At 60.0% G+C, this 137,923-nt stretch overlaps 5 protein-coding genes and 1 pseudogene across 15 annotated transcripts; 4 read left to right on the forward strand and 2 right to left on the reverse strand.

Moving 5' to 3' along the window:
* Nucleotides 1-1,643: 1,643 nt before the first annotated feature.
* On the forward strand, nucleotides 1,644-8,815 carry LOC308652233 (tryptase alpha/beta-1-like; the record flags this gene model as incomplete). 5 transcript variants are annotated; one of them, XM_081300014.1, is made up of 6 exons in its annotated part: nucleotides 1,644-1,721; nucleotides 1,901-1,961; nucleotides 2,125-2,296; nucleotides 2,419-2,684; nucleotides 2,826-2,989; nucleotides 5,246-5,446. In XM_081300014.1, the coding sequence occupies 5 exons, from the start codon at nucleotides 1,901-1,903 to the stop codon at nucleotides 5,270-5,272; spliced, it is 690 nt and encodes a 229-aa protein (XP_081156140.1). In that variant the 3' UTR covers nucleotides 5,273-5,446. The 5 variants fall into 5 exon arrangements, with proteins under 5 accessions (XP_081156140.1, XP_081156141.1, XP_081156142.1 ...); XM_081300015.1 differs by having other exon boundaries at nucleotides 5,155-5,276; XM_081300016.1 differs by lacking the exon at nucleotides 5,246-5,446 and adding an exon at nucleotides 8,579-8,815 and having other exon boundaries at nucleotides 1,651-1,721.
* A 953-nt stretch (nucleotides 8,816-9,768) lies between these two features.
* Nucleotides 9,769-63,537, reverse strand: CACNA1H (calcium voltage-gated channel subunit alpha1 H). Of its 5 annotated transcripts, XM_081300009.1 has the most exons (35): nucleotides 63,239-63,536; nucleotides 62,630-62,946; nucleotides 31,674-31,785; nucleotides 31,472-31,605; nucleotides 31,214-31,311; nucleotides 29,365-29,524; nucleotides 28,013-28,322; nucleotides 27,803-27,895; nucleotides 26,897-27,686; nucleotides 25,080-25,522; nucleotides 23,666-23,817; nucleotides 22,795-22,980; nucleotides 22,201-22,318; nucleotides 21,958-22,113; nucleotides 21,736-21,826; nucleotides 21,419-21,627; nucleotides 20,114-20,536; nucleotides 19,625-19,725; nucleotides 19,415-19,538; nucleotides 19,269-19,337; nucleotides 18,986-19,170; nucleotides 18,670-18,796; nucleotides 18,466-18,591; nucleotides 18,298-18,387; nucleotides 17,998-18,190; nucleotides 17,383-17,400; nucleotides 16,115-16,266; nucleotides 15,384-15,493; nucleotides 15,094-15,227; nucleotides 14,793-14,867; nucleotides 13,487-13,561; nucleotides 12,861-12,982; nucleotides 12,371-12,794; nucleotides 12,086-12,246; nucleotides 9,769-11,450 (listed from the first exon to the last, which is right to left on the reverse strand). In XM_081300009.1, exons 2-35 carry the CDS (start codon nucleotides 62,926-62,928, stop codon nucleotides 10,407-10,409), a joined length of 7,104 nt encoding a protein of 2,367 aa, XP_081156135.1. In that variant the 5' UTR covers nucleotides 62,929-62,946; nucleotides 63,239-63,536; the 3' UTR covers nucleotides 9,769-10,406. The 5 variants fall into 5 exon arrangements, with proteins under 5 accessions (XP_081156135.1, XP_081156133.1, XP_081156134.1 ...); XM_081300007.1 differs by having other exon boundaries at nucleotides 18,466-18,796; XM_081300010.1 differs by lacking the exon at nucleotides 17,383-17,400 and having other exon boundaries at nucleotides 9,780-11,450; nucleotides 63,239-63,535.
* A 34,154-nt stretch (nucleotides 63,538-97,691) lies between these two features.
* LOC308652308 (large ribosomal subunit protein eL6-like) lies at nucleotides 97,692-98,755 on the forward strand (annotated as a pseudogene). The gene is made up of 3 exons: nucleotides 97,692-97,741; nucleotides 97,904-98,450; nucleotides 98,607-98,755. The product of its transcript is annotated as a large ribosomal subunit protein eL6-like (transcript).
* A 3,027-nt stretch (nucleotides 98,756-101,782) lies between these two features.
* On the forward strand, nucleotides 101,783-106,877 carry TEKT4 (tektin 4; the record flags this gene model as incomplete). 2 transcript variants are annotated; one of them, XM_081298281.1, is made up of 6 exons in its annotated part: nucleotides 101,783-102,316; nucleotides 103,581-103,651; nucleotides 103,985-104,128; nucleotides 104,897-105,119; nucleotides 105,788-105,942; nucleotides 106,661-106,877. In XM_081298281.1, the coding sequence occupies 6 exons, from the start codon at nucleotides 101,783-101,785 to the stop codon at nucleotides 106,875-106,877; spliced, it is 1,344 nt and encodes a 447-aa protein (XP_081154407.1). The 2 variants fall into 2 exon arrangements, with proteins under 2 accessions (XP_081154407.1, XP_081154408.1); XM_081298282.1 differs by having other exon boundaries at nucleotides 101,783-102,301.
* A 5,444-nt stretch (nucleotides 106,878-112,321) lies between these two features.
* C1QTNF8 (C1q and TNF related 8) lies at nucleotides 112,322-113,507 on the forward strand (the record flags this gene model as incomplete). The annotated part of the gene is made up of 2 exons (XM_081299498.1): nucleotides 112,322-112,532; nucleotides 112,957-113,507. 2 exons carry the CDS (start codon nucleotides 112,322-112,324, stop codon nucleotides 113,505-113,507), a joined length of 762 nt encoding a protein of 253 aa, XP_081155624.1.
* Nucleotides 113,508-121,190: 7,683 nt separating this feature from the next.
* On the reverse strand, nucleotides 121,191-122,282 carry SSTR5 (somatostatin receptor 5; the record flags this gene model as incomplete). The annotated part of the gene is made up of 1 exon (XM_081297099.1): nucleotides 121,191-122,282. The coding sequence occupies one exon, from the start codon at nucleotides 122,280-122,282 to the stop codon at nucleotides 121,191-121,193; it is 1,092 nt and encodes a 363-aa protein (XP_081153225.1).
* Between the last annotated feature and the right edge of the window lie 15,641 nt (nucleotides 122,283-137,923).

Here is a 137,923-nt window from a genome sequence, read left to right on the forward strand (position 1 = left end):
CCTTTGCATCTGCACTACCAGTTAGTTCTGTCAACAATCCCACCTCCAGTAGAACAGCCTCCCGCAGAGGAGAGATGAGGAGGATACATCCCCTCCCAGGGAATGGAGGTGGGGCTCGCAAGTTCAAGGTGTGGGGGAGAGTGACTGAGTGCCTCTCTGGGAGGGTGTCACTTCCAGTGACCCTAAGACCAGTGGCTGTCCTCCAGCAGAGGTCGATGCTTAGGGCCAGGGCAGCAGTCACTACTCACCCAACCTGGGCTCCCAGCAAATAGCCCAGAGGCTCCATCACCTCTAGCCCCTGATTGGCTCAGTGACAGCCAATCACAGGGACCTCACCGTCACAGCAATTGACTGGTCTACCTCTCAGGCCTGAGCCAATCGGAGCATCCCTTGGAGGACAAGGGTCCAGAGCCCCTGACTCAGTAGTGCCTGCAGCCCCTGCCCTCTGTGTGTCCAGCCACCCTGTCCTGGAGCCCCCTGTGGGCTCCTGTGGTTCCATCTTGCCAGCCCTTAACAGGGCTCGGGATTTTGTTAGAGAATGAATGGAAGCCAGGTCGCTGAGCAGGACAACCCCTGCTGGTTGCATGCTGACCCTGGGGTGTGCAGAGGGCAGGGTGGGGGCAGGGCCTGCACTGCCCTCTGCTGGGGGCCCAGAAGTTGCAATGAGGCAGAATAAGGGCTGGGGTCCTGGAATCCTAGGTGAGGAGGTAGCCCACCTGGGACCCCATGAGCAGCAGTGTGTCAGGAGGAGGGGCATAGGGACAGACAGGACAGTTATCATCCCTGGACTTGGCAGGGGGTGCAGGAGAGGTTTGGGGGAGGACTGCTGGCTGCAGGCCTCTTCTGCTATCCTGCTCTGACCACAAGCCATCCGATGTGCAGATAAAGTGCAGATGGCAGAGATAATGAGGTACCCTCCGGACACCAGAGCTGCACAGATAAGGCCAGAGACCACCCTGCGGGATTCTTCTGTGGAGCCAGTTTGATGGGGAGCATCAGAGCCCCTTCCTGACCCAGACTCATGGTGCTGGTGATGTGACCCTCCCTCAAGTTGAGTCTCTGATCCCATGGGATCAGGGAACTTGGGTGGGGTGAGAGTGAGAACTTGGGTGGGGTGAGGGGGTGAGTGTGCCATCCTGTGCATGGCTCCTTTGAGGGTGGCCCACAGACATGGACTTATGCCCTGCATTCATCTTGGGGAAGCATGTTGGGTAGGACAGCAATGGTCCCTGAATGCCACTGTTCCTGAGGCCTCCTAGGGAGTCCTCTGTGCCTGGGCAGGAGGGGACAAGAGCCCAGTCCTGACAGCTGGGAGGTGTTGCCATTCTGGTACTAGAGATCCAGCGGCTGAGAGATGGACTCTCAATTCCCAGTGCCCAGCCCATGGCACGGAACATTTGGGAGCCCCCATACACAGGGGGACCTGGCAGACCCTGAGCAGACTGGAGACCTCTCATCCCTATACTCCCACTGGGGCAGAGCCTGAGAAGCCAGCATCCCACCCTGGGGGTGGTTTTGTGGTTGCCTGTGCATCCCAACATTAAGGCCTGTGGACATCAGATGGACATCTTGGTGTGGGGGCATGTGTCACATGGTGGCCCTGGGTCTGAGTCATCTACTTCCTCCACATCTGGATTGGAGGTGGAGGGCCCTCTGACCCTAGCCTGGAAGGATAAATGGAGGGGAGCTGGCTGTGTAGAGGAGAATAGGGACTGGCCAGGGTGAGTGTCCCCCACTCAGAGCCCCTGACATCTGTGTGCCCCATCCCTGGATCCCTGAGACCCCAGACCCCTAGTCTGGACCAGTGCTCTGATCCACAAGGGCCCTGGCTCCATTCTGCTCCACGCTCTGCCTACCGGATCCGTCTGGGTTCACATTGCCCCCTCTTCACTCCTTCCAGATGGTGAATCTGCTGGTGCTGGCACTTCCCCTCCTGTCCAGCATGGTCCATGGGGCCCCTGGTGAGTCCTGCCCTAGGCCTGCCCTTTCCCTGCCCCCTGCCCCCTACTCCTGGCTGCACAGCCTGGGGCAGGTGGACTCTGAGAAGCCCAGCATTGTCCCAGGCAGGCGAGGGCTGATCCAGGGTGGGCTGCACCCTGGTGCTGAGGGTGCTCCCTGTCCCAGCCCCAGGCCCAGCTCTGGAGCGAGTGGGCATTGTGGGAGGACGGGAGGCCCCTGAGAGCAAGTGGCCCTGGCAAGTGAGCCTGAGATTCCACTTCGAATACTGGATGCATGTGTGTGGAGGCTCTCTCATCCACCCACAGTGGGTGCTGACTGCTGCTCACTGCGTGGGACCGTGAGTCTCCATGGGCCTGCGGGGTGGGGTGAGGGCCTGGTTCACCCTGTGGCCCCAGATGCTCTGGAGCCTCTGATGTTGGGGCCACTTTGGTCCACCTGAGCAGGACTCTCCTTTCCTAGACATATCAGAGGCCCAGAGTTCTACCGGGTACAGCTTCGGGAGCAGCACCTTTACTACCGAGACCAGCTGCTGCCCATCAGCAGGATCATCCCTCACCCCAACTACTATACTGCCCAGGACGGGGCGGACATTGCCCTCCTGGAGCTCGAGGATCCTGTGAACATCTCCAGCCATGTTCACCCCATCTCCCTGCCCCCTGTCTCGGAGACCTTCCCCTCGGGGACACCATGCTGGGTGACAGGCTGGGGCAATGTGCATGATGGCGGTGGGTGGTTGGACAACTGAGGGCTTGGGCAGGGGGGCACGAGACCACACCATGGTCCCAGCCTTGGGGGTTCCCTTTGTGGAACAGGGAAGGGCACTGATCGACCCCCTCCTGAGGCTGCTCCCTCTTCTTTCACCGCAGCGTCCCTCCCACCACCGTTTCCCCTGAAGCAGGTGAAAGTCCCGATTGTGGAAAACCACCTTTGTGACGCACAGTACCACACAGGGCTCTACACAGGGGACAGCGTTCGCATTGTCCGTGATGACATGCTGTGTGCTGGGAACAAAGGGCACGACTCCTGCCAGGTGGGCCCTTGTCCCCCGCACCCCCCACATGGGCCTTGCCCCAGGCACTGACTCTTATTCTCCCCAGGGTGACTCTGGAGGGCCCCTGGTCTGCAAGGTGAAGGGTGCCTGGCTGCAGGCGGGCGTGGTCAGTTGGGGTGAGGGCTGTGCTCATGCCAACCGGCCAGGCATCTACACCCGTCTTACCTACTACTTGGATTGGATCCACCGCTACGTCCCCAAGGCCCCCTGAGCCAGGTTGGCAGGGTTGCCACCCTGATCAGGCATCATCAATCCTCTCCTGCCTCAGCACACTGTTTCCTTCCCAGGTGGCATCACCCCACCTTCCCAATCCCCCTACCCCTGCCCTGTGGACCCCTCTACCTGCCTCCCAGCCTGTAGGTGGCAGATGCTAATTTTCCTGGCTGCTGTGTCTCATTAAAGCGCAGATAAAGCATCATGGTGGTCACTGTTTTTTTTTTTTTTTTTTTTTTTTTTTTTGGCTAAGGGCATCTCTAGGGAAGAAAGGGGTCCAGGTAGTGACTGGGTGCAGCGGCTGTAGCTATGGGGTCCCTGGCCCCGAGACTTGGTCTGTGTTCATGAGTAGGGCCTCCTCGCCAATGCCTGTCCCTAGGCCAGCTTCTCTTCCACACAAACTTGTTTCTTTTTTATTCTTTTTTCTAGGGGATTAAACTCAGGGGCACACTGACCCACATCCCCAGCCCTATTTTGCATTTTCATTAGAGACAGGGTCTCACTGAGTTGCTTAGGACCTCACTTTTGCTGAGGCTGGCTTTGAACTTGCAATCCTCCTGCCTCAGACTCAATTACAGGTGTGCGACACAGTGCCCTGCTCACAGGTTTGTTTCTGTGTGGTGTGGGAGGTAGAACAACGTGGGCAGCTGAAGGGAGCAAGGTAGAGGACAGAGAGCACCGGTGGCCAGGTGGAGAGAGTATGAGCAGCTGCAGAGCCCAGCCCCACCCACCTCTCCCCATCCTAACCCCCTGTCAGGTGCCTCTGTGTAGCTCCAGTGTTCTCTGGTCTGCTTGGAGCACCTCCAGGGCTTGCCCCTCCCTGAGTGCTGCCCCTGTGACAACTGAGTGCAGCAGGGGTCATTCCTTCTCCCTGCCATGCAGGGCCCTGCGTGGCAGCTGTGTCCAGCTGCTGCAGATGGGTTTTTGGGTTTCCGACTCCAGGCCCTCAGGACTGGGAGGCTGAGCTGTCCAGACATGCAAGGTGCCCAGCATCTGGCAGGTTTGGCGAGGGCAGTGGCTGGGCTCAGGGTGACTTCTCCTTCTGTTGGGGCTTCAGACGTGTTCATGGGCATAGCAACCCACCTGTGCTTCCTCATCCTTCCTTCCACCTTCTGTACACGCAGTGGCAGAAACCCTCCTTTGAGGTTTATTGTGTTTTTATGATTATGAAGGAGGGCAGTGGTTTCTTGCAAGGGGCCCTGCTCCACACCTGGGTCATGGTGGGGCTGTGAGCTCCATTGTGCCCCTCTAGGGTTGGGCTGGAGCCATGAGGGCTGTGCCTTCACCCTGGCCTTGCGCCCTTCCCTGTGGGACTCCTGTTCTGTGCTGCTGTCAGGCTGGGCTGCATTTCATCCGGTCTCCTGGATTAGGCTCCATAAGCTCCGGGTGATTCTTCCTGGCTCCTGGCCGGGCTGCAGGGTTCCTCAGATGTCCAATCCTGCCTTCTCTCCAGGCACACAGTATGTCGTGTGCAGACCGTGAGCTGGCCCCTTCCTCCAATAAACAGTGCACATATGAGAGCTGGTGGACAGATGGGCCCAGGTTTGCCTCCTGGAACCCTCTGTTTGGCACTGACCCTTTCCTTTGCTGGGGAGAGGCTCTGGCTTCTGACCCACTGTCCACATCGAGGTTTCAGGATAGACATGTCAGTTGGGTCCTTGGCGAGTGCTGTGGTTGCTCTCAGGCCCTGTGTGCATCGTTTATTTAGACATGCTCATGCTTGTAAATAAGACAGTACCCTCCTTAGGATGATTCTGAGAACTTCTGGGCAAGAAGAAACTATTGGGATAGGTGGTGGTACTGGGGATTGAACCTGGGGTGCTCTACCTCTGAGGTACCTCTCCAGATCTTTTTATTTTTATTTAAATTTTGAGTTAGGATCTCACAAAGTTGCTGAGGCTGGCCTTGATCTTGCATTCCTCTTTCCTCAGCCTCCCAAGGATCTGGGATTGTAGGTGTGCACCACTACCCTTGGCAGAGAAGATATTTTCTAAAGAAACATTTGCTTTCCTTTCCTTGCAGTCATCAAATACAAAGATGTTGGTTTAATCTGCAGAATCTCTGGAAATGATCTTTTTGGGGAAATGAATGGCCTGCCAGTTCCTCATCTGGACCCTCCTGCTTCTGTCCCTGCTCTGGTAGCCCCTCAGTCTCTTTAGGTATCAGAATCGTGAGGAAGGAAGTACTAACCCTCTTTAGTGTTCCTTTTGGTTTTAATTTTCAATGACAAACTTGATGTCTGCCTATCATAAAAACAAAAGACAAACCTGGAGATATTTTCCTCTCCACCACCACCCCACAGCCCATTTCTCTTGGGGTCACCACAGGTCGGGGGGGGGGTGACCTCCTGTGTTTCATACATCTTTCTGCAAGGTTGTTGGTTGTGCACAGTCGGGGAAAGGGACCAAGGTTCCGCAGGAAAGATGACATATGGGTGTGGGGCAGACCGAGAGAAGAGAGGGCAGGGTGGACTTACTCTTATCTAGCCCTGGATCCGAGCTCAGCCCAGCTCAGTCCAGCCACAGTTGACAGATAAAAGTGGGCGTTGGCCCTATCAGGGCTGCCAATCACTGGGCCAGGCCGAGGGGTGGGGACCCAGCCCCTGTCTTTACTATCTAGGGCTCCTCCCCAGGGACAGTGTCCAGATGGTCAGCTCACTGCAGACAGATGCAGCCCAATGATCTCCCCCCATCCTTGGCCAGGCTGCCCCCTCCCTGAACTCCTCTGTCAGATGAGAGGAAGCAGCACCTGTCACAGGGGTGCCAAGGGGACCAACGGGATGATTTGGGGTATCTTTCACAATAGCAGGCCTGGGATCCGGGGAGGTCAAGGGCTCTGCAGGCAGCAGCGTGAAGGGGAACGGGGTCCCCAAAGATGGAGCTGGGACAGGTGAGGGCCCTGAAGTCCCCTCCTGGGGGTCATGTCTCAGCGGATCTGGCTCCCTGAAGACCCTACACCCTACTCTCTCTGGGCAATGTGTGGCTGATGGGTCCTGGGTATGGCAGCCTGGGCTGGGCACACCTGGACCCCACCCTGTTTCCCTGTGCTGTGCTGACCAGGCAGGTCCCACTCCTTGTCCCAGCAGCCACCTCCTAGGTGTGGTTCATCTGAGGGAGGCTGCCCCCCCCCCCCAGCACACTCCCTTCCTCACCATCCCAGCTCAGACCCTTCCCATGCACCCTGAGCCTCAGCCAGGACCAGGTGCTGGCATGAGGGGTGCTGGGCCTGGACCTCGCACAGCCACAGCCTGCTGCACCATCAGACGACTGCCACCCTGCCTCGGTTTCCCCACTCCTAAGAGGAGTCCTGCTCTAGGGATCTTGGTGGGGCCCTCCAACCCCAGCCTGTGCATGGGGCTGGGGAGGGGGTGGGAAAGTTCCAGGCTGGGCCCGGGGCCCCTAATCAGCTCAGTCATCAGGCCCCAGCCAGACAGGAAGCCCTACTTGGACTGGGCAGCTAGGAGCTTTGCCCATCTGATCTGTGGTGGCGGCATGGAACCTGAGGACAGATGTGAGGACATCCTGGAGGGCAGGTTATCACGGAGTCCTGAGCTGTCTTCCCCAGGCTTCTGGGCCTCAGGAGGAGAACCCCAAAGGCTGGGCTCCCAGAGGCTCTCTGGGGAAGTGTGAGCTGCAGGATCCAGGGAGGGCTTCCTGGAGAAGGTGGCAAGGACCCAATCCACCGCCCAGGTTTGCAGGGATGCCCGGGTCCCATCCTGTCCCTGTGTGGTCTCTCTGTGTCACTGAGCTTGTTCCCTGGGGTAGTGTCCACATGGAGATACAGGAGCAGGTGGGGCCTTTGGTGTAGTCCTGTTCTCCTCCTCCTCACTCCCTGTCCAGGACACAGGTGTGTGGCTGTCCCCCACCAGCCTACAGGTCCAGGGCTCAGGGTCGACTATCCTGTCCCTGCAGTGGGCAGACACCACAGTCCTCAGACTCGTGGCCTCCTGCTGTGCCTGGTGTATGTCCCAGCCTAGGTGTGAGGATGGTGGCATTGCTAGGGGATGTCTGCATCTTGGCTGGGGTTGGTGGACCCAGTACTCTCTGGTCACCTGGGGCTGCTGTACTTGCCACCAAACACCACGAGCTAAAGCGTGGTCAGCTGGGGCGAGGCTGCGTTCATCCTTACCAGCCTGGGGCCTACAGCCACATTCCTATGTGAACGGGGTCCTCATCCCAGAATTAGGGGTCTAGGGGCCGGGAAGCCCAGCACTGTCCTGTCCCCACATGCCTGGTCCTGGGTGCGTGGAGAGCCAGCAGCCCCAGCAGGAAGTGTGGTGCTTCAGGAGGCTGAGCCCTTCCTCTCAGGTCCTGGTGTGCTCCTTGGCCATCAGGCCTGGGCCAGCGGTTACTAGGCAAGTTCCCCCTTGAGGGGCACTTTGTGAGACACAGCAGGCTGGGGCTGGGCAGTGACTCAGAGCTGGCCAGAGAGGGCCCCACATGCTGACCTCAGGGACTTAGCCTTTACCAACATCTGAGGGGAAAATTACGCAAGAACACTCTAACCACGATATAGCGCACAATTTGGGGGCATTTGGCACAGTCGCCAGTTAATGTGATGCCACCTCTCTCAGCCCTGCTTGGCCAACCATCCTTCCCTCCCTCCCCCAGCTGCCTGGGTCTTCCTATTTCCTATCATTCTGAGCCTCCCTTGATTCCTGGGGGTGCCTGCCCTGGTGCAGCCCCCTGTCACTCCAGGAAGCCCTGCTACAATGTGTGGATCATGGTACTTAGAAACCAGCACATGGGCCTCTGGGGTGTCATTTCTCCAGGGAGGGCCAAGCAGATGGGGAGCTGAAGTTGTAAGAGGGAGACCCCCAGGAAGATGGGAGGGGCAGTGGCAAAGTGGAAGTTGGCAGGACGCTGGCCTCTGGAGAACCAGCAGCAACCCCTTCTCTCTGGCTCAGGGTGTGGACAGTCTCAGGTTTTAGATACAGGAGACCAAATCGTGAGGGGCCATGCTGCCCAGGCCGGCATGAGGCCATGGTAGACCAGCCTCTGCTGTGGTGGGTGCTCACTGCTGCCCACAGCTTCTCTGGGTGTGTCCAGGGTGGGTGGGGGCAGTGGGAATGTCCAGGCCTGTGGGCACACTGGCAGTGCAGAGGACTCCTCTTGACCTTTGACTCACTTCTGAGCCTGGAACCTGTCCTCTTCAGCAACAAGGAGGACTATGGGCAGTAGGCAGTCCCAGGGCTCTGAGGCCTTTCTGGCCACCAGACTGGTACTGACTTTGGACATTTCCAGACCTTAGCCAACAGGAAGAAGCATCTGCATGTCTGTATACCTGGAGGGGGGGAGTGGCTCCCTCTCTCCCCACTGCTGAAATCTGCAATCTGTCCCTCTGGATATGTTCCAGCTCAGGTAGCAGGAGCCCAAGATGCCCTCAATTCTCCATACCTGAAGCTTGAGGGGATGAGCTGATCATGGATTCTGATTCGGACTAGACACTGACTTCTTGCCTCTGCAGCTGGCCGCCCTCAGCAGGGGTGCCACCACACCCATCCACCCCACCCTTCCAGATCCTTGAATTCATGTGACTACCAGGTCCACCTGGGAGAGCTGAAGACCTTTGTCTCCTAATGTCTCCACCATGAGGTGAATTGTCCTGTACTCCAACTCCCCTGGACCACCGGCGTCTAGCAGGGACATTGACTTGGTGTAACTGGTCCCCCTTGTGACCCTCTGCAGCCAGATCCTGCCTGCCTCCCTAAGGCCTCAGGCGACTTCCACCCTAGGTTGGGTGGTGACAGGCTGGGACCACATGCTGGAGGGAGGTGAGGAGCCCCCTGACATCCTCTGGACCCTGGCAGGAAGAGGGGAATTTGCTCACCAACCTTGGTGCATGTACCAAGGAACCAGCTGCTTGTGTGGGGGCTGGTGCTCCAGTCTCCCCGGAACCTGCCCCATCCCCAGAGCCTCTGTGGCCCCCATACAGCCTGTAGGAGGCATGGTGGACACAGAGATCTGCAGCCAGTCCTATCCCAGCATGGATAGCAGCAACATCAGGCCAGACATGCTGTGTGCTGGGGGCTGGCATACCCTGCCAGGTGGGCCTAGGGCACAGTGGAGGGCTTGGGGCCTGGAGTCCAGCAAAACTCCCCACCAACCACTACTGGACCTCACCTTGCTCTGCCCTCCAGGATGACTGGAGGCCTGCTGGCCTGCCAGGTAAATGGCACCTGGTTGGAGGCTGTTGTTGTCAGCTGGGGCGAGGCTGCGTCCATCCTTACCGGCCTGGGCCTACAGCCACATTCCCATGTGAATTCCTCACCCCAGAATTGGGGGCCTTGGGGCTGGGAAACCCAGGACTCCCCTCTCCTGGCTGGGCTCTTTCTGCTGGTCTTCCTGGTGCTGCTGCTGGCCTCCTGCGTCCTGGTGGCCAAGTGCTGGCTGCACAGAACCTGGCTCACCCCTCCCTGGTAGCTCCAGGCCTTGACTCTGACACAACAGGAAGTCTCTTAAATAAGTTAGTGTTTATTCTGCTTTGTTCCCGGCCCTCCCTTTTCCCTTAAGAAGCTGAGTTTTCTGTATCAGATTATTGCAACATTTAACCTGGATTTATAAAACAAAGGGAACAAAACAAAGAACTGAATCCCCAGGCCAAAAATCCTGGATGGACAGGGCCCCATGGGGAAGGGGCAAGTGTCTTATTGCGCAGCTTCTGTCTCCCTGGTGATGTGGCCATTCTCAGAGTCCCGGGGATGTTTCTGGAACACTCAGGGGACAGGGCAGGGAGTGACATGGGGACAGAGTGCACTGGGGGTGACAAAGGATGAAAGGACTCAGACTCTGAGCAAAGGTGGGGTTGGCTGCAGTGGCCTCAGGGTGTGAGGCTTCTGCTAGGGTGAGAGGTCCAAGCGTGTGTTCCCTCACAGTCACGTGGACTGCGAGGCTAGAGCTGTGGGGCCTCCATCAAGGAGCTGCCGGTCTTTCCCCTGTCCCCAGCACCTCAGGCAGTGGTGGCAAAACTCAGGAAAACTCCAGACTGAATCTGCACGGTGGAGGCTTGTGGGACCCAGAGGCTGCTCCCCACGCGTGAATGGGTGTCCACCCTTCTCTCTGCTCTTCCCAGGCCCCACCATCCACAGCAGGGGCGAGCTGGGGTCTGCTCACAGCCTGCTTGGGTGCCCCTCTGTGGGGTGCTCCCAGTCCCAGGATCAAAGCCCTGTGTGCACCAGCCCAAGCTACACAGATCCATCTGCACTGTCACCCAGGGCAGGGGTGGCTGGGAGCAACCCTGCTTTCTTTAGCGGGTTTTGGGGAACCGTGAGGTATAGTCCCTGGTCCTTCTGTGGGGCATCTCCGGAGGGCGAGGGTGGCTCTGTTTCATGGGGTTCTAGAGATGTTGTGGCCCCTGAGAAGGAAGCTGTGGGTTCTGGGGTCCCACTGTGGTCACTGTCCAGCAAAGGGTCTCCACTGGGGCCCCCCACATCCAGTGGCTCAAAGGCAAAGCTGGGCACAGTTAGATGCTCTGCTCGGCAGGCCTGGCCCCAACGCTCCGCCTTGGCTGCAGGGTCCCCTCCTGCACCTGGGCCCTCGGTGGGCTCCAGGCAGTCCCTGTGCAGGGCAGCCTCGCAGGATGGGGTCCTGCGCCGCAGGGTGCTGCTGCCACCTTCTGCTGCAGGGGGCCGGGTAGAGCTCTCGTCCTCCACTGGGGGGTCCACAGAAATGCAGGGGGGGCTCATCTTCTTCTTCCTGCGTGACCCCAGGGCTGGCTCGAGCTCAGGGACCCAGGCCTTGACCTCCCTTGGATCCAGGTGGCTGTCCCCGCTGCCCAGCTCCATGGAGGGCCACCTCTGCATGTCCACCCGGCCTGGCTTGTCTAGGAAACCCTGGGCGTCCACACTGCAGAACCTGCGTAGGTCCTGCGCGCTGCCTGCCACCCCTCGGGCCACAGGGGAGGTCACCGGGGAGGCTGCAAGGCTGTGAGTTGAGGCCAAGGGCCAGGGCTGGGCAGAGCTGGTGATGTGGCTGACCTCCTCGTCAGCTGGGTCTGAGGCAGCCTCGTCTCCACTAGGGGCCGGCAGCCGGCTGGAGATGCAGCGCTGTCCGAACATGTGCTTGCGGGTGCGAATGCTGGCAGGCCGTGGGGAGCAGGGTGGGGACCGTGGGGGGCCCCCCAGGGAGTCCTGCCTGGCTGGGCTCTTCTCAAAAGACTCTGTGGATTCCTGGGCACTGTCCCCACGGCCATCAGCCTGCTCTTCCAGCGACTCTCTGCGCATGGCCTCCTGCAGAGACACCAGTTCAAGATGAGGAATGGGACTTTGGCCAGCCAGATGAGGGGGCAGGGAGCTGCTGGTGTGAGCAGGGACTTGTGAGACTCTGAGGGACCGGAGCAGTCCATTGCAGCCATCAGTGGAGGGGAAGCCCTGGAGGCCTGAGCTCCCGAGGGCAGAGCCTGCACAGAGTCCAGGATGTGCTGAGGGGCACAGGGTGGGGCCCAGGCCTCACAGCCCATCTAGGCGCCAGGAGGATGGGATACCCTGAGAGCTCCCAAGCAGCAAGGGGTTCTCCTGCTGGCCACAGGAGCTAGGGAGAACAGGTAGGGGCTGTGGGTCAGGCTTGGCAGGCCAGGCACAGCTAGGACCCAGGAGCCGGCACTCTGCCACTGTGAGGGCCCAAGGCTATTGACTGAGGACGATTCTTGGGCCCTGTGACCAGCTCTGCAGTTATAAGCTGGGGTCTACTATTGTGCTACCATAAACCACCACCTGGCTTGACGCCCTGAGGTCTGCCAAGGGGGCAGATGGAACAATCTGAGCCTAAGGACATAGCACCCGCTCACCCTAGGCCTCAGCACCACCTATCAAAGGGAGAAGGAACCCCATGAAGCCCCCCAGGCCTGCGGGACGAGGGTCCCTACCTGTCTGCAGAGCAGCCGACCGAGGCTGGGGGAGTGGGGTGCACCATGGGGGGACAGGGTACACTGAGGGTCGCTGCCCCTGGCAGGTGGGGATGTGGCTGATGGGACCTGCAGGGAGGCAGAAGGCTCCAGGGGCGGCGAGTGAGCGGAGGTGACCAAGCCTGGGGCAGGGACGCAGCTGAACCAGGTGTCCTGTGCCCCAACCCCGCCATCCCCCACCCGCGACTTGCCAACCCCATCCTCCCTTCTGCCAGCCCCGTCCTCTTGGCCCACCAGGGGTCACACCTGAGGGGGTGCTGCCCGCGTAGGTCTCCATCCTGGCCTCCTGCAGGGGGTGGGGGTGGGGGGCCGTGGCGGGTGCCACGGGCCGGAACATGCAGCTGTCGTTGGGCAGTGAGAGTGTCCTAGACACAGACACCTTGCGCACGGCCAAGAGGGTGGGGCCATCTGGGCCTGTGTCTGGGCTTTCTGGGGGTGAGGGATGGGCGGGGGGCCCCTGCGACATCTCCAGCTCCAGCTCGGCATCCATCTCGGCGTCCTCGCGGGCCTCCTTGTTGCTCTCCTCCAGGTGCTTCATGAGCACGGCCACCACCACATTGACCAGCACGAACTGGGCCACCAGCACGAAGGTGACAAAGTACAGGGGCGACAGTGCGGGCAGGTAGCCTAGGCAGTGCTTGTCCTCACGCGCACACTCCCGCAGTGTGTCCTGCGGAGGCAGCCAGTCACTGCGCTGTCCCTGGCCACCCGGGCCCGAGGGCAGCCCCTGCCTTACCTTCATGATCCCATTCCAGTTGTCCCCGGTGGACACACGGAACAGTGTGAGGAAGGCCATGCCGAAGTTGGCAAAGGTGGCGTGCCTGCTCAGGCCCTCGCAGGGGTTGTCCTCAGTGCACTCTGTCAGGGGGCACCCTGCCCATCAGCATGGAAGCCTCCACCACAGCCTCCCAGCACTGGCAGGACAGCTAGTGCAGGCTCAGCAGGGACGGGGCTGATCTGGAGGGTCCCCACTTGCCCTGGCTCGGATTGGACAGATCTCTGGACTGGGTCAGAGTCTTAAGTGACAATCCAGAGGACACACTGCTAGCACCTGCTTCCTGGCGGCCACAGGGGGTCAGCAGGTTGGTGTGTGCTAAGGCCCAAGTACAGCCCTGCCTGGGGCCACCTCTGGAGGACAGAGTGAGCCACCAGTGCACGTGCTCTAGTGCTGACCTCACGGGGTAAAGGCCCAAGGGGCCAGTGGGAGAGGGGGGAAGGACTCCAGGGGTCTGTGGCCTGCCTGGGTTGGGGCTAGGGTCCTGAGCCAGCTGCAAGCCTGTGTGGGTGGAGGAAGAGGGAGCCTTCCTGACCCCCTGGGACTGATGGTGCCCAGCAGGGAGTAGGTGGCGTGGCCACACTCACCTAGCCTCCCAAACAGCTCCACTCCCAGGGCAGCATAGATAAAAAACAGGAGCATGAAAAGAAGGCCAAGGTTCCCTACCTACACGAGAGAGAAGCAGAACAAGGTCAGCCCTCGGCCCAGCCCGTGGACCTGCTCCCGCACTTGGCCCAGGCAAGGTGGGGTGAGGGCTCAGACAGGGCCTGGACCTGTCCTGAGCTCTGTGACCCTCCTGGCCCTAGAGTCTCCTGGACCTCCCATTCTGGCCCCAGGTCCAGGGCCCCTCCTGAGCTGGCCTGACCTTTCCCTGTCCCCCAGTCTCTAACCCTCCATAGCTCATGCCCACCCTGCTTGCCCAACTGTCCACCCCTGAGCCGCTGCCCTGGGGCTGTCCACCCTCTTCCTAGCATGTGCTCTTCCTGAGGCCCAGAGGGTGTTGCTGAGGGCTCTTGTTTGCACTGTGCAGGGGCCACTTTTGCCTTGGGGTCCCCATGGCAGGGCCCTGGGCCAAGGCTCAGTGGACAGGAGTGCCACCAGAGGCCTTGTCCCTGCCTCCCTGGAGCATCTGTGCAGCCCCGCAGCTTCTGAACAGCTGGCACCTCAGCACCTGCTCCAGTACCCTACAAGGCTGGGTGTGGCCAGGCCTGGACCTCCCTCCTGTCCCCATGGGTGGCTGGGCAGAGGGTGGAGCACCAACCAGCACTTGGGAATGTCACTCAGATGGGGTGAAACATGCTGCTAATGGGGGTGGAGGGCTGGTGGGGCAGGTGGTTGGGCACAGGTGGGGAGGTGGCTGGAAAAAGCATGGGGAGACAGGGGAGTGGGTGGCTGCTGGCGTTGGGTGAGGAGGCAGGCAACTGGGCACTAGATCATCAGCTGTAGGGCAGGACACATGGGTGGTGAAGTGGATGGCCAATAGGCTGGGCCATGGCCAGGGGGAGCAGGGGGACTGGACTCTGTGTAGCCAGGGCCATGCAACTGGTACCTTTCAGCCTGAGGCCAGAAAGGACAGGTGGGACTATGGGTACAGTATTGTGGACATTGGGCCAGTCTTCTACCCACATCAGGCTCACCGTGGTTCCCACTGGCCTCAGCCCCTCCCTGGCTCTGTGGCCCCTGGCCTCTGAAAGTATACTGGTCAGGGAAGGCACTGGTCCCTGCTCTTGCCGTAAGACAGGTGAAAGCAGGTGACCTGCACCCCTCCTCCAGCTCAGCTGAGCTACACACATGGATGTGAGGGAGGAGGGGGATGGTGAGCCAGGCCCTCCCCGAGGTCTTATCCTTTGAGAGTTCACAATGCCCACCCTCAGGTAGTGCCCAGACCCTGACCTACCTGGGGCAGGGCTTGAACCACAGTGTCCAGCAGGGCCCGCATGCCTGTGGCCATCTTCAGCAGCTTCAGCACTAGGGTCAGGAGCTGAGTGTTAGCAGTCATGCTGACCCCCACCCGATGATCCAAAGACCCTGGACACCAACCCTGCGCTCCCTGTCTGGAAGACAGGACTACCCCGTTAGCTGCAGGCATCTCAGGCAACTCAGACCTGTCAGTGGCCCATCCTGCTGTGTCCAGGCCTCAGAGACCATCAGAAGGTCCTACTGACAGTCTAGGGGACCCCAGGTGGACACCTACCACGGGCGATACGGAGCACACGCATGATGCGGATGATGGTGGGGTTGATGGGTAATGCGGCATTCATTTCAATCTCCTCCAGGGCAATGCCCATGATGGACAGCAGGACGATGGCCAGGTCCAGCTGGTTCCACCTGGCCAGCAGAGGGCGCAGCTAAGCACGGCCACCACCCCAGAGCCCACTCAGGGCCAGGGCAGGAGTCTCCTGCCTGCCACCTGCACTTGTCCCAGGACAGCCAGGACTCCAAGAAAACCCAGGGTGCCTCAGGGCTGCTAGGGGCCCCACCAACCTGTCCTTGAAGAACCGCCGGAACCCAAAGGCCACCAGCTTCAGCACAGCCTCAATGACAAAGACAATGGTGAACACGTAGTTGCAATACTTGAGGGCCTCGTCCAGCGACTGGGGGACAGAGGGGCAAGCTGGTTGAAGAGGCCCTGAGTCGTCCCTGCCGACTCTACCTGCTCAAGTGGCCTCCTGCGGTCATGGGGCCCCAGCCCCAGGACACCCTGCAGCATGTGCTTGGGCGGTCAGGTCTCCCATCTCTAGCATGGCACACAGTTGGCGCTTGACACAGCAAGGGCCCTCTCAGCGTGCAGAGCCTGCAACTGCGCCTGGCCACTGTGGCCTCAGCTCTGCTGACCTGGGTGCCTAAGAAGTCTGAGAAGTGTCACCCAGGTAAGGCCACTAAGTCTGGGGGGGACACAGGCCCTCACCCCACCACGCCCTTGTGCCCAGCCTCACAGCAAGGCATGTTCCTCAGGCTAAGCTGCTTCTGTTGGAAGGCTCTGCCATTCTACACCCCAACTAGGGGCTGGAGCCCTTTAACACAGACCTGGAGACACAGGTGCAGGGAGCAAGAGGGGCACAGGCCATCCCTTGCCAAGGACATTTATAGCCAGCCTTAGGCTGGGAGCGCTTTCCTGGGCAGGTGCTGTGGGTTTGGGCCTGGTATTTAAAGAACACCCTTGGCTGGACAGCAGCAAAGCTGGGCTGGACTTGCGGCCGTGCCACTGGGCCCACCTTGGGCTGGTCATAGTGCTCCATGGACATAGTGATGACGTTGAGGCCAATGACAAAGGTGATGAAGAGGTCCAGGTAGTGGCTGGTGCACAGAGAGTGGATGGAGCGGCGTGCCTGGGAGTAGTCGGCGTAGTAGGGCCGGCGCTGGGCCTCTGCAGGGAGAGGGGTCGTGAGCAGCCAGCGCCAAGTGAGCGGGAAAGCTCAGGGAGGGCCCAGCTGTCCTGGTCGGCCCCTTGGGGGCTTGCAGGAGGCCAGAGGAGGGCGTTCTCTTGGAAAGGGACACATGCTGTAGAAAGGCAGTTCTGTGAGAGTCCATGGGCTGGGACTGCAGGGAGGCCTTGGGGTAGGTCGGCCTCCTGGACTGGGAGGTCTGGACAGCCCCCAGGAAGGGTGTAGAAGTTGAGGCGGCCTTCCTGCATCCTACCCGGGTCCCTGCACCAGAACTGCCCTCCTGAAACTTTAGGCTGGCCAGCAGGAGGTCTGGCCATGTTGGCCATGGACCAGCATTGGGATGAAAGGCTGGGCAGGGCAGCCCCTTGTCTATCTCCCAGTCCAGACCCCGTGGGCCCTGCCTAGGTAGGGATGTACCCTGGCCACAGGTAGAGTCCCTTCCTGTGCCATCTCCCAAGGGGCACCTGGTGATAGTGGTCTGGGGTCAGCCTTCTGAGGTCAGTAGGGCTCATGACAGGAAGGCAGGACCTCCCTGGGGATTGCCTCCTCTATGTGCCCCTGAAGGTCTGTCTGTGAAGTGCCCTGCCCACAGCAGCCCTGTAGTGCTGCCAATTCTTGCAGGAACGGTATGGGCTGCCCTGTGCCCCGGGGCCACCTTGGCATGCAACCACAAATTTGGGGCTGAAGGCCTAGGGCAAGGGAGAGCAGGTGCTGACCAGAGCGACCCCCCACCCTGGAGGCTCATGATCCTTGGTCTAGCATGCAGTAACTAGAGAGCTCAGCTCAGCTCAGCTAAGGCAGCCAAGGGGGATGGCAGCTTGCACAGAAGACGGAGCAGCCACAGCCGTCAAAGCCAGGGGACGCTTCATCCCCAAGAGACAGCAGAGATACACACATGCAAGCTGCAAAGAGGAACAGGCCAGAGCGGGGGCAGCGGCATGGACACTGGAAAGCAAGCCACAGCCTCCCCCTGCCCGCTGGCACCTGGCCCTAGCCTGTGCCCACCCTGGGGGACCCCAGCGAGCCTGTGTTCCTTCCCCATGCGGCGTGACGGCCGGCCAGCGTTAGCGGGCTGAGCATGCGGGCAGGGCAGGTACCTGGGCTGGGGAAAGTGCCTGGAAAGACAAGGAGACGTCTGAGGGCCGCAGTGGGGGGCGGCATTGGGGGCCTGCCAGGGGCGGGGCATGCTCGGGGCAGGGGTAACACCAGGGCCCTGCCAGGGGAAGGGGGGATACTGGGGGCCTATCAAGGGTGGGTGTAATGCCAAGGACCTGCCAGGGGCCTGCTGGGGGTGGGGGAAATGTCAGGGGCCTGCCGGGGGTGGGGGACACAGGGAACCTGCCAGGAGTGGGGAAAATGTCAGGTGCTTGCTGGGGGTGGGGGACACTCAGGGGCCTTCTTGCTCCCAAGCCACAGGCCAAACTCTCAGGGGGCATGATGGCTCTTGTAGAGGGGACCCATGGGATGAACCTGTCCCTAGAGAGCAGGTGCAGGCTGGGGCGCCCCGTTTCCTGGGTCCCTTGAGAGGGGACCCTGCCTCCTGCCGCAGTGGGCGCCCCAACTGCCCACGCCTGCTGGCCCCTCATGAGGCCGGGCCCCCATGCAAGGTGGGCCACGTGCAGAGCCATTCGGGTGGGGCTGCAGGCCCCGGGGCTGGTGCCACGGCCCTGTGTGCAGGTACCGACCCGCCACCTCCACCAGGGGCGCCTTACTCCTGCGTCGCCTCTCCAGCCGCCGTTGCCGCTTCTCCTCCCGCCGGCGTGCCTCCTCAGCCTCCTGGTGCTGCCGGCACTTGTGGAAGTTCTCTACCACCACACCCACGAACATGTTGAGCACAAAGAAGCTGACGATGAGCAGGAAGGAGATGAAGTACAGCAGCATCCAGGGGTTGTGGTTCTGCACGGGCTACAGCACAAGAGGCGGTGGGTTGCCCTCTGCCCGCCACGCCCACGGCGGGAGCCCCAGGACACAAGGGGTGACTCTAGGCCTCTGTGGCCTCCCAGCCCGCGCACCTGCTGGTCAATGCCCACGGCGTCTAGTCCGTCATACATGATGTTCACCCAGCCGTCCTTGGACGATAGCACGAACAGTGACATCAGCGCCTGCGAGTGCGATGGGTCACCAACAGGGCCGCGCAGGGGTCAGCCCTGCCCTAGAGGCTCCGCACGCACCGCGCCCACCTGGCCTAAGTTGTCGAAGTTGTACTTGCGCCGCACCCAGCGGTAGTGGGCAGCCCGGCACTCAGCCTTGGTGGAGATGTTCCTGGTGTCGGCACCCTCGCAGTAGTAGAACTTCCCCTTGAAGAGCTGACCGGGCACGGCTGTCACCCGGGGCACCCGCCCAGTGGCCCCCAGACCTGTCCACCTGGGCGGCAGCCCACCCACCTGCACCCCCAGGATGCCGAAGATGATGAAGAAGGCGCAGCAGATGAGTACGATGTTCCCGATGGGCCTGAGCGATGAGATCAGCGTCTCCACCACCAGCTTGAGGCCTGGAGCCCGGCTGATGACCCTGGCCCAGTGGAGGGCACGCGTGGTTGAGCCACACAGCGGCTACCAGGTGGGGTGGGCCACGCCTCGTCTGCTCTGGACACCTGTGGTGGCCCCACCCCATCCTCCCGACTCTGTCCTACCTCAAAGGCCACACCTCCACCCGTGGTGGCCCCCTGTCCTCCCATCCCTGTTCCTGTCCTTGCCCTACCTCAGAGGTCGCAGGGTCCGCAACAGGCGCAGCACGCGCAGAATGCCCAGGATCTTGGCGCCACCAGCAGAGGCCATGGCCACAACGATGTCCACCAGGGACACCAGGACCAGCAACCCGTCCAGCACGTTCCAACTGCTCTGCAGGTAGGCACGCTCGCCCCACAGCAGGCCCAGGGCTACCACCTGGGGACGGTACTTGGGCTAGGTGGGAGGCCCACAGGCAGGGCTATGGGCGGGGCTTGGCAGTGGGCGGGCTAGGGCGGGGCAGTGGAGAGACCTACCTTCACCATCATTTCCACCACGAAGATGGCTGTGAAGATGTAGTTGGAGACGCTGAGGAAGGCCCGTTCCTGCAGGGAAAGTCCGGTGGGAAAGCCGCACTCTGCCCTGCCCGGCCTTGCCCCAGTGGCCTCCGACGGCAACTCACGGTGCTCCCGGGGTCGATGTCTGGCCTCTCCAGGGCGATGGTGATGCAGTTGAGGAAGATGAAGACGAGGACCACGTGGTCAAACATCCGGTGTGCGATGACCTTCTGGCAGCAGGCACGCAGCCTGGGGAGGGGGCTGTGAGTGTGGCTGGCAGGCCCCACAGCAGCTGCGGCCCTGGGGTCACCCGCCAGCCTCCCCTGTCCTCTCACCTGTTCTGCGGGGAGAAGAGGTAGAGGGCCCAGGACTCGCGGCTGCGGCACCACTGGGGCGTGTAGGGCTCCAGCACCTTGTGCAGGCGGAAGCAGCAGCTCTGGGGAGGGGAGGTGGCCCTCAGACCCCAGGCGCTGCCTTGTCCCTCCTGGAGGCCAGTCCACCCAGATGCCTGTTGGGGCTGTCCCTCCCTCCTGTTGTCTGCCAGGAGCCTCACCTTCCCACACTCCCAGGCAATGGGCAGTGACCACAGCGAGTCTACTGGCCAGCTTGGTGGGGCCCCTGAGGCACCCTGCCTGGCAGTCCCTGCCTGCTTCACCAAGAGGGTCCAGGTAGTGGCTGACCACAAGGGAGGGCCGGCCTTGAGGGCAGGGGGCCAAATGGGATCACCAGAGCTGAACTCCACCCCTGGCTAGTCTGCTGCCCTGACCCACAATGGGCCCAAAACGGCACAGGGGCAGCTGTGGGTCTTGCTGGGGCCCACTCACGTCTTCCACATCGTCATCCAGCTCAACTGTGTCCTCCTTGTGACTGTCAATGCGCAGGAAGAATTCACTGGGCAGGGCCACTGTCTGCCCATTACAGTCGTGGAACTTGGCGGGCAGGAGGGCAGCAGGCCGCGGGGATTGCAGGTCCAGTGTGCTGCGGTGGTCCAGGGATTCGGCGCGCCGCAGTGGGCTGGCTTGGGGCCCGGGCGAGGACCCTGGCCTGGAGCTGGTCCCTGGCCTGCCATCCTCGGCCTCATCGTCCGTGCTGCCCTTTCCGTCGCCAGACAGCAGCGATTCGCGCTCCCCACGCTGGCCGCGGTGCTTGAGGCTGGGCGCACGGCCCAGGCTGCTCCAGCTTGAGCGCCGGCTGCTCCAGGCGCTGCTGGGGCCCCAGTGGGCGCAGGGTGAGCTGCGAAGGCTGGCCTGGGGGCGGAGCAGGAGCGGGAACACGCACTGGGCCCACACCCACTGGCAGGCAGGGCCCTTTCCTGGCTGCCAGTCAATGGCTGGCACTTGTAGCAAGCTGGGTCACACATGTGAGCCACCCTGCTGACTAGGGACACCATCCATACTGTGTTCTCATGTAGACCCTAAGCCAGCTGGAGGCTCAGAAATGCCAGCGCTTGCTCATGGGGGTGCCCCTGGCTGCTGTGCCCTGTGAGGGTCAGCGGGAGGGCCCTGGAGGGCTGGGGCCATGTGCAGCACCATTTCCCTGGGTCACTTCTGTACTTGCAGAGGGACTTGGCTGCTGTCTCGGGGCATAAAACTAGACCCACGCCTGGGGCCTCTCCTGGGCTTGCTGTGCTGCTTGACCCCCAAGCAGGAGCTGAATCTCACTCCCCGTGTGCCTCCTGGGGATCCATGGCTCCCCACCATCCTGTCCTAATCCTTCCCCATGTCTCCTAGCTACACACAGCCCCTCCACTCCCTCTGCTCTCCCCTCACAGCCACGTCCATGGGGCAGCGCTTCCTGGAGTTTCAAAGTGACTGAGACACCCTGGCCACACACAGTGGATGCCTTGTTGGTGACAACCCCTGAGGCCGACCCTAGTCCTGTTTCCCAGCCCTGCTCCATTTTTCCTTCCGTGAGCTCTGCTCGACTGCTTTCTCTCATTTTGAGCTGGGACAGTAACTTGCTGGGCCTTCTGCTAGCTTGCAGGGACCACGTGGAGTTTGCCTGCCTGCGCATAGAGCACAGCACTGGCCCCTCAGACTTATGTGGCCAGAACTTTATGAGGCACATGGACTTTTGCTCGTTTCAGGGCAGGAGGTGCTACAAGGGCCTGGGTAGGGGATCATCCTTACCAGAGACTTCTGGTCCCCCTGCTGGGGGTCCACAGAGCTGCTGCTCCCACGGCGTGAGTCCAGGAGGCCGTGGGCCACGTCCAGGTGTGGAGAGCTCTTGGGAGTGGGAATAGGCGTGGCTGCCGTATGCATGATGAGGGGAGGGGGCAGGCTCCCCCGGCCCTCCAGGTGCCCGTTGGGGGTCACCACCAGCGATGACATCTTCATTTCTGGGTGGAGTGGGCCCCGTGAGCTGCCAGATCCCAGGAACAAAAACTCCTCCCAGCCCACCACACCAGGACAGGGATGCCCCCATGCCCGTCAACACCCTCTCACACCTGAGGCTGGCAGGACCCTAAACTTGTCGAGATCCTCCTCAAAGTGGGTGGATGTCTTGTCCTCATCAGAGTCGGATCTGGTGGCATCACCCTGTACCCGCCATGCACAAGGCAGACGTGAGGCTCCCTCGGTGGGCCCTCAGCCATGGAGGCTGCAGTGAGGGGGTAGGGCATGGGCAGAAGGGCCCTGAGACCGCCTGCCGAGGGTGCCCGGGCCCTCACCTCTGCCTGGAAGCCTTCCACCAGGATGGCCACCAGCAGGTTGAAGAGCACGTAGTTGCCGAAGGTCATCAGGGCCACGAAGTAGAGGGCGGCCCATGAGGAAGTGGAGGCCATGCCATTGTACAGCACCACATTCCAGTCCTCCTGCGTCAGGATCTGGGGGGACATGACTCAGGCCTGGCATCAGCCCGAGACCCCTGGTCCCTCGGCCCATCCTTCCCACTCAGAAGCCCCTGGGTGTACCTGGAACACAGTGACGATGGCCCAAAGCAGGGAGTCAAAGTTCTTTCTGTCAGGGACAGTGTCTCCTGTGTCTGTCTTCAGGCTGAACTTGCAGCCAAAGAGGTGCATGCCCAGGATGCTGAAGGCAGGAGCGGGGTGCACTGAGCAGGGACCCTCCATCACCCCAGTGCCTGACCCCCTCCTGGGCCCACACTTGTGGCTTAGGAGGCACCTACACCCAGAACCAAGGTGGACTGTGGAGGCCACTCTGACTCTGGGCAGTGGCCAGGACCTGGGACACCTGTCTCAGCCCTGCTTCGCCACAAGAACCAGCCTGCCTGTGCTGCCCACCCTCCCTGAGCCCTGTGCCCAGGCCAGGATGGCACATGCAGGCACTCAGCAACCCCTCCAGGAGTCTGCATGGTCCACAGTCCCCACCTCATCTGCCTGGAGGCTCTACCTCCAACCCCCACCTGTGAACCGCACCCTAGCACCCAGCACACAGAAGGTGCTTAGTCATGCTGCCTGAATTCAGGCAGCGGTGACGAGCTGACTCCTGAGGGCTCAGGTGGGGACAGGCATGGCTCAGCTGCCCTGGGGGAGGCCGGTGCCCACCTGAAGATGAAGATGAAGAGCATGAGCAGCATGCAGAAGGTGGCCACGTTGTCCATGGTCTTCATGAGCACCACGAGTTGTCGCCGCAGCGCCGGCAGGAAGCGCACTAGCTTCAGCACCCGCAGAAGCCGGAAGGTGCGCAGCACGGACAGGCCTCCATCTGCCTGCCCCACGATCTCCCAGACGCTGCAGGCCAGGGTGCCAGGTGGCGGATCAGTGTGGCTGTCCCGACCTGAGGCCCTCTTCCCGGAGGCAGGATGGCCTCTGCTCTATCACACATCTGGGAGCAGGCTGGGCTGCAGAGGTGCCCAGGGGCTCAGCAGCCTGACTGGCCATGGGACCTGCAGGCTGCCCAGCTCCTGAGCTCCCAGGAGACTTGGGCTCTCAGCAAGTCAGAGAAGTGTCTCAGCCTCGTGCCTCCTGTCCTGACCTCTGTGGCCAGGCCTGGCTCCTCTGCTCCCAATTGCCTGCCCCTGCACTCCTGAGGTCTGTTTCCTCTATGGGAGCCGAGGTCACCCTCAGATTCCCCTGCCACTCAGTGCTGAAGCTTGCTACAGCAAACGCCCAGAGGTGAGCATGATGTAGCCCCAGCTGCCCTTTCTCATCAGGATGGAGGGCTGCTGAGCACCCAAACTGGCCTGCAGGGACCAGCTCCTCCAGATGCCAAACACCCACCGAGATACAGCTGCCCTAATGTGTGGCCCACGTGCCTGTGGGGAGGGGACTGTCCAGAGCCTGAGGTAACCAGGGCCCCAGCCCACCTGAGCCACCACCATCAAGCTCCTTCCTGTGGATGATGCTCTGCATTTCAAGACTTCTGCCTAAGAGCAGAGCTTCCCGGGTCCCCTGGCCTGAGTGGCCACGCACCCACCTGATGACCACGATGATGCCGTCAAAGATGTTGTAGGGGTTCCGGATGTAGCCCAGTGGGCCACAGGCCAGCAGCTTCAGCAGCATTTCCAAGGCAAACATGCTGGTGAACACAATGTTGCTGATCTCCAGAGCATTGGTCAGCTCCTCTGGCTGCAGGCAGGGAAGGGGGTCAGGGCCTCCTGTGGTGTCCTTCTGGGCACTGAAGGACAAGCAGCTTTGGCTGCATCAAGGGCCCAAGGGACTGAGGGCTATGTAGCCACTCAAGAGACTGCTCATTTGTGAGCTACAGAAACAGCACGCCAGGGGTGCCCTCCAGGTGGATAGCAGACCTGCCTAGCCCACCACAAACTCTCTGCTCCCCAGGACCTACCCAACATTCCTGCAATTGCGGCTCAGTGTGCAGGCTGCCACCGGCCTCCACAAACCCTCCCCCAGGCACAGGCCACAGGGAACAGAGCTGGGTGTGGGGCTGGGGGCTGCTGGGTGCAGCAAGTCAGTAGCCTGTCCACCCCCCCGTAGAACCCAAGGCCACGCTGCTGGGGTGGGGGCCTGTGTGTAATTGTGCATGTGTGTATACAGGCAAGCCTTGCATGTGTGACCGTGCAGTGGGTGCGCACGTCTGTGTGCACAGAAGCTCCTCCAGTTGAGGGCTGTGCTGCCCAGGGCCCCACCCTCCTGGGATGGCACCCTGCCTGGGGCCTGCCTAAGGCCAACAGCGGCTGCACTTCCCCAAGTGACTCTGGGAAACAGCAACTGGACATGCCCAGATGGTAGAGGATGAGAAGACCACTCTGGCTGCTAAGGGGGATTTGGCACAGTAGCAACAGGAGCTGGCCCTGGACCTCAGGAGAGGACACCTGCCCTACTGGACCTGGTGTGGCCTCAGTCCTGAGGGCAAGGGTCAGCTGTATAAGAGGCTCTGGTGCCCAGGCAGGTGAGGGGTGCTCGGTGCCCTCTGCACCCCTCCTCCTGGGCCCAGGAGTCACTTCATGGGGGCTACTGCAGCCACCAAGGGCCCCTGCGGGTATGGCCAGGGTTTGGGCCATTTGCCTCTCCCAGAAAGCACTGAGAAGGGCTGGCTGGTTGGATATCCTTGGGCTTAGTGCCTCTGGGTGCCCTGACCTGGGGGTTTTCTGGTGGTCTCCTGGCTCCCACCCTGACTGGGAGAACCTCTGGGCTGGAGCCAGAAGTCCATGTCCACCACTCAGCAGAGGCCTAGCCTGAGGAGTCAGGAGCGTCTGCTGACTCTTACTGCCCAAGGGATTGAGGCTTTGCAGACCTCTCCTTGCTGCAGAGGCCACCACATGGACCCTTGGGGCCTGAAGAGGTGCAGCCTCAAGGAGGCAGGGCTCTGAGGCTTGCTAGTGGCCATGTCCTGGCTCTGACCCCACCCATTCCTCCGAGGGCCCCACCTGCTCATGGTACTCGACGCCCATGCTCAGTGTGTTGACCAGGATGGCCACCATGATGCCACGGTTGAAGTACTTGCTCTCTACGATGCGGCGCAGCTTGCCACTGAAGGAGGCCCAGAGACGGCCTGGCCAGCCTGGCCCGCCGGGGGCTGGTCGCCGTTGTGACCGGCACTGCACACTGCCCTGGCCTGGTGTGTCTGCTGCTGGGGGTGGCTGCATGGGATCGCGGCGGTCGCTGCGTTGCACGTCCTGTGTGAACTCATAGACCCCATGGGCATCTGAGTCCCCGCTCTCGGAACCACTGAACTCAAGCTCAGGGTCCTCCAGGGCGCTGGCACAGTACGGGCAGTTCTTAAGTTCACAGGTGAGTGTGCCCACCTGGGGGCTGGGCAGAGGGCAGGGCACACTCAGGCCTGACAGGCGGCTGGAAGCCCGGCCCAGTCCTGTGGGGACACAGACAGGGTCAGATTTGCACAGAGCGCCAACCCCAGGGCACCAGGTCCCCAGAAAGACCGCCCTTGTCCTGATCCTAGAGGCTGTGATGGGGCCTCATGTGGGAAGGGGGCCTCTGAGGAGGCCTGGAGCAGACAGCGGAGGGGGCCCTGGACAACTGGCATCCTCAGAAGAGGGAAAACACGCATGGGAGAGTCCTGTGCAGCAGCGGGCAGGGGCTGAGGCACCACCCAGCATCCAGCCCCAGCAGCCTGTGGTGCCTGGGCCTCCAGCCCACCATGTTAATGCCAGCTTCTGGCCTCCCAGAGCCCAGAAGACGTTTCTGTTGCTGTGAGCTACCCACCTGAGGCACCCTGACAGCAGCCAAAGACATAGGGCAGACGCATCTGCAGGCACACACGAATCTGGGTGCGCACTTGCACACTCAGATGTCCCTGGGGACCGTCACTGTACACCTGGACACACTTGTACACCCACACGTGCACATGGGGGCATTCATGTGTACACCTGGGCACATTCTCACACACATGCAAACCTGGGGACACATGTACACCTGCACACATTTTTGCACACACACAGGTGCACTTGGGGAAGTCACAAATACAGCTAGGCACACACGTGTACACCAGGGTGCACACATCCCCAATGGTGGCATTCCTGTCACACATTGGGGTGGGGACACTTGAGGTGGGCAAGTTTGTCCCCTCTACAGCTGCACTGCCCACGGACACCTAAGATTCCATTTGCTGACATCAGGGCACACGGTGGCACCAGCGCCGCACCCAGCCAGTTGCCCTCCCAGCTGTCACCGTCCCCCACAGAGCAGGCAAGGCCTCCATCGCTATCCTCCTTACAGGGGCTGGAGCACATGTCCCCTGCTGTCCCACATAGGCCCTGGCACAGCCTCCAGGAAGGCAGGGGACCTGCTCCCCGGGAAGCCCCATGTTTCCCCTTGGGCTGTCTGTCCCAAGCGGGACTCTATACTCTCCTGATCCTTGGGGACCCTGCACCTTGATTTCTACTCCCACACTGCCCAAGCCTCAGTTTATCCACCAGCAAAGGAACCAGCTCCCAGCTACTAGGGGCTCCACAAGTCCTCCCAGGCCACGGCAGGCCATGGATGTGGGCACATAGTCCCCCAGGACCAGGAGGGGCGTGGGAGGTGTGCCAGGCTTTCCTTGCCAAGCTGAGTGCCATCTCAGGGCAAAGACTCTGCTCCTTTGGGCCTGTCAATGGGGCTTCACGTGGGATGGAGAGATGGGGTCCCTCTTCCTCCCTGACTGGCAAGGTGCTGGGTACATAGGCCATACCCCAGGGCGCTACCAGGTGCCCTCCTCCTCCCTGGGTGGTGTTGGGGTCCTTACCATGTTCCCCAACCACGTGCTGCATCTTCTCGTAGGGGCCAGGGCCACCCAGGCTCAAGGGGCTGTGCCCCATGGTCCTTGGGGGCACGGCCCGCTGGCCCTTGGGCCCGGGGCTGGTGCTGCTTTTGTTGCCAACCAGGCCTGAAGGCAGGATAGTAGGGTAGTTCATGGTGCCCAGCCCCGAGGCCAGCTTGAGGCTGGCGGCAGTGGTAGCTGCAGTGTGTGCGACCCGGGCCCTCTCCTGCGGCCCCTCCACGTGGCAGCCGGCGTGGTAAATGCTGTGCACAGACTCAGAGTCAGGAGGCCTATGGCCCAGGGAGGGCGGCGAGCGTGGCGTGCCGGCGGGCACCAGCCTAGTGTCGCGGGTGCCTGGTTCAGGAGTGGGCCTGCGCGGGCTGCCATGGCTGAAGTGGTAGTGGTGGTGGTGGTGGTGGTGGTGGTGGTATACCAGGTGGTGCACGGAGGCTGCGCACCTGCCTGCCCGGCGCTGCCGCTGCCCGGGGCCCTGGCCCTGCAGGCTGCTGCTGGGGTCTACCTTCTTGCGCCAACGGCTCTGCCAGCGTGCATAGAGGCGCAAGCCGCGGCGCTTGACCTTGCGGATGACGTGGCCCACGTACTTGAGCAGCTCCTCGTAGCAGCTGCCTGGCTCTGAGAAGCTGGCCAGTGTGCTGTCGTTGGACAGGTAGCGGGCACGCTGCTCACGCATCAGCTGGTTCTCCCGCTGCTTGGTCTCCGAGAACTGCGTGGCGATCACCACCAGGCACAGGTTGATCATGAAGAAGGAGCCCACCTGCGGCAGGGTGGGAGTGACCACCACTCCCAGGGCACAAGCTACACCCTCCCCTTAGGGGTAGGGCAGGACGCAGGACCACCCTGTACCCCCACCACTCCCCAGCCCACACTCACAATGATGAGCAGGATGAAGTAGATGAAATTGTAGAAGGAGTGGGCGTCCATGACGTAGTACATGATGTCCACCCAGCCCTCCAGCGTGATCACCTGGGGAGGGAGGCAGCTGCACCCTGGCCCATGCCTACTCCAGCTCCCTGGCCAGCAGTCAACACCATGCCCTCCTCATGGCCCTTCCAGGGCCCTGGCCACACCCTCAGTGCCCACCTGGAAAATGGCTATCCAAGCGTAGCCGATGTTGTCGAAGTTGATGGCGCCGTTGTGGGGGTTGAGGTCCCCTGAGCGGCACACGTTGTAGTACTGGTTCCAGTTGATGCAGGCGTTATGGCTGGCCCCCGCAGCCTGGGACTGCACGTAGGCCTCCCAGCCCAATGTGCACTGCATGCGCAACTCCCGGCGGCCGGGGATGTGGGAGCACTTCTGCATGCCGTTGTCACGGCGTGAGGAGCAGATAAAGGGGTTCTCCTCGCCCTCCTCCGTCTGGTAGTACGGCCGTAGGAAGGTCAGGTTGTTGTTCCTGCAGGGCAGTGGGGCCAGAGCCCAGCTGGGTCGGTGCCTGGGTCTCACTGAGCCTGAAGCCCACTGTGCTCCCTTGGGAAGGGGGCTCAGGATATGACCGCCCCACTGGGACTCCCACTCCTGCCCCCAGGAGAGAGAATGTAGGGCAAGAGCCAGTGCGGTGAGCACCCAGGGCAAAGGCAGACCCCATCCATTGGCACTGATGTGGGCATGGTCAGGATCTTGCTAGGGAACCCATGAGCCCACCTGACATAGCTCCAGAGGCCCTGGGCTGTCCTGATGCCCTCCTCCCCCTGATGGACAGGCCTGGAAGGTGGGCCAGGGAATCTCAACCACTCTGGGGGCCACTGGAACTTCCTCGTGGGTCCTTCCTCTCTTCCTGCCAGACCTCCCTAGGGTCTCCCAGACCACTATGAAGGGCAATAAGGGGTCAGAAGCAGATAGTGGCATCTGTGGGGGACTGTCCTTCAGGAGGAGACAAGGAGGAGGCAGGATGGAGCTGGCTGCTCCTCCAGTCAGGCCTCCTGAACTGCAGACTTCTAATGACAAATACTTCACACCCCAGATGCAGCAAGCTCCCCTGGGGCATGGGAAAGCTGCTGTGCCCATCCTGAGCAGGGCTGGGCACTCCAGGACAAGCCGGGGGAAGCCCTCGAGGTCAGGCTCACCAGAGAAGTTGCAGGGGTCTAGGAGAGCAGGGCTGGGTGACCCACAAGTAAGTGGGAGCTCAGCCCCTGCAGGGCCTCTCTACCAGCACTCCCATGTCATGTTGGGAATGCACAGGAACAGGGAGAAGAAACAAACCCAGGCAGAAAAACAAAGAGAGAAACCCAAAGCCAGGACTTTGGTTCAACCTAGGGGGCCTCCAGGTAGGGAGCAACTCCCAGCCTCTGGCCTGCTGGGTGCAGGGCCTTGCATTGGGGGTGTGGCCTGCTGGGTGGGAGGAGACAACAGAGGCGGGGCCTGCTGGGTGGGAGGAGCCACTGTGAGCAGGCCTGCTGGGAGGGTGGGGCCTCACACTGGAGGCAGGGCCTGCACACCTGACGAAGGTGCTGTCCAGGAAGCAGCGGTTCCGCAGCAGGCCGGCCCAGAGCTGGACACCAACAATGCCAAAGATGAAGAAGACGAAGAAGCAGAGCAGGAGGACATTCCCGAGCATGGGCAGCGTGTCCAGCAACAGGGTGACCAGGATCCTCATGCCTGCAGGAGGCAGGGCTGCTGGTCAGCTCAGCAGAGTCCTCCTAGAGGGTCCCTGGGCCCCGGCCCTGCCTGAGCTTTGCTACTGTTCACAGATGGCCTAATTCCCGCTGTGTCAAGTGTGCTCATGTGCGCACTCTGGGTAGCTGTGCTAGTCCCATGGTGACTGGTGTTCCCCACCTGACCTACTGCAGGCCCCAAGGGACACTCCTGGGTCACAGCCACACCAGAGGGGAGCAGGCCGCAGCTCCCCATGGGTGAGAGCTGGCCAGTTCCTGCTCCCTTTGGATGGCAGGGTCCCGGCCACATGGGCTGACTGCACACCTCTGGGTCTGTGTGAGCATGGTACCTCAGGCACAGGGCTGCCTCTTCGGCTCCAAGCAGGAGGAGCTCTGGCTATTCCCAGTAGGAATCGTGCTACAGCACAGCCTCAGAGCCCCTCATTGAGGGGCACGGGGGACAGGCACAGCTTCTGGAGGCAGGCCAGAAGCCCTAGGCCACATGAACCCAGGGCACCAGGAGGAGGGCCAGCCCAGGCCCCAGGGTCCCTTGATAGGTCCTCAGGAGGGGCAGTGCCCTGTTCCTCAAGGTATAAGCAGGGCCATGCTGAGGCTGCAGGTAGAGCCCTGGGCCATATGGTTGGGCATGGGGAGAGGTGTCAAGGTGTCATGGAGGCCCAGGTGCAGGGGGCAATGGCAGAATGGGCCCTGGGTCTTGGGGGAGTCCAAGCCAGGAGGGACACTAAAGTCTCAAAAACAGGGAAAGGAACAGAGTCACAGTGGACAGACACAGTGGGCTGTACTCTGGCCAGCAACTGGCTCAAAGTTCACACATTACCCAGGGGTCAGAGTGGACCTAGGGCAGATAGTGGAATACAGTCTTTAACATGTCCTGGGAATTGTTATGAGGAGCACACGGTCCTGTGTGCAGAGTCACCCTGTGGGACAGGTGCAAAGGCACTTGAGCAGCAGAAGCCATCTGTGGACTGAGCTGGGTCATTCAACTGCTCCCACAGGGTGGCCTGGGGAGGAGCTGCTGGCCCTATTGAGTGGACTGAGCATGTAGAGAATGCTGTGCAGCATGTGAGGAGTCACACCTGCATCCCTCACCTTGCCACCTGGAGAGGTTCACTTTCTCCACAATTACAGTGATTAAGAGGGGCTCTGAGAGGTTCAGTAACTTGCCCAATACCACACAGCACTGGAGTCCTATCTGATCCTGGAGGTTAGAGCAGGCAAGTTGGTAGAAGCCTGACCCATGGGAATTAAGGCACAACCCTAAGCCACGTGTCCTTTGGTGGGTCCTGGTGACCTTGGTTATCTAGAGGTGTTGTCCCCTACCACCACTGTCACACCCTCCTAGGGCAGGCGTACCCTTGCTGGGGCCACCAACTCCAGTCATGCCCTAGAGAGTACAGTAGCCCCTGCCATTCAGTGCTGGGACCAGGACCATGTGAACCTGCCTGCCCATCATGTCCTAGCGTGGATCTCCCCCAAAAGGAGGCAAGTCCTCGGGGCCCAGACAAGCATCAGGGTGGCCCTCCAGCTCCCAGTGCCAGGGCCTAAGTGGGATTAGAGAGCCCTGGAGATTCACCCCCCAGGCTGTGTCCAAGGGAACCCCAGGAGGACTCCATGGGGTGGGCAGCAGGACAGGCAGGGCTGCCTCCTGCCCTGGGTGGGGCCTGTCACTTACTGGGCACGCGGTTGATGGCGCGGAGGGGCCGCAGCACGCGCACCGTACGGATGGCAGAGAGGCTCACGTTGTGTCCGTCCAGGGAGTACTCCATCATACTGGGGAAGCAGGAGGCCCGAGGTTGTCAGGCAGGCCACTGGTCCTGCATCCAGCCAGGCTGGGCCCTGAGGCCCATGACCCGGGCCACCCACCTCTCCTGTCCCTGGCTGCCACCCGGGGAACCCGGTACCAGCCAGCCCCGTGGCTGCGGCCACCTACCCTGCCATGACGATGAAGAAGTCCAGCCTGTTCCACGTGTCGCCCAGGTAGCACTTCTGCCCAAACAGCCCCAGGGCCACCATCTTGATCACCATCTCCACAGCGAAGAAGGCGAAGATGAAGTCATCGAAGGCCTGGTGGGAGCAGAGGTCAGGCCGGGCTGGCCCCTGAGGGCCCGCCCCCCTACCCGCTGCCTGCCCACCTCCAGGATGCTGCAGCGCTCGGAGCGGCACTCCAGGTCCTCACAGGGCCGGAACATGCCCAGGGTCACACAGTTGAGCATGATGACCAGCATGCTGACGTGCTCGAACCACGTGCTGGTGTTAAGGACCACATGCAGTGAATAGCCCCCCTGCCCACCGGCAGGCCAGCCTGGCATACCCTGGACCCCCATGTCCCCAGCACGGGAGGGCCACCCTGGCCACTTGGCACCAGAATGCTTGTCCATTCCAGAAGGGGCCACCAGGTGGCGCCCTGGCTCTGGAGTCCATAGTTCTGGGGAGAATCTGCTGCTGCTGCTGCCTTGCCTCCTGGTTGACTCCTCAGGAACTCTTTGGACAGGGACCCCGTGGCCAGCCAGCTATGCTACCTGAGGCCTCTGTGGGGGAGGCTCCCAGGGTTTCCAGAGCCTGGCCAACCTCCACAGTGGCCGGGCTGTGGGGGGCCACAGGCAGGGTGGCCCACAGCCAGAAGGACCCAGGGTAGGGGAACTCCCACCCCAGGCCTGGCCCATTCAACTTTGGTGGCTTTCCCTGTGCCCCCACCCAGGGCCGCGACCACTAGAGAGCCAGCTAGCAGGGAGTTCCCATGGGAGACCCGGACCTAGAGTAGCTTTCTAAAAGACCACCTGTAGGACACAGTGGGAAAGCCAGGTCTCGCCTGCAGCCCCACCTCCCCAATACCGACCCCAGCCACAGGGGTTGGGCATCCACCCTCACAGCCAGGCCAGGCTCCAGATTCAGCCTGGCTTCATGTCTCCTGGCAGGTAGCCACTAGCCTCTGAGCCTCAGCATCCCTGGGCTTCCCTTGTGGGTCACTGCCCCCTGGCCTCACTTCACTGCCCCCTCACAGGTCATTGTCCCATGGCCCCCTGGCCAGCCAAACCCCCCGACTTAGCCCTCATCAGCTGCTGCCTCCTGGCCACTGGACCCTGGGAACCCTGGGAGCCTCCCCCACAGAGGCCTCAGGTAGCATAGCTGGGAAGTGCCCACTCTGTGGGCCGCTGGCTCCAGGGAATTTCCTCAAAGTCCAGGGCAGCCCTGCCCTCCTCCCTGGGTACTCTGCCCCAGCTGCACGGGGCCCATGTCAGTGGCTTGGTGGGGACAGTGGCTTCCTGAAGTAGTAGGTGGAATTGCACCAGGAAGGGTGCACCCACGGGCAGGACTGCAGTACTGGCAGGAGTGCCCTTGCTGTCGCACAGATGGCCAAGCCTCAGGCAGGGGGCAGGTGGCTGAAGCCACATGTCAGACTGCCCAGCTAAGTCCTGGCTCCAGAGGCAGGTCCTCCCCATCCCCTTACACCCACATTTAGACCCAGCACCATCAGGAGCTGCTGCAGAGGGCACCCCAGGCTCATAGGCTACCCTCCCTGTGCCTACCTGTATGTGAGCAAGGGCCACTGGGAGTGACCAGAGGGTCAAAGAAGCTCCTAGGACTGTGCACAGGGGTGTCAGGACCTCCCCTGGGCAGGGCAGCCAGGTGCACATGGTCCACTTCCTGTCCTGTGAGGACAGTCCTTGTGTGTCACACCACCCTTGATCACACTGAGGACAGGCGGCATCAACCAGTCACATCACACAGAGCCCAGTGACTTCCAGTGGCTTAATTACACAGATGGATTTTCTGGGTCTTAATTAAAATTCTGTAGGTTTTGAACCAATTTCTACAAATCAGAACCAATTTCCACTGCGGGGCAGAGAAAGCCAGGCCAATGTGTGGACAGGTATCTGTGCTGCCCAGGGCCTGTTGCTGGAGGAGCAACCGGGGACTCAGCAGGGTGGAGATGTGGGACTTATTCAGACTGGCAGAATAAAGCAGTCTGTCCTGTGAGGGTTCCCTTAGCCCTAGGCCCTGGGCCACAAGGAGTAAGGAACTGAGAAGCCCAGAGAGGGGCTTGGAAAGGGGGACTAGGTCCCATCCCCGCAGGTCCCTTGAGCAGCAGGTCCTGTGCATGGGGACTCCTGGGAAGTGCCCACTCTGTGGGCCGCTTGCTCCAAATGTGCATCCCCAGACCCCCTGCTCCCTCTCCTCTCTCAGGGGCTCAGAGCCAGTACCCAGCTGGGAAAAGGTCCTGCCTGGGGCTTCAGGACATGGCTCCTGTCCTCAGACCCTCAGGCCTCCTGCTGCAGAGGGTCCTGGAACAAAGGCACTCCCCAAGCCTCCTTTCTGGGACAGGAAAGGCCATCCCTCTTTCCACTAGGACTGCCAGCCCACAACGCCAGCACTCTCTCGCCTCTCAGGCCACAGCTGGGCACTTTCCAAGGAGCTGGACTCCAAAGCACCCCAGACAGACTCCCCAGATGTGGCCTCACCAGCAGGGAGGAGAGCAGGGATATGAGGTGGTGGCAGACGCTGTCCGTGGTGCTGAAGTGGTCACTCCACCTGGGGTCAGCCCAGGAGTGCTGGGCTGGGGAAGGCAAGGCACAGGGGGCTACCCAGCCAGCTGGAGCCATGCAGCTCTTCCTGAAACCACACTTCAATCTGCCCCTCCCTTGGGGGACTTGAGAAGTGTGGTCATGGCTGTTTGCCACCCTGGATCCAGCCCAGGAGCCCAAGGCACTGCCTAGGGAGGGAGAGGCCAGATTCCACACCCTTCTGCTGAGCAGAAGCCACCTTCCCTGTTGATATATGGCTCAGCACAGTCCTAGACCTGGTGCTTAGGGTCCCCACCTGCCCCCACCCTATCTAAGTGACACATCAGGTCTTGTCATGTTGATGACAAGCACTCTCTGAGCAATATCAACACCATATTCCAGACACTGGGATTGATGCAGAGCCTTGAACCCTGTTGTAGGCTTCGACCCTCCACTGGGCACTTTCCTGTCGTAGAAGGGCAGAGACAGGGGTGCTGTTGTCCCTCACTGGGAGGGACCAGCAAGGCCCCAGAGCCCCAAGCTGGTTGCAGCTTGTCCTTGGAACAACAGAAAATGCAGCCACACTAACTGGGCCAGTGATATGGGGCTCCAAGCATGGCTGCTGTCCTGCCCCATGGTCAGAGTGACCCCCAAGCAGGACAAGCACCCCTGGGAATCCCAGGCAGGGACCCTGCCGGGCTGCATCATGGAAGTCAGACAGACACGGCTACACTCTGCTGCTGGAAGGATTAGGAGGCATCTAGCAGCCTCAGCCCCACCCGCAGCCCCCAGAGCAATCTGCTCAGGCAGCTAAGCTCCATTAGGCCAAATCCACAACAGCCTGGCCTGCGTCCTGGCCTGGGCAGGAAGCGGGGCCTATAGGAGTAGGGGGAGCTGGGGTGAGGCTGCCCTCCCGTGTGTGGTGTGCGTTCTGTTCTCCAGTGGACTCTTAGCTGGGGAAGCCCTCCCTGCCTGCTCTGCAGATAGGGCCTGCTGCTTCTGGAGCCCACATGCTGTGCTGGCCACTGCCCCGCCCGCCCTGGTTCTCAGAAGCACTCAGCCTTACTTTTCCAATTTGCTCAAGAAGAAAGGCATGTTTATTCATGGAGAAAGCCCGACCTCGGAAGAAACAGCCCGGCCCCAGCAGGAGCCAGGGTGCTGGGGAACCAGGCATACCCAAGCAGTTCCCTGGAGGAGAACAGGCGGGGCAGAGGACACTGGCAGAGCCCAACGCTGACTCTCTTCTCTACTCCTGTTCTGCCCTGGCTCAGTGACCACAAGATACAAAGGGTGGGGGGGCTGGGATTGTGGCTCAGCGGTAGAATGCTCGCCTAGCACATGCAAGGCCCTGGGTTCGATCCTCAGCACCACATATAAATAAATAAAATAAAGGTATTGTGTCCAACTACAACTAAAAAATAAATTAAAAAAAAACACAAGATACAAAGGGGTTCTGGCCAGTAGATGTCACTGTCAGCAGAGACCTTGGCCTGGTCCAGCAGAGGCCCCTGTCCTCCAGACGGGAAGTACCTGGCCATGCTCACCAGGCCAAGGGAGTCCACGGGTTTTCAGTCCTTCACTACACACCACGGCAACAGATAAAATAGCCTCTTCTCTGGGCCTGGTGTGTGGATACCAGAGACGAGGCAAGGACCCCTCAGGAAGGCTCCAGCCCATAGCAGCTCCACCGCCCCACCCATCTAGACCCCAGGACCACCCAGGACATGGCAAACCTGATCTGCAGAGCTGGGAGGAGTGACCACAGTCTGGCAGTTCCTCAAATTGGCTAAGGCAGGGCTCCACAGGACCAGCAGGCCATTCCTGGGCGCACCCTGAGGCCAGGTCAGAACTTGGCATCCTCCACGGACGCACATCCACGCACCCACTGCAACAGCCATAGGCGGAAACAGCTTGAATGCCCATCAACAGATGAGTAGAGGGACCACATAGGCCATCCACATGAGGGGCCAAGGGCCAAGCCCACGCCTGCTCTGCCACAGACCACCTGGAACCCGCCCCTGCGACGTGCAGCCAAGGCAGAGGGAGAGCGCAGGCCCAGCACGGGAAGTACACCAATGTCATGTAGAGCTCACTTTAACTCGTCCTGTGGTATGCACCACGCCTACCACCATCACACACGGGGTTGGCTGCTTCCCTTGAAGGACAGCTCTGGCAGGCACAGCCACGCAGAGGGGTCAACTTGCCCCACCACACCCCCGCAAGCCCCCCCAGGCACCCACCAGGAGAGCCAGCACAGGGGCCAGCTGATGAGCCTGGGCTGGGGGCTAAGCCTCAGCAGGGGAAGCTAGGCCTTGTGCAGAGGAGCACCAGGCTGGGCTTCCAGCCTGATAACCCTGCCTCAGGAGCCACGCCTATTTCCTGGTGGGTCAGGGTCCCAGGGCCCCAGGGTCCCCCTGCCTGGGCAGGGCCCCACCCAAGGAGCAAGCTGGAAGCCTCCAGGAGTTGGAACTAACCCTGACCTGGAGGACTAGAGGTCCCTCTGGGCAGAAGTTGGCTAAAGAGTTCTGTGTGAGCCTCTCTGCATCCTGTGAGGCCAGTGTTCAGCTCTCCACAGCATTCCCTGCATGGAGGCCAGGCCAACTCTCCTGCCCCAGCCAGGTGGCCACCCGTATGAAGCAGCAATATAGCCTCGGGCCAATGCACCTGCCCAGGCATCTGAGTGTGACCGTCCCCAGACCCCCTTGTTGGCTGACTGGATTAGTAGTTAAGGCACACTCTGCAAGGTCAGGAAGCTTGCCAATGTGGGGGTCCCCAGGAATGAAATGGAAGCAGCCCCTTTGGGACGTACCAGGACATGCACAGCACTCTGCCCACTTGTGGGCTGTCTGGACAGTGTCGGGGACAGATGCTCTGACCTCCATCGTCCCCTCATACCCATTCCAGCCTGAGAACTGATTCCCACACGTCCATGCCAGCAGCTAATCAGTCCCCCAGACCTCAGCTTCACTCCTTAAGACCCAGGGTCCTGTCCCCAGCTCCATCTACTTGAGGCAGAGAGACCACGCTACACTGTATGTCCACTGACCACTGTGTCCCAGAGATAGCCCTCCAGAAGGCCCAGCTCTGCCCTGGCTCCTACCATGCCCCTTCCTGCCCTATACTTGCTGCCTCCAGACATCTGCCTCTCAAAAAGCTGACCAAGGCACTCCCCTGCTCAAAACTCTGCTGAGACTCCCTAGTGCCCTGGGCACAAAGTCCAAACCACAGCCCTCTGTGGCCTAGCCTCAGTGAAGCCATATCTCTCCCACCTAGCCCTGGCTGCTGCAGGGACTGACCTTTCACTCTTCCTGTAGTGATCTCTCAGCCCACAGGATGGCCCTCCCCAGCAAGCCTGAGGTCATCATGGAGGGTCTGAGCAAATGACCAGGGAGGCCTCCATCAGTGCTGGCACTTGGTGGAGCCAATGCTGGGGTCTCCAGTGGCCACCCTGATCAGGAGGCTCTGGGAAAAAGTGGGGCAGAGCAGGAGGGAACACTGGTCAGGGACTGGCCTGTGAAGGTGGACATCCTCCTGGAAGGGGCTGGCACATCTGGAAATGTGCAGGATGGAGCAGAATCTCCACCTGTGGGATGCCTGAGACCCCTGGAAAGAGCCCCAGGCTGGCAGACTGGCCACACGTCCCTGTGGGTACCACCCAGGGTGACAGCCGACGGGGTGCTTGAGCCACTACAGGCAGGGACCTTGCAGTGAACTTGCCAGGCCATGATGGCCATCCTACCTCAAGACCTGCACAAAGTACCCCCCAGACCCAGACAAATCCCATGCCTGACCCATGAGACCTTCTGCCCTGCCACATACCCAGCCTCAAGGGGGAGGTGGTGGAAACCCTAAACCTATAGGACAGGATGGCACCCGGGGAACTCTCAGAGCTGGCTCTGTGACCCTGGCAGCCCCGTGGGCACCTGTCCTCGGCCTCCAGGGCCTCTTGGACAGGGCAGGGCCACTCCTAGGACTCACTGATGAAAAGAAGTCTTCCCTACAGAGGCTATTGCCATGGTGACAGTTGTGACCAGGTGCAGCCCAGCCACCCTGCCCAGTGCTGGGGCCCACAGCTGGGATCTGGGCATTGCAGGGTACGTAAGAAGGCTCCATCTGTTTGGTGAAGGGGTGGGCTGCTGGGAGGGGACTGGGACAGGCAGTTGGAAATGACATGGCACTATGGGGTCAGGAGGCAGATGCGCCCCCACACTGATTCTGCACAGGGAGCATGGGGTCAGCTGGCAGCCCCAGGTTCCCACTGTCCCCAACCTGGGGGACAGAGTGCTGTCCTTGTCTGACCTGGTTCCCAGCTTCCTGGAAGCAGACTCACCTCTGCAGATCCATGCTGACCACCCCCACCCAACCCCTTCCTTCTCCAGGGCTAGCAGCCCCGAGATGGTATAGCAGGGCTGGCTGGGGCAGGGCCCAGGCCTCCCTCATGCCCACTCCATCAGCCAGGAGGTCAAGGTGTCCAGAGGCTGTGACAGGAAGGCCCAGCTGCCTGGGGCTGCTCAGCTTCCAAGGGCACTGAGGGTGGGCCCTGGGCTTGGGGCTCAGCCTGCCCCCCATCACAGAGGTGGTGGGCATACCCGTAACAAGAAGGGTATGATATAGGTTCCAGACTTGCCCATGGGGCAATGCTGGAGTGAGCCAGGGTGGGGTGTCCCTGCCAATTCACCACCTCTGTCTAGGGACTGGGGGTCCCCGGGACACTGAGCTCTCCCAGCCTCTGTCCCCATCCTGGCCCTTGGCCTGTCCATTCTGGGAGACCCTAGGCCCTCTTCCCCTGTGGCCTGGCCCCTGCAGTGTGGCCTGAGAGCTGGGCTGCATGACGCTCAGCTCCATCCGGCTGGGGCTGGGAGCCAGGGAGCAGCCAAAACCGGCCAAACATGGAGCTGTTTGCTCTCCAGCCGCTCAGGGTCACACAGGGGAAACGGGGGGGGGGGGGGGGGGGGGGGGGGGAGACGACTGGGCAGTCCACAGGGCAGCATGCCTTCCACTGAGGCCAGGGTGCAGGAGCCCCTCCCCACTGTGGCCCTGGGCCCAGGAGACCACTCTGAGTGGTGGGCTCCAGCTGCCAGGACACTCTCTTCCTCAGCTTCTCCCTGTGCCAGCAGCCTCAAGCCTCGGGGCCTTCGCCTGAGGTGGCACCCAGGAGGCCAAGGCCTCGAGACTGCTGTGGCCTGAACAGCACAGCAGATGCCCTGGTCCCCACTGGCAGAACTGCCAAGCTAACCAGGCCACACTGTTCTCACCCGGGCTGGAGCACATGTCCGTATGCCTTGGGAGCAGGGGACTGGATGCCCCGATTCTAGCCAAGGGCCCAGCACCAGTGGAGCAGTGCCGCACAGCCCCACCCATGTGCACACACACCCTCCAGGCCTCAGAACGGCCGGGTGGCAGCACCTCTGGCCCCATCCCCATCATTGGGGACCAACGGGAAGATCTGCTGGGACACTACGGGACCTGTGGCTCCTCTAACAAAAGTGTGCTGATTAGGACAAGTGCCCGTCTCTCCTCAGCTCCTAACAGAGCTTGACTCAGGATGTTCAAGGCACACCCCCTGTGGACACACCCAAGCCCACCTCTCAGGTCAGAGGACTGGCAGAGGACCAGGTCTCGTTGCGCAGGAAGGCAGACTGTACTGGCAGAGGCGCCACATCCAGGCCCTGCCAGCCCACTTGGTGGCAGCATGCATGTGGCAACACCAAAGAACAGACCTACAGGCCCAGGGCATTCCTGGAAGTGGAGCCAGCCCCAGCCTGTTTCTCTCCCTCATTTCCAGACCCTCCAGGTTGATCCCACTAATATGGCTCTGGTTCAGCCCTCTAGGTACACCGGGCTTGGGAGCTGTCCCTAGTTAGAGACCCCCTCCCCCAGGCTGGCTTTGCCCTGGGAGCAGAAGGCAGGAGAGGCCAGCATCATCGGGGACAACTTCCTAGTCAGGCCCTGCCCATCTAGGTCCCCTGTAGGGGGGCTCTGCACACACTCCAGGCTGTGGAAGGAAAGGGGGGGGCAGTGGGAATAGAGCTGGGGGGCCCTGGGGAAGATGACCGTCTGCCTGCAAGGAAGGCTCAGGGCCTGCTTTGCTGGAATTCTCTGGGCCAGAAATAACTGCCCAAGCACCACTGCACAGCTGCCTGCGGCCCAAATTAGCGACCCCAGGGGACTGGATGCTCCTTCCATGGGAACGTGGCCTGAGCGCCAGAGCCTGCTGCACCTCAGGTCGGCCGGGCAGCCAGCAGGGCTCACGCTGAGGCTCCTTGCTGCAGGAGAACCAGGTGGACCTGTCTGCACGCAGCACCAAGCCACATCCGACCCCAGCAGGCTGGCAGCCAGGGATACAGGGGTGCTGGCCCAGGGCACCCAGGGCAGGGCTGGCCCACAGGACTCAGAGCCGACCTGTTTGGGCCCTTTGAGGGTTGTTGGCTGTCCAACACATCAGAGCCAGAGGAGTCTGGAGGCTGAGGGGGGTCCCCATCTCTCACGGTCCATCCAGGGGGTGGGCGGGGGGTTGTGCAGGGCCCATCTGCCCATCACTACACTCCCATCTCTCCGATCTGCAGCTTTGCCAGCCCTGCCAGCCCTGCCTGACCAGACTGGTCCAGGCCCCTCTCCCAACTCCACTGCACCCAGCAGCAGAGAGAACTCCACACCCAGAAAGACAAGGCCAGTGAGGAGCTGCTGTTGGCCCTGCTCCTAAGAGCAAGCCCCTCTCATGTCCTCAATGGCCACTGCCCTGTATCCACGCTGAGGGTCCAGAGATCTGGTCTGTGCCTCAGGCTGGGCAGCAGGGGGTGGCTGGGCCCCTGCCAGGCCTGGCCCACCAAATCCTTCCTCAACTCCCGTGACCATGTGCCTCTTGTCTCTGCACATTGCTGGTGAGACCAAAGTCTCACTGGTGTGAAAACCCAGCTCATGTGACGCATGCATGTGCACCTAGGGAGCTGCTCACCCTGCCACATGGGCACACAGAAAGTCACAAGGAGGTGTCTGTCTGCTGGTGTCCAGCATCCAGAGGAAGCCAGGAACCCTACAGCAGGCGCTGCCAGGCAACCAGGCTGTGTCTGAAAAAGACAGCGGCTGGTGGCACAGACCCCACTCTCCCACAGCTTAGAAGGAACACCCTCCAGGCTTTCCGCCCCCACCCTCAGACAAATGCAGACTGACCTTGTCCAGGGGCCCCAGCCAAGCTCCCCACACAGAGCCCCAAGAACCCTCCCTGTGACTCCAGGTGCTAGGGACAGGGCAGGCATCCCCAGGCTGGCGAGCAGTGCACGGGGATGGCTGAGCCCCGCTGGTCCCACCAGGTCTAGTCCAGGCCGCCATGGCTGGTGCCCACTGATCACTCACTTGCCATCATAGCCAGCACCTCACAGGAGGCCCCAGGACACAGTGGCAACCCCACTGGGTGGGACTGTTTTTCCTGGCCTGCTGTCCTGAGGGCTGTTCACTGAGGCCCAGGCCAGCCCAGCGTGTGGTGGACCAAGGGCTTTAGAACCCAAGCCCTGTGAAGGGTCTAACCACAGAGAGCAGTGTCTGGGACTTTCTAGAAAAGTCCCAGGCACTGGGAGTGAGGCTGATGCTCCCCCTCCTAAGTGGCTGCTAGGACACAGAAACTACAAGACAACAGGACACTGGCCATGACTCACCTTCTCTGGCTTCCCTGCCCAGCACAGTGGTCCCTGGGAGCCCCTCACTCTCTCCATCCACCACCCTGGGCTCAGATCTGGCCACTATTAAGCCTCATCTGCTTGCTTAAAGGACTGCTGGACATTCCCAATTCACAGGTGAAGAGAGGCCCAGGGTCACGCAAGTACAAAGCTGGTGGGGCCGCCCATCACCCCTATGTGCCTCTTCCAAGGCCATTGGGAGGCCCTGCACCCAAGCTGTCTACCCCAGCACCTGGGTGGCCCTGCACTCTGACAGTGGCTGCCCTGCTGCCCTCCTCATGCCTGCCTCTGGAGCCCGAAGGCCACTCACTACAAAGGCTGAAGTGGCATCTGGCCTTGGCCCTGCCCTCTCTCCACCAGCTGCATTATTAATAGCAGTGACATTTATTTAAAAGAATAGCCCAGACCCTTGGAAAGTCCAATTTCAAAGTAAATCTAGATGAACTTTGGTTCCCGGGGGCTGCTATCCCTATAAAGCCAGGTGCCCTGCTGCCCAGCCTCAACCTGGGTCTGACATTTACACATGGCTACCGCCATGTCCTCATCCCTGTCCCAGGAGCCTGCTAAAAGCTCAGGACTACGGGTCCTGCTCAAGCCATGCTCTGGTCAGTGTGCAGGGACCAGGCTGACCACACGTGGCTCCTAGTCCTACACACCTGTCTCAGGAGCAAGGTCATTTTCTGCCCAGATATGAGAACAACATGAAAGTGTGCTAGGTGCTGGCCCCTCATGCAGGGTAGGACAGGGACGGCCGCTGCAGCAGGGGCCACAGGCTGCAAACCTCAATGTTATGCCTTAATCTTGAGGTCAGAAGTCTGCGATTGAGTGCTGGCCAGGATGGGTTCCAGAGGGCCACAGCAGCTGCAAGGGAACAACTTCCCCTGTGTCCACTGGGGGCAGACAAGCCCAGAGGGTCTCTCTGGAGGCCTTGTCTCGGGGCGCTGATCCCATCCTCAGGTGCCTCATGGCCTCACGAATCCAGACCTCTCCCAAGGGCCAGCCTCCTAAAATCACCACATTAGGGATAGGATTTCACTGTCTGATCTGGGGACAGAAGCATTCAGACCATAGCGATGGCTTCCTCCCCTCAGGCTCAGTGGCCTTCTGTTACGGGCTCATTTGTATCCCCTGGATTCCTAAGTAGAACCCCAATTCTCAGCACATGACTGCATCACGATAGAGGACCTTTGCACAGGTGACAAAGGTTAAATCAAGGCCACAAGGACAGGACCCTAGTCCAGGTTGACTGGTGTCCTTGCACAGAGTGCAGAGGGATGACCATGTGAGGATGCAGGGAGAAGGCACCATCCACAAGCCCAGGACTGACTGGTCCTAGCCACACTGGGCTCCTGAACATCAGCTCCCAGGATCACCAGGTTAACACACCCATGTGTGTGGCCACTTCCAGGGCCATTATGTGGTACCCTAGTAGACAAACATGGCCCTGCCCATAGTACCCTCTCTTGGGGCCCCTCCCCACCCTGGCTGGTTCTGGCTCACCCCCAAGCTGGGAGCCCCTGGGACAGGGCAAGAGTAGGATAGGACATGGTTGCTAAGACAGGGGTGATCAGACAGCAGCCACTCACCACCACCTAGGGTGGCCCCCATTCCCCTCCCAGCACTGCCCCTCTGCAGATGACTAACTGGGGCTCCAGGCACCTCTCTTGCCAGCTTGGAGAATCCAGGTCTGGCTGCCACCAGGAGCTCCACTGGCTACCTCCCCCCACTGCTCAGAGAGGGGAGTCACACATGCAGAGATAGGTCCACTTGCTGTAGAGGGTGCAGGAGCTGTCCCATGCTCCAGACCAGGGAGGCCCCTGCCAGGCACCAATTAGCTTTGCTTGGCTCAAGCTGTCGGGGAGACTCCGGCACAAACATTTCAAACCACAGTGTCTGCCTTTAATGCACTCAGAGTCTTTAAGCCCAGACCCCGACTGAGCTGCTGTGCCAGCCAACCTGCAGAGCAGTGGAAGGGGTCACACAGAGCCCTGCACAGCCCATCCACGGGACCAGGTGGGAGGAGGCCTGCAGCTCCTCCAGCCCCTAGGCCTGAGGTTGTCCCCTCATCCTGGACATATGGCAACCCAATAGACAGAGGCCAGGAACATAACCCATGCTGCTGGCCGGGGCCTGAGGGGGAAATGGGGACCAGGGTCTGCCAGACATGGGTGCTGGCCTCTGGCCCCTGCACCTGCCTCCCACACCTAGCTTCTCTCCTGCTTTCAGAAACTCCTACTCAGCTCTCAAAACCCACATCGAGGTTCTTCCCCCAGGAGCCCTCCAGCTCACTGAACGCCCACTTCACATCAGGGACTGGTGTCTCTGAGCCGGGTGGCACAGGGCTGGGGAAGGACAAGTGCATGTAAGGCCCACAGGATGTGGCAGGCAGGGCGGGGCACCAGGAATGGGCAGCGAGGAAGTCTCGTCCCAGGCTGAGGAGACCACACACCCCACAGCCTGGCTTCCGGGTGCAAACTCTCTGAAGGGACCTACCAGGGCGGGGGGCCCTGCGCGCAGCAGGCTTCAATCCCAATAGAGTGTGCACTCAGTGGGGCCACACATGAACACCATGCAGTAGGCCTCAGTATGCCTGCAAGAGGCACTGTGCACACACCATGGGTGGTGCACAGCAGGGCCCAGAGGCCAGCCTCAAGGTCCCCTGCAGTAACCAGGGAGCAGTGACCAGGTTGGGTCTGCAGGGGTGGGTTGGGTGCCTCCTGCTGACTGCAGACCCAGGCCCTAGGGAGTCTCCTAGTCCGTGCTCTGCCGACTTGCCCATCTGGCTCCTCTCCAGCTGCTGTGTCTGGATCGATCCCTAATAACTCGATCCATTATGTTGGAGCAGAATTCTTGGAAACCGGCAGGAAAAGGAAGGTTCTGTGAATCGTCTGAGTCATTTTTTTAAACTAACAATGGGCGCCTCCCCCCTCCCCAGCATGGCAGGCTATCCACACGCTGCTGCCGCATGTTTCAGAAGGTGCTGGCTGCCCCTGCTGGGAGAGGGCCCCCCACAGCTCTGCACAGAGCCGGGTCTCCCCTTTCCAGCAGATGGAGGCCCAACCCCTCCCTCCTTCCCTCCAGCTTGGCCACGCCCCAGTTCTCACCCCCTCAAATCCAGCAGTCCCATGGGCTCTGGCTGCCCACAGCTGGGGGAATCCTGGTGCTGGCTCCCTCAGGAGACAGTGCAGGGGAGCCCCCCATCCTAGTAATGAAGGGCTGCATTTACATTTGGCTGGTGGAGCATTACTCCCGCCTCCCAGGCCCGCAGAGGTGGTGTATGCCTCTGGGAGTCCAGCCCCCATCAGAGGGAGTACCTGGAGCCAGCCTTGACCTTGGTGGCGGCCTCAGGACCCAGGGTGGCCCCAGACCAAAAGCCCAGTGGGCCACTGCAGGGCTGGGCAAAATGTAGGCAGAGGCACTGTCCAAGTACACCCAGGGGCCTCGATCCCCAGGTGTCACCCTTCGTACCAGAAAAGCCCAAGAGCCGCCTGTTATGAAAGGCCCTGCCCAGACAGGTGCCTCAGAGACTAGCCAAACAATGCCCTCCTCCCTAGTGTCCATGTCTGGAGAAACACGGCCTTTCCCTGCAACAGGACGTACCGGGACACATGGTCACCATCCCTGTTCTCTATGTGAATCTGTGAGGACTGTTGTAGTTTTCGACTTTCAAACATTGAAAAGGAAAAGGGATGGGACCAAGTCACAGTGGTCACAGGGCCTTGTTCTCACGTCCAGTGGGAAGGGCCCCTGGAGACCCCAGAGTGGGAGTGCCACAGCTGGGCTGGTGAGCAGGAGTGTGAGGAGCTGTACCCCCAATGTGGGGGCTCCAGCCAACACCTCCACACCTACCCACAGCAGCTGAGCCTATCCTGTCCCTCCTGCTGGGTTCTGGGGCAGATGCCACCTACCCAACTGTAGCCCCCCAGGGCCTGCACCCAGCTCGACGCCTCTGGAGCAGTAGCATGTCTGGCACCCCATGCTGCTCCTGGCGGGTGCCTCTCCTGCTAGATGGCAGCTACCCACCATGACACCCTGAGAAGTCCCTTGGTCTGGCCTGGCACAGTTCTGGGACTGTGGCTGAGCAAGTCACCCCAAGGCAGGGCAGGCCAACCTCAGACCCTACCCTGCCCCAGAAGTCAAGCCACCAAGTTTCCCCAAGTCTATGGTCCCAAGAGCAACCTCCTCAGGGCTGCTGCTGGTCTACACAGTCAAGAAGTTCTAGATGGGGGCCGGGGCTGGGGCTGAGCAGTAGAGCACTCATCTCCCATGTGTGAGGCCCTGGGTTTGATCCTCAGCACCACATAAATAAAATTAAAAAAAGGTATTGTGTCCACCTACAACTAAAAAAATATTTCATGTCACCCATGCAGGATGCCTGCTGGGCTGAGGGGTGTTCATTCTGTCCCCATAGCTGCAGGAAGCCAGCTCCAAGGAAGCTGGTCGCTTTAATAATAAATCGTTTAATTAGGGAATCCCCAGGCTCCTGTTAGAATCAGCACAGCGTGGAGCACGGCTGGAGGATAACCTGCAGCTCCCGCCTGGGCTCCCCGCCCCTGCCTGCTGCAGCCAGTACTGAGCCTGGCTCAACACTCTCAGGCAGGCACACCCTGCCTGGGGATGGGTTGGGCCAGGTGCCAGCAGGGTCTGAGCAACCCTGGTGGCAGAGGAGGCACTGCCTCAGCCTGCTGGGCCATGCTCCACCCTTGGCTCGACACTGAGCTCCAGGGGTGTCACCCAGTGTGATGGGCAAGGGAGAGCCCTGGGCTGGCTTGGCCAAAAGCACCTACTGTGCTCCAGTCCACTACAGACCTCTGCCCAGCCCAGCACCTAGGGGCCCCAAGATGGGAGGCCTGCCAGTCGATGGGAGGACAAGGACGCTCCACGACCTGAGCCCGCTGGACATGGGTTAGGGTTAGACTTGGAAATCACCATGCCCTCTAGATCCTTCCAGGGTACTGGACTCAACCACTCATGCCTGGTGCCCACCTTAGTTCGTCCCACTTCCTTGGCTATGCTACCCTGCCTGGATGAAGGAGGAATGGATGGGGGCCAGGAGGGGGCTGGGGTGAACCCCCCACTGTCCTGCACTGGGAACTGGCTATGCAGCCAGAGGACCAGAGGCCTAGGTGGGGACCATAGAAATGGCGTCAACAGGGGCAGACCAGGTGGAAGGCAGGAGGTGGGAGGGGCTGCCAGGGACAGAGGCAGACCTGTGGTCCCCAGCATAGTTCCCGGTTAGGGTCATGCCAGGCAGCAGCCAGTCAGACTGGAGGAGACCCCAACTGAGGACCATAAACCACAGGAAGAATGCTACCCATGGGTGAGGGCTGCGACCAGGTCCTGCTGTGTCCTCCTGCTATAGCTCAGATCCTATGCGCCGCAGAGGAGGGTCCCGTCCTCCAAGTAGCCCAGCCAGGCCCAGGCCCATGTTAGCTCCCCACCCAGAGAAGAGGGCACGGGCACACGCCAAGTAGGTTGACATGGCAACCGGGAAACCAGCCTAGGCCTCAACCAGATCCTTACTCATTGAAAAAGAAATGTTTTCTAATTGATGCTGGGGAGTCCATACTGATCCTCAGACAGTCCTTAGTGCTCACGCAGGGGCCCAGGGCACTTGTGGGGTGAGAGGCCCCCTCCCCCTCATCTGGCTTCCCGGACTCTTTCCAAACCCCAAGGCCAGCCGACAGCTGAGCCTGCCCAGGGACGCCACAGATTCCTCAGCCCTCCAGTGCCCTGGCCCCGCCCCAGGGAGCCCAACTGGTGGGGATGCCTGGCCGGCCTAGCCGGCATGACCTGGCCCAGAAAAAATCCTGGAACGCATGGAGAGGGCTTCTCCTCAGAGAGAGCTCTGCAGAGGGAACTGGTGGTGGGCAGTGCCCAATGGGAAGACGCTCCAAGGCTCAGGGACCAGGTCATCCTGGCACAGACCCTGCACCCACCAGGCAGCTGGAAGCACAGGCCAAGAGGGAGGCACCCGGGAGGGGGGGCGGGGGCTCAGCCCACACTGTCTCTTCCCCCGGGGACTTCAGCTCTGCACATAAACAGTCTAAATTAGGAATTAAAACATCCCGCGATCCCAACCATCCGGCAGACTGTATTTCAAACATGCAGGAAAACACCCCAACTGTGAGCCCTGAGCTGCCCAACATGACCTGCAGCACAATGGCCAAGGACATCTGTGGCCTCCCCACTCTAACAGGCCCATCGTATGAACCCTTTGTGGATATAGCTAGCTGCACCTGGGATCATGGATGGGCCAGGAGGAGCAGGCTGGGTAGGGCTACCCTAGCTCCCCAGGCCCCTGGCAGTCAGGTTGCTCTGCAGACTTCCACCAAGTCCAGAAGCAGGTTGGGGCTCCCTGCTTGCCAGGGAAGGAAGCCCCAAGAACTTGGGAACTGGGCAAGATCCTGCCCACATGGCCCTGGGGGAGGGCAGCAGCCCCAGGCTGGGCCCCTCACAGGGAGAGGGACTGGAGGCCACTAGGGAGCCCAGGCCTTTGGTGGGGCAGCCACAGCAGGTCTGGGGCCAAGATGCCCAAACTTAGGTTGCCAGCTGTAGGCCTTTTTCTCAGGCCAGGAGCCTCAGGACCACCCAGCCAGCAGTAACCTACCAGGCTTGGCAACAGGCACAGGGCAGGTGCTTCGGGCCAGGAGGATGTCTCACCTGTGAACCAAGGACCTTGCTCAGGAACCTGGAGCAGGCCGAGCAAGTGAGATGGGGTGACTAGAGCACAGAGGCCGTGGTGGGAACAGCCAGCACAGGTCTGCAAAGGGCTTCAGGGATGTCTAATGGTGGACAGTGGGGAGCAATAGGTGGTCCTGAGCAAAGGGATCACGTGTTGATTTATGGAGGCAGACTGGGAGCTCCGGGCCTGTCTTAGCAGAGAGGGCAAACAAAGTCCAGCACCATGTGTGGACATAGGCTCACCTCTCGGCCTGGAGCCCGGGTATCTGGCCCTCTCCACATACACCTCTTACTCAACCCTCTACACCCGCAGCTGCCCAGCATCCTGGTCAATCTCCTGTGGGTGCCTCTCTGGGAAACCCACTGGTTAATCCCTATAGTGTCCCAAGGCCATGGGCTAGTGGGGACAAGGGTGGCCTCTGCCCTCAGCTGCCCCTTAGCCCTGGGCCAGGGGAAGATAAGAGCCACTGGGCCCTCCTGTGGCAGGTGTGGAGCACTCTTCAGGTGGACTGATCGGCCATCCTTCCACCCTCCCACCATCCCTACTCAGGTATCACTATCTGCTAAGCATGGAGCCCCTGCCCACAGGCCCCTCAGCATTGCCCCCAAGATCTGGCTGGGAGCAGGCTCACTCAGAAGAGGCAAGGGGCGCTCCAGAGCATGGACCCCAGCTCTGGTCAACTCCACACACTCCTGGCAGGCAGGGGCACTGTGACTGCAGGTCGACCTGCCCCACCCCATCAGCTCAACAGCCAGGGACAGCCAAGAGTGGCATTTGGCGGATGATAGCTGCAGACATGAGCGTGGCCTCAGAGAGCCTTGCCTTAGGTCCCGGCTACCCTGCAGGCTTGCGGATACAGTTCACCTACTCCCTTGGGGGTGCCTTCTGGCCATATACCATGTGCCAAGGGCCGGAGGCCAACTTATAACCCAGCCTCACAGAGCCCGCTCTCCAGCAAACCCCAGAGATGCTGCCTCTGTGCTCTGCATCTAGGGGACCCACGTGTGGCCCTGGAGGAGGGATGGGTCTCCTAGTGAGCCGGTTGGGGCTGGGAGCAGCCTCAAACTCACTAAATGGCTTTATGTAACCTGGGCTGCGGGCTCCCAGGGCCAGGCCGGTAAACCAGAGCCGACTGGGGATTAGTGACAGTCGTTGCCACGGCAACCTCATTAGTGGGAAACGTGTCGTGTCGTGGTCGGAGCGGAGCTCCGGCCTTCTCTGCTCCACAAAGGTAAGAGGAAACCCCAGAGATTCATTAGCAACAGGTTCCCATGGCAACTGCGCCAAGCTCATTAATAATTTTTTTTTCAAGTGTGGGTGTTGAAATTCTCCTGAGAACTGACGGATATCAAGAAAGCACACGCGCCAGCTACTCCCACCCACAGCCCAGGCGCCACTCCACCCGCCAGTGCCTGGGGCACTGGCACCTGTCCCCACACCTGTAGGCCAGGGCAGGGGTTCCCCAGGCAGGGGCAGCCAGCTAGCTCCTGCCCACCAAGATGGCCTTGAACCCAGCAGGCCACATCTAAGCTCCCTTCTACAGCCACAGGCAGGGGCTGCCCACGCTGGAGATACCACAATGTGTCTGCAAGGAGGGGCAGTCCTGCTCCCCTGGGCTGGTGTGGAAGAAGCCTGGCTCCAGGTGCCCCGGGCCCAAGCAGGCACTCTGAGAAACGGGTTGGCAGCTCTGGGATGAGCCATTCCCGCATGGCACAACAATTCTGCTCCTGGTGTTTGTGAGAGAACTGACCCTGGTTCCCAAAGAAACTCACATGTGCCCCTCCCCCAGCACTTCTGACAACAGTCTGGTGCACAGCCCGGGTGCCCTCAGTGGAGAACAAAGCGCCCCAACCACACCATGGGGCATTCACAAAGGACACTGTCCCTGGCGACCATGTGGGTGAACCTAGAATATGATGCTCAGGGAGAGCTATCACAGAGAGCACAGATGGGGAGTGCCCAGAGCAGGCAAATGCAGAGGCCACCGCAGCCAGCTCTCACGGGACCACCAGCGGGCACGGCGTCTCCTCCGCATTATGGCCATATCAGTTTACTGGAGCAAAGGCTGCAGGAGTCTGGGGATGGAGTGAAGACCATGGGACAGCACATCCTCCCAGGTGCCGTGGGGTGTGCGCCACAGCCCATGGAGGTGTCTGGGAAAGAGCCACAGGCAGAGCCAATCGGCCCACCTGGCTCTGGACCCTGAGAGCCGGCAGCAACCTCCACTGAGCCTGGGGCTCCTGGGTACTGTCATGAGGCCCCCATGGGCCAGGCTCTCCTGTCTTCTGCTTTGGACAGGAATGCAGCCCAGCACGGGTGCCTCCAGGGCGAGAGACAGCAAGCATGAGGCGTTTCTGGGTGTAGACAGCAAGTTCCGATGCTCGTGACCCTGACCAGGTCCCTATCCCTCTTTGCAGGGCAGGAAGCACCCCAGTTCCAAGGCCACCTGGCCTTGGGGCCTGCCTTCCTCCTTCCTGCAGTCCCTGTCACCGAGGAGAAAGTGAGAGACACAAGGCCCTCCACGCTCAGCCCACAGTGCACTCACACAGGGCACAGCCCCCTGGCTCCTCAAGGCAGCAGGACAAACCCAGCGGTTCCTAATTAGAAGACAAAATGGGCTTGTTCTCAGTCTGCCAGCTGACCCCAGACAGCCAATTTCGCCCTCAGGAGCCACAGACACGCCCACGCAGGGGGGCGCACCACAGCAGCTCCCTCACTATGGAGGGGGAACTGGTTTCCAGCCTAAACTTCAGGAAGGAAGATGTGTCTGTGGGGGCAGATGCAGTGGGCTGTGGGAGGGGGTGAAGCAGGCAGAGCAGCAGCCCCACGGTGCTCGCTCAGGAGGGAGACCCCACACCTGCTGACAGCCTGGAGAGGCAGGAGGGGAAGGCTGCCTGGCTGGGGCCCTCTCTGACCCTTCAGCCAGTGTCTGGGTGCTGTGCTGGGGTGCCCCAGCACCCCTCTACACCAAAGTCTGCTCAGCCATGACCAGAGCTAAACCAGGTCTCAGTGGGGTGAGGCCTGGCCCCTTCCCTGCACCTGCCCTGGCAGACCCCTGAGCCAGTTGGTCCTCTCCCCACCAGTGACCAGATTCAATGCAAGGCTCTGGGACACAGAAGAAGACGGGGGCCTGAGCTGCAGAGGCCCAGCTTCTGAGACCCAATAACGACGCCCCAAGTTTGCTGTTTGTGAGCCACTGTCCCCAGGTCCATGTGGCAAGCTGTTCCTGTGACACTGCGTCAGGCTTCTAAAACGTTCCTCTGGATGGCAGTGCTCAGCTAACAGGTGGGGTAGGTTCCTGGACAGCAGTCCTGTCTCCTGGAGGCCCAGCCAGTCTCCTTGCACCTCACACCACACTGGGCAAGATTCCATGGTCCCCTCCTCATTCTGGCCAGGCCACTACCACTGTCCCGGCCCCATCTGGGACATCCGTCACATCACAGAACTTCAATGAAACGCAACGACCCTGGGATCAGCCAGCTCAGGGATGTTCCTACTGGCCCAATGCTCAGGAGCCTTCCCTGCCACGGCAAAGGGGACATGGTTCTGCCACATGGGCCACCAGCTGCACTAGGACCCAACCCAGTCAGGAACTCACACTGGCAGTGGGCTCACCACATGCCTCCTCTGGACGTCAGACCTCAGATGGCCTCCCCCAGCCCTGAGCGACCCTGTCCCAGGCTATGAAATCCAAATCCACTAACCAGACTCCCTGAGGCCTCTGTGGGGTTCAGGCATGAACCTCATGAACAGGGCAGGATGTCTGTCCCAGAGAGCCTGCTCTGGCTCCCGCTTTGCTTCCCTGAGGTCCCTTGGAGGGTGGGGCAGAGAAGATGTGGCCAGCAGGGCCTGCATCCAGGACCTGGGGGAGCAGGGCTTGGTGGGGGTGTCCATCTGAGGGGCAGGAAGGCACCCCACTAGGGGTGTGGAGCCAGGCTGGGTGGGCAGGGGCCACATTGCCCACGGCACATCCTTGCCACCTCAGGCAGAGGCTGAGGTGCCCCAAACAAGCAGCCTCTGTGGTACCTGGGCTGCCAGACTCCAGGGTACTGAGGGCCAACACAACGTACACTCACAGGAGGAGGGTGGGGATGGAGCCAGCCTGTGCCCACGCCAGAAAAGAATCAACCATGGCCACAGTGCCTGGAATGGGGATGCCTAACTCGTAAGACAGACAAAAGGTCCCTTGGCTAAACCTGAAATTGAGATGGAAATGTCTTTGCCCAATGCTGCATTGGCCACCCTAACCCGAGAACACTCCTTACTACAAACTCCCAACTTCAGTGGTACCCTGGGTTTCCTCCGGCAGTAAGACCCAGGCCAGGGCCCTGGTGTGTCACACCACAGAGGGTGTCCAGGGGACTGGCATGCAACATCCCAGCCTGGACACAGGCCTGGCGGATGGACACAGTCTTTCACTTCCCCAACTAACCAAATATACTAAGCAGTATAGACACAGGGTGGGAGGGTCCCGGTGTGGCAGCAGGGGTGATGGTCTCCGGTCCCATCTAGCATTGCTGAGCCCTGTGCCACACCAGCTGGTAGAGACTCAGACATCCTCGGGGACAGCCAGGGGCCATGGCTGGAGTAGGAAATACCCAGCTCCCCATCAGCCCAAGGAGAGTTTGTCCATTTCAATGAGGCACTAATGCAGGCTGACTCATCAGACGGCCGCCATGGGTGAACTGTGTCTGCTCCCAAAGACAAAGGGACACGGCAGGGACAGTGCTGTGTGGGCCCTGGGCAATGCTTGCCCACTCTGCACCTTCCTGACAAGCAGTGACCATTCCTGGGGCACACATTTCCTGTCTGTAGTGGCCAGGATGTATGCCACCCAGGCTGAGACTGGGCATAGGCTGGCTGCTCAGTGGGCCCACCAGATCAGACCAGAGCCAGCCTCCTGGGTAAAGTGCAGCACAGCCCTCAGAGGCATCAAACACCCCTGTGCCCCTCTCCTAAGCCCTGATACCCCTAGGGTCCCCTGGGAAAGGCTGAGTAGAGGGCTGTGGATCCTTAAGATGCAGGGCAGGGTCCTCCCAAGGGCAGGCTGGCCCTCAACTTGCAGGATGCCTCATCTGCCCACAGTACAGGACAGACAGGATGGGCAAAAAGCCCAGGGACGTGCAGCCACCTCAAGGGTCAGAATCCCAGAAGGCCCAGACAGGCAGGGGCATCCAGCCACTGTCGGGGTGGAGCCAGGACCGTCCATGTGGCTGCAGGGGTGGGCATCCATGGGATGATGCCAGTTAGCCTGGGGACACCAGGAGGAACTTGAGGGCCATGAACCCCCAATGTCTTCTGAGCTGGGGCCCTAGGGTGGGCTGGGGGTGCAGCTCCAGACTGAAGCTCTCTCTTCTCAGGTGCCTGTAGACAGAACCCTTCTCTATGGACACTAAAGGGGTGGTCCTTGTCCTCCAGGCACATGGGCAGCAGCTGGAGCCTGATACATCCCTCTGAAGCCACATCCAGGGCACCTGGACAGAAGTGAGCAGGCTCAGCTGGGCTCATCCACCACTGAGCCCCACCTGTGCCCCTCAGAGGCACAGGTACGTGCTCTTGCAAAGGGTCCCAGACTCCTGGAGAACTCTTGGGTGGGGAGGCCAGCCAAGTGAACACTCGTGAAGGTCATCTTCAAGGCTGACCCTGGTGGACACCTCCCCTTGGGAGCCCCCTTGCTAGGGATGGGAGAAGTGCTCCACTGCCTCTTGCCACCTCACCCCAGGTGTCAGCAGGACAGCCAGATGGGCCTCTGACCAGGCAGGAAACACTGGCTGCTGTAGCCTCCCCTCACTGGGCACTCAGAATGACCAATTTCACGGTGATCGCCCTCTCCCCGGGTGGCCCTGTCCTCGTCTCAGAGCCTGAGGCAGCACATCTAATCTAATCACGACTTACCCCAGAGGACTGGCTCCCGTTATTGAATTCAATTGCCTCTGGCTGAACCTCCTTCGGGAGGTGGGGCATGCCCATGCTGGGAAGGGGCTCACGCAGGGCTCCCTATGCTCACAGCCTCCCTGGGCGGGCACAGAGTAGGGGTCAGCGTACGAGACAGCTGTGACCAAGCACTGTGGGCTGGGGGCTTCACACAACAGAACTCACTCACACAGGCCTGCAGGGCCAGAGTCCACAGTCCAGGCTCCTCCTGAGCCGGCCCTGGCCTCTCCAGCCCTGGTGTCAGCACCGTCCTTGGTGTGCCTTGGCCTGTGGCTGCACTGCCTGGTCTCTGCTTCTGTTGTCAACGCTGTCCTGACTCTTCTTATGAGGACACCTGTCATCGTATCTGGGGCCACCGTGACCCAGCATGTCCTCAGCTTAACATCTGCAAAGACCCCATTTGCAAATGAAGTCACATTCTGAGATCCTGGATGGTCACAGATTTTGAAGGAGACAAGTGTTCAGTCTGGCACAGCAACCTACGTGTGTGGCCACATGTGGGAGATGTGCTGTCCACCCTCTGCACAGCCACAGGCCCATTTCACAGGTATAAAAATGAAGGCCAGAGGCAACCTGTTCACAAAGGTACTGTAGCATCTAGGCAGTGACCCAAGAGGCTCCAGCCCCTTGGTACAATGGGACCCCAGGGGGAGACCCAGGGCCACTTCTGCCCCTCAGGGAACACAGGTCTGGTTATATCCTAGGCCCTGCGCCTTTTGGAGAATGTCCTCTGAGCTGAGGCCCTGGCCCCTGGCCTCATCTCTGACACTGAGCCTGGTGGTGCCCCCCCATGCAGACCAGGCAAAAAACCCCAGGAGGCCCAGATGCTACTCAAGGCTGGGGTCTGTGTCCCATCAGCCAGTCCCTGTGGCCAGCCACTGCACTGGCCACGTCAGCAGGACCAGCCCTACCACCATTCCCCTGGACTGCATCTGGTCCCTGTGGCTTCTGATGCCAGGCCCCCCTCTATCAATGATCAAGAAAGACGCTGAGGGCTGGGGAGGTGGCTCAAGTGGTAGCACGCTCGCCTGGCATCGTGTGGCCCAGGTTCGATCCTCAGCGCCACATACAAAGATGTTGTGTCCGCCAAAAACTAAAAAAATAAATAATATTAAATCTCTCTCTCTCTTAAAAAAAAAAAGAAAGACGCTGAGGTGACGTGGTAGGAACCAAGGCTCCTATGTCACTGCCACACAGGCAGGCTGGAGGGAATTGCTGGTCACCTTCCTGCAGCCAGAGACTCAGGATCCCTGGAGGCCCAGCCCTGCAAAGTGGACTCACTGACTTCTGGAGGCACTAAAAGCCACTATCCCCTGGTGAGCATCAGGTGTCCCTCAGGGTCCTCACAAGTGAACTGACCTCCTCAGTAGGGACCCCACCCAGGCACAGGTGCAAGGGAGAGGAGAAAGGGTCAGAAAAAGGGCAGGAGCAGTGAGCAGAGGCCAGCACTCGGATGGGGGCCTCTGCAGCCCAATGTGACCACTCCCTTCCCAGGCTACTGTCCCCACTGCACCAGCACTCTACTTCGTCTGGAGCCCAGCGGGAGGGTGGAGGAGTGAAGCTGGCACAACCCAGAAGGAAGAGGACAGAGTGACCAGGCAAGTCACCATACCTGCCAAGTACAGCCCCATGTGGTGCCAGGGGTCAGGCACAGTGTGGCACAGCATTCATGCAAGGCCAGGCACAGGGCTGTGCCCACCAGCAGGAACAGCCTGGGGGTTCGGCCTGGTTCCTGGCCACCCTGCCCTTACCAGAGGCTCAACCAGTGCTGGGTTGGCATCCATGCCCTGCTGTGCCGGATGGCTATAGATCCCCATGAGAACTCAGACCTACCCCTGCATGGCCACCCAAACACAAGGGACAGCCCTGGCCTGGGTCTCCACCCAGGAGTGGGACTGGCATAGGGCCAGGCATGCTGAAAGGGAGCCCACACCCCTGAGGGCAACCCCCAACTTACAGGGGCACAGGGGGCTGCAGCCCAGCTCCCACCCCCAGCAAAAACTGGGCTGGGGCTGTTCAGCATCACACTTGCGAAGGGGTGCCCAGGGGCCCCTGGCAGCCAAGATGGACATTATGCTGGCCCACAGAGCATGGGGCAAGACCCACAGCAGGGCCCACTGACCCTGCAGGCACCGAGGTGGCAGTGAGGTTAGTGGCCTGGCACCCCCATACAGAGTGCTCTGATTCAGCACATTCATCAACTGTCCTCACTAATCAACCCTCTGGGCTCTGACAGCTCTTCCAGCATTCCGCATCCTGCCAGCAGTACCCCGTCCCCCCACCGCAGAGACTGTAAGGGCCAGGGAGGCCTGGGACACCAGCCTTGGGGCACTACACCCCTCAAGTCTGTTCCACGAGGCCTTCCTGAGCAGAAGAGTGGCTGCTCGCAGGCCCATCTGTTGCCCCGGGGCAGACAGAGCACTCCAGGGACCATGCCTGAACCTACTGCCAACTATTGAGCCAGGCAGGGGGCCGAGAGCCAGCCAGGCTCCTTTCTTCTGTGTCCCTGCACCCTGGACTGCATCTTGTCTGGGCTCACGTCTCACCAAGGGCCTGGGGCGGTCAGCCGACTTCACTGTTGCTGCCCAGGATGGGCAGTCAGTCTTTAGTCTCTGTCTGGAAATGCAACCTGAGCTGCAGGGCCTTGAGTAGCTCCAACTGGTGGCCAAATTAACCTTCGAGGGGCGGAGAGCACGTCATACCCACTGGCCTGGAGGAGGAGTGCTGTTCCAGTAGGACCAAGAGCCCCGTGGGCGGCTCAGCACAGCCAGGGCTGATTTCTGACACACAGAGGTAACGAGTCGTGCCCGACCTTGACTGCTCAGTGCCAAGGTTTAGATGTGGTGGGCGCCCGGCGGGGCTGCTTTGGATTCAAGTCAGAGTGTTTGACAGGCTGGTCTACCCCCGCATTCCTTCACATCCTGACCCTGACGCAGGTCTTGGGCCAGCTCCAGAGCCCAACCCAGCCCGCTGCGCGGGGGAGCACCCAGACCACCCTAAGCGCTCTGCTGGGCCAGGAGGAGCCCTCAGCCTGCCACAGTCAGGCCCCCAGCTGGGCGGAGCTTGGGCACTACACTGGGTCTGCTGGCTCAAGGCCAGCACCACCACATCTGTTTGGCCTCAAGGGTGGGGGGCACCAGTGCCTTCCCACCTCCCAGCCTTTGCCCAGTGGTGCCTCCAGCTGCCTTCCATCTATGCCTCTCCTTAATAAGCCTAGGTCCAACACTGTCCCTCCCCTGAAGACTGGCCCCTGACTTGCTATTCACAGCACCAGAGCTCAGAGGGCAGGCTCCAAGTCCAGGCCATCTGCCTGTGGTGCCCACCTGCCTCGAAAGCTTTTGGCCATCCCCCATCTGTCTCAGCTCTGCCAGGTTCCTCACACAGGCCCAGTGTCTGCCAGTGGACAGAATCTCCCCAGGCCCCCATCCCCACTGGCCTCGTCTCTGATCCATCCTGCTCTCCAAGGGCCCCCACCCGCCATGAATAAGAAGACCACAGATCTGGGTGGGTGCTGTGGGGAATCATGGGGGCTTGGCCAGGAGACCGCTGTTGGATGGAGTCACCAAAACCCAGTGCTCACAGGAACCCTCCCCACCACTCCATGTTCCTCACAGACACACAAGGGCCTCTCAGGGAACAATGGGAGAGGCACATGGGGGTCCGGGGAGTGGGCTGCCACTGTCCCAGTGTGGCCGACAGTCAGGCTCCAGGACTCTGTCCTTCCTGACACCAGCAGAAAGGGGCTGCCGATTCCACAGTGCCAGGGGTGATTGGCAGCAGGCAGGAACAAGGCCAGGGAGAGCCACCAGTGCTACCAGAGGTGAGACCTGGGGCACCTGCACAAGGTGCCCAGCAGCACAGGCTGGGAGCTGCAGCCAGGAGGGCAAGAATGGCCAGTCCACCTCACAGCCCACATAGCAGGTGCACGTCTTTCAGCAGATCTCTCCCAAATGCACCAAGGATGCACCTGCCACCCAGAGTCCTAGAGGAGGATGGTCCCTACCAGCGCCTGGCCTGCTGTGGGCTCCAGCTTCATCGCGCCATCCTCCCTGATGGGTGCTAAGCTTCATCGCGCCATCCTCCCTGATGGGTGCTAAGGACCAAGTATGATGTGGCAGTCTCACTTGCAGGACTCACTGGGCTTTGCTGCCATCATGCCCATCATGGTGAGGGAACGTCATGCAGGATGTGGTGAATGACTCTCGGAGAAAAAGTCTAGGGGACCCCTGCCTGGGAGACGCCCACCTGGAGCCTCCTCCAATAGTCTTAGGAGGGGTGGACCACCAGCTCCCCACGGGGTCCCCACACGCTGTCTGCCCTGCTTGCCTTTCACCCCAGCATCCACCTCCCTTGCAGTCCACCTCCTTGTTTCCTGTGGAGGGTGGGCCACCTTCTCCCACCCCAAGATGAGCCCCAGGTGGGAACATGTCCTGAAGACCCAGGCATGGTCCATGCCCAATATGAACCGACACTCCCCAGGCTCCATTTAGCTCTACAAGGCCAGTGGCATTGATTGTGCTCAGGTGTGTGGCCTCTCCTGAGAGAGCCCTGGCATGTGCCAGGGTCCATAGAGAGGCCTGTCCCTCAGCATGGAGGGCCCAGGGCCCTTGGCAAACAGGAGCAGTGCAGACACCAGACCCCCTCTGGTTTCATATCCCACACTTGTGGGATATGAAACCAGAGGTGGCCATCCACTGGGATGGAAGCCGTGCCCAGCCCATAGGATGTGAGGGCAGATGTGAGAAGTTGCCCTGCAGGGCCAATTTGAAAATCTAGGGAATCAGAGGCCAGAATGAGGTGCCCGGGATGGGGAAAGGGCTCTGGGAAGGAGCAACCCCTGGGCCTGGGACCCAGGAACACATGAAAGAGACTTGTGAAGGACAGGCAAGGTTCCAGAAGCAGAGCCCACCCTCCCGGGCATCCCTGCTCAGAGCTCAAGCCCAGGGGTCTTGGATAGCTCCAGGTCCCCAGGGCCTGCAACTTCCAGTGACCAAAGAAGCCCCAAGAGGCAGTGTGGATGTCCTGACACAGTACAGTTCTGAGCTCAGACAGCAGAGGACAGGACAGGGACAAGCTTTCTCCAGACCAGTTCTGCATGTCCTCAATGGGGACACTCACACGACCACAAGTCTGCCCGAGCCCCTGGCAGTCACTGAGGAGCAACAGGGCCAAAAGCATGGATTTTTAAAAAGATGTTGTAACAACTTAAGGCCATCCAGCCAAGGACATGCCAACACAAGGGCTTCTGAGCCAGGCTAGGCTCGACCTAGCTCTGCCCTTTAGCTGCCAATGACCTTGGGGTGTCCTTCAGACCCTCAGAGCCCAGTGACAAGGGCATTTGGTGCCTAGCCCTGGGGGTTCCTCCTAAAGACCTGGCCAGCCCCCTACCCCAAGTGCCCACTGGCCACCTCAAGCCCTGCACACCAGCAGTCCACCTCCCTTGCTCACACAGTTCCCCTTCCCAGCCTCTACGCAACCCTGGGAGGCCCCGTCTGCCAGGAACCAGGATACCAGCAGCTGCCAGGCAGGCGGGCTGGAAGTCAGGAGCCCGGGGGAGCCGGGGCAGAACATAACCCAGCTGAGCAGGCTACAACACACGGGTCCCACCCACCTTCATCTATAAATAAGCCGTGTAGGAGAAACAGTGCTCACCCAGAAGTTCCAGCACGGTTGTATTTTTAAAGAGCAAAATAAATCAATAAGGACAAGAACTGTCCTCGAAGGCTCCTCTGCCATGGACGGCAGCCACCTTCAAGGTGAGACAAGAACACACATGTTTGTGCTGGGCTCATCTATCTGGGGGTTCTGGAAAGGTCCGGGACTGAGAAAGTCCTTTCATGCATTTTAATAGCCAATCAAAGCCCAGCTTAGGTTAGCGGGCATCCGCTAGGAGCGCCAGCCAGGGAGCTGCAGGCTGCTTCACGGAGTGTGGGTTCCTGAGCAAATCGGATTACCTCCGACTCCGAGTTTACCCTCCACAAGAAGGACTAAGGGTCCTACCAACACCAGGTCCACCTGCAGGGAATCCCAGGCCCCTCCAGCAACTAATTCTCTCCAGTTACTTGGCCACACCAACTGCCCATGGCTACCCCTGCCTCTTACAAAATCACCCTCTCCCAACTCCCAGGAATCTCAAGAGCCATGGAAAGCCTCGGCCCACATGGGCTTCCCCAAGTAAGCTGATACCCCACCTGTCCAGGCATGCTGGCTTATTTTAGGACCTCACTAAAGCCTGGATGCACATCCTTATGCAGGGGCCTGGCATCTGCTGGAGGTCACACCAGTCCCCATGTGGCTGGGGCCCCCATAACCCCCACCCCAAAGTGCAGAGCTCCCAGGGGACCCAGAGTAGAACAGTCCTGGGAGCTGGGTTCCTCTTGTGACACCCCTTGGGCCGCAGATACTCTGCATCACCAGTGTTCAGGGTGAGAGAGTCAAACTGCTTCTAGGTACCCACAGCAAGGAGAGTGAGTGGCACAGCAACTCCAAGCCAGCGATGCTACCAGAGGACAGGTTGGCTCTCTCCCCCAGCTGAGCTCCCTGGCACCTTCCAGCCCTCTCCAGAAGGCCAGCAAAGCCCAAGTCCCTCTTGGGGCCATAAGGGCATCCTCCTCCTCAGGCCAGGAAGGGGCCCAGGCACAGGACCCCTGAGGCACTGCCAGCCCCACAACCCTCGGCCCTTGAGGGCACACTCTACCTGCACGAGCACCCCAACCCCACCTTCTCTGCACACAACAATCAACTAGAAGCAAACAACCTCCCTAGAAGTCCTCAGGGACACAACCAGCCCAGAATCAGTGTCAGTGTCAGTGTCAGGTTCAAGACACTCAACTGCAAGGGGACAGGGCGGCCAGGCCCAAGGCCCTCTTCCCCTAGCTGGTTGGCACATGCCTGGGAATGATGAACATGGTCGTTGTTCTGGGGCCTGCCAGCACTACCTTGTTGCCCACTGCCACACCCAGCTATGCCACCTTCCTGCCTCATCACCTTTGATCTGGGTTCTGTAGTGTCGAAAGACCTACAGCCACCCTGTAAGGTCTGTCCCACTCCAGCACAGAGATCGGACACCCATCCACCACCTCTACTACATAAGAAGACAAAGGCAGTGCACAGCCTCTGAGGCAGGCCCAGGCTGAGGCCACAGCCTGCTGTCTCTACCACCACAAGAGTCTCCTTTATAAGCAGAAATGAACCCGACTCACCAGTGTTTGGATTTGACAAAAGAAACACCGGTTTTATTACTTTTTTTGGTACAAATTTCTCTTTTGTATTTAATATTTATATAGTTAAACACACAAGGTAGGGAAACATACACACACATTGCTCATCTTGCCTCTGTCTCCTTGACTCTGACGGAGAAAGTTTATGAGCACCCTGTCAACCCTCCCTCAAGGCAGGCCACCGACCTGCAGCCAGTGGCAGGAAGGAGGAGCATCCACTGCCAGCCACCCTGGGGACCAGCTCCACAGGCGCCTGAGGAGAATCAGGCAGCACCAGGCATAGAGCAACGCTCTTTTTAGAGCCGGCCCTTAAAGGCCACCAGCTGGGGGCCCCCAGACCTCCATCTGCATCCCAGGAATTGCCTCTGGCCCATTTCAACTCTGTTCTGGAACCTTCCTTTAAAGCCTGTGTCCGTGTCACTTCTTGGGCCAGAGAAGGAACTAGGGAGTAGGGGTTCCCAGTGCGCAGTGCTAGTTGCTTCCCTGCCCCCAACCCCAGCTGCGCATGACTTAAATCAGCCCCGGCACCGGCACCGAGTTCAGCCTGGAAAATCGAGTTCTCAAACCAACGTCACCGCCTCTCTACGCGGAGAACGGGCTACAAGCCCTGCACCGTGCACAGCCCCCACAGGTCTCTTGCGCTTAGAAGCGCACAAGATGCAGGTGGAAAACTTTGCTTCCTTACTCCATCCCCTGTGGACTCCCCCTCCCCAAGGAGGTTCCCGCCTCAGACCGGAAGTTCAGAAAGCCTAGAAGAGGGATTCCCGTTCTTGCCTCCATCAGTGGGGCACCGGAGTTGCAACCTCTCCTCCGAGAGCCGCCCCTTCTTACACCCTCTCCTGTTCTGTTCTGACTTGGCTCTGAATCCTGATACCCCATGCGATCGTTAGAGGCGTCCCCACACCCACCCCACACACTGCCATCTCTTTCCGAAGAGCGCTGCTCTCGTGCCCCTGCCCTGCGCCCCCACGCGCCAGGCCCGCACCAGGTCCAACGAGCCAGGGCGCACGAGAGCGAACTCGGAAAGGGTCCCGCGTCCCAGACCCCCGTGCCCCACCGGCCCGGGAAGGATATGGGTTACAGACCAGTCGGAGGCACCAGCTGCGCGGCCGCGTGGTCTGCCCGAGGCAGAAGAAGACGGTCGCCGCCAGCGCCGGGTACGGGACAGGCTGCTCTTCGTCGGCGCCCAGCTCTGCGCCGCGCTCGGCTGCCGGGCTTTCGGGGGGAGAGGCGACCGGCCTGGACCCCCGCTCCGCCTCGCGTCCCGGCGCCCCAGGACTCTCCGGGGACGTCCCTACCGCCGCTGCAGGGCTCGGGGGCGGCGCGCCCAGGGGTACCCGGACCTCGTCCGCGGCCAGCGCGCCCTCGGTCATGGTGGCGGCGGGCAGCACCTGCGGAGGGAGGGCAGGCGGTGACCCGGGCCCCGTAAAGACGCCCCAGCCCCGCCTCGGGCGGAGCGGAGCTGCGGGAACAGCCGCGGCCGCCGGGATGTCTTTGTCTTTCCTTATTAGAGACAAATGCGCCCCCCGCCCTCGTCCGCCCCCGCCCTCCCGCGAGGACTGGCGGCCCCACCCCCATCGCCCGGGCGAAGGGCGGCTAGTGCCCAAAGGGCTCCGCGCCCAAGGCGCCCAAGTTGAGAGGGTCCCAGGCGCGCAGTAAGAGCGCTTCCCCACCGCGTCTCACCTCGCTCCAGAGGCCGGCGGCGTCCCCGCGGGCATCGCCCGGGAGGCGCGGTCACCGCGGACCCAGCCCGGCTCCCGCCCGCGGCCCGCGCCGCCGCCCTGACCCGCACCCCCGGCCCACCCGGCGCCGGCTCCGGCTCCCGCTCGCCCGGTGGTGGCGACGGCGGCGACCCGGCGCGGAGGGCCGCTGGGTGCACGGCGGGGTGGGCGCGGGCCGGGGGTGCGGCCGGGCCGGTGAAGCGGCGAGCGAGCCCCGAGCCCGTCCGCGCTCAGCGCAGGAAACTTCGGAGTGAGCAGCAGGCGGGGGGGGGGGCGGGGCGGGCGGGGGCAGCCGCGGGGCGGGGCCAGCGCGGCCGGGGCGGGCTGAGGGCGGTGCCGAGGCGGGTAGGGGGCGCCCAGCGGGTACTGGGCGGGGACGCCAGGAGGGCCAGCCCTGCCCCCACCCGGGACGCCCTCCCGCCGACATACCCCCACCACGCCACGGCCTCAGTCGCCCGCCCCAGGTCGCGGAGGCTGGTAGACCCCCCCCTCGCCCCCCAGCGGTCCCCCACCCTCCGGCTTCGGGTCACGCGCAGCACCAGGGGGCGCTCGCGGGGAGGCTCGGACGGGGGGCGGGCCGGGAACATCGCCAACGTCCTTCCCCGCCCCCCACTGCAGGGGCGCGGAGGCGGTGCCCCCCTACCACGCCTCGCGCACCGCCCCTTCCCCTACTGCTAGGGTCGGCAGAGGGGGCGGGGCCCGGCAGGCGTGGGGAGGTGCGCGGTGGCCGTGACCGCGCGATGTATGCCCCTCCCCCGCCGCGTGTGTCCCGGGTGTGCCCGAGAGAGTGTGTTGGCGCGCGTGGGCGTCGTGGGGCTTGACCCACTGCCAAGTGTCCATGGGGGCGCCTGGGATGCTCTATTCCTACCCCCCACACGCATGCACCAGCAGTTTCCGCAAACTTGCCCTGTATCCATCCCCCTCCCGCGTGGGGACTGAGGCACTCCAGTGGTCTCGCAAAAGGAATGCATGAAGAGCAGGGCTTCCTGGGATACCCCCTCCAGGGCCAATCCAGCAAGTCCCCCATCAGGCCCAATAAAGGCCCTCTCTCTGCTCCAGGCCCCTGGGTGCATTACTGGGTGGGGAAGAGGTGGCCTCTAAAGATGCCAGGGATAGCAAGACCCATGTGGGTGGGGGAACATCGACAGAAGGGCTGATGATACTCAGACTCCTGACTCCCCACCTCAGGTACCCCAGTCCTGGCCGAGGCTCTGAAGGATTCTTTGCTTCCACAGGAAGGCCAGTACCTGGGTCATGAAACCTAAGCTCCCACGTGTGAGTTCCCTCACATTCCAGCCAAAGAGGGACTCCTTTGCTTTTTCTGCAGCTCACCCCCAGGCCTGATACTGGAAGACTCCCCTTCTTCTCCAAAGATTGGGGTTCCAGGCTGCCCCTGCTGGTGTGGGTGGAAGGCCAGGGCCCATCCTGGGACCCCAGACTTGGAAAGGCCCTGGCAGGCCCTGTGGCATGTCATTTGCTGAGTGAGCTGCAGAGAAGTGGATTTCCAGCAGGTACTGCTGTGCAGTAACAGCTCTGGTGGGCCTGGGGAGGGTGCAGCTTTGCCTGTGGGCTGAGGGACCTGAAGGCAGGAGCCATGGCTGCAGGGATGCGGGTCCAAGGGTGCAGGTCCAAGCATGCAGGCTGCTCGATGCTCAGAAACACCTCTTCCTGTATATGTTAACTTTTCAAGAGGAGGAAAACATTTACTTTATTTTAATGCCACTACTTAGCAGTGAATGGCTGCTGGTTGTAATTAAGGCCCTCAAAGAGCAATTAAGGCCCCAGCCACCAAGGAAAGGGACCCTGGCATGTTCAGGCCCTTGGACACAGCTTGGAGGGAGCTCATTCAAATGGGGCAGACACACAAGCCAAAGCAGTCTCCCTGGTTAGGGTCAGTGGAATGCTTTTTTCTCAACACCTGCCCCCCCAACTCCATTAAGAGTTAGAGTGAAGCTCAAGATTCTTGCTGAGGCTGTTGGTGATCTAGTGGACAAATATTAGTTGGGGATGGACAGTGTGCCAGGCCCTGGTGGAGCCGGAAGTACAGTTGTGGTGACCACTACAGGTCCTGTCCTTATTCCAGGGAGCTTCAATTCCATTGAGTCGGCAGGCCACAGATAAGTGCATGGACAACAGAAGAAAACATTACCACCCAGTTCAAGTGCCATGTAGGCCAAGAGAGACCACCTTGAGGATGGCAGAGTGGCCAGAAGAGGAGCAGGGCTCTTTCCAGCACTGAAGGCCCCAATGCAGAGATCCAGTAGCAGGCAGGAGAGTGCTGGGAATGGGAGGACCTAGAGGGAGCCTGGGACACCTAGGCTCAGTGTGGGCTGGGCAAGGGTGGAGGGCACAGCCTGATTCCTCCAGGGCTCCATGGCGCCTGCACGGAGCTGTATGGTGTTCTGAATGCAGCAGCTGTCACCCTCCTTTGTCACACTCTATCCCCCAGCTGTCTACAGAAGAAAAAGGGTTGTGGATTCCCATGTTTTAAAAAGTATCTGCAATCTGACACAGCCTGTGGCCAGCAGGCACCCACTGCAGACCAGCAGGACCACTTCAGGCCTAGGGGGGAAGAGTCCTTCCCCCAGCCCCCTCTCCTCTGCCATGCCACCAAGCTCTAGCAGGCTTCGTGTGTCTCCGGGCTGGTACTCACTCTGTGTGCTCCGTGTCCAATGGCATTCTGTGTGCCCAGGACCCTGGCTGCACAAGAGTACCTGTTGGTCAAAGATGATTCAGCTGAAACCCAAGTTCACTCCGCTGCAGTGGGGCCACCACTTCCATGTGACACACTAGCCATGGAGAGGAAATGAAGAACAGGTAATTGTGGACAGGAGGTGTGGACGCCTTGAAACTGCACAAGTGTATTGCCTGCACATGGCCAAGGGGGGTGCCGGAGTCCCAAGAGCCTGGGACGATGTGGAACTTGGCATTGAAGTTGTTTAAGCAAACTGTACAGCAGGTTCAGATGTGTCTTAAACCCTCCAGGCCTCTGGAAAAGCAGGTTCTGCTTTTTTGCTGTTTTCTTCCCCCCCTCAAAGGGTAGAGCTTTTGCTTGACAAGAGCTGTTGGGGGGACAAATGGCTGGGAGTCCAGCCAACAGTCACCAGCACAAGGACTCCTCATGCAGTTATGGGGCTGGATTCTAGACTAAGAAGCCTCTCCACCTAGTTGTCAGTGGTCAACTGGAGGCTTGCAGGCCCCTGGGCCCCTCCAGCTCAGCAAGCTGGGGTACCCCTGTTAGGCTGTGTTACCTGTCCAGCTCAGAGGATCCCTCAGCATCCCCACCCTGCCAAGCCTTTGCTCCAGGGCACCCCGTCCACATGCACTGTAGCCCCATAGCCCCTCCATCTGGCCTGTGTTGCCTCTTCCTTCCTCTCCAGCCACCCCCTCCATAGACCCAGGTCCTCCCTGAGGCCCTGTGGGTGGAGGCCCACAGCTTCCCAGAGCTGGAGCAGACCCTCTTCCAGGCACTGCCTGTCCTCCCCGCCTGCCCCCTCTGGACCACAGACCCCCACAGACTAGGTGAGCCTCTAGGCCTCTGGCTTGGCCCCACCCTCAATTATCCAGCTCCCCCCAACTCAGCAGGCCCCATGCTTGGGGGTTTCCAAGGTGCAGCAAGATGATTTTGCATTAAAGACGAGCTTAGGACATGCAGGGGGCCAGTGTGTGTTCCACTGAGCCTGTCTACCAGAGATGCCTGAGCTTGAGGAAGATGACCTCTATCAGGAAAGCACCCCCGGCTTCCTGCTCTGTCCTGGGGTCTGAGGGAAGGGCATAGACAGCTGGTCCACTCTGACTGTCTATGGGCAGCCTGCAGTTTCAGGTGGGCCAGGGCAGGTGTGGACAGAGAGTGAGGCTCCCATCAATGGAGGTATCCCAGCCAGGCAGGGTCAAGGCCAGAGCTGAGGTAGCCTTGCTACCTGCCATGGAGTCTAATACCTGCAGAGGGTTCCAGCCTATGTACCAAGGAGGACCTTTAGGCCTGATTTCAAAACAGCAGTGGGCTGGGATGGCCCCTTGGTGACAGTGGCCAGAGGGTGACAGCAAGGACACCAAAGCCAACTAGGAGTGGGCCCCTGCTGGGCCCACAGGCAGGAACCACAACGGCAGTTGAGTCTCAGGCTCTGCCAAAACAACTCTGTTTATTCAGCCTTGGGCCCAGCTCATAGCAGGCCAGCCACTGGGCCAATGACATGTGTACTCGTGGCACTACACTGGACCTCACTGCCCTGGACCCCTCCTTCCTGAGAGGTGAGTAGCTGGAATCTAGGGGCCACCAGCCAGGAGCCCAGCCCCAGAGGAGTGCAGGGGACCCAGACTGCTCAGCATCACTAGGAAGAGGGGCTAGGGGTGAGACACATGCCCCAGCTCTACTCCTGCCCCTGGGGCACCTTGCTGGAGATGTTCACCCACTGACAACTCCTTCCTCCTCTCTGAGCCCTGGGGTCACCATGTCATGTATGGCCCACTCACCTGGCAAGTCCTCTCCACCTATGGGGACTGGCTCACATCACACGTGAGGTAGCCAGTCACCTGCAGGAAGCCACGTAGGGCCTGAAGACAACCCATTCCCAGTGAGCAGTGAGGTGAGGGCTTTGGAACTGGGAAGCAGGGTTGGCAGGGATAGCAGCAAGACCAAAGGCAGATGGGGCCCGTTTGGCGTCCCCACAGTCTCCAGTGGCAGAAAGGGCACACTGCATTGTGCTAACAGAAGCCATGGGGTGGGGTCAGCGGATTCAACAGATGAAAATACAGATTGCTCAGTTAACTTGGGATTTCAGACAAATGATGAATGACTTTAAGTACATCCCGTTCATTATTTGAAACATGGTAAGAAACACTTGTTTATATCTGGAATTCAAGTTTAACTGGGCATTCTGTGTTTTACCTGGTGACCTACTGGAGGTAGTGAGAGGTGGTGAGGCCCCAGCCTCAGGGGAGCTAGGTGTTCCCCAAGGACACTGGTGCTGCAGAAGCCAGCACCTGGTGGGCTGTGGCTGTGTGCTCCACACAGTGTATCCCATTCTGTCCTGGCTGCATGAGGGAATACCATCACTCGGTGCCTTGAACAGGGCAGGCCTGTCCCCGACTGGAAGAGCACATAGCTGCTGGTGCTTAGTGGATGGAGCCTTCCCACTTCCTCATCTCTCTTACAAGAGCTCCAATCACCTGTCACCAGCCAGCTGGCCCCATGAGGCATGGTGAAGGATGGGGGCAAGACCTGAATTCTGGGGGGCATTTTAACAGACCCCCAGGACTTCAGTGGGAGCCAGGTAGGCCCCCTCAGGTGGGGGTGGCTCCAGGAGGAGCAGAGCCTTCAGCCTGTCCCTTGGGATCCTTGAGACCTCTGAGGTCCTCGGGAGCCAGGGCTACCTCTGCAGCCACATCTGGCCAGGACAGGCAGGAGGTGGACCCATGATAGGAAAACAGCAGGGATCTGGGGTCACATGCCCAGACAACCTCAGCAGGGCATCACCCAGGACTGAGCGCACCTGGAAAGGGGCATGCCAAGCTAGGGGCCCTAGAGTCCAGGCTGATCATCTCTGGCTAGCTTGGGTCACTGTGGGGACAGGGCAGAGGTGGGTCCCTGCAGGATGCCCTAGGCAGTGCTGTAAAAGCAGGGGAAAGCCCTCACAGGCCACTTGAGCAGAAGTTCCAGACCTGCGTTCTGCAATATAGTTGCACCACAAGAACCTGGAGGGAGGGAACTGGTGGGACTCCCTCACTTGATGCCTGGTATATAGTCGGTGTTTAAAAAATGCTTTCTGGGGCTGGGTTTGTGGCTCAGCAGTAGAGCACTTGCATAGCATGTGCAAGGCCCTGGGTTTGATCCTCAGCACCACATAAAAATAAATAAATGAAAAATAAAGGTATTGTGTTCACCTACAACTAAAAAAAAGCTTTCTGGCTGGGTGCGGTGGAGCACGCCTATGATCCCAGTGGCTTGGGAGGCTGAGACAGGAGGATCATGAGTTCAAAGCTAGCCTCAGCAACTGCAAGGCACTAGGCAACTCATTGAGTCCCTGTCTCTAAATAAAATACAAAATAGGGCTGAGGATGTGGCTCAGTAGTCAAGTGCCCCTGAGTTCAATCCCTGGTACCCCCCCAAAATGCTTTTTGACCCCTGGCCAGGGGGCTGTGATTGCATGTGAAGACAATTGGGGGACCCATGACCCCCAGCCTTGCTGGGAAGAGCAAGGTGACCCTGCTTGCAGGTGATTGTCTGGCTACCAAATGACCTGAGCTCTTGTCTGGGGACTCCACCTGGGGTCACATGACATTTCATCTTCTGGAGTCCTGACTTAGCAATGACAATTTCACAAGTTTCAGAGTCAAATGATTCAAACCTGTAACCGTAGCAAGTGAGGATCTGCCTGTTGAGCACAGCTGAGGAGAGAGATGGGTCTCTCTGGTGGTGTCTGCAGACCTGGCCACCGTGTTACCAGGTCTTATCCTTCCTCGTCCTTTCTTACCTTACCCAAAGCCTGAACACATTGGGGGACAGCAGAACCCCTTCACCAGGTCTGGCCCTGGGCACTCTGAAGAGGCCCTGGCCAGCGTGGGCGGCCCTTTCTGCAGGCTGTGCTGTGGAGGCCAGGCAGAGGGAGGAACAGAGAGAGGGCTTGAGGCCTCTCTTGGGTTCTCACATGGCCTGTGTTTGAATTCCAGCTCTATCACTTTCTGGCTGTACAGCCTTGGGTAATTGTCTTGTCCTCTCTGAGAATTAAATTTTCTCTTCTGGGAAACATTTGTTTTTATGAAATGAAAAGTGATGATGAGCTGGCAAACAACAACAAAATTACCACAAGACCCTTCCCCAAAGAGGCCAAAACTGCATTTACACAGAAACCTGTACACAAACGTCTGTAGCAGCACCATTCACAGAGACCAAGAGGCGGGAACAACCTTGGTCCAATAGACAACTGGGTAAGCGAGCTGGTCTATCAGTACAGTGGAATAGTATTCAACCACAAAAAGGAAGGAAACACTGACTCGTGGATGAACTGTGAAGGCATTCTGCAGCATGAAGGAAACCAGGCGCAGAGGACAGGTGTCGTGATGTTTATGTGAAAGTTCCAGAATAAGTCAACCATAGACAGGCAAGGGTGGTTGCTGGGACCATGGAGCTTCTTTGGGGGGTGGTGATGCACTGCAAGTATGGACTGCACATGGTGAAGGATGGGGGCTAGACCTAAATTTGCGGGGGGGGGCATTTTAACAGACCCCCAGGGACCTCATTGGGAGCCAGGTAGGCCCCCTCAGGTGGGGGGGTCCAGGAGAAGCAGGGCCTTCAGCCTGTCCCTTAGGGTCCTTGAGACCTCTGAGGCCCTGGGGAGCCAGGGCTGCCTCTGCAGCGACATCTGGCCAGGCCGGCAGGAGGTGGACACATGATAGGGAAGAAGCAGGCAGGCACCAAGCCCCTTCCCTCCCCGCCCTGCAGGCCTGCTCAGCCCCCTCTGTGGGCAGGAAGGGCCTGGCAGATCCTCCGTCAGAGCCCTTCCAGGCTATGGGGCATCCTTTCTGAAAGAGGTCCCCTAGAGGTCCACCTGGCAGGTACCCCAGATCAGAGGTCAGACAGGCAGGCAGCCTTCTCAGCATCTCTGTCCCCAGTCCATGCCAGGGATACCTCTAGGTCTCCCCTGATGCCCAGCCCCTGGCAGGTGCATTCTTCATGCAGCCCCAGCACCTCTCCCTTCCACCCCGTTCCCCAGAGGCCCAGCCAGGTACAGACCTGGGCACATCCTGCAGGCAGCCCAGTGCCTTCCCCCCTTACCCCAGGAGCTGGCCAAGTGCAGACCAGGCACCTCCTGCAAGCCCAGTGCCCCCCCCCCCCAGCAGATAGCCAACAGGGCCTGGGGGCAGGGGCTTGGCCTGAGGTGCCACCACTACTTGGTGCCATCTGAGGGAGAAGCTGAGGCAGACGGGGCCGGCAGTGTCACATGGAACAGCCTGCAGGCTCCCAGGGGTGCTGAGGGTGGGAGTTGTTCAGGGTGGGGTGGCTTTGCTTTACAGCTTGGTTTTTGTCATAGAACTGAACAGGAGGCAAGACCTACATGACATGATCCCTGGAGGCAGGTGGAGGGGCTGAGGCTGCAGTCAGTGGCCAGTGGGCCCAGGGCTGCAGAACCGCTCATGCCCAGCTAGGAGGTGAAGCTGCTCTCACTTTCCTAAATCCAACCCTGGTGGATGGTTCTTATCTTTATGGTTAACTGGATTAGGTCATCTGCTAACAGACATTTGAACAGTGCCTCTGAAGGGACTCCCCCTCCCAGCTGTGACAAAGGTCAGTGCCCAGAGGCCCCCATCCAGTGTCTGGCAGATGACAGTGGCAGGTGCATGAGCCTGCAGGCCAGCACCAAGACCTGCTCCTTGGCTTTACCGGTGACTCCAACAGCGTTCACCAACTTTACTGTAGATCTTCATGCTTGTTTAAGCTCTGCTGATTCCACCTAACACTGTGTCCTCAGTGGCTGGCCGAAGCTGTGTTGCAGAGTGGACGGTTCAGGGAGGGAGAGCTGCACCCCAAAGGGCAGATGCAGATGATCAGTCTGATGAGAGCTGTGATGGGGCCTCCAAGGCAGCACCTGTTGACCCTCCATGCGCAGCTGCTGCCTATGGCCAGTCTCCATGGCCCAGCATCCCTACACAGGGACACTGTCCTTCCATGGAGAGTGAATAAGGAAGGGTGGAATTTCAGGCTGCAATAGGCGCCAACCCTGGGCCCAGAACTAGTCCCTGGAGGGTTAACCTCCAACAGGTGGCAAGAGCAGACTGGCTCCAGGGGTGCCCACAGAAGTATAAAGAGTCACTATTATTAGTGCTAAAAGACAGACAAACCAACTTGGAAATGATCAGAAGACTAGAATACAATGCCACCAAAAATTCTAGGCAGCAAATAAGAGAGGCAAAGTGCCCAGTGTTATAGTCACCAGGGGCTCAGGTTAGAGCCAGGATGAGACGGCACTTCAGGCCCACTGGACTGGCAGGCATGTAAGAGCATTGGCTAGGTGCTGGGCAGGCTGGGAAGGAGCTGGAGCACTCACACTGCCTGCAGGGCTGCAAATGCTGTGGCCACAGGGAAGAGGGACTCCGGATGTCCTGCATGCTCCTTCCTCTGGGTGTCTATCCTGCATCCAAGTTCACAGCAGCTCCTGACCACAGACCATACCTGGACTCCTCCACAGGTGCCCACCAAGCCATGGCACAATGCCACTCTGAAGACAGAGAGAGCAGACTTAGCACTAAACACTGGCGATGCTCAAGGCGCGTGTGCCTAGTGGAAGGAGGCAGAAAGCAAGTGTGGACTGCAGACTTTTGTTCAGGTAACTTGAAAGGGCAGATTGACCCTGGTGACAGGAAGCCATTGATATGATATATTTCAATAAAACTGCTCTAAAGACACATGTGCAACCCCCTTCAAAGAACTGGACACTCCACGACCACGTGTTTCATTGCATGTGAAAATGTCAACACTAAAGGCAGACTTTTGAGAAGCCTACCGAGGTGGCCATTGCTGCCGCGTCTCCTGCAGCCCATCCTGTCTGCCCTGCGGGCTGCCCCAGCTGTGGATTCTCACACGGCACAGCAAGTTCTCAAGCAGTTTTGATTCCAGACCACACACAGGCCCTCATTGCACTGTCTTCCGCCCTGCTTCCCAGAGCTGACCCCTCTCCTGCAGGTGGAGGACGCAGTCTCTGCCTGCCCCAGGGGCCTGTACAGAGGCCTGCAGAAACACAGATGGCTGGTCCAAGACTCTGGGAGCAGTGGTTGCATGGTCCCGGGGACCCTGCAGTGCCCAGTGTGTCCCCAGACCTGGGCAGTATTTACAGAGCCCCACTGCAGGCCACACCCTTTCAGGCAGCCACAGACAGCCAAGGCTGCTCCCTGTTGGGACAGCTGAGCCCTGGGATCTGCAGGCCCCACCCTTCCCTATTGTCCACCCTCAGACTACTTGGACTCCTCATTTCCCTGATGGGGACACCAAGGCCCAGCGAGAGGAGGAGCTCACCCAGGGCAGACTGAAGGACAGCGAGCGCTTTGGTTCCCTCCAGCCTGGTGCCACAGCAGCTGGAGGGTGGGGAGGACAGTGTCCACCCCTGGCAAGGAGGTAGGTGGTGGATAAGGGAAGCATGTCCCAGCATAAGGATCTTCATTCCGCAACCAGCAGGGTTCCTTCCCCTACAGTCAGGGGAGACCCAAGAGCAGTGCCATTCTGGGGGCAGGTGGGCAGCTCCTGCCCCTCTCACCTCCCCAGATGTCCTCCTTCCTGCCACTGGTCCTGCAGATCCACGTGTGCCACGTGTGCATCTAGTAGCTGGATACTCCTCCAACCTGAAGTTACAGGAATGAGCCCCCTTCCCACCAGCTGCAGGGCTCTGACCACTCTGTGTGGCTGTGGGTGGCCAGAGGCCCAAGTTCAAGACCCAGCTGGGTTCCAGTGCCCAAGGGCAAGGTGCTGATCCCTGAGCCTCAAATTTCCCCTCTGTGGAATGGGCATGGCAGCCATCCCCCACCAGGGTTGCTGACCACCCAGGATGCCCAGCCCCAACACGTGTGAGGGGCCATAAACACTGGCCTCTTAGACACTCCCTGCACTAAGTGCCACACAACAGGTGCCACTCAGCAGGTGACTTAAAGCAACCGAAATGTCCTCTCTGTGCTTCTGGAAGAAGAATCCCTCTGGCCTCTCCCACCCCCCAGTGTGGCCGGCAATCCTTGGTGTCCCTGGGCTGTGGCTCCAACCTCTACCTACCTCATCACAGGGCCTTCCCTCCCTGTGTCCCTGGTTTGTTCATTCCTTTCCTCTCATGGGGACATTTAGGTCCCACCCTGGTGATCTTTTTTTTTTTTAAATATATATATTTATATTTTTTTTAGTTGTAGTTGGACACAATCCTTGATTTCACTTATTTATTTTTATATGGTGCTGAGGGTCGAACCCAGGGTCTCACACATTCGAGGCAAGTGCTCTACCACTGAGCCACAACCCCAGTCCCCCTGGTGATCTTTTATTTTTTATTTTTTTTTAATATTTATTTTTTTAGTTCTCGGCGGACACAACATATTTGTTTGTATGTGGTGCTGAGGATCGAACCCGGGCCACACGCGTGCCAGGTGAGCACGGTACCGCTTGAGCCACATCCCCAGCCCCCCCCCCCCCCCCCCCCCCCCCGGTGATCTTTTATACTGAGGATCTTTTAACACAATTACACCTGTGGTGACCCCTCATCCAGGGAGGTGACGCTCACTGGTTCCGGGGTTAGGATGTGGATGTATCTGGGAGCAACCATGCACCCCATGCAGCCCCCAGCCCTGGCCCTGCCCACCGTGGCAGTCCACCTTCCCAACCACCCGGAGGCAACTCCAAGTCCAGCTCGTCACCTCCTTCCTCTACTCAGCCCTCCCTTTGCCAAGTCGCCCATGGATACCTGGCCCGCTTCCATCTCCTTCAAAGACTGTGCACAAAGCCTCATCTGTGGCCTCGGCAGAGGGCCTGGGGCTGTGCGGCATCCCCAGGAATGCAGTCGGCAGGATGTGTGGGTCTCCTTTATGGCCACTTCCTTCAGCGGTGCCAGCCGCCTGTGGCCACCTGGCAGGGGGCCTCCTTGTATGGTCAGGACTGACGTCTTCCCTCTCTCTTTTCTTCTGCCTGAGTTGGAACATGGACAGCAATCTTACCAGTGTTTTTAGGTAGGTCAGGACAAGCACAGGGCCCACTCTGAGTCCCCGAGAAACAAACTTGGCCACAGAGCCAGGTCTACAGCTAGAAATCTGGGCTCAGGGCTTTGCAGGGATGTACTAGGGCATATCCTGGCCACAGTAGTCACACAAGAAGGTTAACCTGAAAGTCCACCCCAGTAACACCCGGAACCGGCATGTGGCAAACATTATCAGGTTAGTTCACCAGAAGGAGGAAGATCTTCCTAAATGAGGGGGTACAAACCAGGCAGTAGGCTTGGCATCCCCTGGCAGGGACTGGGATGCTGATAAGTGTGAGGATATGGATCAAAGACTAGACTTGAGTCCCTATGAAGCTGGTCCTTGGAGGCAGGGCAGCAGAAAAGGTCCACTCTCAGGTACCATCCATCTGTCCCTGGCCTCTGGGTGGGAGGGAAAGGAGTCCCTGGAAGCTGTCATCTGGGTCTCCACAGTTTCAGACCCATATACTTGCAGGGCTGGAAACCCTCCAGCTGAGAAATCCAGAGAAGCTTGTCCCAGCCAGTGACGTCTCAGGGTGGCAGAGGGACCACCTTCCAGGTGAGCTGCCTGATTCTCCTGCTGGAGCCAAATTCAAAAGGAATGAGTCCGCCAGCACTGTGCTGTGAGTCCCAGAATCTGAGCGGATGCCCTGTCAAGCACAGAGAATGGGAAGGAGCACGTCAAAGGTCAGGAAAAACACAAAAGAGGGAATCAAGGGCTGGGGATGTGGCTCAAGTGGTAGTGTGCTCGCCTAGCATGTGTGAGGCACTGGGTTCGATTCTCAGTACCACATTAAAAAATAAAATAAAGATATTGTGTCCACCTAAAACTAAAAAATAAATATTAAAAAAAGAAGGAATCAAAATTCTGAGGGAAGAAATAAGAAACCATTGGGGAGAGGGAGTGCGTGAAAAATAAAGAGTAAATGGGTAGGTTAAACAGCTAATTGGGCACAGTTGATAAGAGAATCAGTGAGTTGGAGGATGAAGGTGGTAAAATCACCCTGTTGCCCCACAGAGTAGTCTAGAGATGGAGGATAGGAAAGAGCTTAGGAGATCTGGAGGATGGACGCAGGGTCTGACAGGCCTCTAAACAGGCGCCATTGATCTGCAGCCAGGGCCCACCACCTGCTTCTGTGAATAGCACCTTATGGGAACAGCCTTGCCCAGCAATCTACACAAGGTCTACAGCAGCCTCCACACTACACCCACAGGGATGGACCGCTGAACAGAGATGGCTGGCCCACAAGCCTACAATGTTTCCTATCTGGCCTTCTCCAAGAAATGTAGTGAGCCCTGCTCTAGAAAAGTTGCAGAAGAAAGAAAGTAGAGGCAGAATTTGAATTGTTACGGCTGAGAATTTCCCCACGTCAAGAACCCTCAAATCCCAGAAGCATAAGAATCCCACTCAGGATAAATAAATGAGCACTGTGCAGTCAGGCTAAGCAAGGTGTGTGTGGGGGGGGCACAGGTGCCAAGAGGAGAGGAAAGCCCTGGGCTTCGAGGAGCAGCAGGTGGACACACAACTGACTGATGTCAGCAAGGTGAGGCCAGCCGGCCATGGAATGACATCCCAAAGCATGCAGGAAGATGTGGCCACCAGCCCAGAACCCTTGCTTAGCTACAGACACCACCTGACATGGAGGGGGGGGGGATCTGGAGAGAACTTCTTCACCCCAGCTCCTGATGCAAGAACTGCTTCACAGGAAGAAGACCCAGAGGCAGGGAGCATGGCTTTCAAGGCTGAGAAGGCTTGATTTTGTGGGGATAGCAACTGTCCCCAAAGTAATCCACACATTCTAGGCAATTTCCAGAAAAAATCCCAACAGGTGTTCCTTGGTGCATACCAAGGTGATCCTAAACTTGAGCTGGGTGAGCAAAAAGCCAGGAGGAACCGAGCCAATTTCAAGGGAAATTCCCTCAACCAGATTTCAGGACTTGTGGTCATGCTAAAGCCACTAGAACACCAGGGAACAGAAGGGGGAAGCAGGGTGGACCTCCACAGTGAGAAAAAGGTCTCCTGTGGCTGGGTGTGGCATGAGAGAAGTCCTGCTGCCATTGAGGAGGTGCCTGCTGGTGACACTGCCTGGTGTGGGAGCCTGCTCAGAGGAGCCCAAATAAGTGTTCAAGAAAGTCGTGAGCTGCTCATCAAACACGACCACTACTGCGTAAATTATGTAAACGTGCAATTAGCGCCAGAGTCTAAAGAAGTTTCAGTTTAAGGAACATCCTTCATTGCGGGATGAGATATGAACAGTGGCTCATGTGTGGCTTGGGGCGCAACCTGCTCTCAAACTGTGGTCACACTGCAGCCTTAGGGGACAAGAGCAGAGCAAAAAGAAGCCATGAGTGAGAACCAACTGGCCATGTCTCCTATTTCATTTCTATCTACAAAGCTTGGCCACATGGGTGCGTCTCCTACTTTGTAAGTTGCTGTGTGTGCAAAGGCGTGCAGCCTCTGCCCAGCAACTCTCACACCTCAAGAGCGAAAACAGCAGTTCTCAAAAGGCCTCATCAGGTGTGGGCATCATTTATGTAAATTTACAAACACCTGCAGCCACGCGATGCGGTGTGGATCCAGGTGCCATCTCTCCTATTTTACAGTATGTGTAAACTATCTCGTGATTGGGAAGCCAATTTTAAATGGGCAGGTCTAGCACTCAGGGTCCCCTCCTGTGGCTCTAACGGGACCCCACCCGGGCTCAGTCCTGTTCGCTGGTGGACTCGCTGGGGAACCGAAAGGACAGAAGCAGCCTCGCGCGAGCCATCTCTGCAGGGCTGGCTCATAGGTAGAGGCCACGGAGCCCGGGTCACCACCTGAGGGGCCAGGCCAGTGCTCCCAACCCCCCTCCAGATGCCTCCTCCCCTGCCTGCAGGCCTCCAGGACCCTCCCCCACCTCCATAGCGACCCCCAGCTCCCCCGCCCCTTCCCAGGTCCCTCCCCTTGTTCTCTCCCCCAGGGCGCCCCCACTAGATGAATCCCCCCATCCATAAGCCTCCCTTCAGGACCCACCCCCTCCAGTCTCCTTCCTGCCATCCCCGCCACAGCAGCTCCTAGGCCCCTTCCCTCTCAAGTCCCTCCTGCCACCACGGCCCCCTCCTGGCTCACTGCAGCCCCTCCCCACGGCCCCTCCCAGGCCCCAGGCCCTGCTGGCGGCCGGCGGGAGGGAGGGGAGGCAGCGCGCCCGCTGGGCCCGCCCAGACACCGCGGAGAATCGATCCGACTGTAATTGGGGCTTGCAAGAGGTTTAATATTTAACTGGATTAAATATTTAAACAGGGCGGGCTGTCGGGGAGCGCAGCGGCCGGGAGACCGGCGGACAGGTCCTGAGGCTGGTTGGGCCCTCACTCGGGGGACCCGCAGGAGGCAGAACCGGCGCGGATACGCAGTGGCGGCTGAGAGGCCCCGGGTGGCAATTCTGCGAAGGTCATCAGATCATCCAAGAGGGGATCTGTGCCCAGCAAAGAGCAGATGAGCCTCGGACCTCCCGTTTTTCCCTTCCTCCACACTGGCAATGTTTTGTCTTCGCCCAAACATTTGAGTAGCAGGAGCCTGTCCCTCAACCGCTTCTCCAGAGGGGGTGCAGGAGGGTGGCACAGCCAGATGGGGACCAGACACCTGGGCCCTCCAGCCCCTTGGCGCCATGCCCCCACCCCCTCCACCAGTCGGGGCCCTGCCCTGCAGGATTTGGACCCTGCTCTGGGGATGTAGCCCTCTGTCCCATGGCCCAGGGCTTTTCCTGGCCTTCCCCTGGGCTCTGCCAGGCTCTGCCCCCCTGGGTTCCCTGCCACAACTGCTGGGTGAGCTTCACCTGGGCCAGAAAGCCTGCCATTGACCTTGCAGTGTCTTGTGTCCCACCACTGCTGTGATCATGGGGCTACGTGGTGTTTGCTCCTGGTCCCCCTGGGCTGCAGCTTCCTGCACAAAGCACCCCACGTGTCTGGCTGGCTGCTCTGGGGTCTGTGGAATGTCAGCTCAGTGTGGAGGAAGTGAGAAGGCAGCATCCTCCTGATGTCTTGCAGACCCCAGGAACTAGGAAAGAAAGCCCACACCCTGGCCAGCCCATGGCTGCATCTGAGGCCACCCTGGATCTGGAGGTCCTGGGCTGGACCCCAGAGCATGACCATGGTTGAAGGAGAAACAGAGCAGAGAGGGAGAAGCTGAGACACAGGGAACCTGACCTCAGGTGTGCCTTCTGCAGCAGGCAGCCCGTAGCATGCTGGTGGATGTGCACATACCTGGCTCAGGCTTTCTCTAGCCACTGGAGAGCAGGTCTGGGTGAGAGATCACAGGGACCTCCTGGTTGTTGACCTGGGCAAGTGACTTTCCTCTCTGAGCCCCGATTTCCTTACCTGTAACATGGGTTAGTATTTATGTCTGTGCAGAGGGTGGTCGTGTAGCAAAGTGCTTAGCTGGGGCCTCGATATGGTTGCTCTGGTCATCCTCAAAGGGTTTCCAGGTAAGTGAGGGATAGATAGACTGAGAGAAGCTGGGTAGAGCCAGGCAGGGTGGAGGCCTGGTGTTTGGGGGTCTTCTGTGACACCCCTGCCAGCTGCCTGGAGGCTCTGCACAGCTGGGAAAGGGCCTGACCCAGATTCCTAGATGCTGCTGGTCTCAGGCAGGAACTTGCTCACTTGCTTCTGTGTAAGATGAGGCCTGTTCCTTTTATGGAAGGTCTGTCCTCATTCTGGGCTCGACCTTCCCTGAAGAGCCCAGTGCTGGGGTCTTGCCCTGGGGCTGCCTAGAGGCTGCAAGAAAAGAGGCAACCAAAGACAGCTGGAATTGACTCAACTAGGGACAGGAAGATAGGAGGAAGGCCTGTGAGGGTGTTCCACAGGGCCAGGCCTTCCCTCCCCTGTCAGCTTACTGGGCAGCAATATGGCCAGGCCTGGGAATAGGTCTTGTCCCCAAAGGACCCTCACCCAGTCATTGCCCCAAATGGCAATGCTGAAGTAGCTGGTGACTCCAGGATCATCCAGGAGACCTACTGAGGTTGGTGGGGAAAACAGAGGCAGGAATCCTGAGTTTGGGCCAGCATGGTGAGCAGGATCAGGCCCAGATGGCAAGTAGGTGCCTATGGGGCTGAATTGCCGTCTCCCATAGGATGGGGCTGGGCTGCATTTGCTCATCTGGTCTGGTTGCTGGCATGAATGAATGAAGGACGGTGGAGGGATGCAAGCATAGTAGGATGGGTGGGTGGAGGGAGGGATGGGAAGGTGGAGGGAAGGATGGATGATGGGTGGGTGGATCTCACCCACCCTAGCTGTAGGCTCCCCAGGGAACACCTAGCTAGTGGTGTTCTTAGACAACCAAGTAAGGGCCAGCAGGACCAACTTGCCAGGTTGAAAAAATCCAAACCCAAATCTCCTGAGGAGCCTGCCTAGAGTCTGTATATCTGTATACCCGACTCCCCAGGGCTGCAGGGACAAGACAGGAAAGGCTCAGGGCAGAGACTGTGAGCTGGGAGATGTGGGGTGGGAGGGTCGCTCCTCTCTGCTGCACCAGGCTGCCTCCTGCCAAGCTTGGCTCTCCCCCACGCCACTTGGTGATGCGCTCAGGTCTGAGAATGGAGAGGCCCATACAATACTGGCCTGTTGTTCAGACTTTCTTGGGTTTTTTAAGCAGAAGTACAAAAACCAAGTTGCTGACCAGGCCTCTGAGGCCTCCCTGAGCAGCTCCCCAACCCAGCCTTGGCAGCAGCTGGCATCTTCTGAGCCATGCCATGTGGACATGGTGGATGACGGCCATATGGGCTGCAATTGGGGCCTTCCTGGAAGACTCTGGTCCCATGGGTGGACACTGTGATGCTCAGATTGCACCATGAGGGTTGGAGAGGAGCCAGGAGTTCCTAGCAATGGTTCAGCAGGAGCACCAGGAATGTGCTAGAAGATGCTGCCCCTGTGTCGTCCACACCCATGGTGGACATCTGGGTGCTGTGACCTCCAGTGCGTGTGCCCATGCAGGCCCCACATGCCCACACCAAGCCCTCCCCATCTCCCTTGCCCTGAACTGGGCCGGGCTGGCCTCATCCATTGGTGCAGTCATGGCTGGGCCCTGGAGCCCCCAGGCCAGCTTCCTGATGGAGTATCTGATCTCACAGCCCTGTTGGCCCAGACAGAGGAGCGCTCTCAGGCTTGGCGCACCTGCCCTGCACAGACCCCTGCCCAGCCATGGGGGGGCACACAAGGGGCCCGATGAGACTGAGGGGATCTGCTTGGTGGGCACCCAGGGCTGAGGAGTGGGGGCACAGTGCCTGGCATGGCTCAGGTTCTGTTCTCAAGGACAGAAGGAAGCTACTGGAGTTCAGAGGATGGACATTTCCTCAGGGCTCCAGGGTCCACTCCAGTGAACCGTGTGGGGATGGTGTGGAGGTCGGGGTCACTGCAGCTGCCAGGATCCTTCAGGGCTTAGCTGCAGGTGCCAGACCCAGGGCAGGGGACCCTAGGCCCCTGTATCCACCTGCCTGGAGAAAGCAGATCAGAGGCCCCTCTGCCACCACAGAGGTACGTTTGGACACCATCCCTGAACTCCAGACCACCACAGAATGTCCCCAGCCAGCCAAGGGGCCCTGAGTGAGGCTGGAACCAGGACCTGGACTGCATGAGGAGCAGGAAGGCTACAGCAAACCTCTCCGCCCCCAGCCCCTGCCCCCGGGCAGCCGAGCCCTCTCCGGGGAAAGGAGAGGTGGACCCCAGGCCCATAGCTTCTGTGCACATGGCCCACACACTGCTTGGGTGGGAGCAGACTCACTCCCCAGCCCTGAGACCAGGAGCACTACTCTACCGTGTGGGCACAGCCACCCAGGCAGGGTCCCCTCCGCCTTCTCCAGCTCCCGGTGGCTCCAGGAGTGGGCTTCTGGCCACATGACTCCCGTCTGGGCCTCCGTCACCACACTCTGTCCCTGCCTGCTTGTGTCTGTATCCTCTTCTGTGTCTTATGAGGATGCTGTCATTGGATTTGGGACCTACTCAGATAATCCCCATGATGATCCAGGATGATCCTGTCTTAAGATCCTTAACTTAATTACATCTGCAAAGACTCCTTTCCCAATAAGGTCACATTCCTGGGTCCTTGGGGTCAGGTCATGCACGTGGCTGTCTGGGGCCGCAGCTCAGCCCTGCCTGGCACATTCCCCGTGAGTCCATGAGAAGTCAGTCCCCAGACTGGGAGTTCTGGGGAGGACCAGAAGGCCTCCCGCTCAGGTGTCTGATGGAGGCTGAGTGTCAGGGACCCCGAGCTACGTGCCCACCTGCAGTGAGCACCTGGGAGGTGGCTGGAGTTCCTCCTCAAGGCTATGATCTCATCACTGCTAAAGCCTCTTATAATTAACCCTCGGCAGCATCCTTTGATTTTCAGCAACCCTCGAGCCATGCCTACAGCAGGAAGCTGAGGTTCAGCCAAGCTCCCTCGGCTCACACCAGCAGACTGACCTGCTGGTGGCTGTTTTGGTGAACAAGTTCCTCCTTGCTCTGGCCACTGAATGAACTCCTATTCAGTCTTCAACACCCATAAGATCTGTGCCCTTAAAATCTAACTTTTTAATGCAAGCAGTTATTCTTTCTCAGAGGTGAAGACCCTGGGGAAAATACCAGGGCAGAAAGTGGCCTCTGTTCAGGGATCAAGACTAAGTGGAGGGTTGGCAGCACGGGCCTCAGAGGGAGGAGCTGCTGGTGACTACCAGGTGTTTGTGTGACTTGCTGTTGTGACTACAAGTGCCAAGACCAAGGCCAGCTTCTGCTGTGCTGTTCAGGCTACTGCTAAAGGGGGTCCTGGGCTGAGCTCTGAGGTGGGTGCTTCGGGGGGGCAGCCCACTGCACCCTAGAGAGAGGTGGAGGTGGCTGGGTGGCTGGGCTACTGGCTCTGTGTCCCAAGGAGCCATGGAGACTGGGCCTGGCATCTGCACTGGCCCTGCCCCTCCCCCACAAGACCCGGCCCCATCCATCTCCTCCTCCTTGGCTCCTCTGTGGACAGAGCCTGAGTGGCCTGGCAGGGGAGGTCTCCACGGAAACAGCCATGGCGACCAGTTCGTGGGCGGCTGTGCTGAGGACCTCATGACGCAGAACAGCCAGAGCAAGGCACCAGGGTGGGCCAGAGTGGACAGGGCCAGAGGGGGCGGGCAGAGTCTTCAAACACAGCCTCTGGCTCCAGGCCCAGGGTCCTGCAAGGCAAGTGAAGGCCCCATGTTAGTCTGGTGGTCCCGATACCCCAGGACGCTCTTGAGCACAGCTGCCCAGCAGAAAGGGCCCCTGGGGGGCTGCTCCACGGAACCTCTGTTGGCAGCATTGCCAGGCAGGGCTCCAGAGACACAGGCGTATCCTCAACCTGGCCTGTACCTGTCCTCGGCAGAGCCCAGGCCATACCCAAAACCAATCTCTCCAGATCTCAGGGTCTGTAGGGTAGAGAAGTAGATTATCACACAGGAGGGGAGAAGCTGAGTGGTGGTGCATCAGGCAGGAGGGGAGAAGCTGAGTGGTGGGCCTTATGTGGGAGGGCAGGTGGGTACATATCAGATGCCCCTTGCTTGCCTTGGGCCAGGCGAGCCTGTAACAACACAGAAGATGCAGCATGGCAGCCCTAGGAGCCCCTGAGCCCAGACACTCAGCTCTACCCTATTCCTATCTATCAGTCATGCCAGGGAGTCATGCCCCCACCTCTGGCTCCCCAGCAATGCCCCAGTCCCAGGGCGGGCAGCCTGATGTGGCTGAGGAGGCCCAAGCGTTACATAGGCCCAGCTTGCAGAAGGTGCTCTGGCCACCAGCCCCTCTAAACCTCCTGCAGGTCAGAGGCCCCTGAGGGCCTTGTGCTCAGGAGTGGACTTGGGGACATGTGGGGCTCCTTCCTGCCTCTACAGGAACCAGCAGGGGCAACCTAGGCCCAGGTCTCCACTGGCCCTTCAGAGCCTGTGGGGGAGCCTCCTGGTGACTAGAAGCCTCTGCCCATCGAGTGATTCAGATAAACAAAAGGTGCCTCTGCCCCTTGGAGGAAGGCTGTCCAGTGCCTCAGGGGTGGGCAAGTCTGGCCTCTGAGGCGGAGGCAAGCCTGTTGGATAGGAGGGGAGAAGAAGGCATGACCAGACCTTTCCAGGGTGTAGTCAGGGCTGGGCCGGGCTCAGCTTGGGAAGTGGGAGGATGAGGGGACTCGGGCTTGTTGGGGTCCCAATAGGGACCCCAAGCAGTGGTGTGCTCGGGCGAGGCTCCTGGGATCCCCCACTCATTCCATAAACGTGACGTGTGCCTGTGTGCCAAGCCCTGTGCTGCTGGGGGCAGTGACACTGACAGGCTGACCCTGTCTTCCTGGGCTCACCAGCTAGGAAAGTTCCCAGGACCATGGACTCCTGGTCCTCCAGGATCTGGTACAAAGTGGGTGGTGCACAGAATCCAAGAGGCAACAAAGGAGATGCCTACTAGGTGCAGAACAATGGACACTGAGTGCCCATCCTGTGCAGGACATTCAGACTCCACAGGGAAGTACAGGCTGAGCCCAGTGATGGGGCACTTCCCCCCAGCCATCCCTAGGGAGATGGAGTCTGAACTCCATGAGGGGAACAGCCTGGGGTGGGCTGGGGCCTGGTAACCCAGATGTCCCCACCTCCTCCTTTTTCTGTAGGCTAGAGGTGTGTGCGTGGCCCCTGGCAGCCTGATCCCAGAGCATAGTGTTTGGTTCCCAGGCTGTGGCCTTGAAATGCAAATGTCATTGCTCTATTTCCAATAAATAGTTTGCATTTGGGCCTGGAGGAGCCTGCACCATTCCTGGGCTTCTGGGAGAGATGACCATGCCTCCTGCCCCCCCGGAGAGCCAGGCAGGGCATCTTCAGCTCTGCCCAGTGATAGCCCAGAAGTTGGCATGTGACCCCATCATGGGTTTTATAGATGAGCAGCTGAGGCTTACATCCCAGGGGCCCTGGGAGACCCCACAAAAGTCTGGTTCAGAACAGGTCAGTGCCCCATGAACTGCCCAAGCATCCCTCCGCCCCCTGTCTCAGGAGTGGCCCCTATGGGGTCAGTGAGGGATGCAGCTGCCCTTTGAAGGGTGTGGCCAGAAGCCAGAACTGAGGCCTGTTCCTCAAACTCAGACCCCTTCAGCCTGGCAGGGCACAGACAAATAGGCAGCAGTAAGGCTCTGGCCACCCTGGACACCAGGGCCAAGGTGGTAGACCCAGCCCCAGTCCTTCTGATTCTTCAGCCCCTCTGATTCCGTCCCAAACCCACTGGAGCCAAGGGTGGGGAGGTCACTGTAGTGCAGGGTGGGACAGGAGGAGCTGGGTTGGGCGAGGCCACCCAGCGCCCTGCTAGGTTACCTCCAGCCTCACCCCAACAAGCCAGCCTGTGTTTTCTGCTTACTCTCTGAAGTCCAGACTGAATTGCCAAATATCATAAGCTCTGATCTTCCCGTTCCTGACCTGGCTGCACAGAGGGGTTGAAGCTGCCAGTCATCCTGTATGTAGTAGGTGCTCAGTAAGATGCCACCTACAGCCTGGTGTGTGGGTGCAGCCCAGGAGGGAGCCCCTTGTCCCCTGCTGCCCATGTTCCACTGAAGCCCCAGACCATCAGCCATTGCCCCCTTTTCTAGGAAGTTGTCTTGGGACTGGGGGAACCCATGCTGCTCTCTGCTGGGCATCTGGAGAGGCAGAGGGGAATCAGACCCTCAAACACTCTGCTGAGGATGCTGGCGGGACTCGCCTCTCACCAGCAGAAACTGCAAGTGTTCTGCAGGGGGACAGAGGTCCCAGCAGGTGCCAAATCCAGCATAGGCTGAGTCACTCCAGCTCCCAGCCCCTATAGGGACTAATAGCCCTCATTTTCAAACTGCCCAGACCCCTGTCCAAGCTGCCAGGAGAGGGGCTTGTGGATGTTCCAGAGACCCTGGCTGAGGGCCGATGCCCAGGCTGACACTGTGCTTTGAGAGTAAGGAGAGACCTGCAGTCTGACCCCTTGGGGCCAAGGCATGGAGGGGTGCCTGGGCCTGGCAGCGGGGAGCCAAGATCCATCTGGACACCCCCAAGGTCATGGTTGCCTCTGCTTAGGGTCAGCAGATGACACCTGGGACACCATAGGTGAGTCAGACCACCTCTCAGACAGTGGATATCACAGTGATAAACCAGCCGAGCCCCCTACTCTGGGGGTTTGGGGAACACATGTCCCCAGCTCAGAGACAGCGGCTAAGGCTCAGGGCTGAGAATCTGCCAAAGCCAGGAGCTTGGGACCAGGGAGACACCAGGCCCAGCCTGTCCTCCTCACCATTCCAGATGGGCCCACGTGCTCCCAGGAGGATAGGGCCAGTGCCTTGCTTGGGGGAGGGGCATGGGGCCAGCCTGCTTTCAGGTGGGTGGCAGCAGAATCCCCCACAGAGTGAGTTGCAGGAAGGGAGTTCCAGGGCTGGGTGGGGTTCCGGGGGATCCCTGGCTGGGGACGGGGTTTCTGAAGAGGCCCTGGCAGTGCCGTTGGAGGCAGGTATCCTGATCTGCCCTGAGCTAGCCCCTTGCTGGGCTTTCTCTGTGGGCAGTAGAATTGAAGAACTCCTTCCTTGGGTCAGCTTGAGCCAGTGAGGTGCTGCCCCAGGAGAGTGCACCTGGATGGCTCCTACCCTCCCTCCCCAAGCGGCTCAGGAAGACACGGGGCGCTCCTGCCTGCTCTCACAGGCCACGGAAGAAGCCCAGGTGTCACTTCCTCCCTCCACTCAGCCCCTGGTGTTCCTGTCCCTGGCCTTGTCACCCTCTGCCCCCTACAGCTCAGGCCCCCTCCTGTCCTCTGGGGCCTTTCCTGTCTCCTTCCCCCAAAGCCTCCCTACCTCTGGACACTGGCCCTGAGCAGGGTCACAAACCCCAGATACTCTGCCACCCGATTCATTCCTGTCTCTCTAGAGGCAGGGACTTCCACCCGCTTTGTGTCCACGCATTCAGACTGGCTGGGCTGGGCTGGGCTGGGTTCCCAGCCCTGCGGGTGCTATGGGGGAGCAGAGAGGCCACAGGAGCCCTGGGCAGGTGAGTCCTGAGGTGGGAGAGGCAGCTCTCGCCAGCACCCCTGGGAGGGGTGAAACAAGAGGGGTGGCTGGGGCCTGGGCCTGGCTCAGGCCGAGCAGTGTGACCTCAGGAGCTCTCCATGACCAGGTGATGGTTGAGTCACCTCCTGGAGCCCAGGCAATGGAGTGCTCCCACCCCATGGGGACCGTGTCACCCATCTTTGTGCGAGTGCTAGATCATTGCACAATTGGGGATACATGGCCCCTGGTCTCAACTGGGTTTCTGCTTCTCAGAAGGGCTGTCCAGCATCTGCTCAGGTCTAACAGATACCTTGCCTTGGATTAGCATAACCCTCTGTGCCTCAGTTTCTTCACCCAAGGATTGCAACAAGGTCACAGCTCCAGGGCCACTTAGAGGCCTCGGTGAGGCTCTGCATGAGGCGGAGTCCCATTTGCTCTTTTTCTCTGGTCCAGGGTCCCCACCCCAGGGGACAAAGACCCAGGCCTGGCGGGGTTGTGAGGGGAACTGGGGTGTCTTCCACCCACAGCTCACTCCAGCCTGGCAAGCAGGAGCCCATGGGCAGGAGGTGCTGAGTGGAGGCAGGGATGGCTGCGTGGGCGCAGGGGCTCCGGCACAGGCAGGGGGTTGCCAGGCAACCGCCTCAGCATCCGCTGCGTCTCTGCACGTGGGGTGGATAAGCCCCGGGTTCCAATGCGTGTGCTTTGCACTTGAAGGTGCTGCTTTCATTCTGGACAGTGTGTGTGTGTGTGTGTGTGTGTGTGTGTGTGTGTGTGTGTGTGTTTCGGGGATGCTGCCCAGGTGCCCTTCCTTCATGGCATCAAGGGTTGTGTCCAGGGCTGTATCCCCTGGGGAGAATGGAGCCTGCTGAAAACCCAAGCTCTGCTCTCAGGACAGGAGCCCAAGTTCTCCCAGCAACTTTCTGTGGTTCAGAGCTGGGAGCCACATGATGGGGGCCATAGGGGGTCTTCCTGATGCACTAAAAATGTCACCAGGGGCTGCCTGTCCCTCTGCCTGGGCCAAAGTGAAGAGAGACCCACCCAGGGTCCAGCCCTTCCTGGACCATCTTGGGCAGAAACTGGGCCTCAGTGGGGGCCTTCACACCCAGCAGGGACTCCCTACAGGGTGCTCTGAGCTCAGCTCTGCAGTGAGGAACCATGGTGTGTGCAAAGGGCACCTTGGGTGACTTGGTGGGTCCCCAAGAGTTCTGGTGACCAAAGTGCCAGAGCCCTTCCAGGCTGGAGAACTGGGTGCTGTGGGCTCCAGGAGTGATGTCAAGCTGTAGGGGAGGCAGGGCCAGAGGCAAGCTCACGCTGGACAGGCCTCACTGCATCTGAGGTCTTGGAGAGGGGTCTCCTGCCAGCTGAGCATCCAGAGGACATAGTCCCTGCAGGCCCAGTTCCCACCTGTCCACCCTCTTGGAACAAAGCCCATGCCTGGCCAGGGACTGGTGTTCTGCACCTTCTGTGGTCCATCTCCTCCACAGCTCAGGTCAGGGAGAGCGTCCCCTGCACCTCCAGGCCTGCAATCCCTCCTGGGAAGTGTCCAGGGCTGGGTGGATGGCAAAGGCCCCTCATGTGGCTGGGGGTTTACTGTGACCCTGTGCTTCTCTGGACATAATGTGGCTCCACCCTTGGGCAGTGCCAAGCGTCCACCTCTTACTGTCTTGGGGACTCCCTCTTCCAAGTAGCTGTGGCACACCTTCCAACTGTGGCTGTGCCTCACCTGTCCTGAGGGAGGTCTCTGGGTCCCTCAGTGATCTGCGCCTCAGCCGTACACCTGGCCCCTGAACTCCACTTGTCCACTCTCCTGCAACCCAGGGCTGGTCAGGCACCAGCTGGGGCTGCCCCATGTCCTGAGTGCTCAGTGGTCAGCCTGACCAGGATCCAGGTCCAGGCCACAGCAGCCCCGACCTCAGCCTGGAAGCTTCATGAATTGACGGGGGAAGTGGGGCACTGTGCAGGGCAGGAGGAGGCTTTCTGGGGAGCTGGCCTTGAAGGGGTCAGTGCATGAGAACCTCTTGCCCCTGGGGGACCCTGACACCTCCTGCCACGTGCTGGGGAGCAACCAGACTAGTAATTATCCAGAGCCTGATGACAGGTGATAATCTTCCCATCTAATTGTCAAAGCTCTCTCCCTTCAACTGCTCCTCACCCTCGACCCCCTCAGCCCCCTGTCCCTTCCTGATGACAGGGAAGCCCCCAATCCCCTGTTGAATTTAAGTTTCACAGATCCAGTACACAATTCATTCTCAGGGCAGAGCCTAGAGCCAAGGCGCTCAGCACTGGTCCAGGGGGGGCTCTGCAAGCAACTCAAGGTTTCCTCCAGCCCCTGCCCAGCCTGAACCCCTATGGTGGGAGGGTCTCCTGGTGAGGGCAGCTGGGGTCAGGGAGGGATCAGGAGAGGATTGAGCTTATCACACTGAGTGCCCAGTGGTCAGGGCACTCTATAGGAACCTTCTCAACTGGGATGTTGGGGATTCGATGTCTTGCTAGCCAACCTCTCTCTTGATGACCATTTCTTAGTGGCAGAGGGGACAGGCCAGCCCATCTCTCTCTCCGTGGGTCCTGCTGGCTCAGGGCAGCTGAGAACCCCACAGTGGCAGCCCAGGCCCTCCTTGAGGTGCAGGGGTTTCTTAGAATAGTGACCTGGAGGAAGGACTACAGAGTGTAAACCAGCCAGTGAACACGGCCTGGAGATGGGTGGGGCAGACTTGGAGTTGTGCTTGGCCAGAGAGAGCTGGGGTCTGCCTTTGCCCAGCATGGGGCATGTGGGTGAAACTCTAAGTGCCGCACATTGGCAGGTCAGCACCCCCAGCCCAGGGCCTGGGCCCAAGACCCCACCCAGCTACCTTCCTGCTGACAGGGAAACCCCTAGCCCCTGTAGTCGGGGGCTGAGTGCCCACATTCCCCTAGCAGCCCCAGAATGAACCCTTGGGGTGGCCCTGGCTGCCACACAGACATCCTGAGGGATGGGGGCCCTCAGCCTCAGCCCCGAGCCCTCCCTAGGCTTGCCTGCTCCCAACCCCAGCAGCCGTGTCCTTTCAGAACTGATGTCCCTGGCCATGGAGTCTCTCTACCTGCTGGAGGGTTCTGGGCTCACTGTGGGGACAGATGGAGCTGAGGAGGGGGCTGGCCTGACAGCAGCCTCACTGAACCTTGGTTCTTCATATTGATCAGGGACAATTATCCCATGGTAAACTCCATTATGTATCCCACACACCATTAAGGAGTTTAAAAATAACAATTTGTCATGGATCCCGGGGCCAAAGTTCAGGGCAGGATGTGGGCACTTGGCTGAGAAGTGGCTGTAACGTAAAGGTGCACCTCAAGGAGAGGGTGGGATGATCCATGTGCGGACATTGATCTCCCCCACGGAGCCTCCCCTCCTGGGCCTGGCCCCTGGGAGACACTATCCACTCCAGGACCCAGGAGACCCAGCCCCTTCATGCCCTTTCTGACTCACAATGGCACTTGGGGCTGCTACACAGCTCTAGGGGGCAGGGCTCAGCTTCCTGGGACCACTGCCCTAAATGGGAAGTAGGAGTCCAGGGGGACAAGGACAAGAATGTTGGTTCATGAGCAAGGAGCAGAGGGGCAAGTGAGGGTCTAAGGCAGGTCTGGGTGCCTGGGGAGCTGTTTATCCCCTGAGAGGAGCCCTGGCCTCAGGGACAGGCTGAGGGGTACAGGCAGGGGCCCGAGGGGAGATAGGTAGAGCACAAGCAAGCCCCAACTCAAGGGCCCCAGGGTAGCTGAGGATGTGCTGCAGGCAGGAGTGGAGCCAGTGGGAGCCCCTGACCTAGCTGAGCAGTGAGGGGCCTGGCTTGACCCTCAGCCCCCTCTCCCAAAGGTCTAGTGATCCCCACCAAGATCAAGATGGGAGGCTATTATCATAGCAACAGGCCACATTCCCAGATTGCCCCATGGCTATGGGTCTCCTACTCTAGCCAGGACTTAGGGTGGCTGGGGACAGGTAGCCTCTTCTCCCAGATTTGCTAAGGGGACACACAGGGTCAGTTCCAACCTGTACCCCTCCCCTATGGGTGCCATCACCCAGATTCAGTCCTCATGTCTTTCCTGTCCCTCCTGACCCCATCCATCTCCATGGCCCCCTGACATGCCACACTGCTACCAGGCCCCAGCTGGTCAGTGGACACATTGAGTCTCATACTGGGTCAGTGTCTGTGTTAGCCATGAGCCAACTGGGGGCCCTGGCAGCTGGAGGAGGTAGAAAGGTCCCCCCTGGAGCCTGTGGAGGGAGCCAACCCACTGGCCCTGCCACACCTTGAGTTCAGACTTCTGGTCCCGGGGCAGCAGAGCAGGGGTGTCTGTTGTTTTGGCTCCGAGGGCTGCGGGTGCTTGGCTGGGATGGTTCTGGGAAACCAGCCATGCCCGGTTTGTGGTGATCTTAAGGTGCTGCTAGGGCAGTATGAGAGGTGCATGAAGCACTGTCCACCTGGCTGTGGGGTTGGCTGTGTTCTCTAAGAAAATGCTTCCAATAAGCTGGCACCAGCTGCCACTCCCGCCCCTGCCCTGTTTCCCAGGAACTAAGTGGCACTCAGATGCCTCTGGCTGGGTTCTCTCTTGGTCCATGATGGTGAGTTAGGCAAGTTGACTGGTGAAGTGGCCCTCAGGAGACCAGGGCTCTGCAGCCTGGGCTGAGCTGGCAGCTCTTCCAGTCCCTATGAACCCCAATGCCCACTCAGGGTTGAGTCCTTGCTGGCCACTGTCCATCCAGTCAGTGGTGGTCCCTCTGGGACTCTGGCAATGGTGCATACATCTGCCAGAGGATGTTGGCTTTGGGCATCTCTTGGTCAGGCCTAAGCTATGCTTCCAGAGCCCACTATGCTTCCAGAGGGAGGCAGAGGTGAGGGCAACCCCGGAGGCAAGTAGGAGGGCCTGGGATCTGTGGGAGCTGAGCCCAGCTTCAGGAGGGGTCCCAGAGTAGGTCCTGGGCATGGAGGGAGGTGGATAGCCATGAAGTCACAAGGACCAGGGGAGGGGCTGGTGGGGACACGCTGGTGATACGGGCACCTCAGAGTTCAGCACCAGCCCCTAGAAAACCACTCCTGTGCATCTGGAGCGATGGTGTTAGTCAGCACATGGCGCCTGCCCTCGAGTCAAGGCGAGCTCCCCAGAGCACCCTCTTTGCTCTCTCGTTCAGAAAAGCAAGATTTCCAATAATGCAGAGTGCATTAGCGCTGCAGGGAGGGGTCTGGTCCATCTCACTGGCGGCAGCAGTGTCTTTACAGGCCCTTTGTGTGGGCTGCGTGGTGGAAAGTCGATGCATCTACTTAGAGCATGCCCAGGGGGCTGCATGGGGCAGGGGCCCTTAATGGGGAGCCAGGAGGGCTGCCTGTTTGCCCGCCTGCCTGGCTCTGCCTTGTCTTGCCGGGCCCTGCCTGAGTGGTGGGACCTTCCCTGCCCTGGATTGCTGCACGTCTGCTTTTAACCGCTATGTGCAAAGAGCCCTGGTTCCCAGGAAACTCCTGCCCTTCTGGTGGCCTGAGAAGCAGGGGTTTGGGCATGTAGAGAGTGTGCCTTGATGACTGTGGGCCAGTGCTGCCAGGCCCTTCCACTCTAGCAGGCTAGGCACCCCGAGGATCGTTTGCAGCTGCTGTCTCTGGTGAGTGTGTTTAGGGTGCTATGGGACCTTCTACCTGAACCCGTCCTCACACCCACTGGGAGCTCATGGGCGTGTTAGGTTCCTGGGCAGATGCTGTCTTCAGGCCTGGCCCTCCCCATTGCCAGGCAATGCCCACTCTCCTTCCTGGCATTGAGACCAGTCCTTGGGTGGAGTGGACACATCAGAGCTTGTTCTCTGTTGGGCAGCTGCTCCACTCCAGAAAGTGGGTGTAGCCATGGGCTCCTAGGAAGGGCTCTGCCCGGGCCAGTGCTAATGAGGCTGTAGGGATGGACTCTACAGCTGGGCTGGCCCTGGGGTTGGGCATCTCATCACAGTAGGGGTTCTGGGCAGGGGTGGGGGCAGAGTGCAGTGCACCACCAGGCTGAGGGGGGAGGGGAGTGGTGGGGGAAGGTTGAGGTTGGCTTTGAGGGAAGGAGGCCAGCAGGAGGGGATCTCCTTTAAGGAAGGTCACATCAGAGGAGGGGTCCTGAGGCCCAAAGCCCTGACTGGGAGCAGGAGGTGGAGGTGGCCTGAGCAGCAGGCGGGCCGGGCGGGGTGCTGGTGGGCAGGGTGGGGTGGCTGTGACCTGCACTTCTCCTGCGGGCTCTTAGCCTCCTCCTGGAGAAGAGATGAACTCTGAGTGCCCCTGGGTCCATCAGCTAAGTGACTCCAGGCCACATCCACTGTTCCAGAGAGGACCTCTGGGGACCTGGTGTGTGCGTCCAGTCGACATTCTCCAAGTCTATTTTTGGCTGTCTGGACTAAGTGCTGGGTGGGGCACAGACCCTCCCATCTATTTTTGCACTCAGGTGGGGGGCACATGGGGCTAGCCAGACCAGGCCTGCGGTCCAGGGTCCTGACACCCCCCAGCTGCACTTGGTATGCCCTTGGTAGGCTGTAGGACCCCACAGTGTCCTGATCTCAGGGTGGCACTGTGTCCTTCACTGGCCGCCTCCCAGTGGGACAGGGCTGGGGAGGACCAGCACCCTGGTGGCTCTCAGGGTCTGCCCTACAAATGACTCTCCCAGCCCTTATCTCGCTCCAGCACACCCCTAATCAGCTCTGTTGCCCAAGAATGCTCTGCAGAAGATGTTCCCAAGTCTCTTAGCATCACAGATTGCTGAGAGCTCCCAGCACTGCCCCTCCCCAAAGCTTCTTCCGGGACGGCCCAAGGTCTCAGGGGCCACTGCCACGGCTGGCTGAACCCGAGAACAGGGCCAGATTGTGTGGCCACCAGAGACCTGCTGGGAGGGGAAGTGGGCGCCTGGCTGAAGGAAGGTCAGTGTGGGTGGCAGACCCTGCAGCAGCTGGGGACCCGGTGTGGCCCCTCCAAGGTTGCTTCCAGGTCCTCATCCCCAGACCTCACAGTCTGCAGCTCAGGACTGAGCTTGGCTTCTATAAATGCTGCATGGGGCATGTTCTGTGTCCTGACCAGAGGCAGGAGACCCATCTTAGAAAGGTTGTGGAAAAGTCCTCCCTCCCAGCTGGACTGCCTGGGGCTGCAGAGGACACAGGGTCCAGGAACTCAGGATGGAGGAAGCTCCACAGAGACTATAGCCCAGGGCAGCAAGGACATCAGTGGTCAGCTCAAGGCTAGAGAGTCAGGGTGTGATTTGCAGTAGTCAGGGGCAGGATGTCTCTGTCCCAGATGGAACCTGAGGTGTCACCATCCCCTATACCAGCCCAGCCTTCTGGGCCTCCTTCCCCGGCGGGGCCTTTTACCTGGTCCTTCCTATTTGTGGGTAGACAAGTACACCGTGTAGAGACTTCTGCAAAATCACCAGTGAGGCGGGGCTGGATGGGCCCCAGAGTCCCTGCTTTTGGACTCCAATGATGTGCCCAGTGCCCAGCCTGAACCTCCACTGTGGCGGCCCACATCTGCCCACCTTGGGACAAGGGTCCAGTATCCCCATCTGGCTGGAGTCTTCCCTCCTAGGAAAGGTCAGGCCCTCAGCCAGCTGGTTCCACTGGGGTCTGCTGGATCTAGCCAGAGGTGATATGGTCATGACTCCCCACAGGCCCTGCCAAGACCACCAGAGCCTGCCCAGGGTAGGAAACTTCATGGGGGACTGGGGAGGTCAGTTTGTAGAGGACAAAGTGAGGCCAGACCTATCATGGCAGAGAGGGGTTGACCAGAGGTGGAGGGCTGGCCAGAGGTGGAGGGACAGGTCAGACCGCTTCTCTCTTCTCTCTGCAGTAGGTCCTGCCTTTGGCCAAGCAGGGCCCATTCTGACCAGAATCACAGGCCCCTGGACAGAAGCCATGCTGTCCTCCATCCCACATAACTAGAGGACAGCAAGCCATGCTACCCACCTCTCCCCACGGTTGGGACCCTCGTCACCGCCAAGTCCAGGCCCTTTGGAGGCATGTGGTGTGAATGCTGGGAAGCCCATGGAGGCAGCAGGTGGGGAGCTGCCCAGGAACCCAGGGTGGGCTGCAGTAGGTGTGTGGGCCTCTCTGAGCCCTGCACAGTTGGGAGGCATGGTGAGTCCCTCCTGGGGCCACGGGGCTGGGACTGGAACCACCAGCACACTGCACAGGTTGTCCCTGGCAGGTGCTGTGAGCTCTCAAGTCCTATCCCAAGGGTCAGCCCACTGGTGCTGGGTGCCTCAGCCTGGCTGGGGGCTCCTGTGCTGCAGCCCTGGGAACTGGTCCTGGCTCTTCTGGGCAGCAGGCAGGTGAGGCTGCCAGCTCCAGAGGCCTGGCAGGGAGGAGCTGCTCTGATCGCCCACTCAGCACGGGGCCTCTTTACTCTGTGCTGTCCCTGACCCTGCGAGGCTGGAAGGTCTCCTAGCAGTTTACAAAGGCTATGCTGGCGTTTGAGCCATCCTCTGAGGAGCGGGGACTGCCTTGGCCTCAGAGCCTGGCAGCTGGCCTTGTCCCTGGGGGATCACACTCTCTGCCCAGCCCCCAGGTGAGGTTGGAAAGCTTCCAATGGCAGCCCCCATCCCCGCCCAGACCCAGGCCCCTCAGCCCCTCAGAGTCCACCTGCTAAGCCCGGGGATGGGCTGGATTCCCATGCCCCTGGTGCTGCTGCCTCCCCTCCTGTTTCCAGGCCTGTGACTGAGGAGTCCTAGGGGTGTGCTGGGCCCCTCACCAGCAGATCCTGGGACTCTTACCTTGAGGGGAAGCTGAGGCCTCAGACCTTTGACATGGAGACAGATGGGACCCCCGTGAACCCCAGTGGTTCCCTATCCCCTCTGCACCTGGATCCTCTGTGGGGACCACCAGAAGTGGGTTGACCTCTGCGTGTGGCTGGATGCCCAATGGTTGGTTAGCACGGGGGTCACATTGCTACTAGCTGTCAAGCCTTCAGGGCCAGCACCCTTTCCCACCTGCATGGCCTCAGCTTGGACATCAGCAACCTCCACGAAGCTGGCCCATCCTGACCCGGCTCTGCAGAAGCAAAATCTCTGCTAAATCCTCTATTTAATTTTCTTCTCTAGAAAATTGTAGGAGTTCTGGAGATAAAGCTGAGCTGATAAACTGGGGATTTGGCCATTCTCGCAGGCAGCAGCCCAGGATGCCCCCCTCCTCTGCCGTGGGCCAGCACCCCACAGCAGGCCTGCATAGGCAGGCACCCGCCTCCTGGCTCCTTGGCTTCAGGGACACCTGGCAAGGACATGCGAGGGTCAGACCCAAGGACACCCTGGGCCCTGAAAGAAGACAGAGAACTTCAGGGCCTTTCTCAGCTCCTCTGCCAGGGTGGGCAGTGGGCACTTGGGCTGGCCAGGGCTAAAGCTCTGCCCTAGGAGTCCCACCAGCCTGATGGAGACCAGCAGCACCCTCCTCTCGACTGCCTCCAGCCCAGACAGCCAGGGTCTCTTCTGGCTGCCCAGCCTCCATCCAGTTTCTGTGGGTCCAGTCTAGGCCCAGGCCTTTTGCCCACGTCCCTCCAGCTCCACACCCATCATGCTGCCATCAGGGCACCAGGTAGCTTCCAGCCACGTCTTAGTACAAGTCTGTCTCAGACCCTGGATGCCCGGATCTGTAGAACAGCTCCTTTGATGGGTCCTGCCCTCCTGTGGGTGCTTCCCAACTTCTGAGGGTGTGTGTGCTTGTGCCAGGCACTCTTGGTAGGGATGGGCTATTGCCTGTCCTTCTTGTCCTGCCCCCATTGTTTGCAGTCCTTTTCTATAGTGTGGGGTCACTTGCAAGGCAGGGACTGCCAAGGCAGGGGCAAGAGTAGACCATTTCCAGAAAGCCGAATGGACTGCTAAGACTCCCGGGGCAGACATTCTGGGCACTGGGTCACTGGGCTGCCTGATGCAGAGGCTGGGCAGAGCACCTGGGTGCTGGAGGTAGACACAGCTTCCCAGAAGCCAGCTGCTCAGCTTCAAGCAGGTGAGCTGCTATAGGGCCTCGCCTGGGCTCTGCCTCTGTGGCAATATCCGTGGTCCTGGGGCCCCTTCTGCACCTGCCTGAGGCTGGGGTGTGATCGAGGAAGTGGATCACCAGCCTCCTGGTCCACCTGGTCTGCCATGTGCAGAGACACAGTGGGGACTCCATGGAGGGTCACCCCAAGCCCCTGTCACCACACAGGCACGACTTGTGTCTCCTGCAGACTGTGGCCTACAGTGCTCTTCCTCCAGAAAGCCTCCTGGGCCTGCCTCCCCCAAGCCTCTTCTCCCTTGCTTCCCGTGTCCATGTGAAACATGGTGTCCAGTTGCTGCAGGGCCAGCTCATAGCTGTCCAAACTGCTTTAAGTCCTCCTGTTTATCAAAACGTCTTGCTGGTCCCAGGAGAGGTGCAGGGATGTGCCACCCCCTGCACCCCTGCACAGCTCCTTAAGTTGTCGTTCCTGCCAGGATAAGTAGGGGGGCCAGGCCAGGGTGGGGGACAGCCAGCTGGCTCAATCTCTCTCCCAGTCCCACCATGCTGCATGACCTTGGGCCCGTCCTGGCTATCTGGGCTTCCCAGGAAACACCTGTCACAGGTGGAGGCTGTGAAGCTAAGTGGAGGTGACATGCTGGTCACCTGCTGGTACCTTCCAGGCTGGAGACAGCAGGCAGGGGCCTTTGGCCTGAGGCCAGCTGGCCAGACCCAGCAGGAAGGTCCCTCTCACCCAGGCCCACCCCAGTAATGGTATCTGGAGAGTCTCTGGGGACAGGCCATGGTCACTGCTGCTCCAGAAGAAGCTTTCGGCATCTACGTGCCGTGCAGGTACGGGAGGTCAAGGATGACTCAGTTCTCTTTCCCATCTTACACAAGGGCAGTTGAGAAGGCTGATCTGGACACTAGGAGAAGAAACCTGCAGCCAAGAAGGCTGATGCCGTTGGCAAGTTAAAAAGGGAGACCCCAAGCTGAGAAGCCCAAGAGGGGAAGCCCCACTGCAGCCGAGACCCTGTCCTGGCTGGAGGAGCTGGAGATACTCCCAATCTGCGAGGTGTTCCTGAAGGGCCGTGTACGAGAGGAAGCACTCAGCTGCTACATCAAAGTCGAGGAGAAGGAGGAGAAGGTTCTTGCTGCTGTCACAGCACCAGTTGGTGGTGACAAGAACGGGAGGTGCCAGGGTGGTGAGGCTTTTGCAAAATGCCTAGATGCTATCCCACTGCAGATGTGCCAGGAAAGCTGCTAAGCCATGGCAAAACACCCCCAGACAGCGGGTGGGAAACTGCGAGCCAGCCTCACTCCAGGCCCATCCTGATCTTTCTCACCGGGCACCAGGGAGGCAAGAAAGGGGTCTTCCCAAAGCCGCTGAGCAGTGGCTTGCTACTTGGGTCGGCACCTCTTTCCTTTAAGCAAGTTCCTCTGCATAGAACACATCAGAAATGTGCCATCGCCACTGCCACAAAGGCTGATGTCAGCAACATGAAAATCCCAAATACCTCACTGATGCTTACTTCAAGAAGAAGAAGTTGGGGCTGGGGATGTGGCTCAAGTGGTAACGCGCTCGCCTGGCAAGCATGGGGCACTGGGTTCGATCCTCAGCACCACATACAAATAGAAAAATATGTTGTGTCCACCGAAAACTGAAAAATAAATATTAAAAAATTCTCTCTCTTAAAAAAAAAAAAAAAAAGCCCAGACACCAGGAAGGTGGAATCTTCAACAAAGAAAGAGAAATACGAGATCACAGAGCAGCGCAAGGTTGATCAGAAAGCTGTGGACTCACCCCAAACCAAAGCTGTTCCTTATCTCCGGGGCTATATGCCATCCGTTTTTGCTCTCAAATAAAATTTACCATCACAAATTGATGTTCTAAATTTCTTACATAGAATCTAATTAAATAACTGATACATTAAAAAAAAAAAAAAGAGGTGGTCAAGGATGGTCACAGCATTTCCAGGGAGAACTTTGAGGTCTGAGCTACTAGTCAGGCCAAGGTCATGACCCTGGGTGAAACTGGGATGGAGCCCTGGAGTCTCCTGGGCCCCCTGGGGCCCAAGGCCATTATCACAGAGGACTGGTATCAAAGCCGCCCTTCTGTAGCCAGGGCCAGTGACTCTGCGGCTACCCTGGTGGGACAAGACTAGGACTCAACAGAACACTGCCTGGGCGGCATGGGGTGGGCTGAGGCCAGGGCAGCTCCCTACCCATCCACAATCCCAGTGGCCCCTGTACAGAGATGCATGTTTCAGAGCCAGGTCCCACAGCCATACAGCCCCTGGGCCACTGCCTGCAGCTAGCCAGGTGACCATGGCCCTACCCTCTCCAACCCTGTGCTTGAGCAGGGCTCTAACAGGCCCCCTCTGGCCCAGCTCAGGGGCTGCCTGGGGCTTGTGAGGTGAGACCCCACACGACAGGGGCACCTAGAGGGAAGGGACTCTGCAGAGAACTGGTTAGGGGCACCCTTTGGGGCTGCTCTGGGAGGAAGGAGCTCCTGGTCTCTGAGCAGCAAGCACAGTCTGGATGGGACCCAGGGCCTTTCTGACCCCACTGAGGCTCCAAATCCTCAAGGGGAGGGGTGCCAAGGCCCAAGCCCCAGGGAACCATGGCAAGTTCCAAGAACCAATCCTCCCATCGAAAATGTAATTTGGAAACCAGCAAATCCAATAGGCCTGAGTTCCACAAGTGTCCGCTCAGCTCCAGCACCACACCCTGCATAGCTGCCCACCCTGGCCTTGCTCCTGTACTTGACTGCCCAGGCTGTGTGGGGCATGAAGGCCTCAAGGTCACCATTTAGTGGCTTCCACTCAGGCTATGCCCTGAGCAGGCAGGGAAACAGGCTGCCAGGGCCCCTGCCTGGCCTCATAGAGGATGGGGCAGGAGCTATTCTCAGGCTACCTTCACCCATGAACACCTCTGGCTTCTGGACAGAGGGCCAGGGACAGTGGTTGAGAGGGAAAGTCCCTACCCATCCCCCCAGGTACTCTATCCACCAGGCTGTGGAGCCAGCCTCCTGGAGCTCTGCCTGGGACAGAGCCTCATGGGAGCAGGGCCCACCTACCATGCTCCCTGGAACCTGGACACTGAGGCTGAGGGTCACCAAGCTTGGCTCAGCCGGGCCTCCTCTTCCTTTGCAGTCCTCCGGGTGTGGGCCAGGGGATGGAGGCCGGCAGCTCCCCACCACTCTGGCTATGGGAAAGGGCATCCTGTGACGCACAGGCTCTAGACAGAAGGCAGAGCCAGGGGTCCTGCCCAAGTGGTCCTGTGCCTGCAGCCATCTGGGGAAGTCACAGAGAGGCTTGAGGATGGGCCCCAGGCCACATCAGCCCCCAAGGTCCCACCTCCCGTCCCGGAAGGATAGCAGGAGCAGCTGCTCAGTCTGGTCAGGGAAGTCTCAGGACTGCTGTCCCCAAAGCCCTTGTGCATGAAGCACCTGCTGCACAGGTGGTATAAGGGCCACGCTGCATGTGGGAGGTAAGGCCAGGCCAGACCTGTACCTCTGTGACAGCAGCACGGAACGAGGGCCTTGCTGAGAGGTCAGTGTAGGGGAGGGCACCAGGAGGCACAGCCTGGTTAAGGTCAGGCCAAAGCTGGTGTGTCTGAGGAGGAGGCTGGGGGCCAGGGGAACTGGAGGGAGAGGAGGCAGAAAAGGCTGGAGCCACAGGACCCCTGTTGGGGTAGGATGCAGGTTTCCTGCTGGGAGGATAGTGTGTGGTGGGGTGCCTCCAGGGAAGCCAGCAGAGAGGCTGCAGGGCCACCCAGAGCAGGGTGGTCAGGGAGCTGGTGCCCAGAAACATTCTACAGCCAATAGTGCCACCTGGTGCTCATGTTGGGTGTCGCCCTAGCCTGGTTCTCCCTGGCCCCAGGATGGATGGGACGTGATTCCTGGGGTGCAACCTAGCTCTGAGTGACCTTGGGACACACTGGGCAGACCTGCTGCCTCCCTCCGGGGAAGATGTGGCAGTCTGACTTAAGGCACAGGCTGAGCTCAACCCCACACAGCCACCTCCCTGCACTGTCCCAGGAAGACCTAAGCTGGGACAGCTAGAAGGAGCAGATGTGGCCAGGGTCCCAGTAGGCACTGCCCTGGGCTCAGTCTCCCAAGTGTGGAGCAGGGACCAGGTTGGGACTGCTTTCCCTGGGGCTGCAGGCTCTGACTGGTTGAGATGGCAGGTTAGGGGTTGGCTGAGGGACCACTGGTGTGGAGTGGAGCTGGTATGGGGGACTTGGAGGCAGGAGAGAAGCCCCCTCGAGGACTGCAGAGGTGAGGTGCACTGTCTGCACTAGCACCCCACGCCAGGCCCATCCCGGACAGCCCCTCCCTCCAACAGGGCCTCATAAGAGACAGGGCCTCACTGTCTTGCTATTGGAGCACAGAGTCCAGCACAGGGCCAGGCCCGGAAAACAACCCTAGGCACAAAGTACAGATGAGCCAACAAAGGTAACAGAGTGCTTAGGGCTACAGGATCCCCCCCCCCCCCCACCCAAGGCTCCCAGATCACAGGGACACACAGGCCTGGGATGGCCCCCTGCTCTGTCCCCCCTAGAACAGGGACACATAGGCCTGGGACTGGACCCAGGAACCTCCAGGAGATCTGCACCTTAGTCATGGGGGGGGGGGGGATGATGGGGAGGAGCTGCTGGGCCCTTTAAGAGGCAGTTCTGCTGGCCCTGACTTCCCCCTCCCCCGAAGGAGGGGCCCTGCTGCCCAGCAACAGGAGGCCCTTGGTGTGTACAGTGTCCTGTCGCTTGGTCGACCAGGAGCTGCGTTCTCTTGAGATACTGTGGCTGGTGTTGTCCTGCTGACCTCCCTGCTGACTGCCAGTGACCCTCCCCCTTGTGCCCCACCCAGCCCCTGGCTGGGTGGCCAGCACCATGGCGCAGACTGATGTGCTACTGACTAAGGAGCCGGCCCCGCAGACTGTGCCACCGTGTGAGCTATCACCCAAGATGTATGATGTGGCCTGCAATACGGGGGCCTATACGTCCTCAGGCCTGGCCACCACCGGCTTCCGCACGGCCAAGTACCTGATGGACGAGTGGTACCAGAACTTGTATGCCCACTACCACCAGGCCTTTGCGGACCGTGACCACTCAGAGCGGCAGCGGCATGAGAGCCAGCACCTGGCATCGGAGACGGAGGCGCTGGCCCAGCGCACGCAGCAGGACTCCACGCGCAGGGTGGGTGAGCGCCTGCAGGACATGCACAGCTGCAAGTCAGAGCTGCAGCGGGAGGTGGAGGAGCTGATCGTGGATACTGACTTGCTGCTGGCCCAGAAGCTGCGGCTGGAGCGTGCCCTGGACGCCTCGGCGGTGCCTTACTCCATCGCCATGGACAACCTGCAGTGCCGGGAGCGCCGCCAGCACCCCGACCTCGTGCGGGACCATGTGGAGGTGGAGCTGCTGAAGGTGAGCAGAGGACAGCACCTGCCGCCCTAGGGCCCGTCCTCTCCAGAGCTCTGGGAAGTGAAGCCTGGCCCTGGCCCCAGGGCCAAGTTTGAGGCTCCCCCTCCCAGGACGCCCTGCCCTGGACTTCTGTTCTCACAATGGAAACTCAGGCCAGTCAGAGCAGAAGGCATAGGGGCGGGCCAGGAGCTGTTTGCACCTGTTCATGCCACATGCGGCCCCTTCCTCACCTCCTGAGTTTCCCTTCTCTGAATGTTCCCTGTCTCCTTCAAACCCAGCATGACATGGCCTTGGGAGCCCCAGGGGGACTAACAGGCCTGGTTGCTGCTCCTGGGTCTGCAGAATTCCTGAGTCTCTCAAAGTCAGGGCCTCTGTATGCAAAGGCCTATGGCAACCTGAGATTCAGGGAGATAAAGAGCCAGTCCCAGGGCCTCAGGGAGCCCCTGCCCCAGCCCACACTCAGGCAGCAACTTGAGTCCCTCCCCTCCCACATTCTCTCCACATGCCCACCCACTCCCTCCAAGGAGCCCCTGCGAGGCTCAAAATTCTGCCTGCTCAAAATTCCCTAACAAGAACACCAAGGAAGGTGCAGGAGTAGGGACACAGACCACAGAGGAGGAGGGGCGTAGAAACCCTACCAAACCCTAGTCACAGGGAAGAGGGTCCTTCTTACACAGAACAGAAACCCACACTGGGCATGGTGGTGCACTCCTGTAAACCCAGCAGCCTAGGAGGCTGAGGCAGGAGGATCCCAAGTTTGAGTCATCTCATTTAATTTTTGAGGATCTTAATGAGATATGTCTCAAAAATTAAAAGGGCTGGGGGTGTAGTTCAGTTGTAGAGCAAACCTGGGCTCAATCCCCAGCACCCCCCCAACACACCCCCCAAAAGGAAACCCAGCATTCCCCTCACATTCTTGATTCTCTGAGGTCCTCAGAGGGTAAGGCTAGCACTTTCAGTGCACTGGGTGGGCTTTGGGGATAATCTCAGAGCCTAGGGAAACTGTCTCAGGTGACTCTCCCCGCAGCCCCTAGAAGCCCCTGGCAGAAAAACGCCACCAAAAAGGTTAAGAAGCCCAGAATGAGCCCAGGAAGAAAGCTGGCTCACCCTGTTCTCCAGGAAAAAACAGTGGGGTGAAGGCTGACGAGGGACTGGACCTGAAGTTCTACAGGGATCCAGGGCCCATAGTAGCCTGTGCCTCCTCAGACCCTCACCAGGGGTGATAGCAGGAGGGCTGCTGCTCAAGAGGGGTCTCCTCCTCCTCCAGGAGGCTGAGCTCATCCGGAACATCCAGCAGTTGCTGAAGAGGACCATCATGCAGGCTGTGAACCAGATACGGTGGGTCACAGTGGCCCCCAGGGTGGCCTAGGGATGGCCCAGTCTCCAGCCATAGGCTAGCTGTGGGGTAGGACATGGGGGTGTGTGACCCTGTGGCTCAGAGAGGGGAGGGGGCCACCAGGCCAGTCGGTAGCACAGGGCTGACAGTTTCAACCAGGCCAGCATGTGTTCTGAAGTCTCCTACCTGGGGGGCTGCTCCTGGCACTGCTGGCTTGTGAGGGCCCCAGGGACACCCTGGATAGTCCAGGTCCTGGAGCTGAGCTGGAGCCCGTGCAGCTGGGAGGGGTTATGGTCCTGGTGCTGTGTGGCTCCAGACCACCCTTCCCTCCCCAGGCTGAACCGGCAGCACAAGGAGACTTGCGAGATGGACTGGTCAGACAAGGTGGAGTCCTACAACATTGATGATACCTGTGCCCGTTACAACAACCAGAGCACCCAAGTGCAGTTCCACCCACACTCCACCAAGCTGGAGGAAAGGTGGGAACCCCAGGGCAAGCCCAACACCTGCCCACTCGGGGCTGCCCCTGTGGAGATCTTCAGGACTCCTTCCCCCAGACCCCAAATACTCTCATTGCCCAAGCCTCTTAGGCAGCACTCTGTTCCTGGGACCCACAAGCAAACAAGACCCCTGCTCCAGCCAGGCACAGTAGCATAGGCCTGTAATCCCAGTGCCTCTGGAGGCTGAGACAGGAGGATCCCAAGTTCAAAGCCAGCCTCAGCAAAAGCGAGGCACTAAGCAACTCAGCGAGACCACCTCTTTAAATAAGATACAAAATAGGGCTGGGGTATGGTTCAGTGGTCGAGTACCCCTGAGTTCAATCCTTGGTAGCTCCCCGAAAAAAGACCGCTGACCCTGTGCCCAGCATCCGTGCAGTTAACACAGGGCTAGGGAGGCGCCAGGTTGCGTTTCCGTACGCGACCAGCAGAGGGCACACGGCACCCGCCGGAGTCAACACCACCTGGGGTGGGGGGCGGTGGGGATGTGGCTTGGCCGTGGGGCGAGGGATGGGGCGCCATGGGACGTAGCGGGGCCTTGGAATCTCGGAGAAGGACACGTGGGGACGAGGCGGAGTTACCAGGACTTGCTGGGTCACGGGACCGCGGGGGCACCGAGAACGCTACAGGGCGGGGCTACAGGGGCGCGGGGGCACTTGGTGAGGTCACGCGGGGCGGGGCGGGAAAGCACGCGGGAAGCGCCAGAACGGTCCGCACAGTCCACCCGACCGGCCACGTCCCCGCCCGCAGCGCCTCCACGCCCGAGACCTGGGCCAGGTTCACTCAAGACAACCTGCTCCGCGCCGAGCGGGAGCTTCTGGCCTCGGCCAACTTGCGGACGCTCATCGACGCAATCCTGCGGGACACCAGTGAGGACCTGCGGCTGCAGTGCGACGCCGTCAACCTGGCCTTCTCGCGCCGCTGCGAGGAACTGGAGGACGCGCTCCACAAGCTGCGGTGCCACCTGCACAAGGTGGGGGTCGCAGGGGACATACCCGCCTCTGGGAAGCCTACCCTGTCAAAAGCGCCAGCCTGGACACGCCCCCGCGTGGGCACGCCCACTCCTTATGGGACAAGTCCTCCCTGGGACACGCCCACTCCTGGAAATTCTTGCTCCATAAAGAGAGACTGGATTCTCTGCGGTATGCCCAGCCATGAGGGGCCTCCTCAACCCTCCTCTGCCTTCCGGGCACCGCCCCCTGCCCCTGTGAGACCCCAGAAGCAGGCATTCACATCTCACTCCTTAAGCTGGTGTAAAACCAGGTTCCATTGGAAGTTCCAAGTTTCTGGGTGGCTGACCAGCAGTGACAGCCTGCAGGGTGGGCTGGGGTCAGGAGGTGTGGGGCACAGTGTGTCTTGGCCTCTCTCTGACTCCAGGCACTTAGTGTGGCCTTTGCTTGCCTCCATGTCCCAGGGTTGGGGCCTGTTGACCACCAGGGCTCTGGACTCTCAGGCCAGAGCTGGGATGTAGCAGGCTGCACTGGGTGCCCCTGGATGGGGCTCCTGCTAGACACAGCCCTGAGGCTGGGGTCTCCAGCCAGGCCTGGACAGCGTGGCCAGGGAAGGAGGAAGTTCTGGGAGGGAGAGAGGGCAGCCTGCAGGTGCAGGCCTGGCTCAGGGCCATGACACTGTCCTCTGCAGATCCTGAGGGAGATCAGTGACCAGGAGCACCAGGTGGCAGTGCTGAAGCAGGCCATCAAGGACAAGGAGGCCCCGCTGCGCGTGGCCCAGACCCGCCTGTACCAACGCTCATTCCGGCCCAATGTGGAGCTGTGCCGGGACACTGCCCAGTTCAGGTGCCCAGAGTCTCTGATCTCCCTCAGCCATTGAAGCCTCTCACACAAGCAGATATGGACCCTGGATGTGATCCTGGGTGGGGCTTGCATGTCAGGGTTCCATGTCACTCAGGGCTGTCTGATCTTCCTGCAAGGGACCTCAGGGCCTGACAAGCTGAACTTCTGAGGCCACAGGCCCAGAGGAAGGCCCTGCAGGCCTGTCTGCCCACCCTGCCTCTCTGTTGTAGAGTGACTGTGTTCCTTCTGAGGCATGAATGGGTCACATGCTTGTTTTCCTAGTTCATCAAGTCCCAATTGCCCTTCTAACATGAGTCCCCCCTTCTTTCTCCTTCTCTGTCCTTCAATTTGTTCAAGACACTGGAGGCCTCAGCAGGTTCCAGTGGTGGGTACTGTGTCCAGTCATCAGGGATTGAGCCTGGTCAGCTGGCTACTGCTTACCTTGGCCACTTGGTGCTGCTATTGCCCAGGGTCTTGGAGAGCCCAGGGCAAAGGCTTCACTTCCCTGCTGGGAGCAGCTGGTGGAGGTCCTGCATAACTTGGAGAGAAGAGCCTCTTCCTTCACACTGTGGCCCTTAGGGCTCCACCCAAGGGCATGGCCCTGGCCCTGTCTTGCGTGCCATAGGGTCAGCTTCCCTGTGGGTTTCCTGCCTGCCCAGAGTCCCCAACTTCTGGAACTCTGCTCCCCACCGAGCACCCACTCATGCGCCTCCGCCCACAGGCTGGTGAGCGAGGTGGAGGAACTGCACATGTCCCTGGATGCACTAAGGGAGAAGCTCCAGGAGGCAGAGCAGGCATTGCGCAACCTGGAGGATACACGTCTGAGCATGGAGAAGGACATCGCCATCAAGACCAACAGCCTGTTCATCGACCGCCAGAAGTGCATGGCCCACCGTGCCCGGTACCCCAGCATCCTCCAGCTGGCCGGCTACCAGTGACTGCTGCTGGCACCCGGTGGTACTGTGCTGTCCCAAATAAAAAACATATTGACTTTCTGCAGATGCGTGTGGTCCAGGGTGGAGTCCAATTGCTGTCCATCTGGGTACCATCTCCCAACCTGTACAGCCAGGTTTTGCCTGTAGACCCCATTGTCCTGGCCTGGAGAGATGAGGGCTCAGAGCTGAGGGCCAGTGGTCCTATGCTTCAGTGGACATCATCAGTCTAAGTGAAGACAGAGGCTCTCCACAACCCAACTTCACTGTTGCACTGTCCAGTCCAGAGCAGGGCTGTCCAGCTGGGCCTTCCCCTCCCCTCTGGGCTGGCTTCTTCCTGCCATCTCTGGCCTTGGGCATCCTGTTGGGGTCACCTCATGGCTCCTTCCCCTACACCCCAGGCCTTACCCTCAGCTCCTGTATCCTCAGGATGGGCTGATCCTCCCCAGCACCCTGCCTCCATAGGACCCAGGAAGGGGGCTGGTCACACCCTGAAGAGTGGGGAGGAGGCTCTTGTCTCTGAGGCCCAGGCCCACAGGGTGCTAGTACTGCCCTACAGGGAAAGGGGAGAGGAACAGAGGTGCAAAACCATCTGCACATGGACACCTAGCCCCAAGAGCCTGGGCTCTGCTGCCCCTGCCCCCACCACTTGCTGACCCCTACATAGGCCACTCTAAGTCCCTGTGTGGACCCCTGCAGTCACAGACCCCAGGAGAGCAGGCAAGTGCAGAGAGCCTTCCTGGGATCATCATCCACCAGGATGGGGATGGGGCGCCTGAGTGGGAGCAGGGCAGGGAGGGCTTCCTGCGGGAGGCCTTGGCTGCTGCAGTGTGGACCAAGGCACAGAGCCTGGGTCAGGGGAGGAGGTGGACATGCTGGATGGAGAGAGTCCTGAAGCCTCTTGCCCTCTTTGGCATTCTCTGGGCCAGGCCCTTGGCTCCTTGGACTCTCACTGCCCACTGAGTGGGAGAGGCAAACATGGCCTAGGCAGCAGCCTTCTGCTTTCTGTGTGGGTCACTCTCACACAGCTGCCCCTGCCAGGCCCCACCCAGCCTTTGCCTGGCAGCCCTGCCCTTTCTTCCGCAGCCTTGACACCTGCAGGGGAGGGGCAGAAAGCATGGGAGGAGCCTCCAGATCCTCCCTTCAGTAACGTTGCCTCCTGGCCCCACAGAAACCACTTATCATGGCTTGGTCACCACGGCGACAGCCAGAGCCCTGCTCTTGCTCTCTAGTGTGCCATTTAAATTCACTCTGGGTGCTGCCACCATGAAGCTCCAGTGGGGGGACAGTCCAGGGATTCTGGGGCTGGCAGAGACTTGGAAGCTGTGCCTCTCAGCAGTACATGGAGCAGGTGGCCTGTACCCCTCTCCAGCTCATGGATAGGGGCCCAGGAGCACGGCCAGCCATACCACTGTGAGGGCTGAGGACTGTTCATGTCATGTCCACACAGTTCTTCAAAGCCCCTGGAGGCCACCAGGCAGGACCTGGAACAGTGACCCCTCAATAGCCTGCAATCCCTGCCTCCTGCAGTAAACACCCCAGGGGCCAAGTGGCTGGGGTGGGGTCACCAGTTCCAGACCCTTGAATGCCACTACCAAGGAGGGAGTCAGGCTGCCTACCTGGAGAAGGGACAGGAATGGCCAAACCTGTCCCCTGTCCTGTCACTCTGTGCAGAGCTGCTGCCCCATGTTGGCCAGGTGCTGGGGGGTGAGACACTCTCTGCTGTCCCACCACGCCTCGCCCCTCACCGCTAGTGGCAGATCATCACCAGCTCTAGCAGCAGAGTGTCTGCAAAGAGGCTCAGGAGATAACAGCCCTTCTGGGCCTCTGCTGCCAGCCTCATTATCACCTGCAGGCTCAAGCTGCTCTGCGCACCCTGCCCATCAGCACGCGGGGCCCTCGTCCCTGGTGTGGGAGAGCAGCAGGCTACTGGGCTGAGGAGTGTGGGGGTGTGGGGGCTGTTCCTGGGCGAAGCTCTTCACCCCTAATGCTGGGGCGAGGGTGGCTCAGGAGGAGTTACTCTAGTCACACTGTATGTTCCGGCTGCTCAGGCTCCCGGGGCCACCGAGGGTTTGTGTGTATTTGACCCCACACACCAGGGCTCCATGGCAGGTGAGCCACATCTGCAGGGCCTGGTTTTGCAGTGAGGCCGATGGCAACATGGCAGTGGGATGGGCCTTCAGCCTGGAGCTGCCTGACCGGACCACTGGGGTCTCCTACTCTCAATGAGTGCCCTCTAGACTCCCGGATTGTCCAGCCCCTCATCCCTGAATCCATCTGGTCACAGAAGGTCCCTCTGTGGATCCCCTTCCTGCTGAAGAGATCACACAGGGGTCCTAGGGAGGGTAAGAGAAGCTCCAGGTGACTCAGGCCTCCACAGTAGCCAGGAGGACAGGTACCCACCTTGAGCTGCTCCTCTGCCCATAATGGGCCCAGCTTGCTTCTCCTTGGACATGGGGCATTCTCTGCCACCCAGGGGTCTGCTAGGACCCCATGGCTCTTCTTGATCCCAGGAGGACAAGGGTGGAGAGGGAGGGCTGCTCCCAGCTACAGATTTGACCCCCCCTCCAGCTCTCTAGTGACCCTATGCACTAGAGTCAGCTTTGCTTCATACACAGCATCATCCAGCCATATCTGGACACAGCTTCCTGGCAAATCAAGGCATCGCGGCCCCCTTCCAATCGCCTACATTCCCCTATCTGTGCACCCCTGACCAGGCCACATGGTTGCTCTCATAGGCAGCAAAGAGCTGGCCCTGGACTGACCTTAGGGCCTCTGGCTACAGAGTCCATGGTCTGTCCTTCCCCGGGATGGCCAGACTTGGGCAGCTGTAGTGGACTCCGACTCTATGCATGTTACCCCAGAACCCATACCAACTGTCTGCACTCAGGCCACCCCGGGGTGGGGGCCATGGGCCACAGAGCCCCCAACCTCCTAGGCACCAATAGTGTAATACTGACACCCTCTGAGCCCTGCCTGCTGCCTAGGTAGGTCCAAGTGTCCTCCTGGGGACACTGGCTACCCCTTGCCAGTGGAGAATCCCAAGACCCACAGGGGTACTGACTGCAGAGGTGTCAGGGTACTGAGCCTGGCACCTGGCCCTTCCCTGCTGACACAGGCTCCCATTTCCATAGGAAGAAAGCGTCACCCTCCCAGGCTCCTGGCAGGTGGGGGCAGGGGGGCAACCAGCGGGGACACAGAACCCCCTTCCACAACACTGCAGGATGTCTACCTCGGGGACCATGACGCCCAGCCACGCTCTCCAGTTGTCATGGAGATGCCAGTGTCCGTGTCTGAGCTAGGGCTATTTCTGTCCTGAGACTCATTGTCCTGCCCCTGCGGAGTCACCCTCCCTACAATGGCCCCTCCCTGCAGAGCCCCAGGGTGCATGTGCTGCCCGCTAGCTCCTGCCCAGACACTCTCCCAGGCAGAGTCCAGGAGGACTGGGCCCCCGAGAGCCACCAGACCTGAGGGGCCCCAGGTCCCTTCCTGGGCTTTTTCTCTTCCCTTGAAGAGGTTCTTCATCCCCACTGGCTCTTGGGGGGTCCTTGGCCAGCCCCACAAAGTTCAGGGTAAGGGTCCATCTCTCATTGGGGGCAGCTCTGCTGGTATCGGGGAGCACTGAACAGTGGTGGGGAGATGACCCTGAGCCCTGGTACATGGCTGAGGCTGTCAGTGTCCTCTGAGGCTGGAGTTCACCATTTTGACCAGATAGTGACCTTCTCAGCCACTCCAGAGCTGCCATTGGTGCCCAAGTCTCAGAGACAGGGATCCAGTGTTCTTCGGGAACCCTAGGACCTCCAGCACTCCAAGGGCAATGCTGGGGCAGCACAGAGAAGCCCTGTCCACCCCACCCAGCTCCTGTGGGGACATGGTGCCTCCTGACGTCTACAACCCAGGCGAGAGAGCCACTCGGGGGGCTGCAGGCCAGGGTGGGATGGGCGAGTCAGTCATGGGGCTTCAGATCTTCACACCCTCTTCTGTGTTGCCACAGCCCACAGTGGGTGAAGACAGCTGTCCCCAGAGGGGGCCACCAGGCCCTGCTGGGTGCCAAGCTGGGGTGTGAGCTGTCACCTCTGAGGCCAGCAGCCCTGCCCTGGCTTTTGCCAGCCTTCGACAGCCCCTGCCTACCCTCCAGCCTGCAAACACCCACAGCTGGGTCTCCCATCCCCCACCACTGCCTCCCGCCCTTCTCTCCTCCCTGGTCATCAGTGTGGACAGCCAGGGGGCAGGCTGGTGGGGGAGCTGGGCCAGCCAAGCAGAACCAGCAGGCAGGGGTGGGCCACCCCAGTTCTCAGGCTACTCCTGCTGCCTCTCCAGCAGGCAGCCTGGCTCAGGGGGAGTCAGCCCTGGGGAGTCGCCATGTCCCATGTCCCAGGTTGTGGGGCCAAGGCCCTGTGTGGAATTGATCTTTGGCTAACACTGAACACAGCCCTACCTGCCACTGACTGGGGGGGCTCCACTGCTGGGGGTGGGGGGCATGGCACCAAGGGGTACTGTCATTATCCTTAAAAGTCTGCCCTCGTGCCAGGGCTTCTGGGGGTTTCATGGAGGAGTAGGGGCAGACACCACAGACCCCGAACACAGTCTACTCTCCAGGGCTCCCTCTGTCCATGGCCAGATGCTCTCTGTGTCACCAGGTGGGTTGGTGGCCCAGATAGCCTGGTGCACATGGGGGCCATGGCCTGGGCTCCCCACACTAACACGTGGCCTTCAGCACCCTGCCCATGCTCTGCCTGGTCCAGTCATCCCTCCCCAAACAGGGAAGCAACCTTGGTTTCCTGTGGGGAGCAGGCTCCAGCCTGAGGCGCCACCCGCCAGCCTGCCTGCCCAGGCCACCCCAGGCCGCTGCTCATGAGGGGCACTAGGTTGGGCAGGAGGAGCTGGAGCCCTGGCAGGCTGTGCAGCCCTTTGGGGCAGGTGACTGGGGGAGGCCTGGCAGTGGGCAGGGGGCTCTGCCTGCGCCTGGCCCAGGGGCAGTGTGGAGCTGCCCTCCGCCTGTTGGTCTTGGCCATCCTGGGAAGCCGCAGGCGCCAGGCAGTGTGAAAGGCTCCTTTCACAGACTGCTGCAGGACTGTGGGAGCTCACGGGGCTATAGCTGGTAGCGCTCGCCGCTGAGAGGTAACCGGACTGTGGGCTGTGGCAGATAGGGGTCCCCAAGCTACTGGGGCAGGCTGGGCTCCCTCCACCCAGCAGTAACCCCCACAGCTGTTCCCCACCCATCTGCCTGGTCCAGGGTGCCCTGGGCTCCTGGACTCTGGGCAGTCAGGGTGCTGCAATTGGGGGAGCTGCAGCTTGGGAGGGCAGGGTCCACAGGGTGCACTGGGCAGAGCAGCCCTCAGGCGTTGGCTGGGCTCCCACTGCAGCCCTGAGGCCCTGACCTGACACACTAGGGGCTCTAGCAGGCTCCTTCTCAGACGCCACTCTCCCCCACCCCAGGTCTGACCAGGATGGCAGCCCCTGCCCTCATGGTCCTGGTGCTGGTGCTGCCTGCAGGGGCCTGGCCTAGCCTGGGCCTGTCCAGGAGGCCCTGTGTGCACTGCTGCCGTCCACCATGGCCCCCTGCTGCCGTCCCTGGCCCACACACCCCTTTGAGTGAACAGGCCCTGTGGGTGGGGCTGCCCCGTGTGCGGCCCACCATTGACATCTCTATCCTCAAAGGTGAGTGTGCACAGAGGTGCCACCTGCACCCAGCCTCTGCCCCACAAGCAGGAAGCAGGCTGCTCCGGGGGACTGAGTGGGTGCTGGGACTCTGGGGCAAGGAGGGTCCTGAGGCTGGACAGCAGGCTGTGCTTAGCTCAGACCTGGGTAGGAACTTCCCGGCTCTTGCTCTGCACAACCCAGCTCAAACCCTCCTCTGCAGCTGCCTCAGCACGGCTTCCCCTTTGGCGAGTGGTTTCTCACTGTCCTGAGAAGCAGATTGGGGCCCTTACAGATGAGGAAACTCAGGCTGGGGAGAAGTGAGGCCATGGCCTGGGTGGCCTCGAGGCCTGGAGCCCCAGCCTTGGACCTGGCATGGTAATGGGGCCTGCAGGCGGCGGGAGGTGGGGACTGCGCTGACCCAGGCCCTGCTTGCTCCCTGCAGGAGAGAAGGGTGAGGCAGGGGCCAGAGGTCACGCAGGAAGGAGCGGGAAGGAGGGTCCCCAGGGCTCCTGCGGCCTGCAGGGCCACAAAGGCCAGAAGGGGCAGATGGGGTTTCCGGGTGCCCCGTGCCAGCATGCCCATGTGGCCTTCTCTGTGGGTCGGCGTGAGGGACTGCACAGCGTGGAGGACTTCCAAGCGGTGCCCTTTGATATGGAGCTGGTCAACCTGGACAGCACCTTCGACCTGGCCACGGGCCGCTTCCGCTGCAAGGTGCCGGGCATCTACTTCCTGAGCCTGCACGTGCACACCTGGAACTTCAAGGAGGCCTACCTGCACATCATGCTGGACCAGCGGCCCATGGCCGTGCTGTACGCACAACCCAGCGAGCGCAGCCTCATGCAGGCCCAGAGCCTGATGCTGCCACTGGAGGCCAGCAGCACCGTCTGGGTGCGCATGTTCCACCGTGACCAGGACAACGCCATCCATGGAGAGCCCGGGGACCTCTATATCACCTTCAGTGGCCACCTGGTCAAGCCGGCTAGTGAGCTGTAGCTCATGGTCCCGTGGCCTTCACTTCCAGACCTCTGCCCAGTGCAGGGCTTGAGTGGCTGAGCACTGGTGTGTGGGGAGAGCAACTCAGCATCCGGCCTGTCCTTGTGAGGTCTTCCATAGATGGAGTGGCTGCACCCAGTCACAGGGGGCAGAGGGATATCATGGGCCTGGTCTACCATGGTGGCTGAGTGCCACCGTGGGACCTGTTCTATCTGCTCATAAAGGCTATTCCAGGCCCCAGGGCCACACACGGGCTTGCTCCTTGTCAGGGGTTCGGAGGCACCAATGGGGGCTGGGCTGGGCTGGGGGAGGCCAGAGGTTGCAGGAAATTGCTGGTCTTTGAGGGACCAGATTCCAGCAGGAGAAAGACAGCAAACTTCCCGGGGTGAAGGGCGGCACGAGCAGAGAGGGGTGCTGGCTGGGATTGGGAGGCTTGCCCTTGGGATGAAATGTGGCTGAGCACTGGAGGGCTGCTTTTCTGGGTCTCCAGGGTCCCCCGTGTCTGCAGAGGGCTGGGCTGGGGGGAGTTGGCACTCCATGCCGCAGAGCTTGGAGCCAACCCCAGGTCACAGGTGACTTGGCCAAATCTGTGGGAGCAATTATAGGGGTCCATTTGGGAAAGGAGTGTGGGCTGTGTCTCTCTTTCCTGCCCCTGGGTATGGCCAGGCTATGTCCTGGGAACCTCCATACGCCCCCAGGTCTGGAATCAGACTTTGCCTGCCACATGTCCCCGTATGACCTTCCTAATTTCCTTGGCCCCTCTGGCCTCTCTCCTGCTCTGACCTCCTCCTCTCTGGGGCCTCCTTGTGTCTCTTCTCAGGGGCTGTTCCTTCTCCCCATCCCTAGCCTGTGTTCTCTGGCAATGAGACCACAGGGCACTGGCAGGAACAGCGTCTAGAATCACCAAATGGCCGAGCTGGCTGACACTCTGGGAAGGCACACAAAGCTGCAGGCCAGGGTCTGGAAGGTGGCAGAAGGCAGCTGCTGGTGGCCCAGGAGCCCCTCTCCCCTTGGGAGGCACTAGTGCTAGGTTCCAGGGATGCTGGCCCCTTGGGCCTTGTCCATTCTGGAAGGCCCCTGGCCTGAGGAGTACCCCTGTCCTCTCTTGCCCTGGCCCCACTCTCTGCCTCCAAGGGCCTCTGACTGGAGTCAAGAGATGAATCCCAACCAGCTGGGACTTTCGCACCTCAGCCCAGGAGGCCCTGAGGGGACAGGCTCCTCCTTGGCCACCAGGGCTCACCCCAGGAAGGGAAACTGAGGGGAGTTGGGCCCCACTTGCCCCTTACACAGCATGACCTGGAGAAGATTCTCCTATTCTCCTGACCTGGTGTGGGGGACACAGCTGGAAATAGCAGCCCTCCCGGTCACCATGGGGCCAGTGGAGGGGTAGATGCCAGTTACCTCACAGGCCTGCATCCCTGAACCAAGGCTGGAGCCAGAGCCAGTAGTCATTTTTTCCCTCCTACCTGGTGGCCCAGGTGCAGGGACAGTGGGCAGAGGTGGCAGGAGAGGCAGCCGGGGCAGGGAGGCAGAGCTGCAGAAGGTTGGCAGCAGTGCCCTACCAGGCACAGGGCACTGCTCCCTTGTGAGATGGGCCCAACCCGACTCTTGGAAGCACCCCTCGTCCTCATAGAGAGATGTCCACTCCACAGGGACACTGAGTGTTCTGGCTGGCTTCTGAGGACAGGTAGAGAGCTGAGGTCCAGCCAGGGCCCACAAAGCACCCAGCACTTGCAGTTCTGAGAATCGACCTCCTAGAGGAAGGGCCCCTGGTGGGCAGGACTGAGAGGACAAGTGCAGCCCAACAGTGCGGAGGCAGGAGCGAGGGCTGCATGCAGCAGCAGGCCCTGAAGGGCTGGCCCCTTTGCTGTCCACAGGAGCTCATCAGTGGGGGAGGGGGCTTCTTCCAGCCATGGCCAGAGCCTGCAGCCCCCATCCCTCCCCATCTGCAGCAGCCAGTTTCCCACCTGCACTCCCAGGGGCCCTTCCTCCAGGCTTCCCTGGTGTGTCTAGAGGTCTTGTGAAAGTTAAGGAGGAGGCCAGGCAGGGGGGCTCTGGGGACAGGGCTCAGGAGGGGCTTAGGGCCAGGGTGGGGACTGGGGGCCAGGCCCTGGCACCTGGAAACTCCATCCCAGAGAGCCAGCCCCACCCGGGATGCTGAGGCGTGGGAAGCCCCTGTGTCCTCTTATGGCTGGAGTAGCTGGACACACCTGGGCTGGTGGCAACCGGCAGGCACAGCAAGGAGCTGCCTGAATGCTAGTGGTGTGGCAGTACGTGGTGGCAGAGAGGCTTCCCTACAGAGAAGAGGTATCTACACAGGGTATCTACATCCTTCCACTCCTGAACTCCCCTCCTGCCCATCCAGGACACCCATGTTCCTACATCCTGAGGGCCAGCCTGGCCAGAAGGGATCCAGGAGAGAAGTCCCAGCCCAGTCCTGGCTGTGCATCCTCAGGCATGTTGCCTGACCTCTCTGAAGCACCAGGGTGTGTGGTTGGTGCTCACAGGAGTCACACGGTGAAATCCAGGTCCAGTTTCAGCCCAGCTGGCTCCAAACATCCTATGTTCTGTCTCCCCTGCTCTGCAGCCTCCACTTCCCTGTCCTGCAGTGGGGTGCAAAGGGCCTCTGTTTGGGCCTCCAGTGCAGATTGAGCAACCTTGCCTAGGGCTGAGCTGGGTCTGGGTGCTGGGCCTGGAGGAGCCTGCAGACACGGGGGCCAATGTGGTGGCCACTCTCCCTACTCCCACCCACTCAGCACGAATGCAGTCCAGAGCTCTATGGGGGCCCTGGGGCAAGGGTCCCCTTGGGAAGGTAGCCTTGGACAAGGTCTGCCAGAGCAAGGAGAACACCTATCCACACCAGGCTCTGGATGGGGGCACCCAGGAATTCTGGAGGACATCCCTGGACCAGCCACCTTGGACCTGCAGCCTCCTTCTCTGCAGAAAGCCCCACTCTGCAGGAGGCGCTGCAGGGAGTTCCTGATCTCCAGAGCCCAGGAATTGCCCACCACCACACGGGGAGGCAGGGATGAGTCCAGACAAGGGCCCAGGCAGGACCAGGGCCAGGTCTGCTGCCAGGTTGCCCACTGGAGGGACGAGAGCAGTGGCACCTGCTGACAGTAGCACAGCTATCATGTGGACAGGCCAGGGAGGGGACCCCGTCTCTCTGACGGTGGCGAAGCGTATCTGTTAAACTCCATATGCTGGGTTAGAGAAGCAGTGGGACACCTAACCCCCAGCCTCAATGCACTTGTGGGGATGTGCTTAGGGCCACTGTCCTACCCCAGGATGAGACAGCAGTTATTTATTTTTAAAAATGACCAAGAAATGGAAGAAGATGAGAAAGTCACATTCAATTTTCTTCAAAGTGATAAAAGCCCAAGGGGCACAGGCCAGCCCAGGCAGGTTGAGGATGGTCCTCAGAAAGAGGCTGGAGACCTGTCACTAGCACCCTCATTTCCCATCCAGTGAGAGGGCAAGAGTGACAGCCAGGAGCATGGTGAATGCCAGCTGTGAGCCCTTGGTTCAACCAGGAATGAAGGAGGGAAGACCGTGGCTGTGTGGCAATCTCAAGACGCTTGGGAGAATGACCGGGAGCTTCCCCATGAGAGGGACACAGGTGGCAACGTGGTGTCCAAGCACAAGGGAACCCTGGACACCTGCTGGGATGGGCCCTGAGGACAGGGTGCTGGGTGACATAAACCAGTCACAAAAGGGCCAATCCTCTGTGCTGCCATCCTGAGAGGTCACATCCTCTAGGGGAGCCACAGCCACGGGGTAGAGAAGTGATAAGGCTCCTCTCTCCTGGGCCCCTGCCTGGCTCCAGGGGCCCTGGGCCTGAGCCCTCAGGCTGTTCAGAGCAAGGGGACAAACACAGGCTTGGCCAGGGCAGGACAGGCCCAAGTGGGGGAGCAGCAGGAGCCCTGCCAGCATGAGGGCAGTTCTGGGATGCCCTCACTCCTGGCCGCCTGCTCAGGCTCATGACCCTCACCTCGTGAACTTGGGTGGAGGGGCCATGCTCTTGGATTTGCTGGCCCCATCTTGGCCTTCTCGCTGCCCTGCACTGACCAGGGGTGTCAGCCCATAGGAGCCCAGCAGGGCATGAGCCTGGGGGCCGGTCCATCTCCATCCAGGGAGGAAAAGCCCCAGGGCCAACCAATCAACTGCCGTGATCAGGACCTCCTCACACTGCTCTGGAGTGACACTTCTTTCCATGCGCGAGGTGCCTCAGGAAGCATGGGGATAGGGAGCCCCAGAGGTGAGCAGGAGAGAGTCACAAGTGGATGTCCTTGCCTGGATTCCTGGGACCCCACAGCCCCACCAACTCCCACCTTGGCAGACTCTTTGATGGGAGGTAATGGCATCCCCAGCCCCCTGGCCACCTATGCCCCATCTATTCTGCCCAGTGCCTACCCTCACCCCTGCTGCTCTCACTTTCCCCAGGACACCACAGCAGGGTGGGGACATGCCCTCCCCAGCACCCACCGGGGACCCCCAACATGAGGAGGTGGGTGGGCTGGCAGGAGCCACTGCCCAGTCCTGTGAGCCCAGACTTACTCGGCTGCCATCCTGGGGCGGGGAATGCCTGCTCTGCCTGTGGGGGCTGCTCCCCAACACCCACCTTTCCTGACCTGCACCCTGCCCCGCTGGGCAAATAGAGACCTCCTGTCCCCCATCCTCGTCCCTGCCTCACAGGCCGGATTTCCTGAGCAAGGTCACTCTGGGAACCGCTGGAGCCCAGTGGCCAATAAAACCCATCGATGCGGACGGAGCGCCCATAAAGCAGGTTGCCGCTCCCGCCCAGGATGTTTGCCCTGCACCGCCCCCACCCTACTGGCCGCAGCCTGCAGATGGTGGAGACTCTGTGTCCTCTGTGGTGTCTCTGCCCCTCGGTCACATCTGTGGAGACTGGGGACCTCAAGATGTCAATGGGAGAGCAGGGAGCAGCTCAAGGACTCCAAGGGCTGTCCAAGCTCAGGCCTTTACACAGGTGCCCTGAGGTGTCCTACCTTGCCCAGACAGGTCAGGACTGGTCCCAGGGGCCATGGGCTGCATAGAACCTCCCAGAACATCCCACAGGCTCAGCCCACCATCTGAGGTCTCTCTCTCCCTCATGCCCCAACTGGAAGCCAGCATGGCCGTATGCCATGCCAGGGTCAATGATTCTGCCTCTTCAGCACCCTGGGAGCCCACACTCCCCGCCCCAGATACCTGGCCTGGGCCGGCCACCTTGCCCCTTCCCTGGAGGGCCTGCCCTCCATCGGCTCCCTCTCTCTCCAGTCTTGGTGCTCCTGATCTCTCCTGTCCTCCTTCCTTCCCGGAAGCCAGGACAGGGCATCACCTGCTGTCTGTGCTGTCCCAGCCACCCCACCCCAGGCTGGAGAGCTCAGGTCTGTGCTCCTTTGCCTCTGGATCTTCACACATGCTGTTTCCTTTGCCTGGAATGCACTTCAACGCTCCCTGCAACTAAACCCCAGTGGGCACACAGTAGGTGCACACCAGTGCTTGTCCAAGGACACACACTTTCCGATCTCCCAGGCCAGGGGCCCGCACTAGTGAGATGTGAACCAGGTTCAGCGGTGGGGCATCCCTGGAGCTCACTGTCCCTGATGGGCCTCGGGGCGAAGGCTTATGCTGCTCAGGTTGACCAGAGAGGGGTGTGCCCCCAACGAGGGGAAGACTATCAGCAAAGACAGCCAGGTGAGCACCTGCAGCCAGGTGAGCATGTGGGTCCAGCAGGGCTGTGGGGCTGGGGTGTTAGACAGAGGGACAAGGGGTCCTGGGGCTGATGTCTGGACAACGCTACAATTTCACAGGGGCCTCAGACTGAACAAGATGGGGCAGGAGGCTTCCAGGAGGGCCAAGCGTCCTCTGGGGGGGGCACCTGCCTTACTGCACAGAGGCCCTGTAGTCCCTTCTCTGTGACTAGGAGCTGGCCTGCTGGGCTCCAGGCAGGACATTCTGCTGGCCCCACCCAGGGAGGGCCTCTGCCAGATCAGATCGACTGGGGAGGTTGGTCTGGGCAGAGATTTCCGAGCCATCTGCTCTCCCCCAAGCTGTTCCAAGAGGAGCACCTTTTCTCCAAATCCTAGGGGAGGCCTGACAGGAGGTGGGAGCTGCAGAGCAAACAGGCCTTGGTCTCTCCCTGGATATCTTTCCCTGGACGTGCCTTGGGATGCTGGACCTGTCGGCAAGGGTGGGTTTTGCCTGCAGCCCCTGGGGGCAGGCAGAGTTCTATGGAACCCACATCGAGAACACTTCACCTGCCCAGAGTGGCTAATCCCAGGAGGCCAGGGATGGCCAGCCCCAGCTCGGCACCCCAATGACCCCCACTTTGTGAACCCTGCTGCCCACTCCCAACTGGACGTGGCCAACCCATCCCAACCTCGCCTGGGTTCAGTAGGCAGGCTCGGCTGCGGGCCTCACACCTACAACACACTCTGGGTCCTGCTGGCTTCCCACGGCTTCAGGGACAATATTTGCTTTGAGGAAGGATCAAACATTTATTCTCTAATTCATTCAGGGAGCAGGTTCTCGAACACAAGTGCCCTCAGCACACAGAATGAGTGTCCAGGCTTGACCTCTGGCAGAGGGTCGTGCCTGCTGCCCAGCAGCACCAGCCTGGCCTTTGTGCTACCCAGCCCTGCTTAGCCTGGCCCAGCACCTTCCTGCAGGGCTGCGCAGTGCCAGGCAGGGCTGCCCCAAAGCAGTGTGCCCCCTGGGGGGAATCCCAGCAAGGTTTGGCACAGGGGTGCTTGACCCCTGCACCAGGGCAGTTCCAGCCTAGAGGGCAGATTCCTCGGGGGCCCACCCTTGCTGGCATTTGTGTTAACCCACATAGCGTGGCCCCTATGGATGGCTACAGGCTGCCTCCTGAGCCCCCAAGCAGGCAAAAGACAGGACTGTGCTGCCTCGCGGCCCCTGACCTCAAAGACACCTCCCTGCCCCCGCTGGGCCCCTCAGACTAAACCCCTGCCAGTGTGGCCATGCCCTGTCCCTGTGGGTGCCCCTCCTCCATCCCACTGTGGAGCCCCGGAGGGTGCCTCCCTCCCCCCTGGACAGAGGTGGTGGGGTACAGATGGGTGGACAGAGGCCCCAAGGAGAGGGTATCCTCTGGGATCCCAGTTCATGTTGGCTGCCCAAGACCTACATGGCTTTGCACCTGCCACCCCGAGGTCCACATAGCTACAGGGCCAGCAAGGAGCGGGGGTGGCCACTGGTCCCCGGGAGATCTGGGGAGCAGAGGCCAGAGCTGAGCATACAGGGCATTGTGCTCTGTGACCAGGTGACTCAGGGCTCAAGGACAAGGGTACAAACAGAGAGTGGGCAGAGCCCCAGCACAGGCTCACACCAGTGGTCAGGAGGAGTGTCTCCCCACAGCTGGCCTCCTGGAGAAACTGCTCCCTGGCCTGGATGGCTGATGTAGGTTGGGGTCAGGATGGGAGGCGGAGATGTCCAGGCACTTCCTGGGGCATGACCAAACCCCTTCTTCCTCTCTAGAACCTGGCCTGAGCGGGAGGACAGGCCGGCAGCCAGCTGGTCACTGAGGCACCCATCATGCCATGTCCACACCTGCCCTGGCCCCATTCAGCCCCATCCTCACAGGGCCACTGAGGAGTATCCATCTTGTAGCCCCAGGGCCGGGCAATGGGGAGCCCGCAGGACCTGGGCACTGCTGCGGCCTCATAGCCGGCTGGTCTGCATGCGCCCATTGGCCTCACAGCTGCGCACAGGCAGCGCCACCTCCTGCGGCCGTCCACTCTTGTCCGGCTGTGGCTCCACGGTGTCTGCATCCTCTGCACCATAGCCCCCACGGAGGCACAGAACCTTCCGGAAGCTCTGGCGGAAGTTGTCAGAGAGGAAGCCATAGAGCAGGGGGTTGGCGCAGCTGTTGGCATAGGACAGGACCACCACGAAGAAGTAGAGGCCGGCGGAGGTGGGCTCCTCGGGCAGCGTGAAGGCCAGGTTGACGATGTTGACTATGAAGAAAGGCAGCCAGCAGCCCACGAACACCAGCACCACCACCACCACCATGCGTGTCACCTTGCGCTCCGACCGCCGTCGCCGCGAAGAGCCCACACGCACACCTGACGCCTTCACCTTCACCACAATCAGCAGGTAGCAGAGGCAGATGACCAGCAGTGGCCCGAAGAAGCCCAGCACGGATGTGTAGGTGATGAAGGCAGCACCCCACAGTCCCACTGGCTCCGGCCAGCTGAGGTTGCAGGTGCCCCATCCCTCCTGGACGTCAGCGAAGACCAGCAGCGGCAGCGACATGAGCAGAGAGAAGGCCCAGACAGCTGCGCTGGCCAGTTTGGCCACCCGCGGGCGGCGCCACCGGGCAGAGCGCAGCGGATGGACCACGGCCAGGTAGCGGTCCACACTCATGATGGTCAGGCAGAAGATGCTGGTGAACTGGTTGATGCCGTCCAGCGTCATGACCAGGCGGCACAGGAAAGAGCCGAATGGCCAGTAGGAGACTGCGTTCTGTGTGGCCAGGAAGGGCAGCCCCAGCATGAGCAGCACATCGGCCACGGCGAGGTTGAGGATGTACACGTTGGTGACCGTCTTCATCTTGGCGTGTCGCAGTACCACATAGATGACCAGTGTGTTGCCACCCAGCCCTACCACACACACCAGCAGATACAGGATGGGCACAAGCACTGCCCGGGCACCCACCGAGGATGCTGCTCCCCCCTGTGTCCCGTTGTGGCCACCTCCAGGGGTGACCGACACATTCCAGTCCTGCATGGAGGCTGGGAACAGGGGCTCCATGGTGGGGGCCAAGGCCACGTGCTGGCCGAAGCCGTCTCTAGAGAAGAGAAGGACAGGTGCGATGAGTGGGGCAGACGGCATTCCTTCCTCCTGCCTCCCTGCCCCGCCCACCTGGTGGCAGGTAAACATTGTTAGTCATGTTCAACTGGGCTGGAAATCACATTAAGCAAATTGTTTGGAAAACAAGGGAGGAAGGAAAAGCCATGTGGTCAGTAGACAGGCGTCCTGGTGAGCCAAGACAGACGTGGCTGTTGATAGCCACAGTGGCCGCTCTGTGACCTCCCACTCCACTGGCCCTGAGGCCTCTTAGACCCCTAGGGGCAGCACAACAGGAAAGGCACCAGGTGGTCAGGGGCCTCCAGAGCAGGACTGCAGCACCCAGCTGACCTGCAGGACATGCAGTGACCTCAGCCCAGCTCTGCTGGGAGTGGGCAATGCTGGGCTCCACAGGGCCTGGGCCTTCCTCCCCCAGGAGGCTCTGCCAGTGTCCACCTGGCTCTAGGGAATGCTATCCCTGGCACATGATGTCCACCTCCCAGCAGCCTGTTTTGAGAAACTGTGCAGTGGCAAAGGCACCAGAGGTCCCTATACCTGGACAGTGGCCACAGCCTGTGGACTCCAGAGAGGGTGACATGGAGCTAAATGACCTAGGAAACAGCATGGGAGCAGGTGGACATGAGAGATGTACAGAAGGTGCTGGCCAAGGACACAGCCCAGGAGGGTGCAGGACTGGGGGGACAGAGCCCAGTGGGGACAGGCACGTGTGGTATCAGTGGAGAGGCAGAGACAGGCACAGAGTACATCGACATGGCAAGTCCAGGGGTAGGCACACATTAAGGTGCATCTTTCATAGGAAGATGAGGCTCACGAGGGAGCAGCTGCCTGCCCAGGAGGAAGGGCACCAAGGGGCAGCCACTCTGGACCCACAGAGCCCCTGGGCCTGAGCCAGGGCTGCTAGCCACGATCAGTGTCCTGAGTGACCCACGCTATCTCAGACAGGGGATGCTCACACCACTGCCAGTGCTGGGGACACCAGGGATGGGGCATAGGCACTTAAGCCTGGAAGACAAGACAGGACACCCTTCTACTGTGGGGTCCACACCCACACCTCCAGTCACCTAGGTTGCAGGCCAGGCTGCTTAGCACTGGCTAGTTGGCCTGGAAAGTTGGCAGGGGGATGGGCCATGAGCTCACTTCAGGTCCAGCAGGGCCATGGGGGTTACCTGCTGCGCAGAGACTGCGTCAGTGTGTTAGGGGTCTCAAGCAAGGCCTGGACAAAGATTGTCAAGGAAATTGACTTTCTTGGTGGGAAGGTGGTAGGGATTGAATCCAAGGGTGCTCTGCCACCAAGCAGCACCCCCAGACCTTTTTATTTTTTATTTTAAGACAGGGTCTCACTTTCTTTCCAGGCTGGCCTTGAACTTGTGATCTTCCTGCCTCAGCCCCAAGTTGCTGGGATTATAAGCGTGAGCACTGTACCGTACCCAGTCCCTATAAATTTGACTTTTAAGAAGTAAAATGAACAAGTGTCTATTCTTAAAAATAATAGACCTTTGTCATGAACAAATACAGTCATTTAAATGCACAAACAAAACCCAAGCCCAGCAAAGTCCAGATCAGCTCCAGTTTGGAAAGTGTTGAACAGATAATCGGGGAACTGAATGGGGCTGAAGGAGCCCAGCACAGCAGACTAAAATATAAGCCAGGGCTACAGGGCGAAGCCGCAAAGGACAGAGAGGCGTCTCCCGCAGACATGTTGTGTCACCAGCAGAGGAAAGTCATGGCCACTGAGCAGCACAGCATCAAGGACGAGGAGGGAACCCTCAAGAAGACCAGGCAGAGACAAGAGGAAAGCATCACCTGGTGTCAGGAGTGACGGGAGGACAACGTGCTTCCATCAGCAAAGAGGAGCTGCAGCCGGGCAAACCTGAGAGACCAGGCTGCCACCTGGAGTCCTCCTAGTGGAGCGCCCGGAGCCAGAAAGGGGAGGACTGCTCAGGGCTGTGTTGCCCGGGTGGTCAGTGAGGCTGCAGGTGTGTGGTGAACATTTGTGTTGCAGAAACCTACCTAGCAAAAAGTCAAGGTAGATGCCTGTCAGAAATGACTGCTTTTTAAGGCCGTGTGAGGGAGTCCCTCTGGCTGGACTCCAAGTCCTCGGGTCTGAAGGGCTGTCAGGGCATGGGACGTGGTACCCGTTGCTTCAACCAGCATCTGCATGTGGCCAGGAGCGAGTTTGCCTCAGATACAGGCTGCCCTAGAAGCTGGCCCTGGAGGACAGCAAGGGGGCTTGTTTATCTGTCCCCAAGGCCTGGCCCCAAGGGCCTCTCCACATTTCTAAAGGAAGCTGAGCATTTAAAGTAATGTTTATGGCTCCCATGGACAGCTGTGGGAAGGCCTCTAGGACGCCTGTGGTCTGGAGACAGCAGATCCTGTGAGAGGCAAGGTGAGTGACGTGCATGGGCTGCGGTCACCTTCTCCCCACAACACCAAGGAAGGGCTTCTAGCCCATACCCCTGAGGCCTGAGCAGGGCAGAGATGATCAAGCAGCCCTGAAGGTGGGCTGCCCACTGGTGGGGGTGGCTCAGGTCCTTTCTGTCACAGGCCTTGGACTCCTGAACATATGTTTGATCTTAAGTAAATTCCTCTTGTCTGCAGCTCTCAGCCACTCCCAGGTGCCCCAGTTGCCCAGAACCCAGGAGGGCTCAGCAGGCTATCAGGCCTCCACTTCTGTTGCCGGTAACCACGTCAACTCTCCAGTTATACTTCATAGCAGGAAAGAAGGAAACAGGCCCCCATGCTACTCCAGCCTCTTGGAAGCTCATCCTGGCAGGCCATTAATCAGAAGCAGCAACTTTAGTCTCAAAAAGTAGGCACCTGTGAAAAATTGCCCCAGGCCCCTTTCAGATGCAGCAGGAGGGAAGTGACCATGGGGCCTGTGGCACCCAGACCCCCCCCCCCCCCAGGAGAGAATCTACTTAGCTGGCCCACTCTCATGGCACCAGGAGCAGGCCCGGCCCACACACCTGCCCCACTCTGGCTGTGTGCTCCTGAGCAAGCCAGGCTGCTTCTCTGAACCCTGGCTTCAGGAGCAGCACCTCCTGCCAACTGCAAAGTTACTGAACACATGAGATAAGCTCAGGCATGAAGACACCAGGTGCAGGGCCTGGTGCTCAGTCATTGTTCCCACAGGCCACCCTAGGTAGCTCAGCTTCTCCCCAGCATCAGGAAGGGCATCTGCCCAGGCTCCTGGGAGAAGGTGGGCGGGACAAGGGCCTGGGAACAAGGATGGGTCTCAGAACCTGTGTCCCCTGGGCCTGGCAACCATGGTCAGGCCAGCCCCCAATAAAGTCTGCAATAGCCAGCATCATCAGGTAGCTGGAGCTTGGAGAGGTACGAGTGCTGCAACTCAAGGGACTCCCAGACCCCTGCCTCACCAGGGGGAGAGCATACCAGTGTTCTTGTGAGCAGGAGAAAGCATAGACTGCATCTTGGCTGAGACAGCAGCCTAATCCTGCCACCCTCCCCGAGGACAAGCTTCCTGACCTCTGCTTCCTCTGTTGGGACCCCCTCCCCCGCCCCCAGCAAGGCTCTGACTGTGCAACCAATGGCAATCCCCACTCCTGCCCCTCCACTGTCTTTAGGGCAGCCTGGGGCCAGGGGCAGTATCCTCCTCACATTAAGAGAAACAGGTGGGAGCAGGCAGGCCAGAGCTGCACAGCCCCCCTCAAGGGCTCAGAAGGGTCTGTATGGCCAGTAGATATTTCAAGACTACCTTCCACCTCCAGCCCACTTCTTTGGAAATTTCCATGGTTACTTTCCTGGGGAATCAATACTGGGTCATGATCATTAATGTATGGACCACCTCTGCCCCAGAGGCTCCGGTCCCACCCTATTCCCAGAGCTTGGGGACACCTGGCAGCTGGCAGGTTCTGGGGTGGACAGGGTCTGCACCCCACTGTAGGGTATTCTTGATTTCCTGGAGGAGTAGGTATACTTGGAGGTCAGGTGGGCACAAGTGCCCAGCTAGGGTAGATGAAGCTCTGTTCCCAGCAGGCAGGGGTGCACCCCAGTCCCCCAGTTGTGAGAGGCACCTTCAGAACCCCAGACCTTAATGCTGCATCAGGCCTTGGGCCCCAGAGTTGGTCATACTCTACCTGCAGCTTAACTGCAGCTTGAGGACCCTTGGCTGAGTACATGGATCTCCACCTCCCTCCTCCTTCCCCAGCCCAAAGTTGGCCAACCCCACCTTACAAGACGCCTATCCTGCACCCTATGCTCCTACTGCCTCCATACCGTTTCCTGAACCCCCACCAGTCCCAGCCTCAGAGCCCTCCCACCAGTCCCAGAGCACCCTCGGGGCCATCTGGGTTCCTGTAGCTTCTGCCCTGACCTGGGTACAAGGGGCGGCCTCCAGAACGCAGAGGCCTGAGGGCGACGAGGGGAGGGGGCTGAGGAGAGGAAGGAGTGCAGCTGCCCAGTCTGGAGAGCAGACGGAGGGGGACACAGGGCAGCGGCAGGTGAATCCTGCGAGTGTCCCGGGCCGGGTGCGTGGGCGCCTGGGCGCGCCTCAGGCACTGGGTGCGCAGCCGGTCCCCAGGCCAGGGTTGCGTGCAGAGCGCTGAGACCTTTGGAGACGGTAAAATAGACCCGAGCGGGACCTGGGCCGGGGCGCAGGGCAGGGGCTCCCGTGCGGGATGCGGTGGGCAGCGCGGCGGCACTCACCTGGCCAGCGGCTCCCTCCGGTTCCCGTAGCAGTGTCCGCGCAGCGATCGCTCCGGGCGCCGGGAGGGGAGGCGGGTCGGGTTGGGGGCGGGGCGAGCGCGGGGGGGGGTCGGGGCGGGGCGGGGCGAGTGCCGGGTTTGGGGGTGTCGGGGGCTTGCCTTGAAGAAGGGAAGAGACAGTACAAGGGTTGGGTGAGGGGGTCGAGGCGGGTCACGTATGGGCGGGCGGGTCGCGCTCTGGAGCGAGACTGTGGGAGCGGCGCTGACACTTCTGCTTGGCTCCCCGTGGGTCGCCAGCCCTGGCCGTAGGTCATTCCCAACACCTCTGCACACAGTCCCGGTCCTGTTGGCTGTGACTCTGATGAGGGTCCCCGTCCCCACCCCATTCTTTTGCTGTTCACTCTGGGCCGCAGACCCCAGCAGAGGGCCAATGGAGTCCCCCTATAGTCCTTAGTCTGAGGACTGAAGAGAGGGCGCCCTCGCGCAGCGGGAGGCCTAGGGGTTTACCGAGGACTCTCTGAGATGGGAGGAAAAGGGAGGGCAGATTCCTAGCCGGCTTAGTGGTCCTGGGAATCGCAGGATGCTTTGTGTGCCTGCTGGTTCATCTGTGGCACGGTCTCGCTGTAGCAGAACAGGGTTCCCAGGGGCCAAAGCACAGGCGCGGCCTCTGCAAGTGTCACTGGGCCATCAATGCTAGCCCCTGGTTTTAACAAGGAGAATTCCCCTGCTAGGCACAGATAGCTGAGTGGGACCTGAGGAAATCCCACCCTGGGATGAAGTTCCCAGGACCCTTACCCTGCACCTGGAGCCTGGCCACTGTCTGAGTGAATGAGGGGTTCCAGGAGGCACCTGTACCTGGAGAAGTGTGGGGAACAGCCTAGCTGCCTGTCCACAGGTGGGCATGCTGCTGCTCCCCTCCTGTTGTGGCTGGGCAGCTCCCTTCTCAGGGAGGCTGGGTACCCGGACTGTTTTCTTCTCCTTCTCTCTCTTTCCCTCTCTCTCTCTCCTTCTCTCTCTCTCTCTCTCTCTCTCTCTCTCTCTCTCTCTCTCATACTTGAGGTTTAACCAAGGGTTGCTCTACCACTTAGCTACATCCCAGAACTTTTTATATTTTATTTTGAGACAGGTTCTCACTAGATTGTTGAGGCTGTCCTTGAACTTGGTGATCCTCCTGCTTCAGCCTCCTGAGGAGCTGGGATTATAGGTGTGTGCCACTGCACCTGGCTTCTTTTTGTTCTTTATGCTTCTCTATGACTCCATATTTCCTGCTAGGAATGTGATTCTGTTTGTAATGGAGAAAGTGCTTAGAGAACTAAGAAGCCCAGCCTCAAAGCTAGTGCCTGCTATCATGTGGAGGCCCTGGCTGGTCCTTGAGGCTCACAGTACCCTTCCCTACCCTGACTTGGATCTTAATGTTCAGGAAGTCGTCCAGCTGTCCTTCTCCCACCCCCAGACCCCAGGCTCCTAAGGGGCTGAATAGACCCCATCCCCGTGGAGGGCCAGGCACCCAGTTTGGAGAAAATAGAGTTGGAAAGAGGAAAGCCAGCCTGTGGGAGGCAGCACTCCCCACCGGCCCCATGGCTGCCTCTCAGGTTGGAGGAGCTGCCAGGCTGGCTCTGGCTGAGCTGATGTTCTTCTCTGAGGTGCTGCCACAGCAATAGGGGCGGGGGGCAGGGGGCAGAGCACCCTCTGCCCTGGGTAGGCAGGCTGAGCCACCCTGGGCAGGAAGGCTGAGCCGTCCTGGCTATCCAGGACTCCGTGGAAGCAGGCTCAGCCTGTGCTGGGGTCCAGCACCTGGGTCCCATGGGCAGCTCCTTGGGATGAGGTAGTAAGCTGGGCCTGCTGGCTGGCAAGGTAGCCTCCCCAAGCACACAGGTGTGGTCTGCTGCACACCAGCAGATTCAGCAAACCATCTCTACATACCTAGAAAGAGCGTTCCTCAGGTGTCCGGCTGCCCTCAGTGGTACAGAGGTGCCTGTGGTGAAACAGCATCTGCCCACAGCTTAGGGCAGAGCTGAGACATGCAACAAACCAAGAAACATTTTTTAAAAATTAAAAAAAAAATTTTAGTTGTAGTTGGACACAATACCTTTATTTAATTAATTTATTTTTATGTGGTGTTGAGGATTGAACCCAGGGCTAGGCAAGCCTCACATGTACTAAGCAAGTGCTCTACCACTGAGCTACACCCTCGGCCCTTAAAATTTTTTGTACTGGGAATTGAACCCAGGGGCACTCAACCACTGAGTTATTGAGTTACATTTCCCCATTTCTTTTATTTTTTTGAGACAGGGTCCCCCTAAATTGCTGAGGCAGGCCTTGAACTTGTGATTTTCCTGCCTCAGTCTCTGAATCTCTGGGAGTATAGGTGTGGGCCACTGCACCCAGCTCAAAATATATATATATATATATATATATCTTTTAAAGGTAGAAAGTTTTAGATTATAATAAATACAGAGAGAAGCATAATGACAAAAATAACAGGCACGAGGGGCCAGGATTACTTCTCCAGGGAGGAGTGGCCCAGTGAGGAAGAGAGCCACAGGTGCAAAGGTCTGGGGCAGAGAGAAGTGTGTGGCTAGGCAGGTGAGGCCAGAAAGGTGGCGATCCTGGCCAGGTCTCCAGGAGGACTCCTCTCACTGTGTTGTGGGGCCGGTTCTGTTTCTGTCCCACCACTGTCCCTTCTCCCACTTGCTGATTGCCCAGGCCCCCTGGATCAGAGAGCTAAGTGGGAGCAGCCCAAGCTTCCTGATGTGTACACGTCTTGGGGAGAGGGCCAGTTCCAGGCTCAGGAGGTGTCAGAGGGCTGACTGGGTGCATCCAGTCTGACCATGCATCTTAATTTCCACGTAACAAACCTGCTTCAGACCTTCCAGGCCTGGCTGGCTCCAGGAGCTGGGTCAGCAGAGGCAGTCAGTGTCCTTGGCTCCAGACCCTGTGCTGTCCACCAAGAGCAGGCCCTTCTATCTCTGACTGCCTAGGGCTCCCCCTAACAGGGACTCAGGCCTGGGCCTGGCCCTACCCCCAACTCCAGCATGGGGACACTGGGCCCAGCAGCAGCCAGTGTCCCCAGCTCACCACCCTTCAGGGCGAAGACCCAGGTTTCTCATGGAACCCTGCAGCAAGACAGGCTTGACCAACACAGGTCCCTTCTCCAGGCCTGTTCTCCTACCACTGGGAGCGGGGAGACAAGAGCCTGGCCTCAGGCCCTGGACAGGACCGGAGGTGGTGCTTGTTAGAACAGAGCACAGAACAGCCTCTGACCCCTGGGCCCAACCCAGAGGCCAGTCCAACCACCCTATATCTGGGGAAACTGAGGACCCAGGCAAGGGGTCCACCCTGGTTACAGTTATCAGACAACCAAATTCTCCTTCTTCTCTCCCGAGACTCTGGTAGGGACAAACCAGTAAAGGGATACATACGAGCTGTCCTGAGACCCTGGCACTGGGCAATCACAGGGCCCACGGAGACCCTTCTAGGCCAGCCCTGACCTGGGACCCTGGGACCCTGGGAAAAAGCTTGAGGGAGGGACCCTCTGAAGGGAAGGTCTCAAAGACTCTGCCTCCTCTCCCTCACACCTTCTTTCCACCCAGCCCAGGCTGGGTGCCCTTCTGTCCCAGGTCCCTTCCCTCCATCCTTGCCTTGGGTCAGGGCTGGGTGTGGGGAGGCAATAAGCTGGGTCATGGCCCCTTCCCAGGCCCTGCCCTTCCTGGTGTAAGCCTCTCTACTCTCTGGAGATGCCTGGGCCCCACCTTGCCCCCCACAGTGATGGCTCCCCTGGTGGATCCTCCCAGAACCTGCACAGGACCTGTCCCCACCTGCCTGGCAGCCCCTCCCCAACTAGAGCTGTCCTCCTAGCTCCTGGGCCTCACACCTGCCTGACCATCCTGTTTGGGGCTCCTGAAGAAGCCTTCAGAGTACCACTGTCCTGGGATTTTTGATGCCCTGGATGTGGGTCCCCAGGGAGCCTGGGGACAGAGGGGAGGCCTGGGGGTGCCTCTGCCTACCTCTGCCTCCCTAGTTGCATATGCTCTGAGCAGTGCCTGTGCCCAGCCCCATGCTTCCCTGGGAGGATCAAGTGAGGTGAAGCCTGCCTGGGGACACTGCGGAGGTCCAACCAGAACGGGAGGATTAGCAGCTGCCGGGAGCCCTGGCAACCGAAAGATGGCCCCACGGACGTCCCAGGGACGGTCTCATCCCGTCTATGACCCCAGTGTGGCCACGACCCCCCTTCTGGAGCTGCACAGTGGCCTCTAGACACAGCCCTTGCCCCCACCCCTTCCCAGGCAGAGGCCAGGTGTCCCTGCTCAGTGATCATTCACAAGCCAAAGGCCAGCTCCTTCCACTTGGCACACCTGAGGCTCGTCCCCAGGCTGGGGTGCCCCCAGGTGGCGAGGAGACCCTGGTCTCTACCTCCCACCAACTCTTCCCACCAAGCCTTTGCCCTGGCTATGCTCCATGCCTGGTGCACCCATCTCCCTTCCTCCAGGAGGTACCCTGGCTGCCACAGGCTGTGTCCACCACCCTGCAGAAGCTCACAGGAGGCCCCAAGACCTGGGGTTCTCGTTCTCTCTTTTCTTGGGGTCGGGCACACGCAGCCTCCCCATGAACACTGATCAGCACACTCACTGGCCCTGGCTGCTGGAGTGGGCAGCATGGCCCATGGGGAGAGGAGGCAGAAGAGCTTGGCCTCCCGCAGGGCCAGCGAGCTGCCCGCCCAGCTGCTGTGACTTTCCACCAGGCTCCCAGCAGGAGCAGGACAGTCACAGCGCATGCAGGGCAGTGGGCAGCCGTCTCAGAGCAGGCCTGGGCCTATGTGCCACGTTGGAGCTCTGCTGGAGTCCTGCCCACCCCTGGAACAGAGGGCACTGCAGATATTAGCCTGCAACCCGCGCGGGCTTCACGAATGAAGGTTCAAGTCATGAGAAACTGTTAGGGAGTTTTGAATTAAAGAGACAGACTCTAATTACCTTTAAACTAGCTCCAGGACAGCTCCTCCTAGCTCCAGCCTCCAGCCACCTATTGTGGTAGCGAGATTTACTGAAGAGGCTAGCGAGAGAGAGAGAACATGCCAGGGAGTGTGTTTTATTGGGGAACAAAAAATTCTGGGGAAAATCCCATTCAATGAAGATTAAGGGGGGCAGCATCCCAAGGTCAGGGGCAACGATTGGGTCTTCAGGGTAGTGGCCAGACTCGCCTCCGCACGGACAAGCCCTCAGACCTGGAGAAGGGTGGGGAAAGCTCTGACACAGCTATGCCTAAGCACCTCTCACCCAGCCAGGGAGGTAACTCAAATCACGTGTGAGGATGGTGTCCCACAGCAGATTCCAGCCCAGAGGGCGCTCTGAGGTCCAGGGTCAGGTGCCTGCTATGGCAGACAGCAGAACATGGACACCTACCCTGGGTCCAGAAGACAGAGGGTGCTCCTGGAGCCTTCTGAGGACATGCCTTCTGCAGGACCTGAGCCCAGCCCTTGGGGACCTGGGGTGGATGGCCCCCTCCTGACTGCACATGGTTTCATGCTCTGTGGTGCTCCCCCCACTTTAAAATAGGGGTCATATTAAAATGCAGTTTCCCTAGCCATCCCAGGGGAGGGAGGGAAGTGGCGTCATTGGCCACCTGGGTGGGTGGGCCTTACAAGGCTCACTCTCTAACCCACCCTGCCCCTCTGCAGAGCCCAGCTGGGATGGAAGGGGCCCCTGCCTTCTCTGCCTGCTCCTCCTGGCCCCAAGTGCTCAGTGTTGCTGAGGGACCAGGGAGGTGGCCCTTGGGAGGGTACTAGTTCATCAAGTGCGTCTCCAGGGAGTAGCCTGGGTCCGTGGGGTTGCTGAGCAGGGGCAGGGGTAGCTGTGAGTGAGCAGGGCTGGGTGCTCTGTGTCTATGATCCCAGCCTCACAGCTGTTTCCCTGAGCTGGGCCTGGGTCCGTCCTGGTGGCCCTGGGGCTGCCAGACGGGCACAGGGCCATCCACCGTCAAGCCTTCAGGAAATTGCGCATTAAGGCCCGGTTACTGTTCCACCCTAGCCTGTAAGCTCAGCACCATTCAAAAATGACCTGCATGGTGCCACACGCCAGTCAGAAACCTAGTGTTTTCCTGCCCCAAACGGTCCTACGGGAAACAGCCCTGTTTCCTGGCCTTTCGGCACAGACACAACCCAGAGCCCAAGCAGAGCTGGGACCCAGGAATCCCCCAGACATCCCCCCGGGTGTGAGGCCTGCCTCAGCCCAGCCCCAGCAGATGCTGCCCACTGAACAGCACCCTCCTTCCACTAGGGATGGCATCAGGGCCCATTGGTGCCAGTCTTGTGCTTGAGGAAGATAGCAGGGGCCCAGTGGTCCCAAGAGGCCAGTGGGCTGAGAGGAGGGCTGGACCCTATCTGAAAACCCAGGCTTTGGGGCACTCTGATGTGCCCTGAGGAGCTTGTTACCTGGGTGGGCCGGGTCCTTGTGGCCCAGCCTCCTGGAGCAGAAGGGAGCCCTGTGTCCCTCCACACTGCCTGGCAAGGCTCAGAGCCTTGTTTCCATGCAGGTACGTCTGCGGCTGACTCACTCCCAGCTCACTCGAGTCTCTGATTTCCCGCTTGGAGGCAAATCAAAGGAGCACATTTCCCTTGATTTGTTCACATCAATCAACTGTTAAGTCAATAAAAAAAGAAGTCCATTTCACTCACCGGAGGCAAATGGGATATGTTGTCTTCCTAATATGCTGGGATTTATGACTCACCAACTACCTTCACTTCATTTTGGTGTGAAGATCTAAGGGCATTTGGAGACAGAGTTCCTCATCAAGAACACATCACTAAACAAGTCACTGGAGGATGGAGCAGAGCATCGCTCTGGCTTCCTAGCTTTGTGATGCACAGTCACCTGGGCCAGGGGGATTGAGGGTCCAGCCCAGACACCTGTCCCATTGACCAGTTGCACCAGGGTCAGCAGCATCCGCTGCCCTCCACTTAATGACCTCTGCCAGGCTGTGGCCCCAGTGCCCTGCCAGGAGGACTGTTATGGGGCCAATGTCCTGGAGGGACCAGCACCTCTGACTGGGCTGGCCCCTGCAGCGTGCCCTCTCACTTCAGCCAAGGGCTGGCCTGTGAGGACACTGGCCTGCGCAGCCAGCAGTTGTGAGCTTTCAAGAGGACCCTGAATCGTATGCACATGGCCCTGATTTCTGCATGTAGTTGGCAAATTCAAGGACAAGTGTCCAGGTCCTAGGCCAGGTCGGGCCACCTGGGCCCCTGCAGCCCTGGCAATGTCCTTTCCAGTGGCTGGGCCTGCTCCTGCTCTTGCAGCCCTTTAAGCTGGCTGTCATGCCTAGATGTGCTGCCCTGGGGGCCTGGGTGGCATCGGGCACTCCAGGCAAGGGTGCAGTTGGGAGGTCCTGGCTCTGCTCTGTCAGCCCTGGGCCCTGGGCCCTGGGCAAGGGCCACCTCGGAACTCTGCTTCCTTCTCTGTAAAATGTGGACTTAAAGGCTGACTGAGGGTGAAGCTCTGGTCCTTGCCAAGCTAATGCTCATCTAAGTGTCATGGTGAGGGCATTTTGTGGATGTGGCTGATATCCACAATCAGACTTTGAATAAAGCAGATGACCCTCAGTAGCGTGGTGGGCCTCAGCAGATTAGTTGAAGGCCCAGAGCCAAGCTGAGATTTCTTGAAGAAGGAGGGATTCTCCCTTAGGCTGAGCGTTCCCAGCCTGTGCCACCAGGGACCTCAGACTTAGCCTGTGGTCCTGCCAGCCAATGCCTTGCCGTGGCTCTTTACATGTGTGTACACGTGATGTATGCATGGATACAGGGGTGTCTTTAGCCAGACCAAGAAGACTAGAGCCGGCTGGCCCACAGAAAGCTGAAGATCCCCTGCCCCTGGGGCAGATCCAGCCAGTGTCTTTGCTTTGCCCCCACAGCACCTCCCTCCTGTAACACCGAGTTGGGGAGGGATGGTGGGGGCCTGTGGCTGTCCTCCGTTTGCACTGCCCAGCAGCTACAAGAAGTGACCAGGACCAACTTCCCAAGACCCACATGGCAGAACCAGGCAGGGAGGCTCCTGATGGCGCCAGCAGTCACTTCTGTACCTCCCGGGACTCCCAGCCCTCTGTCCACTGGAGAGCCAGCCTGGATGCAGGGCTCCAGGACCAGGAGTTGACACCTCAGTGTAGTAGAAGAGCAGCCAGCTGCTCCTACTGGGAGCAGGGTTCAGACTGGGTGCTGAGGCCCGTGCCCACTCCAGTGCCCACAGCCTTGGGCATCAACAGAGTCCCCCTACTGGGGGACGGTTCAGGCGCACAGCACGTGGCCCTCGGGGCCTGTGGGTGGAGGGCGCCTACCCACAGCAGCCTGCTGGTGCCTGCCACTGTGTCCACCCCTCTCACGTTCTTCCCTGTGCTTTCAAGGCCATGCCCACAGTCTGCATGCCGATCCATGCTTCTGAGCCTCTGTGGGACCCAAAGGTGCTCTGTCACTCCAGGCATGGTGTCCATCCTGATGTGCTGGTCACAGGTAGCAGGCAAGGGTGGAGATGCCCGGACACTGCAGCACTGGACACTCCCTCCAGCCTCAGGCTCACACCAGGGACCAGTGACATGGCCCTGCAGGGCCACGGACACATTCCTTTGGCTCCATGTCCAGGTGTGTGACCTGGGCCAGGCCCTGGAAGAGTCAGGCCACAGAACAAGGCCAGTGATGGTGCTGGTGCCCCTGCCAGCAGTTCCTCATGGCAGTGGGAGTAAGCCCTGTGTGGGACGGGGGCACCTATGCCCCACGGCCTGGGCCTACGGCCTGAGCTGGTAAATAAGGTCTGGCCTAATTCCCTCAGAGCCAGCAGGCCAGTGGGCAGAGCATCCAACTGCCTTGTGAGGCCTCAGTCGGCCTGAGTAGGGGGTGGGGAGCACCCAGGCTGACCAGGGGCACCTGGCCAGGAGCTGTCACCAACCATCACGGTCCCCTACCACAAGGACTACAGGCACCTGGTGCAGTTCCACAGCCCCGAGTGCCATCCCTGAATCTTGCCACCCCTGTAGCAGAGGAGCCAGGCTGGGAAACCAAGCCCCGAGGGCCGAGGACTTGTGCATAGTCCCACTGAGGGCTCCTGGGCAGCTGTCAGACCTGAAGGCTCCTCATGTCTGGCACCTGAACCGGGATGTGGGCTGGCCACACTGAAGACCCCGGGGAGGGTCCTTCCCCTCCTGGCGAGCCCCACTCCAGTCTCTGCTGCCCTCAGGTGTGGCTGGTTCTCCTTGTTGTCAGTGGCCTCTTATAAGAACCCCGGTCATTGGGAACCTACCTCCAGGGTGACACCGCTCACTAGCAAGTGCCTGGCTGGCTTGTCACTTGGCCAGAGTCCCTGGGCCTGGGAGTGCCTGATGGCTGTTCCTGGCCCCAGGGGACTCTGGCTGGGCAATTTATTTGCGCATTAATTCAGGGGGTCTTACAGTGGTTTTCTGGAAATCTCTAAGAGCGCCATCTCTAGCCTCATTAAGGCGATTGGGCCCATGCATCTACAGTTGCATCAGGGCTTCCCTCCTTGCAAGTGGGGCTGAGGATGGGCCCCTGCACCCCACCCACTGTCCCCCTGCACCTGCCATGGCTTCTGTCCTGGCCTGGCCTGCCCTCCCCCATCCTGGCCACTGAGCCTGAGAAGTGGCCGTCAGTGGCACTGGCTCCCCACCCTCCCTCCTGAGCCTCTGGCGTGGGAGCAGGAAGTGGCACTGGACAGACTCTGTGTCCCACGGGATACTCTTTGAAGTCTATCCCTGTGCAGCCTGCCCCTGGAGTCTCAGGTGGTTCTCACTATGGCTAGAGGGATCAGGAGGGGCTGCTGGAGTCCGGGTGGTGACAGCAAAAAGGAGAGTGGGTGGCATTGTGAGTGCAGAGCTCCATGGTGAACCCCATATCCTCTTGGCACCTGCATGGGGAGGGGAGATGCGGGGAATGGATCCTGGCAGGTGCAGAGCTTTCCTGTAGCTGCTCAGCTGAGTGGCAGGGCTGGGTTCAGACTGGGTGCTGAGGCCTGTGCCCACTCCAGTGCCCAAGGCCTTGGGCATCAATAGAGATCTGTGGGCAGCTCGATGGGTGGGGAGAGGGATGTAGGGTCTGGCTTCAGGACACAGAGCCCGGCGTGTCCTGGGGAAAACGGTCCAGTCTGGCCAAGATGGCCACCCAGAGCAGAGACCTGCAGCCAAAGGGGTGAGAGAAATCAGGAAACCTTCCAGTAGAAAAGCCACCTGTGAGATGAAGGGGCTCTGAGGCCTCTGGGTGAGATGCAGGAATGGGCATGCCGGCAGGGGCATCCTGACTGCAACTTGGAGGGGCTGGGGGCACGTCAGGAGGGTAGGGCATGAGCCCCTTCTCTCCAAACCAGGCAGCGGGAGGGCAGGTGGGAAACGGTGACGCTGCCAAGCCCCTGGGTCCCTGCCAGGCTCCATGCTCCCACAGGCACTTTCCTATCGATCCCCATGGCATTGGCATCGTGACCATTGCCCCAGAACAAACACTGGCCTCAAAGACAAATGATGGGCTCCTAGCACAGTCTACACAGGGTGGGGAGTGCACACCCAGACCCCAGGGTCTGCCCCAAGCCCCACCTCTGGACGACTGACCCTCTGTCCCCAAGCCTGCTCTTCAGGTCCTCTTCCTGGGACTCCCATGTCCTCACTGTGTGCCTGATCAGGCTGTGACATCCCCTGCTCCTTTCTGCCCAGCTCCAGGGGCAAGGTGAGATCTGCCCACCTGGACCCCACGTGGGTAGTGAATGGAGGGCTTGAAGGGGGCTATCGGTAGTGCAGGCCCACCTCCCAGGGTCCTGGGAGGACATAGCCCTTCCCCATTCGAGGCAAGAGCTTAGAGGGAACTGGGCTCAGGCCTCCCACAGGCCCAGCACTGGCTGCCCACACATGCTGTTCCCTCTCTCATCCACACTGGGGCTCTGA

The sequence above is a fragment of the Spermophilus citellus genome, assembly GCF_964194105.1.
Source record: "Spermophilus citellus genome assembly, chromosome: 6".
In the NCBI taxonomy this organism is placed as follows: domain Eukaryota; kingdom Metazoa; phylum Chordata; class Mammalia; order Rodentia; family Sciuridae; genus Spermophilus; species Spermophilus citellus.

Bases quoted from the DNA above. Each gene is read 5' to 3' on its own strand.
- CACNA1H (XM_081300007.1), bottom strand. From the start codon at position 62,928: ATGACCGAGGGCGCGCTGGCCGCGGACGAGGTCCGGGTACCCCTGGGC. The intron at 29,525-31,213 runs GTAAGTGACAGG...TGCCTCCTGCAG, and splicing joins CGCCATCAACCGCGTGCCCA to GCATGAGGATCCTGGTCACC. The intron at 21,628-21,735 runs GTGTGAGAGGGT...CACTCCACCCAG, and splicing joins TAGGGTCCTGCCAGCCTCAG to AAATGAAGATGTCATCGCTG.